Consider the following 144179-nt stretch of genomic DNA (forward strand, 5'->3'; position numbering starts at 1 on the left):
AGGGCAATAGAATTTGGTGGTAACTTGGCTGGCGCACATCACAAAACGCTGGTCATCCCTCTTCTGACAGCCGATGCATAAAGGCGGTGTGACACATTGTTCAGGCCATGAGTCACTTGTGTATATAAGGCACCATAACAGGCCTTTCATTTCCCGTCAGTTCATACCTTTGCTCGAGCTTTTATCTCCTTATGGTTGGTTTATTGCGCAGAGAAGATCCCTTCAGGGAAGCCAGCTTCAACAAGTCTGTCCAACTGATCACGAAAGCTATCTCGCATATAATGTACGCGAACTTACAAGTGGCGATTCTAGCCGAATATTTTAATTCCCCTTTTCACATTTGATTGCCCAGCATTCAAAAGCAAGATATGAGTTTTCGCATAGGCAAAGGAGACAAGCGAATGTTTGCATGAGAAATCTTAAACGTAATTCTATGAGCTGAAACAGGTTATTATTCTATATTATAAAAGATAAAAACTTTAGCGCTTTTTTAAGTTGCCTAAAGCGGACAAAAACAATATTTATTGTTGTCTCAGTCAGGAGATCTATTTTATTTTTTCAATATTAATATTTTTTTCCATTCAGCGGCTTTGAGGATCTTGTCATTATTAAAATGTTCGAAGCAATCGTGTAAAAGCGACTGATGAATGATAAAGGATTGCTTCAATATGTAGATATTACGCTGGAGTCAATGCTGGTAACTTTATCCTAGTTCGTTGCGCGTGTTATGATTTTCAAGCAGTCTGAACTATTATAGAAGCACGTACACTCACGTATATGGACTAGGGTGTTTATCAAAGGAGGCTAGTGTTGAACTCTATGCTTTGCATTCATTAGTTTTGCACCGTAAGTGTGCTTTCGCAGTCGTACAACACGCCAACTTGTATTATTGTAATATCTAATGTCAAAGCACCTTCCCTATTGCTTTTTATTGCGGAGTAAATTATTCATTCCGTTATATATTCTGTCGTCCGTGTTTCTATCACTTGTTGAGTCGATAACGCTATAAGAAGACAGCAAGAACCACGTATTCTCAGTCTTGAGAAAGGCAGGGCTCCTGCCGAAACGTCGACTGCAAATAAAACTGAAATCAGTATGAAGTTTTTTTCACTTGTGATATATATATGTGTGTGGGGGGGGGGGGGTGTTTGTGTGTGATTGTCTTTTCATGCACACAACAAGATCTAACTATGCATGAAATCACTCGGAAGTGTAGCTACTTTCAGTGTTATCCTCTTTTCCCTTTTCACCCTTTTTTCGCATAGTATTTCCACTATTTATTATATGTGATTTCACTCTGCTCGGCAATGCAGATTTCCCCCCTAAACAGCGTGAAAGGCAGTGCATAGACTAAGCCAGCAAGACGCGAAAAGCAATGCAATGTTCCCCCAATATTCAGTACACATTTATATCTCACTGATCAGTAGCACTGTAATGAGTAGGTCTACTTCTGGGCAGATGAGGTAAACAGAGATATCATAGGCTTTCTTGTGAATTGCTTTTTCTTTTTATTGTTGGAAAACTGTTGTATTTAAACGGGTGATTCCTGCAATAAAATCTCAATTGTTAGTAGCGCTGTGTCCTGTCTTGTTTTCAGTGCTCCTGTCGTCCTGTCTTCCTGCGTTTAGCATCCAGCAAAATCAAGATTAGTGCTTTTACGAAAAATGAATTTCAATTAATTTAAATTAATACCTAACACAACAAAGCATTCGTTTTATCATCCTGAGAAATTTTTCGCAAATAATCAATCTTCTTTAATTTTCCTGCTGATTTTACATCCAAATCTCATCAAGGGCCAATTTGATTTCATGACTTTCCGCTTACAGGTTCCAGCTGCGCTTCATGGCTAGCAAGCCTAGAACTTCGACCCAGGCAATAAAAGGGACAATCCTGACTGCACTGGTGATAGCTATCATTTATGTAGGCCTGTACAAATTCAAGTATCCACCACCGCCTTGGCAAGACGTCCTACCTACCGGTAAAGGCTCTAAACACGGTTTGCCACGCATCCTGATGTGGACTGCATTCTTTAAATACTGGTATGGGAAGCTCGATGACTCAAGAACCGGAGAAGACATCACCCACAACTGCGGCGTCACATGCCTCGTCACCAACGACCGGCGTCTGCTTTCTTCCAGCGACGTAGTCGTGTTTCATGCGAACAACATGAACACTGAGGATTTCCCTTTGTACCGCTCCAGGTCACAAAGATGGATCTTCTTTACACTAGAAGCTCCGACATACACTAGGTTTGAGAATTACAGTTACATAAAGGATATGTTTAACTGGACTATGACATACAGATCAGACTCGGACGTACACGTCCCTTATGGCAGATTTGTTCCTCGCAGCACACCTGCGATTTCAAGGGAAAACCTGATGGCGTTCTGGAAGTCAAAAAGAAAGGCTGCTGTCTGGATGGTCAGCCACTGCACGACCGAAAGCAGACGGGAAGCTTTTTTCGTCCAACTACAGAAGCACATTGAAGTCGACGTTTATGGGGATTGTGGCCCCTACAATTGCTCTAAATCCAACGACAGTGAATGTTATGAGGAATTTGAGCGTAGTTATTTTTACATGCTTTCGTTCGAGAATTCTCTTTGTGTCGATTATGTAACAGAGAAACTTTTCAAAGCCCTTAAGTATGGTATTATACCTATAGTATTTGGGGGTGCCAACTATAGCAAAATTGCGCCCCCGAACTCGTTCATCGATGCGCTTGACTTTCCTTCGCCAAAGGCGCTTGCTGGGCATCTCCTTGCTCTCTCTCAAAACTTTTCAGCGTATAGCTCCTATTTCAAGTGGAAAGTACATCAGGACGTTGAACAGTGGGATGGAGGCTTCTGTGAGCTTTGTAAAAAACTATACAGTTCGTCAAAACATCACCGTCACTTCTCTTACGGTGACATCGAAGATTGGTGGAAAAATGGAGGCCGTTGCCGAAGATGGGGCACGGAGGGTATGGTCTGAGGCATGAACTTATCTGCGAAAACACAAGTGCGCAGATGTGTACGTTGCTTATAGAGAAGATCGCCAAACTTTAATGCAGAGGTTTATTCCTACAGCAGGAGTAACAGGCGACTATCCTATTCCGAAAATGAAGGCTACTTCGCAGATGGCCACTTGGCTTCCACTCGTTAGGGGTGCGAATAAATCGTTTTCTAGTCGAGCAAAATGGAAAGTTGAGCTAATCTTCACCGCTGTATATTCAGTCATTAATTGGCTCATTGTTCTCCAGTGTACAGTGCCAGCGCCTGAATGTTTGCTGAGCTGCGGTAACTGCTACAGTGTGGCAAGCTTCCTGGCTACTCGAAGCCCCCGACAGTCCCTGCTGCGAACTGTCTTCCTGTTTTTCACCTGGCGGCCTGACATTCGCACCTTCTTTCTCTGCGTAGCAGCAAAGAAAACCTTTCGCACAAAACGGCGCTGGAGATTTCTGTACTCTCGGTGCAGATTGATTATTCATGAAGGCATACATTGTGCACATAACAGAGCGCGCTAATAAACACCCAGGTCATTATTTTTAACTATACAAAATATTTGTAATGTTCGGGGCCACAATTATAGGCTAAAAGTGAATTGAGCCCTCGAAATTTACATAAGAAGTTGTTTTATATTACTGCTCATATATGTTCAACATGTAAAATATTAAAGCTACTCAACAAAGCATACTGCCTTTTCTCCACAGAGTCTTGACAAATTGCTGTCAGTGAGCACGGCACCATCTCTGAAATCAGTTTTTCTTCATCAGCACGTGCAGGCATTCATCTGTGTATTGTGCAAGAAAAGTGCAAAAAGCATATTCAGTTGACGAATATCAACTCAATGCGACTGCAAGGACTTATTTGTGTTCCATATTTCGAACCCCACTGCAGGACAAAAAAGTACAATCTGGGTATAACTTTGTCGTTGGCAGCCTTCACTTTCTAAATATAGATGTAATTTCTGAAACAAATGATAAAAACTTGAGTGCTTTATTACACCACGAACATACCTCATTCACGTACATAATATCAGCAAGAAAATCCAGAAGATAGATTGCAGAAACACAATTCTGGTGGGGTTCAAAAGTTGCAATCTCTAACCGTTAAGAATCTAACCGTAGTTTTACTACCTCTGTAAGAAAACTTTTTCGGTCCTCAATAAAGCCGATCTGCATTCAACTAAGTGCAAATCGCTGTTTGTACATGGAAACGTCCAAGTGCGATGAAGCCATATCTTGCTTGGCTTCAAACTGCTTTCTAAGCTCTCTTGAGTATTGAAGCACATTCGGGAGTGAGCGTCAACCTCCTCTTCATTGGCGAGCTTTAAAAATAAAACCAAATGGATACAACCAAATGGATACAATAAGATCTGAACCAATAGCGAGATCTGGATGACAGAATGTGTCTGAAAATTCAGCCTGTTTAAACTGCTTTCGCAATCTAGACACCACGTTCCACTTCCACTGCAAGGAAACGTGCTGTCATCTCCTGCAGCCACTATAATAAAAGCAACTTTACGTTTCCTTTTGAGGCTCATCGCAGGCGCTTACAGGGCATTTTATTTCGCCCCACATCTTGCTATGCATTGCACAGCCGATGATGATGATCGCAGACTTCCCCAGTGAATCTGAGAGAAAAGAAAATCGCGTTCCTCGATGGTCATGGCATGAGCTTCCAATGTGTCTCCTCTTATTCGTCTTTTTGAAGCATCTTCTCCCTTATAGATATTTGTGTGCTTTGATAAAATTTCGGTTGAAGTTGGTGCTTTTTCCTGTGTCTCTCTCGCGCTCCTATGCTTTGTGCGCTTCACGCTTTGCCACAATGGGCAAACACTACGCTTTTGCTGTTGGCGGAACACTTAGAGCACCTACCGCACACGGAGGAAACTTTTGAATGGTAGCTTAAAATGCCCGTGCAGCCCCGGATGCTGCAATCCCTATTGAAAACCTGTATGCAGATCGAAAGTGTTTGTGTGTCAGAGTTTTATCCGGCACAGCCACTGTAGGAAGCTCGCTAGAGTAGCGCGAAACCGAAGGTACCCAAAAGAAAGGATGCGAACAAACGGCTATTCAGGCCGCCATTTACGCAGTAGATATTTTAATTATCAGTTATGATATTTTCCAGAGTCAATTTAAACGTGGTGCGCGATATTTTGAAGCAGGAAATTTATATGTAGTGAGTAAGGGGATGTCCGGCTCCTCTGTAAACACAGCGAATTGCATGGCCCCGACGATCAAATAACGCGCCACCGCGCTTTCACTTACTCTATTCAATGTCCTTACATTTCTGACTGTTTTCGCACGGCGAGTATGGTCAGTGCCGTAAAGCACGCATCAATTAAAATATCCTATGGCGACACGGCATAATTTTGATGTCTCAATGGTGCAGTGCCCGGATTTCCTCTGCAAGGTCGGGTGTCAGCATTTTAAACATAGATTTCTGCTAAAACCTGTTTCTGAATGAAACCTAAACTATGTCTCTGCTCAGTAGGAAGCTCTGGGACGATCCCATTTAGAAAACGAAATTATGCTGCGCCACGACCCCACCGCAAAAGCTGCTCACGATGCCGTAGTTTTTGGCATATTTATAGCATGAAAATTTAGGACTTTGTGACGACACCAAAATAGTCCTGACTTCCTGAGGCTGAGTGACGTCAGTAACAACAACAAAAAAGGGTATGATTTTCATGTAGCTAGACTGATCGAGTTGCACGGCCCAAAGCTTTTCGCATAGCTGTAAGTTGACACAGAAGAGGACGTGCAACAGGAGAGTGGGTTGCATTCTGCACATGTGGTAATCGGCTAAACAAAAACGTCTATGACTACAGAATTCGGCCCCTTATTCTCACGAGACATTCCAGGGTTGGAATCCGCTCATTTCCGACGGCTTTGTTTCACCCTTTGCTCGGCAGAGTTTCCTCTGAAGACTCTTGGTTCGATTTGACCGTACTAAGTCTAGTTCAGTGCACTAAAGATATTTTCACATGGTGCAGCTGCTGCGCGACTCATTCAAGACACGAAATTTCGATCACGAACCCGCCAAGACTGATGTGTTTATGTAGGTATAGAAAATGTTCATCGGCGGATTTGTTGGACATATAAAGGGAATAGTCTGCAAAATGGGGAAAGCATGCAGTTGCTAATTCATATCTTGCGGATCAGGTGAAATGAAATATTCCTAGTTGATGCACAACTCATTTCAGCTGAATTATAGCTGCAAAGATTCTCTTCACACACTTCCAGCGCTGAAGATATTTTCACCTTAAAGGTGACGGATGATAATGCTTTGGGACGATCTAAACACAATATAAGCACAAGTGTTTATTTCAAGGCGTTGTCAAAAAGTCTGCCAGCTGTTTATAGCACGTATACGAGAGGCTCAGTAACATGCTTCAGGTAAAATCTGGTTTTGCAGCAAACATTCTTTCCCGCATTCCGCTGTTTTCCTAAATCGCCATATCGTCAAATCACCATTTGCTGTCGAACGGGAATGAACTGCAGCCGGTAATAAACGTATTTATGATGTTAGACGTGGAGCGAGGCAGAAATTCTAAACGGTTATTAGTTTCTTCTAGAAGACTTTTATTACCATCGCGATGGCCTATTACAACTGGTCCGAGTGTTGATTTTCACGTGGGATGGGCCTCTTCACTTGCTTTCGCAACGAAAACAAAATGCTTGCTCCCTAATCTCGATTGACTTTTGGGGAGAAAATTTAGATCAATATTGCATAATCGGCGTGCATTACATTCTTCCCTCGGTAACCGACAAACGTTGTATCCCAGCAACCCGCGGTAACGTTTGCGTGACACAACCGAAATCTAATCACTAGTGTAAGCGATCAAACAGGACTCACAGGGGAAATATATATATGTTCATGCCTACGAAATCGACAACGCATGCTCAAACTCGGCTGCCTTTGCAAGCTGAGAATGCAGCTGCATCCTCACCGCCGTCGGAATGCAGTCGTTCCGCACGCGTGGCGGCGAGCGTATCCTGCACGTGAGCAGCGCTCCCGTCGGCGCCGGAGTTACGTTTGCCCGTCGCCTATATTAACTGTGAACGATGCTTTTCTTTTTTTTTTGCATGGAATAAAAATTTGCTATACGAAAGACCAATGAAACTGAGTGAAATGAGCTAAACACTGGAACCAGAGGCTACATTTATTAAAAAGAGCAAACCTAAATAGTCTACCTACGTCCACCGGGTGCATGTAACTGTCGGTAAAATTGGGTTATTGTAATGCCAAAAAACACCCGTTTGACAAAAAGCGTTAACCCTTTTTCCCTGGGTGTAAACTTCGGTAAAATTAAAGCATTTCGTCCCATCGCCAACGCTTCTTGCTGAATTCGCTCAATCGCTTGCATGTGAACCAGCCTTTCGCATCCTACTGAACTCCGAAACAAGCCTGTCTTATTCTTATCATGCACTAATGATAGATGACCAACGCTTGCATGATTGCATATGATGTGATACCGCATTACACCCAATCCTGCTAATTAGCAAGGTGGTCAACGCCCCTTGAGATGCACCTCAATAGCACGAAAGATTCTAATAACAATGATGTACTGCATTCTAAACGGATAGAAAAGGAAACCAAGACACCAAATCAAGGAGCGCATGAGCATGTGCTCTTTAAATGGCCCGACGTGGAAACATATGGAATCCTCTCTGCATTTGTGCAGCCGGCCGCATATTTATCGCGCGTTCAGTCTCTGAATTAGAAACACGAGATGATCGATTTCATTCTGGTATTTGTTGAAAATGCGCGCTAAACCTGTTCAGCCAACACACTTCTAAATGTCATCAGTTGTGGAGCTGTTCTATCACACAGACGCCAACTTTGGACTGTGGAAGTTAGTTTTCTGGGGTTAGCGTTCAGAACCGACTCAAGCATTGGAGACGACGTAGTGAAGGACTCTGGAAAATTCGTCCACCTGGCATTGTTTAGCGTGCACTGGCTTCACACAGCACACAGGCGCCTGCATCGAGAAGCGGCCGTAGAGGCCAGGATTTGATTCCGCACCCGTAGGCACAGTAATCTAGCGCTCTAACTCTGCGCCACCCCGCAGGGCTGTGGAAATGAATATTTTGGGTAAGACCGCATTCATACAGGTGTCGAGGCCAACGGCTGGTAACGCCCTGGGCAAAATACTGTTCAATACTTACGAAATTAGGGTTCTTTAATTATTAAAAATCAGGCGAGCACCACTCCTCAAATGCTGCACCTGATCCATCTCAGACAAAGACTGTCTAAGCCAAACTCAATTCATTTTCGTTGGGCCACTTCATCCCGAATTCTTTAACAACTTGATTCGTGAGAGCTTTCCGAATAAATATTTTACAGCTCAGTTTACCTCCGTCTGGGTCTCGTTTTGTTATCATGGGCCAATTCAAAAATAATGACTGCCTTAGTAACGGCACAAGCCTCACCTCATATGTGCTGTTTTTTTCTAAAACAGCCTATACGAAACTGCGTATTTGTTACAAAGGTTTCGCGAATTACTGAGGAGAGCATTGTAGAATAAACGGCAAAGTTTCTTCACTGCCACTTTTTAAAACCTGCATAGGCAGTGCAAGGCCGCGCCCGAGGTATAATCACTTGCAGGTGCGCGTCTCTGCATGACGCCGCCACCCGCCTGTCTGCTTCTTGTATTGTAGAAGCGGTCCCCCTTCTACAAGCGTTCCGCGTGTGGGGAGAGCCGACCGGACCGTCGGTGCCGGATTTGCGGAACCGTTTCAGCCCGAAGGTAATTCATGGGGACATGCGCAGTGGAACGTGCTGCCGGGTACTCCCATGTATGGCACCCTTCGTACTGGCCGGTAGCGAGCACCCAAATGACCCTTCAGTCTTTTTTTTTACACTGCGACTTTGAGCAGTGCGAAAGGAAGTCTGGTTTATCCTGTCTGCAGATGCAACAAAAGAGCGCCCGAAGAAGCACTCAGGAGTTCACTCGGGTATTGTGCTCAGAGCAGGCAAGCCAGAAGCTCCCCTTTAATCTGGCTCCAGGCCTTCAGCATGGCAGCTGGTTGATCTTTCCCTTTCAATGCCGTTGCTCGTAGTGGTAAACACGGATGGCGCGGGGCAATGCACTGTGGAAAGGATTAGCCAGCAGCGGCACCGTGGATGGGGCGGTGGTGTGCGGGAGACAAGTGGGAAGAAAGTCTCCTGAGAAGAGAAGGTTCGACGCCCTCACTGGGGAAAGAGTTTCGCTGTGCTTTGTTTGTTGTAATTTGTATTGCTAGTGGGGCCCTGGGTTAGAGGCTAAGGCCAACCCACGGGTTTGTGCCCATCTAGCATATTTTCTTATTGTACAGTTGATGTGTGGAGCTGGCCTCTGAAAATGACCACCCCTATTTATTTGTTTTTGAAGGTGTAAAACGAGACGTGATCCAAGAGTTCAGTCCAGTCTGAGCTGGAGCTCCATGCGTAGGCATGTAACGCGGCTGTTCTGCTTAGCCTCTAACCAGTTGGGTCGAAAGTAAATAGTGCAGAGTGCTGTCTTTTGTAAATTCATTTCAACTACCAGTTTTATAATATGTATATAAATGTCATGGTGTAAATATATGCTCTACCATCATCACCTTCAAGTACGCCTCCTGGTCTTCCCTACGCCGAACTACATAACAGGAAGGGTTTAAAGAACCTTCCGAAGAGGAACGAACGACATAAGTTCTACTGGCAGTACGGGAAAAGTTGCACACTAAAAGAGTCATTGTGGTCAGTGTTTTGGTGTGGCACGAAAAGCGGGCATAGTGGAAATCCAGTGCCACGGTTTCAAGTCTAACGAAGTGGCAATGTCCATATGTGTGTGACAGATGACAAATAGGACCATCATTGGAAGTGTGACGTAGTGGCAGTTTTCATATGGCTGGAACAAAGGACAAAGAGGGCCACGATTGGTAGTGCCTGATAGAGGCACTGCCAGTATGGAAGAAAAGAAGCCAGCAGTCGGCGAAGCCACGGAAAGCATTGGGGATTGTACTTTATGCCTTTTTTTATTTTTACTTCGATAATCACATGAATTAGTAATGTAATCTGTTTAGGAGAAAGATAATTAAACACAAAGTAGAAGAAAAAACGTGCCGATGGTGGGAATCGAACCCACGACCTCCGAATATCGCGTCCGGTGCTCTTCCAACTGAGCTACATAGGCTTTTTTTTTTTCTTTATTGCATGAATTGATACAAATACATCAGTAAAAGATCGTGGTTACTGATGTATTTGTACCAATTCATGCTTTATTTTTTGATTTTATGATTATTATTATTTTATTATTATGATTTATGATTAACAAAGTGTTATCTGAAGGATTGATGTAAGAGCATCTGTGCGGCAGGGATGTCCACTGTCTCCTCTCCTCTTTGCTATATATTTGGAACCTTTCTGTAGAATGGTAACTGCTAACGAATACATCCGTGGTTTTAAGCTGGGAATATGTGAAGTGAAAATATTGGCATACGCTAATGATGTGGCGCTTTTTTGTGAAGATCGCGAAAGCGTTTCGGAAGCAATGAAAGTAGCACAAAGGTATTGCAGGCAGACTGGTAGTGCTGTTAATTTAAAAAAAAGTCTCGGAGTCTGGCACGGGGAATGGGAAGAGGAACCGGAAATTTTCTGTGGAGTAAGATGGGCTACAAAGCCCGGAGTTTATTTGGGAGTCCCATTGGACAAATACGGGGAAAATACGAATTACTGGAATGAAAAACCGGAAGAAATACGGGAAAGGACGAAAGGATGGATGGGACGTAACCTCTCTATTTTCGCCCGTGCGACTGTATGCAATACCTTTTTGGTGGCAAGAATAATGTATTTACTTCAAGTATTCTATTGTGCTCGAAGCAATATACAAAGGTTCCATCGTGTATTTGCGGTCTTCATTTGGTCGTCCAACTGGGAACGAATTAGCAGAGATAATCTCTTTCGGCGAGTTAAAGACGGGGGGTTGTCTCTAATGCATCTATATGTGCGGCAGATGGTTTTAAGGTTTTGTTTCCTACGTGACCAAAAAGATGCATTCCTGAGAACCTTTATGCAAATCATGCTATCCAGTGCAATTCCAGAGTTTATAGTCTCCTCATACTCTGCTCGGGGATACACTGTGTCGCGCTTCCTGCGAGAAGTGGTGTGGTCGTTCAAGTTTTTGCGCGTGAGGTACTCTGTATAGTATTTAGCGACGGTACCACCTAAGCGACTGTACAAGGTTCTTATTTCACAATTGTTCTCAGCCCCATTGTAGAGAACTTTATACTGTGAAGGCCCAGGGAAACATGTGCTCAAACGAGTTAAAAACATGACTGTTGCACCGGGCGTAAAAACATTCTTTTTTAAATTGCATACAGGAACCCTCCCAGTCGAAAGATTGATGGAAGAAAAGGACCTTTTTGTACCTTGGGGCTCAAACTGTCTACTATGTAGGAAACCTGAAACAGTTCAGCACGTGTTCCTGGATTGTTGGGATGCGGTGTTTTACTGGGATGTGTTACAAAGGACACTTAAAAAAGACCTGCCATCGACGCCACGTGGAATTCGGTACTTGAAACTATTAATGATGATTTTCAGTATGACCTCATCATGCTACTGGGCCTTCACAGTATTTGGAGGAGTAGGATGGCTTATAGACACTGTGATGTCGATGCACGATCTGTATGTGATTATTTTGTTGAACAAGAGTATAAACTAAAAGAAATTTTGAAGCAGCAAGACGCTGCGGAGGAGGTCTTGAGTCTGATGGGCGAACTTGTGGTAATGAAAGCCCATTAGACACGGTCGTCAGCCAACTGAGCTACATCGGCCGCTGTCCCCCCTGCTACTTTCTTGGGTATAAATGTTGTCTGTATACGAACCTCGAGAATGCTCACCAGCGCCACCCTCAACCATAGCGGTGGACGTGGAACGTCCTGTGTTACCGCCATCGTCACGTAGAACGTGATCAAGAGTGAAGGTGAAAGCTGTGCTAGAACCATCTTACGCTACCTATGGCTTCAAGACTGCCAGAACCGAGACCCCCGTAAGCTGCAAGCAGATAAATTAGGGGGAAATGAGAGTGCTCGTTATAATACATGAAGGAAAGAAGCCAACAGTCGGCGAGGCCAAGAAAAGCATTGGGGATCGTACTTTATGTCTTTTATTTTTAATTTTTGCTTCGATAATCACATGAATAAGTAATGTAATCTGTTTAGGGGGAAGAAAATTAAACACAAAGTAGAAGAGAAAACAACGTGCCGATGGTGGGAACCGAACCTACGACCTCCGAAAATCGCATCCGGTGCTCTTCCAACTGAGCTACATCGGCCGCTGTCCCCCCTGCTACGTTCTTGGATGTAAACGCTGTCTGTATACGAACCTTGAGAGTGTTCACCAGCGCCACCCTCAACCACAGCGGTGGACTTGGAACGTCCTGTGTTACTCACGTGCATCTCTACACTTTTGTCTCCGACCAGGACTGCTATGTATAAGGGCTGGTTATATTCCGAGCATTTTTCTATCACCTGATTGATGGTATGGATATCATCGATAGTAGAGTAACGTGTTCGAAAACCTGCTTGATCCTGTGCTTGATTGCAGTCTATGGTTGTCCTGATTCTATTAGCGATTACCTTAGTAAATACCTTATACGTAACAGACAGTAGGCTGCTTGGTTTGTAATATTTAAGGTCCTTCGCGTCCCCTTTGTTACGAATGAGGATAATGTTTGCATTCTTTCATGGTTCTGGTACCATTGATGACACCTGGCACTGCGTATTTAGGGTGGCCAGTTTTTCTAGCACGATATCCCCCCCGTCCTTCATCAAATCTATAGTTATCTGATCCTCTCCAGCTTCTTTCCCTCTTTACATAGTTTCTATCGCTTTCTTAACCTCATCCTTCGTCAGCGGTGGAACGTCTGACTGCTTTTCCCTACCGCCACACACACGCCACAATCTCATTGCGGTCCTGACTGCTTCGGCTGCTGTAGAGATCTGTATTGAACACCTCGGCTACTTTGACTATCTTGTCCATATTCGTGATGACGTTGCCCGCCTTGTCCCTTATTGCATAAATCTGGTTTTTGCCTATGCCCAATTTCTTCTATACCGCTTTAAAGCATCCCTCGTTCTTTACAGCATGATCAATTTTCTCTATGTTATACTTGCTTATATCGGTCACTTTGCACTTATTGATTAGCTTTGATATTTCTGCCAATTCCATCTGGTGTGTTGGATTGGAAGCTTTCATACTCTGGCGTTTCTTAAAGGAAATAACAAGAAACGATTGGGATGGAGCGCATTTGGCAAGCACTCGCAGATTATGACTAGCAGCTTACCGGTATCGGTCAAGAGGAAAGTATACAACAGTTGCATCTTACCTGTACTCACCTACGGGGATGAAACGTGCAGCCTAACCAAGAGGGTTCTACTTAAGTTGAGGACAACGCAGAGGGCTATAACTCAAGTTACTGACATTCTAGTGGAAATCAAGACGAAGAAATCGGCATGGGAAGGGCATGTAGTGCTTAGACAGGGCAACTAATGGTCGCTTAGGGCAACGAATTAGATTTGAATAGAAGGAAAGGCCAGCAGGGGGAGAAAGAAAGTTAGGTGGATGGATGAGATTAAGAAGTTCGCAGGGCTAAAGTGGATACATATAAGCACAGGACCGGGCTAATTGGAGAAATATGGGAGAAGCCTTTTTGCCCTGCAGTGGGTATATTCCGGCTGATGATGATGAGTATGCTGCAGACCCGTCGTAGTCATTCGCTTCCATTAACACCTCTGCGCGAGGACCGCTTCAATACAGAACTGCTTTTTCCAATCCATCAGATTAGAACAAGCTACCCAATAACTGCATTTAGTCTTAGAACATGATTGAAACATGCGGGATTATTGAAGCATGCGGGCTTGGCCAGGCTCTGGCTTGTGCCGAGCTTGTGCAGTGCTCAAAACTCCCGATCCGCGTAGAACACTGATGCGAACACATTGTACCGGTAGCATTCTTTCCTTTTTCTTGTTTCTTGTATATAGTTTTGAATAATGTAATTAGTGCATATAGTCCTGCTCTCCCTTTTCTCCTTGTTTTTCTCCTACTAACCTCTTCAGTCCCTTTTGTTTACCATTGACCGCAGCTCAGGTGCTTACACAGGAAAACAGCAGCTTCTGCGGCCGATAAACGGTTTTTTTTTATCCTATTTATTAACCGCTTCAGAATCTGCAGCGGCTCCCTTGGAGGCTTTCAGTGCCGTGAGCGAATTGCGGGCGCAGGACTGCCAGTCGCCAATTGAGCTCCTGTTCTAAGCAAAGCTTTCCTGGAAGATCTTCACTGAAAGTGTACTCTGCTTTCCTCTTGTAAAAAGTGACCTTCTGCACCGGTCCTCCTTGAGTTGTCGCGACTGCTACTGAACAAACAGATTCTCCAATTGTTCAGCACTACAGCAACAAAGCAGGCCTGTCACCCTCTCTAAACTGTCGTACCCTCTTTCTGCCTGACTATTCTTTGCTCTTGTGGGACCCCTGTCGCCCGCTAAGTGTGAAGAGGGGTACAGAAAGAGAAAGAAATGGAGAGACTTCTTAACTAGAGAGGCTTCGCTGTCTGTATGTTTTGTGCCCGTTTGCTTGAACATTCCTGCAGTCAAGTTGGCGCATGAATGTTGCTGGAGGCTAAGCTCAGGAAGACAGGAAAACAGAAACATTGAAAACAAGGCTCTGTGCGGGGCCATGCTTTCGTCACTAACTGCTTCCCGCTGGCCTGCGCCCCTCGTGTGTCCATAAAAGAAAAAAGCATTTGCAGCCGAGACAGGCCACAAAACTGTCATTTATTGATTTAAAGCCCAGCTTGTTTCTCGCCTGACGTGCTTGAAACATCACATGCCCATGTAAAGCCGAAACGTCTGCGCTTGACCTGAAACTACACAACTGGTGTACAAACTTCCTCCTTGCAGCTACCAAGAACTTGAGCACACGACCAGCTGCAGAAAGTAGTAGTAGTAAGTGGTTTTATTGAATAAATTAAAATAATAATAACGGAAGGAAAATATGTTTGCCTGCCCCGGTATCTGCTATCGGAATGAACTGAAGCGCCTGTACTGGGCCGGCGAAATTAAACGGATAGCAAGGAGACAGGTAGGAGAAATCAAAGCGGTGAGCGACAGGGAGATAGGACAGTTTAGTTTAAAAGGTAAAGGAGTATAATACAATAATGTATGTTCCACAGAGTATGAGTTGGTGTGAGGCCCGCCCGCGATTGACTTAGCACACTGGAGCACTCTTCACTGCGGCCGAATTTCCACAATGTGCAATTATGTAAATAAAATAAAATAAACACGCCAGCCACGCGCGTGCTGTGTCTCTGTCACTAAGAAAAGGTGAAACACACGCGCACGGCACATTGCACTTGACGGCAGGAGAGGGACGTCTGACCGTTATCGTCCGAGAAAGCACCCGCGAAGCGTTCGATCACGACGCGCACTACCTGGCGAGGTGGAACAGACGAGCCTCCATTCCCGTCTGCTCGAAAACCCCGCACAGGCTCACAGGGGTTTGCTCGCGATTGCGTGTACTGCCTGGCGGCTACAGAAGCGATGTAACGCTGTCCGCGATTACGCCCTGCAATCTGTAGGCCGCCAGCATCTCGCGGCGTGGCTCAGCTAGCGCGGCACAGTGGAGGAGCAGGTGCTCGAAAGTTTTCACCGTACCGCAGCCATCACACGCGTCGCTTATCGCGAGTCCGTGGCGCAATCGTCGTTCCCCGGGCCACAAGCATCCCACACGCGCAAGAAGGATCATTTCGCGCTGCGACCTTGTCAACGAACGGCCGCTGACGCCGTGTATGCGCTCACCTCGTGCGATGCGCGGATCGGGGTGCTGCATTCGGAGGTAGTCGTTGATGACCGCGCACATGTCCTCCAGGGCGAAGGGCTCGTCGCTGGTGTGTTTCGGTCGCGAGTACGTCGGCTCGTTCGTTGCCCTCGATGCCGCAGTGACCGGGTGTCCATTGTGCGCGGATGGCGCAACCGTGCTCCGCCAGGCGCTCGAGGCACGCGCGGATCTGGCACAGCAATGGTGTTTTCCGGCGGGTTGTTCGAAGGCGGCTGAGGGCGGCGCGAGAATCACGCAGCAAAGCACACCTGGGCGGCGGCGGAGCAAGCGTAAGTGGAAATCGAGGCCGAGTCGCAGCCCCAATAGCTCCGCCATGGTGGAAGAACCCAGGAAGGGCACATGCTGTTGTCTGTGCAGTTGCAGGGCGGGAATGGTGGCCGCTGCTGTTAGCAAGCAGCTTTCGCTGGCTACGGCGCAATCAGTATAGACGGTAAGGTGGTCGGTGATTTCCTCGTAAATTGTTGCTCCAGCCAGCTGCTGCACTGCACAGAGCGGTTTGGTGCGCTTTCCTGCGATGCCGACGAATTCTTGCTGAACCTCCGTAGCAGCACGCCAGGGCGAGCAGAGGCCATAATTGGGCGTGGCTTTTGTGAGCTGCTCGTACTCAAGCAGGGCCGCTCACATACACAAGCGTGGGTGTTGACGCAGCCGCTGTAGCAGCGGGCCGCCGTCCGCTGGGCGCTGGAGCCGGTCAATGTGTCGCAGCACCCGCTGCGCGGCCTGAAGTTTTAGTGGCCTCGCGCCCGCCTCGGCCAAGGTCGCCTCGCATTGCGAGTTCTTCAGTAGGTGAAGCATATGCGAAGGGCTTCGTGGTGCTGGACTTCCAGCTTCTTCCAGCAGGATTTGCGCAGCGTGACGAGCGGCAGCGCGTAGAGAGCTGCCCAACTGCTGCGATGTTGTAGAGCCGCAGCGCGGCTTGCTGTGAGATATCCTGGCCTCGAGCGATGAACCTGTGCACGGCGGTGGACGTTCTGTGCATCTGCAAGCAGGCCTTGGTCGCCGCGGGACGGAAGGAAAAGCGCTGGTCAATGTTCACCCCCCATGTAGCGCACCGAGCGACGCCACGGCATGGCAGTCCCGTCCAGCGTGAGCGGCGAGAGGCGTTTGCGCGAGCTTGGGTTTAGGTTGGTCGTACAACTTTTAATTCCATCGGAAACGGGAAGTCGTGCGACCGCGGATTAGAGGCTGGCAGGTATCCCTTGGCTTGCTGCGGCCTCTTCCGCCAGATGGATGGTGCGGTGCTAGATCGCAGGGTCCGCGCTTCGCAGCAGGGTATCCCAGGCTTCTCTACTTGTAATATTTTGCCCTATCCCTGGAGATTGTGGGTGCTCCCAAATTATGTGGTCGAAGGTCTCTCTCGCCCCACAGTGTTTGCAGAGATCATTGTCCCTAAGGTCTGGTAGCTCGTGAAACGCCCAGACCGGGTTTATGAACGTATTAGTTTGTAGCCGCCTCCACGCAACAGCTTCTCTATTATTTAGTCTAACATCTGGCGGGGGTACCCGTCTACGTCCCAATTTATAATGGTCGATGATTTCCCCGTAAATTTGCAGACGCTGGTCGTATGCCCAGTGTTCGGGGGGCTCGACGGCTACCCGGAAGTAGAGAACGCGGGCTAGCTCGCGAGCCGCCTCGTTACCAGGGACGGCAGCGTGAGCGGGCGTCCAAATTAACTGAATTTTCCTATTTATCATTCTTTGGGTGAGGATTTTGGCCGCCTCCGGCGATATCCTCCCCTTCCCAAAATTTTGAATAGCAGTTTTGCTGTCGCTAATTATGAACTTGGCTTCTGTTCCTATGCAAGCTAGCGCTACCGCAACTTCCTCCGCAGTGTCTATGTTGCGGCCTCTGATGGCTGCCGCGGACACCGGTGCCCCTCGGCTATCGACTACCGAAGCTACCGCCGCACCTGTTCTGCCACTTGCCGCATCAACATAGACCATTTGTGAGGTTCTTTCCTTTAGCTCTTCTGGCCACCTTATTCTGTGGCTTATTCCGAGACCTTTCCTCCTTCTTTCTTTAAATTATCTTATGTTCTTCACACCATTTCCTTTGCTCCCATGATCTTGAAACATCGCTCTAGAGCTTCGGCTCGTTTGGCCCATGTTTCCACATTAAATTCTGGATGCATATTCCTGGGAAAGGAGGGAACTTCCAAGGCATTCCTGATTTCACTATTAATGTTCACGTTTTTTTTTAACTCCCCTGTCTGGGTGGAGGCCTACTTTTGCAAGGATTACCCGGCCCGTCTCGGTCGTACTTAGTCTCTCTAATTGGGAGACTCGCACTGCCTCCGCCAATTCTGCCCACGTGTTATGCACCCCGCGTTCGAGCAGTCGTTTGCTCGAGGTACCCATGGGCAGTCCTAGCGCCTTCTTAACGCATCTTTAAATCAGGCAGTCTAACTTCTCTTTTTCGCCGGCCTTGATGTCCAGGTAGGGCGTGGAGTAACTGATTCTGCTTATTACGTGTGCCTGGATTAGTTTTAGAAAATTTCTCTCCTTAAGGCTTCTTCCTTTAGTGGCGACCCTCCTCAAGAGCCCGAGGGTTTGCATCGTGTAACTTTCTAATTTTTTCAGGACCTCTCCGTTATGGCCGTGGGATCGAATGACCATCCCCAAAATCCTGATCTGATCTACTTTTGGCACCAGTTTGCCCTCCACCTGAATATGAAACTCCCCGGTATTCTTGCAGCCGAGGTACTTTGGGTTATAAACGAATAATTCAGATTTATGCGGGGAGCACGCAAGTCCCCTTTTAGCCGCGCAATCGACAATAATGTCGGTCGCTGCCTGCAGCCGTTCCTCCGCACTCGCATCGCTCCCATGGTTAATCCATAGGTTAATATCGTCCGCATACATGCTAAAATTTAGCCCCTTGATTTTGTTACGTTCACTCGAGAGGCCTCTCATTGCCACATTGAATAGGAAAGGCGATAGCACTGAGCCCTGCGGTGTGCCTTTGCTTCCTAACTCTATCGTAGGAAATTCTAAATTTTGAAGTATCATGCAGGCTTTTCTGCCACATAAGAAGTCTTTTATGTAGTTGTACGTTCTCTGCCCTACTCCGAGCACTTCGAGCCTTTCGAGGATAGCCTCGTGCCTGACATTGTCGAAGACCTTGGTGAGGTCTAGGCTCAGGATCACTTTGGCGTCTCTCGATCGCGAGTCTATGATATCATGCTTTAGTCGGAGCATTACGTCCTGCGATGCACAAGTGTGGTCGACAACCGACCATTTCGTGCGGTCACAGGTTCTTTTTCTCCATGAAGCACGTTAATCTCGTCTTTATTACATAATCCAGCAACTTCCCTACGCGCGAGCTTGGGAGTTAGGCCATTGCGACAGACTTGTCCGTGCTAAGTGACAAGCCAAGGCCGCGCAAGCAGTCGCTCATTGCGGCCAGAGCTCCCTGCACCCTCGCACCCACGTGGTCTTGCCCGGCGGACCCAGGCACCACAAGGCGATGTCATCTGCATACATGGAGATGTACACATGGTGCCGGGCGCCCGTAGGCAGGTAGCCCGACACCCCCGACATCGCCACATTGAACAGAAAGGGTGACAAGACAGAGCCCTGTGATACTCCCAGCTCCACCTGACGAATCGCCGAGAGAGCCCCCGCTACGCGAACGCGCATAGAGCGCGCCCGTAGGAAGCTCCCGACATAGCGCCGTAAGCGCCCACTCACGGCAGCCCCCTCAAGCGACGCAAGAATGGGTGCCCGGCAGACGTTGTCAAACGCGCCCGACACGTCCAGCAACAACAGCAGCAGCGCCACGTGCCTCACCGCCTTTGCATGCATGAGTGCGCTAACAACGTCGGAGATTGAATCGACCGTGCACCGCATTCCGTGGAAACCTGTCTGCCTCTCATCAAACACATCCGTCGCCGCGGCCCGTTCGTTAAGCGCTGCAAAGCCATTTGGTCCATGAGCTTACCGGCCGATGGTAACCCGCGAGCTGCGTTGGTGGGCGTCCAGGCTTGAAGACAGGGCAGACGACCGCTGTGTGAAAGTCCTCAGGAAGGGTCCCGCGTTCCCACGCCAGACTGATCTGCGGCAGGAGAACCAGGCCTTGCTCCGCGTCCAGGTTGCGCATCATCTGGTAGGTTGCTCCGTCCAGCCCCGGCGCCGAGCGACGATGACAGCGTTGCAGCGCGTTCTTGAGCTCCGTCGCAGTGCACGGGGAGTCGCAGGGGCCGTCAAAAGTAGGGGAGGGACACTGGCGTTGTCTCCGTGGCTCTCCGGTGCAGCCAGGCAGGCTGCGTTTGCGGGGATTTGCGGCGCAAAACGGTCCGCAAACCGCTGAGCTAGTTGCTCGTAGCCGAGGCCGCTCGAGATGGCGAGAGTAAGGCGGCTGCGGGCTCGTCTGCGGTGTGGTGATGCGCCGCAGAGTGGGTAAAAGCCGACGCGAGCTGCAATCTTCCTCCATCCTCCTGCAGAGCCGTGCCCACTTCCGGCGGTATAGCTTGTTGGAGTGCCACCTTGCATGCCGTGTCCAGCTGGTTGTGCCGTGTCCAGTCAGCTTGTCTGTCCATCCGCCGCACGCGCCGCTCAACTTGATTTCATTTGGTGCGCAGGTCGAACAGGTTGTCCGCAGGTCGAACAGGTGCGCAGGTTGTCCAGCTCGAACCTCTGCGCGCCTTGTAGCCGCTAACGTGCTGCGGACGAGCCTGGAGAAAAAGTCCGCGCCGGACGCAGCTGCGGCATGAACTTCGCTGCGGAAGAGGCTGTAGGCGCGCTTCGCGCGCGCCTTTTTAGCTGCGGGCTGGATGAGGATCTTCGTGACCTAGGTTGTGTGTTGGTTGGTTGGTTGTCGGAGCAGGAACAAGGACGAGGCGCTGGAAACCAGACTTCGAAGTGACATGGGAAACCTTTTATGTTCAATTTCCTCTGTTCTTTTACGTTCGATCTCCTCCCAGCATTCCACAGTATCCTGGCCTTCATAACCGTTGTTTTCGATCGCGCTGACAATCTTCTGCTTTTTTCCCGATTTCCCATAATCAATAATCAGTTCCTCACATATTAAAGGTACCTCGGGAATCCGCAGCTTTTTTCAGCCCTTGACTGCCCGTATTTCTGACCACAAGTCTCTCAGGAGTACGTTGATGCAAGCAAGGTTCAAAATGTGAACAGGCTACTACAACCAACTTCCCTACCAGGAAGAACACCTTACTTTAAGCATGGCAAAACTCAAGGAGACAAGGTGATACACTCACCAAGCCGAAGCAAGGACACCCCGCAGAACATCCCACAGCTGCCATCCAGTTGTCGTGACCCAGGTTGCGTGTCGTAGGCACGGTTGGTTGTCGGAGCAGAAACAAGAACGAGGCGCTCGAAACCGGGCTTTGAAGTGAGATGGGAAAACTTTTGTGTAGAAACGTACATGGTAGCGTTTTCGTTTGAGGCTAATTAGAACAGCAGTCTCTATTCTACCGATCCACGACACGCACTTGTCGTCCGTTTCATAGGGCTGATCCCCTAGGTAACCCAGTTGGAAAGGCAGGGCAGTTTGTGAGGGAGTGTCTCTGTCACCTCACTCTCCCGCCTTCTCATGCACATGCACAAGCACTGTTCGCACTCTTAGACATGTCCCTCTGTCTTGTTCTGGCACAACGGGTGAGAAGGTGGCCGTCTAGACAGCGTAGATGGCGTCAGCCGCTTGTTTCCGGGCGTGATTGCATGTGGGCTCACTAATCGGTTCAGCCGTCGCTGGGCTGCATTCAGCTAGAACACTTAGCCAAACGCTATCCCCGTGGCTCACCACGGGAAGAAAGAAAATAATGCGCGCCCGCTGTCCGTAGCGAGGCTCGACACTTCAAGAGACCGGAATTTGGTCGTTTTTCATCCTATGTTCCGGTCGTCCACGTGTCGGCGGTCCTTGGTAATTGCCGCGGTGTGACAGACAACACCCTTCGGCCGGCCGGTGCCAGGTGCAGTAGCGTCTCATCGGCGCCGATGTTGGGGAGCTCTGGCTTGGGAGGGGGTGAGTGGCGCCTGCTTCCGGTCTTCATCTTTTGTCGCCGCTCGTCCGTTCACAACAAGATGGAGTAGTGGTCCGAGCCCCAGAGTGATGGTGCACGATGCCAGGTCGGCTCAATGCCGCGGGATGCGTAGGCGACATCTATGCAGGAACCAGGTGTACCGCGTCGTGGGAAGGTGGGCTATGGCGTGCAGGCCATCTCCTCCAGCTATGTTTGGGGCACTGCCCCACGCGCAGTGTTGGGCGCTAAAATCACCGACGAATATTTGGTGTGGGGCGCAAATCGAGTACGCTGCACTAAACCACTGTGCGTTCAGCGGCAAACCTTGGCGCACATAAACACAAGCCACCGACGTGTCCACACCACCGACGCGAACTGTTATCACCACGCACTCCTGCGCGTCACTCGTCGCTGCCGCTGAACCGACGAGGACGTGTTAGATGTCACGCCGCCCATACACCGCACAACGCGATCTCCCGGGCTTGTGCTGTGGATCACAGCACGACACTGTAGCACAGGACACTATAGAGAAACATACTTACGTAAAGAGCGGAAACTTTCATAAGGCCCTGCGGCCGAGCAGCGCCAGCGCCCCGAGCTGCTGGTCAGACTGCTAATTTCGTCCTCAGAGATTTTCGGCACGTTATTTGCTCTGTTTCGGTTTTGGTTTCAATAGAAATGCTTTCAATTGTGACTTACCTTTAGCTGTTAAAATATTCAACTACATCGTCTATGGTTGCGTGCAAGTGCTTTAACGACACCATGCATACGGAAGTATTAAAGTGGCGGATCGCAGCCTCTTCAGTGGAAATACCGGCAAGGTTCTCGCAGAACATAAGCGTGGCTGACTACGTTCATGCAGGTTAGAATAATGCGATCAGCGCTGCACTTATTGTAATTTTTTGCCGCTATTGAGCTGCTTTTGTCAGTGGCACACAAGGAGGCAGTTTATTTTCTTGTTTACATATTGAATGGCACAAAAAGAATACTGGATCACACACTTTATAAAATGCATCATATCACAAAGAGCAACAAGATTGAAGGTATGGTGAAGCACATGGAACAGTGTCACGAATAAAACATTTCGCATACCGGCTCTGTGTTTTTCCTCTAAAGCATCACCTGTGAGAACGACAGAAAAGGAGTTGTGATCAGGTAGACACAAGTAAGAAGGAAAAAATGCAGGCACAGCCCGCGCTGAATTTCTATAAATCAGCCTTGGTCAGTAAGCTGCAAATAAAGTTAAACACACCACACTGAATACATAGTAGTAACCCAATGCCATGCCTGTACTCATGATCGCGGACAAAATTGCCCTCTGCTCGTATGACAAAGGTATTACAGGAAGTCCACTGCTAGCGACTCATAGCAGTATATGTCGTACAAATGCAGGTAACGAACAGGCAGCAGCGACCTTTAGACCCCAACTAGAATGTTTTAGCCATGACAGAAATTCGGCTTGTAAAAGTGGTGCTTACGAAGCGGCAAAAGCTCATGCATTGTGCAAATACACCATTCACAAAACGATACTAAATGCGCAACAAACAGTTCTTCTACTGTCGATACATCTGTGTGTTCAGATACGTCTTAGCCGCCGAAAAAACCTGTGTCTTAAAGCTGTTTTAAAAATCACGCAATCGAAGGAATGCACATGTTCTTCAGAAAAACACGACCTAAAAACATACAGGTGCTACACACTAAAAGTACGGCAGTGCTCCTATTCTATGTTACACGTGCAAAATACGTTCACGTTGCGCAACAAACAACTTGCTAAAATCGTTCTTAGTTCAAGAAACAACAAAATTATTTCTGCAGACAAAAGGAAACAAGTTACCGGCCAAACGAGGTGATGCGTTGAAAAGCACGCTAAGGTGGGCGTACCCGGCGGCACATGACCGGCGCCGCACCAACATTTATATGGAAAGAGCGAAGAAAGCATATGCTTTGATGCAAGGCGGTGTACGTATGATAAGCTGTCTACCTTAGAGGCGGAGTGGAAGCGAACACCACTACACCGCCTCGCGGATGGTCAGACCCTTACTTGCTCGGTCGCGAAACGGCTCGAGTGTCCGCTCTGTACGTATGTTTCTCTATGAGGACACCTCTTCGCAGGTTGTCGGGGAATGGTATCCGACGTAACCAGGTAGCCGCATTGGGGCCCTCCTTCTTGTTCACGAACGTACGTCTCCTTAGAGCTAAAACCTCGGGTGTTTCAGTTGAGACAGAGGAGGATATTGTCACCAACACATGTAGCGAACAGAAGAACAAACGAGCTGCCCTTTTTTTAAATCAAGCGAAGCTCAAGACAGACGAGGACGATGCTCAGCCACGCGCCAAGACATTCGGCCACTTGGTGGCGCTGCCCGGTATGGCATTGCCCCCGTCCAAGAGGCATCGACACGATGCCGCAAACGCAGGGGAACAATAGAAAAGCCGGGCAAGTTATACGGGAATCTGTGGCTCTGGTTTGGACCCTAAAATGGTTTAATGATTATACTAAGGCTTCATTCTGGCGACGTGAACTACTTCAGACTTCGGATGCCGAGAGGAGCGGACAGTGTCTTGCGGTAGCACCTCGTAGTTCACCGCGCTGAGGCGACCGAGCACCTCGTAGGGTCCAAAGTAACGGCGCAGAAGCTTTTCAGAGCGCCCTCGCAACCGTATTGAGCTCCAAACCCAGACTTGATCGCCGGGTGTGTAAGTCACCTCTCGGTGTAACAGGTTGTAGCGCTGAGCGTCGTGTACTTGTTGGTGCCGAATTAGCTGTCAGGCAAGTTGGCGTGCGGCTTCTGCATCAAGAATAAATTGGTCAGCACCCACGACAGTGGAGGGAGCTGAATCCGGAAGAAGCATGGCATCCAGCATAGTCAAAAGTTCGCGTCCATGGACCAAATGAAATGGAGTGAAGCGTGTGGTTTCCTGGACCACAGTGTTGTACGCAAACGTTATGTACGGCAGAATTCGGTCCCAGTTCCAATGATCGTCGTCTGCATACATAGAAATCGTGTCGGCAATTGTCTTGTTAAGCAGCTCAGTTAGTCCATTAGTTTGAAGATGATAGGCAGTTGTTTTGCGGTGGGTGGTTGCACTGAGTCGAAGGACCTCGCTCGTGAGTGCCGACATGAACGAGGTTCTCCTGTCAGTTTCAGTTAAGACGACTGTTGGGGCACCGTGACGGAGTACAATGTTGTGAATGAAAAAATGCGCAACTTTCTCTGCGGTACCACGGGGAATGGACTTGGTCTCTCAGTAGCGGCTGAGTTAGTCAGTGGCAACCGCTATATACCTGTTACCCATGGTGGACTTCGGGATGGGCCCAGTAAGTCCATGCCGACCTGCTGAAATGGGAATTTCGGGGGATCGATAGGCTGCAGGAGGAAAGCTGGTTTAATGGGCGGTGTCTTCTGCCGCTGACACTCACGGCAGGTACGGACGTAGCGGTGCATAATAGTAGCTAGCCTGGGCCAATAGTACGTTCGGCGTATCCGTGCCAATGTGCGAGAAAAATCGAGATGGCCGGAAGAAAGGTCGTCGTGGCACGCCCGAAGAACTTCGTCATGAAGCGTGATGGGTACTACTAGCAGATAAGCAGTTTCTGTTGGACCGTAGTTCTTGTAGAGCACACCATCGCGCAAGCAAAATGACGACCGTCCGCGCCTGAAGAGCTGAGGAGGAGATGACACGGTTCCTTCGAGGTATTCGATGAGGAGCAAAAGTTTAGAATCGGCCCGCTGCTTTCGGGCTAAGGTGGACGACGTGAAAACACCGAGCAAAGCGGTATCGTTGTCGCAGCCGTCCGTGTGGCAGGGAGTAGGGGCGCGGGACAGACAGTCAGCATCACTATGTTTCTTGCCGGACTTGTGCACAATAGTAACGTCAAATTCTTGCAACCGAAGGCTCCATCGAGCAAGCCGACCCGATGGATCTTTCAGGTTTGCCAGCCAACACAGTGAGTGATGGCCGCTCACGAAACGAAACGGACGACTGTACAAGTACGGACGAAATTTCATAATTGCCCACACAACAGCGAGGCACTCCTTTTCCGTAGTTGAATAATTAACTTCCGAACAGGACAAAGTGCGACTGGCGTAAGCAATGACGCGTTCTGCATCGTCCTGCTAATGAACAAGGACTGTACTGAAGCCAACGTTACTGGCATCCGTGTGCAGTTCCGTGTCGGCCTCTTCGTCGAAGTGGTCAAGTATAGGTGTACATTGCAGACGGGACTTGAGTTCCCTGAAGGCTTTTTCCTGGTCGTGGCCCCAAGCGAAGAGTTCGGCGTCTTTTGTCAGGCGGGTCAGAGGCTCAGCAATCTTGGAGAAATTCTGAACAAAGCGACGATAGTACGCGCAGAGGCCGAGAAATCGACGTATGCTTCGTTTATCTTCTGGGTTGGGGAATGAAGCGATAGCGGCCGTCTTTTCTGGGTCTAGGCTAACACCTCGAGCGCTGACAATGTGGCCAAGAAATTTCAGCTCACTAAAACCGATGTGGTATTTTTCGAGTTTTAGAGAGAGACCAGCAGATCGGATGGCCTCGAAAACAGCGCGCAAACGTTTCAGGTGCTCGTCGAACGTGTCCGAGAAAGTCACAACATCGTCGAGGTATACGAGGCATGACTTCCACTTCAGGCCAGAGAGTACGGTGTCCTTCATTCGTTGAAATGTGGCAGGGGCCGAGCACAGGCCAAACGGGAGCACTTTAAACTCATACAAACCGTCCGATGTAATAAAAGCGGTCTTCTCACGGTCTCGCTCGTCGACCTCTATTTGCCAATATCCACTGTGGAGGTCAAGTGACGAAATGTAAGTGGCATGGCGAAGCCGATCGAGGGAGTCGTCTATGCGCGGCAGGGGGTTCACATCCTTTTTCGTGACGTTGCTGAGGCGTCTATACTCCACGCAGAACCTCAAGGTTCCATCCTTCTTCGCGACAAGGACAACAGGCGAAGCCCACGGGCTCGTCGACGGTTGGATAACGTCGTCCTGGAGCATTTCTGTTACTTGGCGGTGGATGGCGTCATGTTCTTTGAAGATACCCGGTAAGGACGCTGGCATGGACGTGGGTCGTCGGCAACTATATTTCGGCGCTTCGTTAGCGGCGTCTGTCGGACCTTGGAGGCTGATGCAAAAAAAATCGCGGAACGAATTGAAAAGATTTTCTATGCAGCGTTTCTGACTGGCTCTGACCTGCTCGCCTGCCGTCTTCCGTTTGTCCGGGTGATGCAGCAGCACCTTGCGGCGATAGGCCTTCTTGATATCGTGGTCAGATGCAGCATGCCGCTTGGTCTGCAGGCCTAGCACCCGGTAGTGGTCCTGGGACTTCCATTCCTTGGGGTCGAGACTGAGCAGGTAGCGGGTCTCTGCAGGCTCCTCCGCAACACTGCCCCCTTCACCCTCATCCGATGACTCGGAGCTAACCGAAGCTGCCGATGAGACGTGCCGGGTACGTGAGCTCTGGTAGACTGCTTCAAACCACCTGCCCACGGGCTCCACATCCATCTGACTGAGCTCGGTGAGTTTTCCGAAGGCAACAGCGCCTGAGGAGAGGTCGGCAGGTGCCGGTGGGAGCACCACAAGCTGTACCATGGCGCTCGATCACCACCAGACGATAGCGGGCAAGGCGAGCCACACGACGTCGTCGTTGTTCAGCGAAGCAGCCGATGAGGAGCTTTATAGAAGCCTCGAAGCAGAACGTTGGGTGGCAATGTAATATAAGGACAAAACATGCTACGGTAGACTACATAGTTTGTGACCCACGCCAGGCGCGCTCCATGCTTTCCAAACTTGCAAACTGGCAGTCCATTGTCGAGGTCCGCATTGTCGAGGTCTGACGTGTTGGATAAAGCGTACCGGCCTGTACATTCTCCAAGTTCTTCAAATTAAGCGACCGTCGTGTTCGCCGTCAAATGTTGGGGTTCACACGTGAAGTTTGTCACTAACACTTCGGCTTGCCCACGGACAAGTTCGACAAGGCCCCGAGCTACACAAACTTGTCGAGTGAAAAGCAGTGACATGTTAGCTTCGGCAATGCCACGCGTGCCTGTGCTGTGATCACATTCGACTGTGACGAACTTGCTCGCCCTCGGAGGGATTTTTATGTGGTCGTCAGAGACGCGCAACATCGTTTTCCGAAAGTCCGTGTTGCTATCAACGGCTCGCTTGGTTGAAAACAATAACGTGAGCTGCTACCGAAGGTCTATAACAGCACCATAATCTTGCAGAAAATCCATGCCTAATCAGATCTTTACAGCAGACTTTTAATACGGCAGAGGTGCCAGTGAAAGTAAAACCGCATTTCTCTATGCGGCAAGTGCACATGCCAATCGGCGGCATGACATGGCCACCGGCAGTGCGCATCATTGGCCCAGACCAAGGCGTCAGAACCTTACGGAGTGTCTTTGCTAGCTGGCTGCTCATGACGGAAAAATCGGCGCCGGTAACCACAAGTGCGGTCACATCCCAACTGTCGACGGTTGCAAAAATTTCTCCGGAAACAATGCGTTCGCAGCACGTCGGTATGTTCGTCGGATCGGGTCGCCGCCGCTCGAGCCATCGCGTCAAATCGTCGGGTGGAGGCTGTTTATTCTGAGACGTAGCGGCGGCCTCACCCCCGGAGGTCGCCGTGTTTAGTTTTCTCCGTGAGGGGACGTGCCTCTGAATTGCCCAGAGGAGGAGTATCGACTGGGTGACGCAGAATGCCTCGGGGGTGATGATCGCGACTGCCGTTGTGGTGACGTCGGGTGCATCTCGTTAGCAGCCAGGTATTTCTCAATTTCCTGTGGTCTTCCGCCATGTCGGGGTCGAGGTGCGTTCGGTGGAAATCCTTTTAAGCCCATTCTCCGGTATGGGCAGTTGCGTAGAATGTGGCCAGGCTCACCACAGTGATAACAGAGCGGCCGTCTGTTGGGTGTGCGCCACAAGTGCGCCTTGCTGATGACGGGACGCTGGTCTTGCTGCGGCTCGGCGGGGCGCAGTACTTGTTGCTGCTCAACGGGGCGCATGTAGCGAGGCGGTGGTCCAGCAACGGGGCGGAATGAATGTGGCTCAGGGGCAGGTCGATGTAGGACATCACTATACGTCATAATACATGGCTCTGGTTGTGGTGCTGGTGGTGGCTGTACCGCTCGCCGGATTTCATCACGAATGACGTCCCCGGTAGAATAATTCACTGCAGGTGGTGCATTCAAGTGGAGGTTCCGCAGTTCTTCGCGGACAATGCTCCTCACAAGCTCCCGCAATGCCTCGTCCCTAGCTGCTGGCACGAACGCGCAGTAGGGTGTGGCCGCTACGCTTGCCTGACGGCCGTATTGGGTACAGCGTCCCTGCGGTGAACGTTCCATGCTCGTAGCTTCTCTCGCGAAATCTGCGACAGTTCTTGGAGAGTCACGAATGAGGCCAGCGAACAACTGTTCCTTCACCCCGCGCATGAGGTGCCGAACTTTCCTTGCCTCGGGCATAGTAGGGTCGGCCCGATTGAAAAGTCGCGTCATGCCCTCGACAAACATGGCCACGTTCTCATTTGACTGCTGAGACCTCGAACGGATTTCTATATCTGCGTATTCTTTGCGCGTATTCGAGCTGAACGTTGTCAGCAACTTACGGCGAAAGACGGCCCAGTTGACAAAGGACGCCTCGTGCTTCTCAAACCATGTCTTGGTTGAGTCTTGCAGCGCGAAGTACACATTCATTAGCTTCCGCTTGTCGTCCCATTGGTTGAAAGCGGCCATACGGTCAAAAGTGACCAACCAGTCTTCGACATCCTCAACCGGTCACCGTGGAATGATGGCGGTGATCGATGTGCGAGAAGGAGGTACGGTGGGGCATTGCTGGAATGCTGACTTGTGTGGCTGCACGTCGTAGATGTCATGGCTCGCAGCGGTGTGGTCAGTGGTTCGAACTCAGGTTGTAGGCCTCGGAGGCGACGGCTCGCTTTATGGACGGGAGTGGCGTCTGAGCGTCGATGGTCAGCGTCACTGTCGTCTTCGGGGGCAACGTACATGAGATCTTATCCTGCACAATCCACGAAATGTCACCAACACACGTAGCAAACAGAACAACCGAGATGCCCTTTTTTTTAATCACGCGAAGCTCGAGACAGACGAGGACGACGCTCAGTTACGCGCCAAGACATTCGGCCACTTGGTGGCGCTAGAAGATGGGCAGCGGTGTGGCAATATATATATATATATATATATATATATATATATATATATATATATATATATATATATATATATATATATATATATATATATATATATATATGCTCCTTGGTTGTGACTCGTGAGCGAAGCTGGAGTAACGCGCCGCAAGAGAACGTACGTTCTACTGCAGGATGGTAGGTATGCCGGAGGGGACCCGGCGACTAGCCGTGTTGTTGGGTAGCATGTCGAGAGGCGCCTGCTGCACCTAAACAGAGCTGCCTGCCGGGAGAACCCTACGGGAACAACGCGGAGAGAACACGTATTGCAGACAGCAGCTTCTGGATCTACTGGTCCCGCGAATCCGGAAGGGGGGGAGGTGTTGCCGCTGCGGGCTCGGGTTGTGCGGCGCGGTCTGTGGTCTGGGAAGCCCCCCGTTGCTGCCGCCGCTGCCCCTGCTGCTAGCGTGGCCACTGCTGCTATTTGCGCTGGTGTTGGTGGCCCTGCTGCTGGCGCTGGCGCTACTGCTGCTGCTCGGGCGGCTGTTGTTGTCGTCCGCGAATGGTCATCGGGTGGTCAGCTGTACGCGCGAAGCTGCTGGTGACCACCCCGACGGATTCGCCTCCTCCCGGACGACCGCTCGAATGGCCCGCCGGGAGACGTGGCAGCGTGCAGGCCACCGCAGTTGGAGCACCGCGGCATCCCGCTGTTGCATCCCGAGCTCGCGTGCGGTCCACAACAACGGCCGCAGCGCTCCGCAGCCTGGCAGGTTTCCGTCATATGAGCCAGCCTCGAGCGCCGGGCGCACTGCAGTGAACAAGGGCGGCAGGGCCGGACCGGGAGCACGCGGCCTATGGTGGTGATGTGTGGTGGCGGTGTTGGGGCCACGAACCGAAGGCGCAGGATGCTGCCAGACAGTGGCCGCGGTCACCCCCACCGCCGAGTTCACCTCTGCGAGAAGCTGCTCGGCCATGCGACAGGTGTCAACGCCAAAAACCAGCCCGCTGCACTCATTGCGCGGGTCTGGTTCCTTGGCCTGCACGACCAGGCCTCGGATCACTGTTGTGGCAAGGAAGACTTTGAACTTGTCTCGTTGCCCACGTCCACAGCCACTACGTTGCGGTGCGTGTTCATGCACACCGCTAGCATGCCGGGACGCGGGCTCAGCTCCTCTGCCAGCTCCCATCCTTGGTCTTTCGTAACCCGATGCCCCGTCCGGCAGGGCGGATTAAAACCGTTTTGTGCGGCGGCACGGTAGGTGCCACGACAGCGGCCGCTGCCATGCGTAGGGCCGCCTGTCGTCGCCATGGAGGAAGAAAAAAAACTAGGAGGGAGCGTCGCGGAGGAAAAGTGAAGCCTAGTCATAAAACACATATAGGAAAGCATCATGGAAAATTAGCCGTCACGTGATACGGCAAGCGGTAAGGGTGGTAGCTGGTTTCGGTTTCGCACGCTTCGCTCTGAAGGAATGCCTTCACGTGGCCTTCACTACGCGACGCCTCCGCTAGAAACCTGAGGCGCGTGCTGCGAGCAGATGATGGATGGAACTTTGAACTTTAGGCGGCTGCCGCCACACAGTGCACCTGTGTATTTCGCCTGTATGGCTCGATCCCCTCAGCTGTGACATACAAAATGATTGAGGGGCTCGTAGCACAAAGACGAACCACGAAAACAAGAAGGACGAGAGGACGAATCGCTGTTCGTCCTTTGTGATCTTGTGCTCCGTCTTTGTACGCTGAGTCCCGCAAGCATGGAATTAAACAAGCCGAAAACCAAGTACTGCCATATGAAATGTTTCGTGCCGGGATGCTAGAACTACACGGATATACCTCTCAGGGCTGGCGCTCCAACGGTGAGTATCCTGTTATGCGCACTCCTCGAGAAACAAAACGTTTGTTTGTCAGGGTATGTGCATGTATTGTTGGAGACAAAATTCGTTTGCTTCATTTAGGAAATGCACACCTGAAGCCAATTCTCCAGGCATGCAACGTTATGTCGGATCCGACGTCTCCCTAACGAAAACGAGGATGAAAATACCACCAGCAGTTCTCGCCAGTGTGCTTATAAACACGGAGTACAATGCAAAATTTGTAAACAAAGTAACTTATGTGTTACGACGACACGCACAACTTTCGGTAGGCTTTCCGCTGGGCCTTTCAAGGTCATTAAAAATACCAGGTACCCTGCAGTTTTTGAGTCTGGCAGCTATGTTGCCAGAAACGTTAAGCGGTGACGTAGCGGTAAAACATCCGCCTCGTATGCAAGAGGACTGGGGTTCAAATCCCGGTGCCGTGCCATTCTCCACTGGGAAAACCCGCGTGTCGATGGAATTGCATAAACAGGTTTGGGGTGCGACCTCATGCCGGTGAACACCTCCGACAAAGCACTCCCTCACCAGAACAGGAGTTGGCCACCCTGGCGCAGTAATTGGCCGCAACCTCTCATGATCAGGTCTGTAAAACCCCTGCCCCGGTCACCAGCAGCTGCGGAAGAACTGACCTGTGACGCAACAGGGGATGCTAAGAATTTCTGGCTCCACTGGGCAGGCCGCCATTGGAAACTGACCCTAGCAACGTTTACCGTTACAACCCTAGCTAGTGAAGCTAGTTTAGCAGTACTGTTAGAGGAACTAGAGGGGATAAAATGGAATGTCATAGGGCTTAGTGAGGTTAGGAGGCCGACTTAGGCATATACTGTATTGAAGGATGGGCATGTACTGTGTTATCGAGGAAACTTACTAGGAGTAGGTTTTCTTGTCAATAAGTGCATAGCGGGTAATATATATGAATTCTATAGTATTAATGAGAGGGTTGTACAGGCCTATGCACCCACATGTAGTTATGATGACCAGGCAGTTGAAAGCTTCTACGAAGAGGTAGAAACGGCAATGCGAAAAGTAAAGACGCAATATACTGTACTAACGGGCGACTTCAATGTCAAGGTAGGGAAAAAGCAGGCAGTAGGTGACTATGACATTGGCTCTAGGAATAGCAGGGGGGAGTTACTAGTTCAGTTTGCAGAGCGCAATAACTTACGAATCATGAATACCTTCTTGAGGAAACGGAACAACCGGAAATTGACATGGAAAAGTCCTAACGGGGAGACTAAAAATGAAATTAACTTCATAAAGTGTTTAACCTCCACCATTATTCAAGATGTAGAGGTAATCGGGACAGTGCGATGCAGTGACCACAAGATGGTAAGGTCCCGACTTAATCTAAATCTGAAGAAGGAACGCAAAAGATTAGTAAGAAAGAAACCTATCAACGAATTAGCGGTGAGGGGAAGGGCAGAAGAGTTCGGGATCTCGCTACAGAATAGATATTCAGCTCTAACCGACGATGGTGACATTACTCTAGACGCAATGAACAATGATTTTAGAGATATCATTACTGAGTGCGCTGTAGAAGTAGGCGGTAGGATAGTTAGAGAGGATACCAGTAAGCTGTCTTAGGAGACAAAATATTATATTAAGATAGGCCAGAGTATGAAAGCTTCCAATCCAACAGATTAGAAGGAATTGGCCGAGATATCAACGCTAATCAATAAGCGCAAGGTGGCCGATATAAGGAAGTATAACATGGAGAAAATTGAGCATGCTGTAAAGAACGGGGGAATGCTTTGAAGCGGTAGAGAAGAAATTGGGCATAGGCAAAAAACCAGATCTATGCGATAAGGGAAAAGGCGGGCATCGTCATCACGAATAGGGACAAGATAGTCAAAGTATCCGAAGAGTTCTATACAGATCTCTACAGTACCGAAAGTAGTCAGGACCGTAATGAGATTGGAGGCAGGGAACGAGTCAGACAATCCACCAGTAACAAAGGACGAGGTCAAGAAAGCATCAAAAACAATGAAGATGGGGAAATCAGCTGGAGAGGATCACTTAACTACAGATTTGGTAAAGGACGGGGGGGGGATATCGTGCTAGAAAAACTGGCCACCTTGTATGCGCTGCGCCTGGTGTCATCGACGGTACCGGAACCCTGGGAGAATGCAAAAGGTATCCTCATTCATAGGAAAGGGGAATCTAAGGACCTTAAATATTACATACCAATCAGCTTACTGTCTGTTAAGTACAAGGTATTTACTAATGTAATCGCTATTAGAATGAGGACAACCTAAGTCTGCAATCAAGCAAAGGATCAAGCAGGTTTTCGGAAACGGTACTCTACTATCGATCATATCCATACTATCAGCCAGGTGATATAAAAATGCTCGGAATATAACCAGCCCTTATACATAGCATTCATTGATTACGAAAAAGCATTTTACTCAGTTGAAACCTCGGCGGTGGTACAGGCATTGCGAAATCAGGGGGTAGGCGAGCCGTACGTGAAAGTGCTGGAAGATATATATAATGGATGCACAGCAACCAAAGTTCTGCATAAAGAAAGTGACAAAATTCCCATAAAGAAAGGTGTTAGGCAAGGAGACACAATCTCCCCAGTACTATTCACAGCTTGCTTAGAGGAAGTATTCAGACTTGGAATGGGAGCAGTTAGGGATAAGGGTAGATGGAGAATATCTCAATAATTTGCGATTTGCTGATGACACTGGCTTGCTAAGTAACTCGGGGAATTAACTGCAAATAATGATCGATGACCTTGACAGGAAAAGTAGAATGTTAGGTTTGGAAATTAATATGCAGAAGACTAAGGTAATGCTCAACAGCCTCGGGAAGGAACAGCAGTTTACGTTAGGTAGCGAAGCACTGGAAGCAATAGGTGAATATGTCTACTTAGGACAGGTAGTAACCGCAGCTCCAGACCATGAAAAGGAAATAACAAGAAGAATAGGATTGGGATGGAGCACAATTGGTAAGCACTCGCAAATTATGACTAGCAGCTTACCGGTATCGCTCAAGAGGAAAGTATACAAAAGTTGTATCTTTCGTGTACTCACCTATGGGGCTGAAGCGTGGAGGCTAACCAAGAGGCTTCTACTTAAGTTGAGGACTACTCAGAGGGCTATGGAACAAAAAATGGTTGGGGTGACATCAAGAGATAGGAAGCGTGCTGAGTGAGAGAAGTAACTCAAGTTACAGACATTCTAGTAGAAATTAAGAAGAAGAAATGGGTATGGGCAGGACATGTACTACAAAGAGAGGATAACCGATTGTCGCTTAGGGTAACAAACTGGATTCCAAGGGAAGGAAAGCGCAGCAGGGGGCGGCAGAAAGTTAGGTGGGCGGATCAGGTTAATAAGTTCTGCGGGGGTCAAGTGGATGCAGCTAGCACGGAACCGGGTTATGTGGAGAAATGTGGGAGAGGCCTTTGCCCTGCAGTGGGCATAGTCAAGCTGATGATGATGATGATGAACTATGTTGGCTAAATTACCAAGGATCATTGCTCGCAAGAGAGAGAAGGGAACGCCTAGTTTTTTTCTTCCTCCATGGTCGTCGCCTCTGGGCCCTGGCTGTCTGCTGGGTCCAGGGTACGATACGTGGTGTCAGCAGGCCGCTGGTCAGCAGAGGGAGGCACCTGCGAATCGCGCCAAGCGAAACCGGGCACACGCGCAGCGTCGTCTGTTCGAGCAGACGACAAAGGCGCCCCCGGAAGCTGCTTCCCCCGCTGATTTCCGCCGTGGCAACGACGCTCCCGTGCGTCACGGAAGATTGGTCACATGCCACCCGTGACGTCAGGTCTCCTTGTTCAGAGGCCTGTGGTGCCGTCGCCCATGCCTCTTCTCCTGGGTGGGGTGAGGGGGGGGGGGGGAGCAAGTAGTTCGGCGGCCAAGGCGCTAGGAGCTCCGGCCGCCAGGTTGTCGCTCGCTGGTGGGAGGGAATGGGAAGGGTTCTGAGGCGAGGGCTCCATGTGCGGCTGCTTTCGTCGTCTATGAGCGACCTTCGTGTCTTGCGAAGAACAAAGGTGTCGATGGCGGCCCCTTCTTCCTCTTCTTGTTCGCTTTCGTCCGCCATGTTTTTTGCCAGGGCTGCCGCTGCGGCAGCTTGTGGAGCCTCTCCCCGTTCGGGACCGCCGCACGAGGTCTTAGCGGTGTTGGGGCTCGTCGCTGGCTCGATATTGATGAGCTCAGCTTGCGCGGCAATCTCTGCAAAGATATCAGGCATGCCAAGGGATCGGAGCGTACCCTTGGCCGCCTCTGTGGACCCTGTTGCCATTTGCCGCCGCTGTGCAGCCCTCTGGAGCTGCTCTAGGAGATCGAAGCGTTCCTCGGACACCGGGCGACAGGCGCTCAGGGCTCTCCTTGCTTGGGTTGTCTGCGCCCTCAATCTTCGGGCCCAGCCACGTCTTGCCTGGGCAGGCTCCATAGCCGGGCCGATGAGAACGGTGCCCCCCGCGTTGGTGGGGGGAACCGGGCAGTGACGAACAAGTCGGGTGCCTGGCTCACGTGCTCGAGAGGAGCGGGAACGAGCGACTGTCCCCCTCCGTGGTCAAAGGCGAACTCCTGCAGAAAGAGGTCGCGTGCATTTCTTTAACTTCACAAATGCTATATTCAGAAAACAAAATGGAGATCTCTGTCTCCTCAAAGTAAAGTTCGGACCCTTGGGCTAGTGCGGGCAGGGGAATTTTTCTTTCTTCTTGGAAGCTTATTCTCACATTCTGATATTCCCGGGCGAAGGCATGGGAAACGGGCTGATCCTCGGGTCTTGGTTTATTCTTTTTCGGCTTTAAAACCCAGCTACGCCAGTCACAGGCACCAGATCAAAGGACATCATTGTGTCGCCATTCATTTTGTCAGTTCTATGTAACCGGCATGGCTGCCTGACTTGGCTTTTCCGATGACATATTGAGGTATGACACCAAGAGCCAGGACAAATGCGCGAAGAGAACGAAGGGTACATCATTCGAGTGCTTTGAAGAAGGGAGAGGAGCGCTACACAGAGAAATGAGACGGTAAATGGGGCTGAACCGTGCTTTCGGGGGTAGCGAACGTGCAGTGTGTATATGTAGGCCCTCTAAAGAAACATTCTAAGCTATACAAGCCTGCCGTCCTTGCTCAATGCGTAGCACAGGCGGCGAACTAAATTTAAGACCAAGGAGAAAACTCTCTCTCGTATGTGCAATGGATAAATCAACATGTACATGTATTAGGCTCCAGGAACACGCGACAAAAACACACACGCACACACAGACACGCACACACACATGCGATGCCGAAAGCTAAATATCTAAAGTCCGTGAGACTGCGGAGACGTTTTCGGCGAGGGAAAATACAGCAATCAGGTGCAGCAGGACTAAAGATAGACGAAACCACTTCTATCCGGCAAAAAAGGCGCCAAAGCTACACCCGAGGATATTTAAGAGGGCCTGACTACCTTGTCCGCTTATTCCTTGCATATAATAGTCTGCCGTTCTGTGCCGTTGTTTCTACGCCATCTGGGAGCTCGAGCCACAAGATTCGGCACTCTCAAGAATATTGCTGCATTGCCTGTAATAAGCTGCATTGGCTGTATAAACCATGAGCATATTTATATTCAAATTACGTCCACCTTTGCTGACTGATTTTCTTTGCTAACCGACGAGGTTTGCCTTGTTTTTTTTTTGTTTCTTAAAGCACTGCTTCTTTTATGTGTCATGTCTGTTGTGAAATGTTTTTAGCTACATTCATACTATAACATCTGTAGTGGACTGTTCAGGTTTTATATGTAACAGATATACATTGTAATGGCACGGTGATTCTGAATGCAAAGATTTTATTTCCGAATGTTGCGTACCAGAGTGTAATAAAATATTTTATGTTCGCACTGTATTGCCCTTTTAAAAACGAAATGCCTTTTTTTTTGTGCCCCTGTTACGCTAGCTTAGCGTAAGCTAGCATAGCAGGGGCACAGTGGTTAACTGCGGCGGCATGAAAAGAGACCTATTGCAGTGCTTCGAGTGTCTTCTGTAAAGGGTACAGTAGAATGAAATATAACTTTCGGAGCTTGAAATGTTGGGAAATCAGAATTATGCGTATTTTATTGATAATAAATAATCTCTATACGTACTCACTCTAAACATGTTTGTTTTATAAGCATGAAAAAGTTTAAAATTCTGCGTCAAGAACTGTAATGTTTACAAATTTGGTTGTGCGGCTAGGTTTCGCTCCGTTTGAAAACGGCGGCCACGCTTGAAAATGTTTCCCCGCTACAACAAGGCCGGGATAATACTCATCATAGTTATAGAAGAAACCATAATTTTTTAAAAAGAAATCAAAGATGGTCGAGTGCAAATTCTGGATGAGTTTGCTTGAAATGAACCCATAGACTCCACAACCTGCATCGCGCGCTGAGCCTTGTGCAGGGATCTCATTAAAGGAGCCGTAATTTTTAGTGCAATGAAAACATCCAGTAAGGTTTTAAAGGATTTTGAAAGCTGATTTAGTGGAGAATATGTGGACAAAGTTTAACAAATACAAGGTGTTTTCATTTTGGTCCCAATTTTCAATGGCGCGGCATTTGTTGAAATAAAGCCGATCATAATGCTTAACTGAAACGTTAGATAGGGGCGCTAGCAGTTCGATAGATAAGTTTTCATGGAACATAATGCGCATTACTACAGTTTTGTCGCCACCGTTTCTTTTATTTAGATGCGCAAAATAGCAAAAAGAGACGTTTTCTTGAGCTGAAGTTTCGGTAAAGAATTTCGCTATAAGAAGCAAACATAAAAATAACTGAGCGGAAATAAAAACATTTTTATATGTAGTCAAACGCTTTGGATTTACATTACTTTAACATTTTATGTTATTCATACAAAATTATCCAAAACAGCAGAGCATTTACTAGCGGCACTAGACAATTCTTGGTCATTAATTATATCCGGTGCTTAGAAAACAAAAATGGACAAAAATCAGTTGCAGATCTCTTTTTATTTAAACATAGAAACATCATATAAAAACTTTCGACCAGCCACGCTTTCATCTATCTTACGTGAAATCACCCAACCATCTCTTCTGCGTAACTGCCTACTGTAGGCGCCGTTTCATATGCGAGGCGACATCAGGTTACACATAAAACGGCCCCAGGAAGCTGCATGATTAAATCTATGCCAGATCGACGCAAACCATTTTAATGAGCATATGTTAGAGTATTTAAAACCGGGAATCATTTTAGATATCTATCCGCGTTACGACATTATAGAGTTTTAAAGTCCGAAAAACAGGGAAATTTTGGTTCCTTCCCATAGCAAGCAATACATAATATTCAGACGCGCTGGGAAGCTCCGTGTTATAATAGCACAAAACTGAAACTTCGGCACAATCTTCGGTTAACTACACTTTATAATAATCCCAGAATCATTTTGCGTACGTGCTTTTGTTCACACTTTACGTATTTTGTTGTACCCGTTCCTATTAAGTTAGGCACCCTGTCGCCGCCACTTGCTGGTAGATGGCATAAGTAGTACATGTCCCATAAAGCTGGGCATAGGCTCATTCCGCCTTGCAGCTGAACTTTAAAAAATGTCGTTTTTCCACTAGTGAGCGCACCAAATTAGGACACATTGTCTCCAAGGAAGGATTTCTCAAGGCCTGGCTAAGCGTTGTGCTGTCAGCGCCCTTCTTAAGACGGGGTCCTTCAACAGCTTCGTAGACTTGTGCTCCTTTGTCATCCGCTCATTGGAAACTCTGCCTCTATTGCTGCCCTTTTGATGGATCTTCAGTCGGGCAGATCCGACTGTTCGCTCTGGTCAGCGGCCTGCGACGACGTCTTGAATGCGTTGTGCTCCATCGTCACGAAACCGCCCGCCCTGCGACATGACCAGTTGACTCCATTTTCTATTTCTTCGGTCCTCTCAAAGATGCATAAAATATAAAAGGAGAGCGAGAGTGGGCGCACCAGCAGACGATTTATCGGCATTAAAGCCAATTTAAACGAAATGAAAACGAGCAACAGCTAAAAGTATTTTTGAAAAACAAAATAACCAGGTCTCAATCCCCAAAAGTTCCAAACTGGTTTGAAAAGGGCCTCCAGGAGGTAGCATCCTAAGCTGTAAAAGGCAAAAGTAGAAAGGAGAAGAAAAAAAGCAAAGAACAGCAGCAAAAGAAACAAACATACAACACATGTAACAGCATGTGGTGCTATAGAGACAAATTAAACTATACAAAAGCGTCGGACAAAAGTGGCACTGCAGGAGGAAAGTAAGCAGGATAGTCCAGAGCAAATACAAGTGGAGGAAAATGGAGTTTGGTAATCCCCTATGACTTGGTAACCGCACATAAATGATGAACACTAGAGAAAAACAAAAATGAGAAGCAGAAGGATAAAATAACGAAAATCAGAGAAGAAAATGTGGGTAAATTAAACGCGATGTCCGCAAAAAACGCTAGTACTGTTGGTCTCGGCGGTGTACTCGTCACACAGAAATTGCGCTTTGCTGAATATATCGTCACCCATGCAAACCGCACGCTTGCAAAGACTCTGCCCAGTAACACATCACTGAAACAGAGTGGCTGTAGTTTGGTTTCTAAACAAATTTCACACTCACCTCTACAGCCGCCTTTTGAAGTCGTGACAGACCACCACGTGCTCTTGCTGGGTTTCGTTCTTGAAAGATCTATCCGGCCGCCTTACAAGGTGAGGTTTTCTTCAACAGGAATATATGGCATCCGTATTGTATAGCTCCAAGATAACCCCGGAAGGAAACGGCAGCCATGAAATTGGGAGACGCCTACTTCTGGGAAAGAGAGCCGTGGCTAGCCTTGACCGCCTAGTAAAGAGCAGAGACATTAGTCTGCCAACCAAGATCCGTATGACTCATGCTATGGTCTTTCCAGTTGTGATGTATGGATGCGAGAGTTGGACTGTGAAAAAGGCTGACCGCCGAAGAATTGACGCGTTTGAATTGTGGTGCTGCTGAGACTCTTGAGAGTTCCTTGGACGGCCAGAAGACCAAATCAGTCGATATTGTCACCATAAACCCTGACTGCTCATTGGAGGGTCAAATTCTAAAGTTAAAGCTTAGCTACTTTGGTGATCTGATGAGAAGAGAGGAGTCGCTGGAGAAAGATTTGATGTTGGGAAAGGTTGAGGGTCACCGGAGAAGGGATAGGCAGCGAACGCGATGGTTAGATGGCATCCTCGAGGCGCTGCAGATGAAGTTATGTGATGTTAGGAAGATAGTGAGAGACCGGAAAGTGTGGCGTGATATGGTCCATAGGGTCAGGAAGAGTCGGACACGACTGAACGCCTGAACTGAACTGAACTGAATTGATTGTATACCGCTCCGCTCGCAAGCATCAAGATGCCGAGCCCTACTTCGGTGCCCCTTTCCAGTTGAAGTTACCAGCCCATCCATCTTGGACGTCTCCCCATTTTCGCCTCATATCAGTGACATGCCTTCTGCGCAAAACATAGACGCCTGGGTAGCGTTTCGTTTTGCGTTCCTCTCCAATCTAGCCCTTGCTTCTAACATTGCGTGCACTTTGCAATCAAGCATTTGCAAAAGTTAGCACTGCATTCAAAGATGAGAGATTCACACTTCAGAGGTTCTGTGCGAATCGTTTCCGCATGAATCTTAACACAGAATACTGCTTTCTCTATTCATGTGAAGCGTCGTCGAATTTCAAGCGACCTTGATTCTTTCTTGGAAACCAAAGTGCACTCCTAGCATTAGAAAATTAAAATCTTAACTTCACAGAATTTTCAGTGCACTTCAAGGTACACGCTGGGAATGACATCCCCGTCCGAGTTGTTCTTTGTGCTATTGCATTCTGTTGCACGGCACTGAAACGGTTTCTCAATTCGGTCCGCATAGCAGTACAAATTCTAGCAGATGCTGTGCGCAAGCCAGGACGCTGCCTTTCCCGCAGTGGGCAGCTTTTTGGCCTCTTGTGCACTCCCTTACATTCTTGATGCTATGTTTTTCAGGCAAAACTTTGTTTTTGTACAGCTGCACCGTTTGTTAGAAGCACTCGACTGAGTGTGGGCCGTATTACAAAAAGACAGGGCAATTAGGAAGTTATTAAATATTGTCACGACTCACGCCACAGGGAGCCGTGAAGGTACACGTAGACGAGGACCCGAGAATAAGGTCGGCTTCTAGTTCCGAAAACAGAGTCCAGCACCAGCGCGCCTCTCGAGCCAACAACCGCTTCGTCGTCGTCGGCACCAAGCACAGCAGTCGCGCGGCGCTTGGCACGCGACATTATTTCCCTCGTGAAAGAAAAACATCGTCCCGATGACTGGGTGAGAGGAGAAAAAAATTAGGTGTGAAGTGAACTGTACAATAATTCAAGGTCTCACTTGCAGGAAGTGTCAACGGTGCGAAACGCGACGTTGACACAGCGTTCAGTCACGCGAAAATTATGGCTTCAAGCGCACCACATTCACAATTACAGGCCGCTGATGCCGAACACTGACGGTCACAGTTTCATGTGAAACAGCTTCGTAATTAACGCTGTTTAATCGGCGCAGGACTTTATAGGGTCTTAAATACCGGTGGAGCAGTTTCCCGCACAAGCGTTTGTGGCGCACGGGGGTTCACACCCACACTTGGTCCCCTGGTTTGTAGTGGAATTCCCTGTGCCGAAGCTTATAGTGTCTTGCGTCAGTGGCATACTGCTCCTTGATGTGCAAGCGGGCCAGCTGACGGGCTTGCTCGGCCTGTTCCGCGAAATGGGTGGCATCGGGTTCGACCGCTTCACCTCCGCATGAGAGTATCGCGTCCAACATCGTGCGGGCCTCCCTGCCATATTCGAGACAGAACGGCGTAAACTTCGTGGTTTCCTGCGGCGTCGTATTGTAGGCGAAGGTGACATACGGCAGGATCTCGTCCCACATTTTATGTTCAAAGTCGATGTACATTGAGATCATGTCCGCCAAAGTTTTGTTGAGTCGTTCCATTAGGCTATTTGTCTGAGGGTGATACGCTGCTGTTGTGCGGTGCTCGGTGTGGCTGAGAGTTAAGGTGTCCCGCAGTAGCCGAGCTGTGAACGCCTTTCCTCGACCAGTAATGATGGTCGACGGTGCACCGTGTCTGACCACAATGTCATGAGCTACTTCGCCGGCAGTACCTCGGGCAAGGGCCTTCGTTTCAGCGTAGCGCGTTAAGTAGTCTGTAGCGACTACGATCCACTTGTTACCGTTCGAGGACAAAGGCAATGAGCCTAAAGGTCCATGCCCATTTGCTCGAAAGGTATGAGGGGTGGCTCGATAGATTGCAACATGCCGGATGGCTTGAGAGCGGGTTTTTTCGCCGCTTGCATTGTCGACAAGTCTGTACGTAACGTTTAACGCTCGGAGAAAGATGTGGCCAGTAATAGTTCTGCCGGACTCGGTTTAGAGTGCGTGTAAAACCAAGATTACCGGAAGTTGGTTCGTCATGGCAGGCCAGGAGGATTTCGTGCCTTAGATGAGCCGGTATGACTAACAGGTATATTTTTGCACTTGAAGTAGAATTCTTATAAAGCACCCCATTGCGGATGCAGTACGACGACAGCCCTCGAGCAAGATACCGGAGTATTATAGGGTGCCCACCTTCAAGATGGTCAATGATCAGTCGCAGCTTGTCGTCGGCACGCTGTTTGGAAACGAGGTCGGACCTAGTGTCTGCTCCAAGGAAGCTATCGTAGTCGGTGGCATCTGACGAAGGAGGGTCAACGGGTTTGCGGGACAGTCCATCAGCATCGGTGTGCTTTCGGCCGGACCTATAAATAACGTCTAAATCGAACTCCTGAAGGCGCAATGCCCAACGCGCTAAGCGGCCACAAGGATCCTTCAAGTTTTCAAGCCAACACAATGAGTGATGGTCAGTGATGACACGAAACGGTCGGCCATAAAGGTACGGGCGGAACTTGTCAGTGGCCCATACTACCGCCAAACATTCTTTTTCAGTGGTGAAATAGTTGCACTCAGCACGGGAAAGTACATGGCTGGCGTAGGCAATTACTTTCTCGACCCCGTTTAGGTGCTGAACTAGACCGGCACCAATGCCGACGTTGACCACATCCGTTGATCACTCTGTGTCGGCATCATCGTTGAAATGTGCCAGGATTGGGGCTGACTGGATCCGGCGTCGTAACTCGTCGAAAGCCATCTGCTGCTCGGCGCCCTAGCAAAATGATGCGATCTCGAGTTAGGACTGTCAGAGGGCTGGCCATCTGTGCAAATTTTTTGTTAAAGTGGCGATAATACGAGCACAGCCCCAAAAACCGTCGGACTGTTTTTTGTGGGCGGGGACGAGAAAGGCAGCAACAGCAGCAAGTTCCTCAGGGTCAGCTCGGATGCCATCAACATTCATGATGTGCCCAAGAAACTCCAATTCGGTGAACCCGAAGTGGCACTTTCGAGAACAGTTCTCAGGCGGCTCATGTGTTGCGCGAACGTCGGGGAAAAAATCGTCAAGTCGTCGAGATAAACAAGGCATGTCTGCCACTTAAGACCTGTGAGCATAGTGTCCATCATCCGCTGGAAGGTAGCAGGAGCACAGCAGAGCCCGAATGGGAGGACGCTGAATTCTTAGACCCCATCTGGTGTCACGATGGGGTCTAAGAATTCGGCTTGGCGAAGTCGGTCGAGAGAGTCGTCAATCCGTGGCAGCGGATAGACATCCTTCTTTGTCATACTGTTAAGCTTCCTGTAGTCAACACAGAAACGAAATGTTCCGTCTTTCTTCTTAATGAGGATTACAGGCGACGACCATGAGCTGCTTGAAGGTTGAATGACGCCATCGGCAAGCATCTCCTTGACTTGTTGTTGGACAGCATCTCTTCCCCGAGGAGACACGCGATAGGGCTGCTGATGGATAGGTCGAGTGCCTTCTTGCGTGATAATCCGGTGTTTAATGACCGACGTTTGCTGCACTTTGAAGGAAGACGTGAAGCATGCACGAATCTCCAGCAATAGATCCTGTAGTTGCCTCTTTTCAGTGGAGGAAAGGCTAAAATTGATGTCGACAGCGTATACGGCATCATCCGGTTCGGTGCTAGGCGTAGTTTCCTCGGAAGCAAAACATTCAGCGACTTCCTACATATGGTCGACGTAAGCAATGACAGTGCCACGGAACAGATGTCGATGTTCATCGGAGAAATTGGTGACAAGCACCCCCGTCTCTCTGTCACGAAAGAAACAGACCTCTTGCCACATAAACTCCCAAGGCGAGTGAGGGAGACAATAAGCTCCACAACCCGGAGGCCGTGATGTGGTTCGTCACAGGTAACTCTGGCGAGGATGCTGGCGTCTGGTGGCACTGTGAGGCTATCATCGGCGACTCGCAGCGTGGAGTGGGACCCACGGTACTTATGCTTTTCGGTGGCACATTTGGCGGAAAACGCCGCCAAGCGGTTCAGGAGATCTATAGTGGCACCGTTCTCACGAAGGAAGTCGATGCCAAGAATAACATCGCGAGAGAAAAAGTCGCGACAAATGTGCAGCCTCGCACCATAACACGGGCCGGACACATACCGAGTGGTGCAACCACATGTCCGCCTGCCGTACGTATCTCTGGTCCGTTGCATGGCGTCATCACTTTTCTCAGTGCCCTTGTACGCCGCCCGCTAAGGCTAGAATAATCGGCTCCCGTATCAACTAAAGCGCTGACCTCTTTCGTGTCGACGATAACAGGGATGTCCAGGGAGACCTGGCCAAGACCAGAGCCTGTCGACGTCGGCTCGGAGTGAAGCGAGCGGTGTGGTGGCGGAAGCTGTACGGCAGTTGGGTGGTCGGCGTCGGGGCGATTCAATGTCGACAGCAGGTCGTAGTGAAGCGAGCGGTGCGGCGGCGGAAGCTGAGCGACAGTTATGTGGTCTGCGTCAGGGCGATTTAAGCGACACGGCGGTGATAACTGGTCGGCGGTGCGGACGACGTCGGGGTGATCTGGTCTGTGGGGCGAAAACTGGACAGGAATTCGGCGTTCGACGCCGGGCCGAATAGAGCGGTGCGGCAGTGGAAGCTCTGCGGCGAATCGATGTACCAACGGTCGCCGGAGCTAGTTTTCCCTACGAGGGCTCAAGCAACCATGGTGCGCAGCGGTATGACGCGGCCCAGGGTGCGAAGTGCGACGAGGCGAAGGCGAGGTTGACTCGCGGCGCGGAGAACGCGGCAGACTACGCTGGCGGGTAACGTACTCGGCGATGTCCTGAGGCCGCTGGTCAGGCCGTGAACGAGGGCTGTCGGGAGAAAATCCTCTAAGGCCCATCTGGTGATAAGGGCATCGCCAATTAAGGTGACCTGCCTCACCACAGTGGTAGCAGGGAGGGCGGTTATCTGGAGCACGCCAGAGATCAGTCTTCCGGGGTGCCTGGCGATCTGCCCAGAGGGTCAGCGGTTCCGCAGCGTGCACATCGACCTGAGATGGCGTGTAAGGCAAAGGGGTAGGAAGCAAAGCTGGGCGGCGTGTGAGATCAGCATAAGTCATCGGCTGGTTGAGGCCCGGGGGTGGCGGTGGAACGGCTGCAGTCATCTGTGGCGTGAGTGTGTTCTGGGCCTCCTCACAGATGACGCTGGCCAGAGAAGCCGTACCAGGAGGAAATGTCCCATGAAGTTGCTGGAGCTCCTCGTGAACGAATGCGAATGAGGTCGCGAAGGGAGCTCAGATCTGTCCCGGGTTTGTAGTCGGTGCGGTCAGTCGGCGGTAGTACGGAGATGGAATTCAGTGGCCGAGCGTACTGGCTGCATCGCTGCTGTAGCAGTTTCTCCATAATCACAGCTTCAGCCAGAAACGACGCGACGGTGGTGGGCGGGTTCCGCACGAGGCCAGAAAAAAGGTGGTCTCTGACTCCGTGCATCAGGTGCCGCACCTTCTTCTCCTCACTCATGGACGGGTCGGCGCAATGGCAGAGACGCATGAAGTCTTCAACGTACATTGTGATCCCTTCATTCGGACGCTGAACTCGAGAGGTCAGGCTCATATATATGCTTCAACCAGTGCAAGTTTTTCCGTAATCAAGAACGTTAAACCTGGACGTTGATTCAGTGCACAATGCACGCACAAAACTGCTGCTAACCATAACTAGTTGGGAGTGGAACTTGATTCGCTACAAATGCATATAATTTCTAGTTTTATTGGTTAGGGGATACAAGTTTTGGGTTCGGCTAGACCTGGAGCTTCACAGGTATCCATGTTCACCTTATAAATTCTCAATTTCGGAACGGTATGTACCATTTAACATCGGTCAAATAAATTCGTTGAATGGGACGTTTAACAAGATAATTATTGACTTTTTATGGCAGATCACATTTTTACTTGGATCTGATTCCAATCTGTCGAAATTTTGGACACTTGTACAATTTACTTCATAGTCCTAAATGCGATAACTCTGCCCTCTGTGTTTCATTCGGCCGCTTGGATATGCCATCTGTTATGAGTTGTGGGGTTTTAATAGGGGGATAAATTCGTTTTCTCCGCTTAGTCGCGCCTGACAGTCAAAGCCGCCGACCCCACCCAGTGAGCGTGTGCGCTACTTACCTCACGCCTATCACTGCGGACCGTACTCATGTGAACAAAGGGACAACACATGCTGACAACGAAAAGGCATTTATTGCTGCAGCAACAAACACCAGCTAGCAATAAAACACGTTAATGAATTTAGGCTGTCCGAATCACTAGCATGGCTACAAGGCAGTGGATAAGCTCCGAAGCCGGACAAGGCGAGCAGGTGGCTCCTGTGGAGTCGGCGAAGGTGCGTTCGCTCGCGTCCAGTTCTCCAGGCTAAAGAGACTTGGCTTTGCATGCGTGCGCCATAGAGTAACATACATATAAAGAGGGGACACTCGACGCCATTTGCGGCTCAGCTGAAGGTTCCACGACTCCGCCAGACGGCATTACACCTACAAAGAACGTTTTAAATGCAGGACTGTATGTATTAAAAATATATAAAAACAGGTCGATGTAACGGAATATAGAATATTTGGTTACTAAAAGTAAGGCAAAATTATGTGCAAATAGTATTAATTCTCACGGCTAGGTGGCATGCATCGCAACGTTTCGATTCAAAGGGTTCTGCTTTATTCATAGCCGCATACGCCCGTGCGAACACTTTTTGCGTCCCTGCCGCGCCTATAAAAGGGGCGCGAGAGTGGATTGATCACGAGCAACATCATTCTGTATAGCTTCATGTACTGCCTCCGTTATTTTAAACGATGCCGGTAACTACTTCGCGCAAGTGATCTCAAACTACGGTACGGATGCGAAAAACCGAAGCCGAAAGTAACACTGCGGCCTCCGAGATATAGTATTTTGAAGCGGCCCGCTCTGAGGCTGTCACGCTTTGCCGACTCCGTCTTGCGCCGAAAGCTGAAAGCCAAAAGTGCGCCGCAGGGGCCCTATGGAAGTGTCCTCTCTTTATGCATATGTTACTCTATGCGTGCGCGGTAACCCGATCAGGGGTGGCACTTCTGCTGCCACGACGCTGGCGCCATCTCTCGATAGGTAATGTTAACTGCCAATTTTGGCGCAATTCCGTAATAGCTGGAGTACTACCGGGGGAAAGCCGACCTTAAAAGGATCAATGTGAGATCGTTCCCCACAGAGTATCTTTCATGTTTGCGTCAGTTTGAGTCCTCAATATTGCGTTTGTGTCTCCAAAAACCGAGGTTCCAAAGTCCGGTGGACGAAAGTTCGTATTTTCATGCATGCAGCATCCATTTTCATTTTTGTTTTCCGACATGCATGCATGCAAACGTCAAAAAAACGCCCATTTGAATAATCGCCAATATTATCACCAATTTAAACTATGCAACTCAAGGCCACTGATAGCTGAATGTAAGACTGCGCCACACGTGATGACAGGCCGACGCCATTTTTACGCGCAGTACAGCTAATGCGTTTAAAAACCAATCCGTATACCCTGCAATTGAGAAAACGTGTCGAAAAATGATGGAGGCCATGCGCAGTGCTTAGCATGCTGTTTCGTCGTAGTTGTACAGAGCAATGGCCTGTTAAGATGGACTGAGTCTGAATTACCTTATTTTGGCAATTCTAACTGCCACTTTTTCCGAGGAAGAGCGCGTAGACAAGGCTGCCAGTGATTTCGCGCTTTCAATCCTTGAGCAGGTGTTGTCGGAGTCCAGAACTGGTGCGGCGCGGTCTCTAGCTTCTTGTGCTCCTAGGTAAGGACCATACACGACAGGTGGCGGTACAAATCGCCAGCAGTCCTTCCGAAAACAACCCCATAACTCTACGAGTATAATGTCACCAGGAAATGGAATCGGCGGCTGCTCGGCGGATCTCGGCAAGTTTCACAGGCATCGTGGGCCCGCCTTGTCAGTTGTCAGTGCGCGCTTGTCCTGTGTACGTGGTTCCTGCTTTCTTGTGTATCTGTGTATATCGTAGCGCGAAAATTCTTGAAACGCCTTGCTTTGTTTGGTGACAGCTATTTTACAGCCGCAACGGAAGTCGCAATGCGTTTAAATAAAGCTGCCACACCTTGATGTACTTCTGCCGTGGTACCATGGCACTAGTTGGCATGGTACCACAAGGCAGGAATATCGTTTTGGCACAGTGCGTAAGGTAGTTAGAGGCTACGAAGATAAACTTGTTACCCGCAGAGGTACGAGCACGAATAAAGAATACAGATTCAATCCGCACGCTAAATGCAAAATCATAAGACCACATGCCGGCGGCTGTAGACAAAAGAACAAATAAAGATGTGAATGTTACTCCCCCATAAAAAGACATAGTTTTGAAGCTTAGAAAATAAACAAAGAAAGGTAAACAAAATACGACAAATTAAAATAACTAAGGCATTTAGCACGCGTGATAAAGCTTTAGGCGCATAACATGTACGATTTCTGGACTCACCCTGCGCCGCTAGGATGTGGTCGGGCCAACGGGGATGACTTCATTGTTAAGGTGTCCGATGCGCCGAAAGACTTTGCACAGGCCACTCAGTCCGCAATGGCGTGTCGGTGTCCAAACCCAAACTCTATCTCCTGGTTTGAACTCTGCGTCGCTTCTTCGCAAGTGGCGTCATCGAGTGTCGGTACGTTGCTGGTCTTTTATGCGCAGCTGGGCGAGTCGTTTGACTTCATCTGCCCGCTGCATATAGGCGGCTATGTCGAATTAGTCCTCGGTCACGTGTGGCAGCATCGCGTCGATTGTTTTCGTTGGCTCCCTACCCTACACAAGCTTGAACGGGGCAGCTCTGGTTGTCTCCTGGATGGCCGTGTTATACGGAGAGATCACATACGGTAGGATAATGATTCAGGTCTTTTCTTCAGTGTCAACGTGAATTTGACTGGGAATAGTCCGCTGTGTTGCGTGCGTGACTTTGTTGACTCTAGGTCAAGATTACTTGAGTGAGCTTCGCCGTTAATGACGTTCCCCCGTCTATGATGAGTACTTCTGGGGCGCCATGTCGCAGAATGCTTCGATGAAGAAGTGGCCGCCTTCTGCCGCGTTAATACATGGCATGGCTTTCGCTTTGGCACAGCTGGTAAGGTAGTCAGATGCAACGAGGATGCACTTGTTAACAGCAGAGGAAGTTGGAAAGCGCCAAGAAGTTCCATCCCAATTTGCTGCAATGGCCTCTTTCGGGGTGGTATGGGGTTCAGTAGTCCGGCAGGTCTGATCAAGGGCGTCCTGTGTCCCTGACACTCATGACATGTTCTCACGTAATGAGCAACATCGGCAGGCAACCGTGGCCAGTGATACTTCAGGATTCACTGCAAAGTGCGCGCTAACACAAGATGCCCTGCTGTCAACTCATCGTGCAATGCTTGCAGAATTTTTGACCGGAGGCTTTTAGGCACAACAAGAAGCTGCGCGCTCCTGTTGGCCTCGAAGTTCTGCACGAGGACGTCCTTGCTTAATGCGAACGACGACATATGACGGCTGAGCCCAAGAGGAGGAAAAACGGTCTTGGCTTCCGCGTAATCGGCTTGGTCTCTGACCGCTGCAGCTGCGCAAAACTACTGGCGCTTTCCGGTCTGAAAAAGGCATTGTCGTCACCGTCTCTGGAAGGAGCGTCGATGGTGGTGGTGGTGGTGGTGGTGGTGGTGGTAGTAGTAGTAGTAGTAGTAGTAGTATTAGTAGTAGTAGTAGTAGTAGTAGTAGTAGTAGTAGTAGTAGTAGTAGTAGTAGTAGTAGTAGTAGTATAGTAGTAGTAGTAGTAGTAGTATGAGGTGATTTATTGTTAGATATCAATAGGAAGGAAAAGCTGTTTGTCTGCCCTGGTATCTGCTATCTGATATGTGAAACAACTGAACTTGGGCGGAACTGTAGATTAGAACATAGAAATGAGCGATAGGGAGGAAGAACAGGGTAGGTAAAAACAACAATAAAGATATGTACACTATGCTTCAACAAATCGACGAGCAGTCTGCGTCGGAAAGCTTGTGACCTGCCTTATAGACTAAAGTCATGTCAAATTCATAAATACGTTGGCTCCATCGGACGAGGCGGCCTGAGAGGTCTTCCAAATTTCCAGTCAGCAGAGCGCATGCTGATCGCTTACTACCTTGAATGATATTACTGCCTTGAATGGTATACCATATACGTACGAACAGAATTGGGACAAAGCCCAAATAATCGGGAGGCACTATTTCTCGGTTGGTCCAGTCGGCTTTTGAAAGGAATCTGCTAGCATAAGCGACAACTTCTTCCACACCGGCACTGTTCTGAACAAGGACGGCACCTAAGCCCATGCTGCTTCCACAAGTATGAATTTCCTGTTCTTCCGTCCTGTTCTTATGTGTTCCTCCTGTCCCTTGTGTGTTAAAGCGCTAGAAAAGATGAATTTCAGTTTTGAAGTTTTCATCAAAGTGCATGATTACAGGAGACTTTAGCCGGCGCTTATGTTTCTCGAAGGCGTCCGCTTGAGGTGCTTTTATTCAAACGGGATGTCTCCATTTCCAAGCTGCTTCAAAGGTTGATTCGCTAAACGTTCTTGACAAATCATTGATAATATACCCTCAGTCCAAGAAATCGGTGCACTGCATTTTATCGCCGGGCTCTAAAACGTGCATCCCATTTGTCTCCTGCGGGTCTGCACAGATTCCCTTCTTCTTTACGATTTGACCAAGAAACAACTGCTCCTCATAGGCTAAGTAACAGTCCTCTGCTTTCAACGTTAGCCCGGACACCTTGATTGCGTCGAGCACTGTCCGCAGCCTTTTCAGGTGGTCTTCAAAGATTTAAGAGAAGAGAACGACGTTGTCTAAGTAGACCGGACATATCCGCAACTTAAAGCGAGCCAGAATAGTATGCAGCATACCGTGTCTCTGGTATGTGGCTGATGCAGAGCGAAAGAACAAAGGGCATTTCCTTGAATTTTGACAGGCCGTCTGGTGTGAACTCTGTCTTCTCGCGGTCTCTGTCGTCGACATTAATTTTGCCAGTACAATCGCTTCAAGTCCATTGAAGAAAAATACTTAGTGTTGCAGAGACGATCTAGAGTGTCATCGATGCGAGAGAGTGGGTAGACATCATTTTTCATTACGTTGTTCAAGCCGCAGTAATCGACAGAGAAGCGACGTTTGCCATCTTTCTTCACCAAAACGACTGGAGCTCCTCAAGCGTTCTTCGATAACTGGATCAAGTCATCACGAAGCATTTACTGAACTTGGTCACGTATAGCCTGGCGTTCTCGCGGCGATACATGGTAGGGGCTTCGATGAAGCGCCCTGGCATCTCCGACGACCTCCGGCGCTGCATGGTTATGCACAAAAGCAATGAGCATACAAGAGAATTAAACCAAGATGTTAACACAGATGATGCGCTCGCTACCAACTGCCTGTTTTTGTGGCATGTTCGTCTGTGATTATGCGGTGCTTTGCCAATGGAGTGCTGGCGAACCTTCAAAGATTAAGGAAAGCACTCGCTGTAGCTTTTAAGAACACTGAGAGTCCGGTTTTGTCTCTCTCGGTGTAGCCTTGCGTTTTTATCGATTGTGGGTAGCTTGGCACATTTAGGAGAATAATCGTCAGGTTAGCTGAGGAGGGTGAAGACATCTTGGTTGTCTGCTAGCTCATCGTGGAAAGCGATCATCGTGCCTTTGTTCAGTGCCGGTACTCCGTTTAGTTTCGTGAGCAGCATTTACGCTTGTCTATGACGGAGCCCGGGTTCGATCCTGACCGCGTTTCTATAGAGGCGAAACGAAAAGGCACCCGTGTGCTGTGCGATGTCAGCGCACATTACTCGGTCGAAATTACTCTGCCCAGTCGAAAAAAACTACAGAACTGTGTCAAAAATACGGCAAAATATCCTGTAGTTCTGTCGTAACCATCAGATTTTTCTATAGTTCTGTAGTTCTTTTCTGTAGTTCTGTAGTTTTTCTGTAGCATATTTCTGTTGTCTGTAGTTCTGTAGCATTTTTCTGTTGTAACTACAGAAATTTCTGATGTTACTACAGAATGTTCTGTTGTCACAACAGGTTTCCCGTCAAAAACCGCACAGAAATTCTGTAGTAACATCAGAAAATTTTCTGTAGATTTTTCCGACTGGGTGTAGCCCTCCACTAGGGCTCCTCCTTCTCTTTATCGACTTTTACTTCCCCCTTCCTCCCTTTCCTTACGATGCGGTTTAGGTGTCCATGAAAACAAGTGTGACAAATACTGCGCCTTTCCCTTCCTGAGAACCAATCATAAACCTTAACGAAAACGGGCAACACCTCTTGCAATTCCCTGTTCATGCTCCAAAAGCAACTAGTGGTGAATACCAATCGCAGAGCAGGAGCACTTCCAGAGCAACGTTTTCTGCTCCATTCGGAGCAATTGTCTTCCAAACGCAGATCCGGAACACGGATCGCGTCTTCCAAACGCAGAACGGGAGAAATTGCCGAGCAAGGGTCGCTCCGCGGAGCAGTCAAAAGTGCTCCGCCGAAATCAGGGGAACCGACCGGAAGTTTGCGTGACGTGTCTTTCCGAGCGACGCTTGCGCATGCGCTAGCTAGCGCATCCATTTCCGGTGGCTCGCCGCGTTGGCTTCTGGTCTCTGCAACGCGCCGCTCCATAGCAGACGATCAGTATTTGCCACCGCCATGGATGGTGATTCGCGTCGCGCTCTTGCGCTCGCTTTGCTTGAGGACAGCGATTCGGAGAGCAGCAGTTCCGACTCATCTGTCGAAGAATCAAGAATCAACTATTTATATGTCCATCGTCCGTGTAAACTCAAAGCCGCGCACGTTACAGCTCGGCTCTAGAAGACTGCAAACATTCGGTACGTGAACCGAAGTTTTCTTCCATATAAAGAAAGTGCTGAAGGAGTCTTACCGTGTGTGTCCGCGCTCGGCTCTTCGAGCAAGGAGGATATAATTGCGTAAACGGCTAGTGTAACCTCCATATCAAAGGGAAAAAAGGCTGCAGGCGCTTGCAAAGCAGACGACGCGAGCGCACGAAAAGTGCGGGCAAGTGCAAGGAATTATGGGTACTTTCTCCGTCTCCGTTTGCTCGCGAGCGCCACCTACTTACTCCGGCCAGAGCAAGAGTATTCGAAACGCAGAGTCTGGGAGCGTGCTCTCCGCCGGATTGAGGCGTTCTGTGATGGAGCGTGCGCGCTGCTCCAGTTCTGGGATTGGAATTCGCCATAGGTGTTTCCTTCGAGCGGAGGTGGCTCAGCTACAGAGCCAGTAGCAGGCCCGTGCATTTTCGTTTCATTATTCCTACAGCCACAACAACAACACGTTCAAAAGGTTTCAACGTCGCCGCTAACCCCGGAGATGACGATACTTGATGGGGCGGTGCGCTCAACACTTTGTCGAGGACGTTTAAGGGAAACGTGATGTGTCGAAGGTACAGAGCAGAAGGTGTGGCATTCTCTGTCGGAAGCTTACTGAGCTTTGATCGAAGGCCGATGATCACCCGATGTTCATTGAGAAAGTCCATACCCGAAATTTCGTCACCCAAACAGAGCTGCAGGACCACGAAGCTTCAGGGACACACTCCCTTACAGTACATTGTCTTGAAAAAGATACACGATTACACCTATCCGATCGTATGAGCGGGCTATTCTTAGTGGTCGTTACTTTCTTGGGCTTGGTAGCGAATGGTCCACTAATGATTGAATAGTCAGCTCCTGTGGCCGCTAAGGCAGCAAGCGTCCGTCGACAGTCATTTCAATGTCGCTTGTTCGCGTCCTTCCGTCTTGGTTCCCGATCTCGACTCCGTCATTTGCTGAGGTCGCGGAAGGGCACACCACTGTGACTTCGCTGGTCGGCTTCATTAGCTTGAGGTCTGGTCGCGTCCTCGTCGTTGCTGTCGTTGTCTGCAGCAGCGATGTAAATGTTACGGCGTTGCTCGTCGTCGGCGGCGGAGGATCTTCGTTGGTTTGCCATATAGCAACCTCACCTCCAAAAGTTGCTGCCTTTAGTTTCCCAAACAGTGGTAGGAAAACTTCCTTGAACGTAACTGCAGCCCGTGATGCAACGCGGGCCATATACTGCGATGGGGAGCAGTACAGAACGATGAATGCCTGTCGCGCCAGTCAACGATCGATTTAAGGCGGTGAAAAAATATCTAGATAAAGCTGCAAACAGTGACTAGCATAACATGGAACTTTTTGAAATCACAGGCGAGCGGCTAGAATCTTCGATATGCATCTCAACGCATCTTGCGAGATAAAGAATATGTTAAAGCATCAACTCGCGACAACCAGCGTGACAAAAAAGATTACATAATCCGTCCGCGCGCTAGATTCACAATGATCATATTGCATGCCGACAGCTGTCGAAAAAGAACAAATTGTAGAATGACGTCGAGGACGGCGTCGAGGTTGGCGTCTAAGTCGGCGATGAAGCGGGGCAATTCAGACCAGCACGATTTGCACGATAGCAATTCCACAACTGCGTCTTCTTCGTCAGTGTCCAGCGTAGGCGTCCATCTTCTTCTTCTTCACAAAGTGAATATTTGAATGGTTCGCGGCAATATACAGCTTCTACATCTGGGGAAAGGGGGTCGAAAATTGAAGCTTGCAGAAAATGAGCGGTGGCGCACAGTGGTATACAGTGTATACGGGAGATTAGAAACGATAGTTTCAAGCTCTGCAGGGCGCACCACGCTAATCTGAATGTGAACTTCACTAATATTTGATATCAGCATATCCTCGATATAATAACTCCTAAAAGCGTAACAGATGTTCCTACACTATTTTGTATATTGATTGTCAGCCTTGCGTCATCATACTGCATATATTATGACTGTGATGATGTTGATCGCGGCGAGTGCGCGGGTTGTTCGAGAAGGCGTCAAGTGCGGCCGCGTGCGGGGCGTGCCAGAGTGCGTGGGTTTATTCGGGGAAAGAGGACGGGACGGACGTACCTGAGCCAGACTGGCGGTCGCCGGGCACCTGGTCCGAGGTCTGGCGCCGCACAGCCCGTCGCTATCCCACGAATTACATCCGGGGGCATCTCAACTGCTCCATTGTGCCTGGCCGCCGCACTGGTGCCACCGCACTGGTGCCGTTGCAGTACTCGGGGTGACCCACCGCAGTACCTGGTACGGACGACGGGTGGGGCCTGCAGCGCAACCGGGTACTCGGACGCCTGGGCGGGAACAGGGCCCGCGTCACACCCCGGCTACCGGTTTCTCCTCAACCGGACTTCAATCATCATCGGACTCGCCTGCACAGGCGTCGCGTCCACTAAACGAAAGTAGGACGTTTTTTGGTGTGCAGTAGAACTTAGCTAGGCTGTAGTCGTGTGAAAGGGATTTTGTGTAGTCAAGAAATACATGCGTGTGTCCGTGAATCAGATATGGTACCTGCCCAGAGCTCCTGGAGAGACCTGGGCCCATAACAAAACATCACAATGACTATGCGGTTGATTTGAATACCTGTGGGTTTAGTGTCAAGTCTCGCAGTTCGGATAAACTCAAGAAAGCGCACGTCCACTTAAGAAGGCTCGCACCAAATGTTGTGCTAATCTGTGATAGTTACTTATTGCAGATGTCAACAACCAGTAATAGTAGGCTACCTCTTACAAAGACTACTTTACGGCAACCTCGTGAACATTTGTCGGCAGTGTTGCCAAGAGGCTAGATCCATGAATGGGTAAATATTCCGTACAATTTATGACTACAATCGTGTGTTTAATGACATGAAAGCCTCCCTTTTTCTTTTTGCCAAATAAGGAACTTGATTTCGATTCGAGACTCCTATCGCATGCAAGAATATTTTTCTTCTGACCTTTTAAATCAATAGCACCTGAAAACTAAATTGGTAATACATAAGGGATGCATCTCAGGTCAGGATAGAAAATCTGCTTGACAATAGGCATCTTGGCGCTGACATGGGCCATTGTATGAAATCTGGCTTAGTCAAGGCACGTAGACTGAGCCAATGTGGATAACATGGTTGGTACATAGGGATAGTCACGATGCGAACGTGGACCCTTATTGACAGATTGGGTAAACACGAGCCCATTCAGGTGCTAGCGACAGGAATGTTTACAGTTATTTTATTTCTTCAGACGACTATGCGGATCATAGGTAAACTATTAGCATATATGATGGGGCTATTGTTGGAAAACGTTTCGGACTGCCCAAATGACAATGAAGGACCTATAATAATGCCAGCTTTTGTCAAAAAACGGCACTGAAGTACCATTGATTTCGTGCTACTTGGGAGTGCACCGACAGTATAACACGATCACTGCCGCGCCTCCATTTATTCGCTGAGCAAGCCTCGACGAGCGGAAAGTGCTGTGATTGAGATTGAGATTGGTGCTTTGACGTAGTCGATTGCTCCTTTGGCATCGTCTTCCGGCAGCCCCTCGCCGTCGCCTAGGGCTTGCTAACTCAGCACCTGGCCGTTCTTTCTCGCCTGGCAGCGACGTCACACCAGCCGCCAGCATTACTACGGAGACAGATGCAGCACCCGGGGAGAAATGGCTGTGTATGCTGCACTCCTCTCATCGAGGAGAACGAATATGTTGTTAGCGACTAATGAATTTGTAAATAGCCGCGATAATGCATCAGTACAAGGCGGATTTTCATATACGGCGCTGATTGACTGCTGGTCACTGCCACCCTGTCACAGCCTTGTGCGTTTGTGGTTTCTTGGAATAAATTGATGCACGTTTTAAGTCATGCTTGTCGCGTTTCACTCATACCTTGGACCATGACTCACGATCGTTATATACAACTACAAGAATATAACATTGTTTTACGCACATAATTATATCACCAATTTAGGAGTACATCCGCTCTCAGTACACTTTTTGTGTCAATGAAATAAGACCGCGAACGCAATTGGTGCCCATTGGACTCACGACTAGACTGTTTCGCCCTCCGGAGCATCTTTGTGTCATTTACCGCCACCACGAGAATGCCTGACATTTAAATTAGCAAATGTCTGGGGGATCGCCCATAACTCGCGGGAGTTACCAAGCTTGACAAGTACACCGAAAGCAGGGCGGAATGAAAGCTTTTTTCCGGGAACCAACGGCATATTTTATCCACAGCTGCTATAAAACCGGTATGTCTCGGAGATCTGCTTGCCATTTTCCAGGGATCTCATCAGCCTTTCTTGAGGCCAGTCATGTGAGTCCATTTCTCTGGGTCTATGTAATTTCAAGCAAATGCACGAGACTAGTATATTTTTTGAAGAACAACCGTTTATATAACTACTGAATGCATTGGTGTAAAACAGGTTTCTCTTAGTCTGGTGAAGCCCGTGTGCCGTACATAAGTCAAATGCAACAAAAAAAAATCTGCTTTCTCCTTTTATTTACTCATTGCACATTTGTTGCCGAATGTGAGGGAGTTCGTACGTTTACTGAAAAAAGAAAAGTTTTGTTTTTTGTTCAGACTAACATTGCTATTCAGATTTTTTCGTATTTGGGCGTAGAGTAAAACCTGAAAGGTATGCTTGCTAAGTTACTGCACGATGCTTTATAGTAATGTTTATTTTCATTCCAGCGAAGTCGTTTACCAAAACTACCAATACATAACCATGGCGGCCGTGAAAATGACCCGCACGATCATCGTGGTCGCTTCCTTTTGCTAGGAATGCAATACTAGATAGCATAACCGCGACACTGTTAGACAACAATAACTAATCATTGATTTGCTGTTAACCGCTTATGGTGGTGTCGTGCTCTTGCTAGAAATCGATCCACTGGACGTTTGGAAAGCGTGCTCTTATTTAAACGTTAGCACTGTTTGTCAATAACTCCCTCTGTATTTCCGCTTTGATAAATGAAAGCCACTTCATACAAAATACACAATCCAAATGGCAAAAGTATACCACGACAAAAACGAGGAAGAGCACATAATACGAAAGAAACTAACATTGCCATCTTAGGCTGGAAGAAATTCCAATTGAGATAGTGATGCTCATAGTTGTTGGAAAGTTCCTATATAAGTACCTAAAAGGTATATACTGAAGTGTGTAAGCCATGTGACCTTACCCATATTTCTCCCGGCTTAACAATGTTCCAACCTTCTGCATATTCCCCGATGGTCCTACATTGGACAGATGGGGGAAGCCACTCGGGACCAAGGGTTTCTTGTCATTTCGGATGGTTCCTCCCATAACTATGGGGCTCAATCTTTACACGTCAATTGGGAAGGATCATGTGGCAACAAGGGTGACAGAGAAGCTACGCCAAGGCTACAATCCTAGTTCTTGCCCTCTCAGCAGCCGTTTATTTTTTTTATTTTTTTGTACTTTTGCCCCGCCTGTCTGACGACCTGGTGGCGTGAATGGGGGAGTATGCACATCCTTGCCCTGTCTGGACGCTTTTTCTTTCCAACGTTTTTCTTTGTCTTCCTGGGTCCGGGTGGAGTGAATGGGAGAGGGGTCGCCTGGCGTACAGGAGGAAGCGTACGCGATAGCTGCGCACTGATTGTTAAAATGCATTCTCTTCGCTCCCCCTCCCCTTTTTGTTTGTGCGCGTGTTTACCGGGGAAGGTTTTAGAGGTGCTGTACGCACGCTGAAAAGCTCACTGCTCCTCCTTATTTCACCGATTTGAGGGGAATTGGCGAACTGCGCTCGCTTACTCCCACTCATCCTTGCGCGTGCGGCTCAGCACGGGAGCATTGAATATTCCCAACTTGTTCATACTACGCGAGGTAAAAAGGACGTGAACTCAGCAGGTGCCTTACCTGGGCAAACGTTTACTCCGCTTGCTCTAGATGGGAAGCTTGGTGGCGAAAAAGGATGCGGCCTGAGCAGTGAATGCGTTAGTTAGAAACGCTTCTTATCCTCTATTCATATTTCCTTGTAGGTGTTTATGCATTTCAATTCCCTTTAATGTTTCTTCTATCAATTTTGCTGAAAAACCGCTGAGGTACCTCACTTGCCCTTCGCTGTGTCACTGTTAGTTATTTTCATTTTTACGTTCTTTCTGTAACAGCCACCGCATGACCTGCCCCTCCTCTCCACTTCCTGAACCTGGGTCCAGACTTAATTCGCTGTAATACACGCAATGTATTCAGAACAAATCTTTTATCTCATCGTCTACTTTGTTTTCGCTAGTCCGATTTCAATTCCATTAGAGTCCATGTATAACTGTGCTTTAAAAGAGCCTTAAACAGAACTTACTGGGGTGATCAAACGTGGCAATTCTTTCCGCAAGATGTTAGCGAGGCGAAGCGCGCAGCGCTTTCGAGAAGAATTACGGAACAAGTCAATCCGCTGATAAAACTGCTTGACTTGACACCAGTCGAAAGTTTCATTTGTGTAAAGTATAAGAGGCACGCCGTACACCAAAAAGCAGAGACCCTTAATTACAACTCACTTTACAGACAGCTAAATTACATGACAATGATGTACACAATTATTATCAAAAAAGAAATGACTATATCAATGTCCTAGCTGCCCACACAAATTTTGCCAAACCTGCGATCGCGGTCATATGTCAAAAACTAGCACGCTTTAAGTTCATGCCTTGATATTTCGAAATAACAAAGATATAATATATATGATGTGTCACACGGTGCACGCTTGATGCTGTATCATTTCGGCAGAACTGTTATTGTATGCTTTATCACAGAAGGAAACACATTTTTTATACAGATTCACAGAATCTATAGGGCTAAAATATCTAATTTGTAGTTTTATAAGGCGAATAAATAATGTTTTGATAGTATGCATGGAGCAGGAGGCAATTATTTCATTTAAATCTATTTTAACCTTTTATTTATGTTTACACTGCATTATGTGCATTGTGTGCCACAAACTAATTTCTGTTCACAAAAACTGATTTCTATTCAATATGAGAAGATGTTCAAAAAAATTAGAAATTCTTTTGATGACCGTTTAGGGGGCACAGACATGCAATCTGCAAACCATTTTCTTCAAAAACACTCATGTGGTGAAGGGCTAACAGAAGGCATAAAAAGCATAGCACAACTGCGACTAAATATTATTTGCAAGCGCTATACAGATATCTGTGGCCTGAAAGCAGAAATACATGATTACGATACGACAAATAGGAAGGATACCCTGTATATTTATTTTAGATATTTACACTGACGGAGCTTTGTTTACTTCGCGTATTGCTTACGCCTTACAGCCAACCCTGCGCCGCGACCTCCCGTGTTTTACGCGCTTAGTGATTTTGTTTTTTCTCTTTTCGTTTACAATGGCAGGTCGTCAAGTCGAGTTTTTGAAACGAAGCGGTAGCAAAGAAATTTTATTGGCAGGAAAGAAGAGCGTGATATTTCGAGTCTCGATGCTGGCCACCGGCGGCACTAAGGAAAGGAGGGAAAAAAAGTGAAGGAAAACCAAAACAGCACGCAGAATAACCACAATCCACAGCTCCTGAGAGCCGTCGCTAGAGGCGAAAGGAAATCGCCAAAGAAAAGAGTACAGAGGGCAAGGATGCGCCGACTCTCTCACTCTCTCACCCCGGTCCTCAAAGTGGGGGAGAGGGAGAGCATAGAGGGAAACAGTTCAAAAAGAAAAAATATTGCCCACAGTTACGTTAGTTCCTAATACGAAATTTGAGCGCAGCTCATCAGCTGTTTCACCTTTTCGATAGATTGAGGCAAAGATTTCGAGCAAGACACGTATGTACAATTACAGACAACTTTTTTTAATTTTTCACACGTATTCCTTCAAGAAACACTCCACTAACAGTTTTTGGCTGCCATGAAAGAAGTTTTGTGGTCGGAGAAATGAAGAGAGGAATTGAGTTATCGGGAGGTTGCGGGAAGCAGGGCGTGGGCCCATAGGAACGTTACGCGGCGAACAGATAGCAGCCAGACGCCGCTGGCGAGTGAAGCGAGTGAGAACGGGATGCAAGCAACCAGAGAGCATCCTCGCCGCCACGCAGAAAGAACCCCTCCTCCTCTTTCTGCACAGCGGCGACAGTGTTCTACGCAGTCACGTTGTCTTGTCTCGCTCAGCGGCGGCAACGGCATCAGTCAGTCGCTGCTAGCGCTGCCTCCGGCGACCCCCCGCCCTTCTTTACCTCGTGTTCTCCGGTTGCTGCGCGCGCTCCTGTCCCCATCGTTCGCGGCTGAGTGTACCCCTCTCTTCCTGCGAGGCTCCAATTGCCGAAGAAGCGCCGGCTCGAACTGTGGGGCTGAAAAGGGGGCGGAACTGGTTACGAGGCCGACAACGCCGACGCGAAACCCAGGAACGGGCGCCAAAGAGCTGCGCTCTAAAAGCGTGTTGAAAGGGCAAGGAGGACCAGATTGGCAATACATAGCCGTGACGTAGGCGTACGTTACCCTTGTCACGTGATCCTCCCCAGTTTGCGTGCAAAAATTCAGCCCCCAGAATTACATGGAGCCTATGTGGCTTCTTCAGCGCCCTGCCAGATTTTGATTTGCCCACATTTTTCTTAAAGGGGTCATGTAGGTTCTCAATGGTCAGTCGCAATCCCAGTTCTACATCTGCATAATTTTTTCCCAACATAATACATTTCCCTATAATGTTTGTCCTTTTAAGCGCCCAGACAGTTTCTTGCAAAATATTAATTTGTCCGATAGGGCCTGTTCATACTGGCTGCATTTTAGGAGTCCATGATGCTAACGTTTGCGTTGTCAATGATAACAATATATGATTAGCCGTACCCAGTCCAACTAGTTAGGAAGGTAGTTGCGCACTTTGTTGTTTCTGCGCAATTTACACGAGCGCGAGAGCCACGGTCATGCACCTTTTGTTATTGAGTAAAGATGCATCTTTGTTTCGGCAACGTCAAGTACAAATAACGGATGATTCCATCCACGATTGTATACAGCCCCGGTGTGTTCAGCCCGCTACGGCAAAGGTCAGGCGAGCCGGTGCATTGAATCAGCAGCCCCATATGCGCTTGCGCTATTTGTGCTGAGAGCAGGCATCTAGATTTCAAAAGCCTTCTTGGCCTCGACAAGACTGACAATGCAGCAGGCGAACGCGTAAGTTTGCAATCTCAAAAAGGCGGGATATCAGACGAACAGCGGGGCTATCTAGGCACTGGGTAACCTGAAATCGAGTGGAACGATGTTTTTCCACCTATAGCCCATCTTACAGTTGCATTCAACAGCCGTTAACGGTGGAATTTGAGTAGCACGTGGACACTCCCGTCTTTCTGCATCGTTACGAGGGATGGGGAAGCGGTGTACAATGGGCGGTCACAAGTGCGCTTCATAAGGTCTTGTTTCTCCAAACCATGGAGTTGGATTGGACCTGCCCTCAAATAACTTACGGACGACCAATTGGGGCAGCCCTTGGGCCTCCCACTTCCTCGCCCCACAGCCGCCGAAATTGGATCTACAGCGAGTTATTGTGAGCATCTTGCCTGTTGCACCTTGCCTGTTGCATCTTGCCTGTACTCACCTATGGGGCTGCAAAGTGGAGGCTAACCAAGAGAGTTCTACTTAAGTTGAGGACAACCCAGAGGGCTATGGAACGAAAAATGGTAGGGGTAACATTAAGTGATAGAAAGCGTGCAGAGTGGGTCAGAGAAATAACTCAAGTTACCGACATTCTAGTAGAAATTAAGAAGAAGAAATGGGCATGGGCAGGACATGTAGTGCGAAGAGAGGATAACCGATGGTCGCTGAGGGTAACAAACTGGATTCCAAGGGAAGGAAAGCGTAGCAAGGGGCGGCAGAAAGTTAGGTGGGGGGATGAGATTAAGAAATTCGCAGGGGTCAAGTGGAGGCAGCTAGCACAGAACCGGGTTAAGTGGAGAAATATGGGAGAGGCCTTCGCCCTGCAGTGGGTATAATCAGGCTGATGTTGGTGATGATGATGATGATTGTGAGCAACCTCGTTTCGTCTTGAGGATGTTTTGCACAAACAGCATATTTGCGCTGGATCTGCCCTAAAATATACGATCATGTGCGATTTTGGTCGGCATGCAGAGATTTTGCACACATTAGCTCACAGACTCATCCCGTGGAAGCATAATTATGGTTGGCCCACATATGCCCCATCGGAGACCAGTGTAAGTATTAAAATAGCGTTTATAGCCAATTAGCACTCAATGGGACATACTGGGAGGAAACATTACGTGCTACTTTGAGCTTGCATGATTTGAACAGACTGAATTTACGTTGCCATTTCGGATTTCATCCTTGTAGGCTTTCTATGCACTCAATTATTTTAGTACGTTAGCTCTAATTCCTCATTCACCGATTTCGCCGATATTTGTGCTGTCTATTAGGTGGTAGTTTGCAAGTGGTACAGTTTCCATGCAGCAAAGCCTGAAGCCAATTTCCGCCATGCAATACCGGTCCTTGGCGACTAACAAATCTAAATTATCATCCAGCAGTTCAAACTAGCATAAACTTAAATAAAACGCTGCGTGCCCATGTGTGGCTTTCGACTCCGCGCCGGGCGCCAACAGATCAGGTTCTCTGGTAGTTTCATTTGCACCGCTAGGCGGTCTTCGTAGAATAAACTAAGAAACTTGGAACGCATTTTCCCGCCAATCTCGACCGTTATGCCATCGTTTTCACTATCTTTGTTTCATACACAGTGGATAAAGGACACGTCACTGGCACACTACCCTCTTCAAGTACGTTAAGCTGTACAAACCTTTCACAGTGATCTCACACAAAAGCAACCAATCACCGATTTATCTACGTATTAGTCTGAAGCCTGCTTGACCTAGAAACTCGAGCCTTCAAGACAAATGACAGAGGGATAACTAAACTTCTAGGCCACATATCTCTCATTTTGTTAAACCAAGCTGTGTATTCTGTTACTTTTATTTACCACTTCTTTTCTGCTCTTACCAATTTACTTTTGCGCACTTTCTTTATTGATTTACACAATAACTAGCCTAATTTCTCTTGCTACAGCTTCTGCAAGCTATCCCAAACCAACTAGTCATTTTCGTGCATCGAACGCCGCTTTTATATTATCACTACCTGAGAAATTTTGCTACCGACATTTCATCATCTGTTTTGCTACTTCCGACTCAAATATCTTCTTCACTACTTTCTATGTGTTACAATAACCAAGATCCCAACGCTCCTGCGATTTTTATGTTTTCATATTATCTCTTTTATAGTATTCAATTTTTTATAATATCTGATCCTTTCGCGTATCTCATTTTCAACACAGTGCCGCTTTCTCCTAAGCCACCCTCGGAACATTTATAACCTGAGTAAGCCCTGATGTCGCTTCACATCTACTGTATCGTCGCATTTTTCAATATGGGTCTGTTTCCTTAAATATTTCTCTAGGTGTTTCTCATCGGCTTTAAAAAAGTATTTCTTCTTTATGATTCCACCACCTCAATATTTTTACTTCTCTACGTGCGGTATTTGCTTCCTGTCCTGTTGTTGAATACCGTGACATTCAAATTTCCAAAACTGAACTGTAATCCGCTGAAACGTGGAGGCTAACCAAGAGAGTTCTACTTAAGTTGAGGACAACCCAGAGGGCTATGGAGCGAAAAATGGTAGGGGTAACATTAAAAGATAGGAAGCGTGCAGAGTGGGTCAAAGAATTAACTCAAGTTACCGACATTCTAGTAGAAATTAAGAAATGGGCGTCGGCAGGACATGTAGGGCGAAGAGAAGATAACCGATGGTCGCTTAGGGTAAAAACCTGGATTCCAAGGGAAAGAAAGCGTAGCAGGGGGCGGCAGAAAGTTAGGTAGGCGGATGAGGTTAAGAAGTTCGCGGGGGTCAACTGGATGCAGCTAGCACAGAACCGGGTTAAGTGGAGAAATATGGGAGAGGCCTTCGCCCTGCAGTGGGTATAATCAGGCTGATGATAATGATGATGATGATGAATCCACTGTTCGCTTCTCCCTTTACACAGACATTTCAAAGTGGATGGCTCGCTTTTACTCTCCTATGTATGTAACCCATCAATCGCGTAAAATAAACCCAAAAGACAAAACGCCCATAAATATATTTAAATGAAACACTCGTCACTTGGTACTGCGAGCTAAGGCAGCTCCCCTTAATATTTATATATTTATTTTAAATACCCTAAAGGACCAGTAGGGGATATATAGGAGGCAATGGGAGCAAACCCAGGCCAAACCACAAATAACAGATGAGGTTCTGAGGGTTATAGGAGGGTAATTAATAGCTTAACAAGCAATCCTTATACAAAACTAGAAAACGTAGGAAGGCGAATAGTGTTCCAAATAAAGGTAACTTTGAGAAGAATAATATATACAGTTTTTAGCAAAACAGACTTGAAAAGCATGTCATGTAACAAAGCCTATTTTGCTAAATATGCGTCCTTAGCGCTTATATATACACATCTGGAACTTAGGAAAGATCGCATTTTGAAATGTAGTTATTCAATAACTAAAGAATGTTCGTGGGATAGGGCTCTAAGGTTACTCTAAACAATGGGTGGCTTTAGCGTAGTTATTCACGAACTGAAAATTTTTCGTGTGATAAGGCTCCAACATTAATATAAATAATTTTCGTTTTAGAGCATGCAGCTCGTGTAGTTCAAAAGGCACGGCCCTAACACCATAATTCTAAAAAACGCGTCTACAAAGCCTGTGGTAGGGGCACGCGACAACCACTGAAACTAAACTGAGAGCTGTCATGTCGTCGCCAAGTCAGTTGCCGCCGCCGCTGCAGATTTCATATTGCAAACTGTGTGCCTACGTCGATTTCTCAATGCGGAAGCACTCCTGAGGCATACAGGACGCTAAGGCAGTGCTTACGTATCCCTATAATTTATCTCAGATCCCCTCCATTTTTATGATTGAACATCGGCCTGTTGGCTTTGTATGGCCTTATCAAAACTGTTCCTGCGCATTGAATGATGAGCAGGGTAACAGTGCGGGTTAGTTGGTGTTCCGTGACGTATACCCGCATAGCATAACAAAGACGCAATGACTTCAAGCAGACATGCACAAGCGCTTGTGTTATTTGTATTCACTGCGTCTTTTTTCTGTGTTACGCTAGTATACGTCACGGTGTATTAGGAAGTTCAATGGCTTTACCCGTATCAGTATGTAGCAATACCTCACAGTTGATCTAGAGCGAAAAGAGACGCTCACGAAAGTTGGGCAAAGGCTGAAGTTAGAATAAAGCTAGAACTGTCCCTATGCATTCTTCCGCAGGAGTAACAAAGAAGGAACCAGTCAAGTCCGAATTACTTACGTGACTCTGGAGCACCTGCCAGCTCCGACGGCCAGCAAAAACGAGACTAGTCTCAGCTCTTTGGAATATGGTGAGATACATTCTTCTCAGATACAGGAAACATTTCTAGATTTATTGTAGCAGCACTTTTCAGGCGACACACCACGCATGATACGCATAATATTGTTCCGACTGACTTGGAATCTTGCGTTCTCCTTAAAGTGGTTGCTGAACAGGAGAGGCTCATTTACGCCGAAAAACATGGGGCTTTGAGAAGGGAAGGTTATAATGCAAAGACATTACATTGAATGTACTCCGAGCAGATATATTATTTGTTTGCATTGCCTTTTGCAGAAAACTCGAAGACTCACTAATTATGATGGATCTGCGCACATGTATGCAGTGTCCCTGTCCTTGATTAGCTAATACCGGAAACACCACAAAATAAGGGGCACCTGGCGCTCCACGAAGGCGTAAATCCTTACAGGTATTAGCGTCCGCTTTTGAGAGCTCCCGTCTGTAACACTATTTTTTTCGATTGAGTCACTGTTTTTATACCCTCCAAACTGAAGTATGATATTGTCATGGCCCAAAGAACCTCAGACATGCGAGTAGGCGCTATTCAGACTCAGAGCGACATGCATGCGTTCCCCGAAAACAGCAGCAACGGAAGTGCCGGGTGCGTCAAGGAAAAATAAAACACAACCTTACGTTTTGTTCTAGCATGAAGCGCAGTACGGAAACTGAAAAGCAATATTAATAAAATAGTTTTATGGATTAAAATTACTTACTATAAAGAGCGTAATACATCTGTGGCGTCCGCCGCGCCATCTTTGCGACGTTGAATAAGTTAAGTTGAAAAATCGCCGCGGCGTAAATCCGTAAAGAAGACTTTAAAGCATGTTAAAAGGCGATTGTTTCTTAGCGCTGTCTCTAAAGGTAACGCAACATAAAGGTACTATACACTCACTGAAGGCAGGAATTGATTACGGTGAAGGTAATTGAATAGTGTAACCGCTCTCATACCTGACATCCTGGCATGCGTTCGCGGCTGGTTTTGCTTCTGTTAAGAACACAAAACATGATATTATGCAACCTAAAGGAGAACGCACATATGGTCGTAATTTATTTGAATGTTGCGAATTTAAAATAAATTAAAAATTGTACCTACAGGAACTGAACACATGTCTTACAATCAGGTACATTGTGTTAATCCATTGCGCAATAGAAGCGACGTGTAGTGCGGTCTTTTAATGCGCTCTTATTCGTTTTGATTCAACGCACTAAAGATGGCGCGACGGATGCAACTGACGTGATCAGAGGATTTTCTCAAGCAGTGTCAATCCAGCAAACTATTTTATTGTGTTTGCATTTTAGTTTATGCACTGCAATGTAGAATATAAAAAACCTATAGCTTTAGTGGCTTTCTTTTTGTTGTGCTTTATTCTTTAGTGAGCCACCCGGCACTTCTGTTGCTACAGTTTTCAGGGAATGGTAATACACGCAGGCGGACACATGAAGCGTGCTCCAAATCTTCGAACAAGGTCCGGCCTGAGCCTTCTCCACGCGCCAACAACCACTTTGTCGTCGTTGCGGCCCAACGCAGATGCCGCGCGGTGCTAAGCATGTGACATCATTCTCCCCCTAAAAAAAAGTCAGCGCCGCCTCGATGCGAAAAGAGTTATGTACAAAAAACGAAACAGAAAAACAAACCACACAATCACTGCACGAAGAGGCATTACACAGCCTGGGCAAGATGGTACATGGAGCGCTGGTAAACACAGCGTCGATTACGCTCAGTCCCGCGAAAAGTAAGACTCGATCCGCACCACGTGCACGAATGACTCCGGGCCGCTGACGCCGATTAGCCACTGTCGTAGTTCCGTCAGGCACAACTTCGTACTTCGCGCTGCTTAGGCGGCGGAGGACTTTGTTCGGGCCAAAATACTACTGCAGGAGTTTTCACACAGGCCCTTACGACGCACAGGTATCCACACCCACATCTAGTCACCCGGTTCATATTGCACGTCCCTGTGGCGAAGATTGTAATGTCGGGCATCGGCAGCTTGTTATCCCTTGATGTGCAAGCGGGCTAGCTGGCGTACTTGTTCTACTTGTTCCACGAAAGGATGTGATGTCGTCCTCACCGCATGGTAGCATGGCCTCTAACATCATGCGCACCTCCCTACCATACACGAGATGGAACGGGGCAAAAAGTGTTGTTTCCGGACTCGCAGTAATGTAAGCGAAGGTGATGTAAGGCAGTATTTTGTCTCACGTCTTGTGCTCAACATCGGCATACATTGAAATCATGTCTGCCATGGATTTAGCGAGCCGTTCTGTTAAGCCATTTGTTTGCGGGTGGTAGGCGGTAGTTCTTTGATGTTCAGTATTGGTCAGTGTGAGGATATCCCGTAATAGCTAAACGCTGAATGTTTTTTCTTGGTCGGTGATGATGGTAGACGGGGCGCCATGTCGATGAACGATGTCGTGTATAAAGAACTCAGCCACTTCGGTCGCAGTACCGTGCGCAAGGGCCTTCGCCTCGACGAAGCGGGTCAAGTAGTCCGCGGCCACTATGATCCACCTGTGGCCGGTCGATGACAAAGGAAAGGGCCGAAGGAGGTTATGCCCACTTTGTCGAATATTATTTGTGAGTACTGAATATACTGATAGACTGAAGCAAGCCGGGAGGTGAAGGCAATCCCACTGGCATTGCCGGCACGTTCGTAGGTAATGCTTGACGTTCGACGCAAGCTATGGCCAGTAATAGTTTTGGCAGACTGAAGAGGCAGTGCGCGTGTAATCAAGATGGCCGGACGTCGGTTTGTGATGGCATTCAAGAAGGACCTCATCTCATAGATTGGATGGTATGACGAGCAGGTAAGTTTTTGCAGTGGACGCCTAATTCTTTTTGTAAAGGATACCAGTCCGGAGACAGAAGGATGAAAGTTCATGAGCTAGGTGCCGGGGCATAACCGGGTGCCCCGCTTCAAGATTATCGATAAGCAGTCGCAACTCGGGGTCGGCACACTGTGTGGTCATGTGATCGGACATGCTAACTGCTCCGAGGAGCTATCATTTTCCGCGGTGCCTTGCGAAGGAGGTTATATGGGTGCACGTGACAGGCTATCAGCGTCTGTGTCCTTCCGACCGGACTTATAAGTGATGGCGAAATCGAATTCTTGCAATCATGATGCCCAACGAGCTAAGCGGCCGCAAGGGTCTTTTAAATTATTTTGCGAACAGAAGGAGTGATGATCGGTGACGACACGAAATGGTCTTCCATACAAGTACGGTCGGAACATAGCAGCGTCCAGCACTACCGCCAGCCATTCTCTTTCTGTGATAGAGGAGTTCGACTCAGCGATTGAAAGGACGCGGCTGACGTAGGCGAATACCCGGTCGACGCCGTTTTGCCTTTGAACGAGGACAGCGCCAAGTGCGACGTTGCTTCCATCTGTGTGTGCACCTATGTGTCGGTGTCGTCGTTGAAATGTGCGAGTATCGAGGGAGCTTCGAGACGGCGCCGTAGTTCGTCGATAGCTGCCTGCTCTTCGCTGCCCCAAGAAAATGCTGCATCATTCCGAGTTAAGAGCGTGAGAGGGCTAGCGAGCTGAGCGAAGTTTTTGATGAATTGATGGTAGTAGGAACAAAACCCTAGAAGCTGCCGTACTGCTTTCTTGTCTCTGGGAGCTGGAAATGCCGCAACAGCCGCAAATTTTACAGGGTCAGCACGGACGCCGCCAGCCCGCACGACGAGCCCGAGAAAGTTCTATTCAGTGAAATCGAAGTGGCACTTTTTAGGTTTGAGGGTCAGGTTGGCGGACTTAACGGCGTCGAGGACAGCTCCGAGTTGGTGCAGATGTTTTTTAAAAGTTGCCAAAAGTATTATCACATTGTCCAAGTAAACTAGACATGCCTGCCACTTTAGACCAGTGAGCACCTTTGGATGGTTGCAGGAGCGACGCACAGCCCAAGGGGAGGACACGACATTCGCAAGGCCCATCCGGTGAAATGAAGGCAGTTTTCTCCGGGTCCCTCTCATCAACTCCAGTCTGCCAATTGCCCCTTCTGAGATCGACTGAAGAAAAGTACTTAGCGTCTTGAAGTCTGTCCAGTGAGTCATCTATGCGCGGTAGGGGATAAACGTATTTCTTCGTCACGTTATTTAGCTTGCCGTAGTCGACGCAGAACCGCAGCGTGCATCTTTTTATTTTTTTTTTTTTTGACGAGGACGACAGGATATGTCCATAGAATGCTCGATTATTGGATGAATTCATCGGCTAGCATCCCTCGGATTTGATTCAGGATAGCGTCTCGCTCGCGGGGAAGCTACGATAGGGCTGCTGATGGATGGGACGAGCGGCATCATGCGTAATTATTCTGTGTTTCACGACACGATGGCTGTTTGCGGCACTTAGAGGACGACGTGAAACAAGCCCCAAACTCAAGAAAGAGGTTCAGCAGCTCCCTCGTTTCAGCGTGCGGAAGATCTGGGTTTATGTCAACGCCCTTGACTGCATCTTCTAATTTAGACGTGGTTGCCTCGCAAGTAAAGCAATCGGCAACTTCCTGAACGGGGTCTATGTACGCTATGGCTGTTCCACGAAACAGATGGCGATGCACATTGCTGAGATTTGTTATGAGCTCTTCTCTCTGATCGCCATGAAAGATACCAAGACCGCCTTGTACAGAAACGCCTAGAGCAAGCAGAAGAGATACATTAGGCTCAACAATGCTCAGTCACCGCTGTGGCTTCCCACCGGTAACTTTCGCGGGGATACTGGCGCGTGGAAGCACTGCGGCGTTATCGTTGGCGATTCTCAGTGTGGGTCGAAGCTCACTGAGCTCGGACTTTTCTGTCGCCATCTCGGTGAAGAACGTTATCAAACGATTCGGCAGATCAATTGTTGCACCGTTCTCGCGAAGAGATTCGATGCCCAGGATAACATCGCGAGAGCATTCGCGCTGAACAAGAAACGTGGAAATGAACGTGCAGCCACACACCGTAACTCTGGCCGTACACTTACCACGGGGTGCGACAACATGGCCTCCGGCCGTACGTATGCGAGGACCATCGCCAGTCGTTCGCTAAGAATAGAGTAATCCGCCCCGGTGTCGATTAACGCGCGTATTTCCTGTGTGTAGACGAGTACAAGAATGTCAATGGAGATGCGGTCGTTTGTACAGCCCGCCGATGTCGAATAGGGGTAAAGTGGTTTACTCGGCGCGGCGGAGGAAGCTGTTAGGTGGTGTGGTGATCAGCTTCGAAGGCATTCAGTCGGTGCGGAGACGGGAAATGTTCGACGATGTAACGGTCAGTTTCAGTGCCATTCAGTATGCGCGGCGGCGAGAGATGTTCGGGTTGCGACGGTCCGCTTCGGGGTGATTTCCCCGGTCGGATGATGAATGCTGATCGGCGATACGATTGGGGCGGTGGTGGAAGCTTTTCGGCGAATCTATGGTCGGCGGCCTCACCTCCAAAGGTCGGCGGAGCTAGTTTTCCCGACGTGTTCGGGAGGATGACTCATGTCGTGCAGTGGCATAAAAAGAGATCCGAAAGACAGTGCGCGACCAGGCGATGGTGACCGCGATTGGCAGCCTGGCGTAGATGGCGGAAAGGCCTGGTGGGTGATGTACTCGGCACTTTCATGTAGCCGCTCACCAGGCCGTGGACGAGGAATGCCGGAGGAAAACCCGCAGAGTCCCAGCTCGCGGTAAGGGCACCACCGATAGAGGTGACCGGCCTCGCCACAGTGGTAGCAGAAAGCTCACCGTCGATCTGGAGTGCGCCAAAGGTCACATTACCGTTACGCCTGGCGCCGCTCCTCCCAGTAGGGGGCCAGTTGAGCAGTATGCACCGTAACCAGCGGAGGAGTGTACTTCGGTGAAGCAGAAAGTGGGGCAGGACTGCGCAGTATGTCCGCGTAGGTCACCGGCTGAACAGGCGCCAGTGGGCTGACCGGAACGACAGGTGCCCTTAGTGAGCTCTGGACTTCTTAGCGGATTACGCTACTCAGCGAATCTACAGAAGGGGAAAAAGATCCTTGAAGCTTCTGGATCTCCTTGCAGCCCGCGGAGCGCTTCGATTGTTCATAGGATCACAGTCAACTTCGTCCGAGGCGGATAGCGTGCACATGGGGCCGTTGGATGGGCGTACTGGCTGGATCGCTGCTACAGCATTTTATTGCGAAAGCAATACTACCCTACGTTTCGAGCCTTCAGCGCAGAGCGGCCGGTAGCCACGCCTTACGCAAGTGACGCTGTGACGTCACATTCCACGTGACACTCAAACGGTCGACAGGAGCTGCCAACTTGGGTCTCTAGTTTCACATGGGAGGGTTATGTGAGAATCAGCCTGCTAGGATCCCGGTATTCACGTTACCCCTACAGGCCGCTAAGGCACATTCATACGGCTTGGTTAAAGCGGGGCTTTATATGTGGGCTGAGGAAGAAACAAAAAAGAGAAGAACGCTCGGTCGCCCGCAGCTTATGCTTGCGCTCAAAATTTGGTTCAGCAGCGTTGAACCCTTGTAATTTTTTTTTTTTCCATAAGGACGGCGTCAGTCAACAATGCCGCGACGGTGGTGGGTTGGTTCATGAGGACGCAAAACAACTGTTCTTTCACACCACGCATCAGGGGCCACAGTTTCTTGTTTTCTGGCATGGAAGAGTCTGGGTGATAGAGAAACGTTACATCCTCGAAATACATTGCGACTCCCTCATTTTGGGAGTTTGGCGTAAGTGCTCCGGAGCTGACTTCGAAAGTCCGGCCAGGCGGACAGTGTGGCCTCGCGATTCACGAACCGCGTCCTGGCCGCGTCCTCAAGGATGAAATAAACGTTCCGGAGTTTCTCTGGGTGGTCCCAGTTGTTAAATCCGGCGACCCGTTCGAACTGAACCAGCCAGTCTTCGGTATCTTCGAATTGGTCACCATGGAATAGCTTTGAGAAGCGAGCGGTCTGCAGGGTGACGTAGGCGGGAGCAGCAGAAGGAGGCCTCACGGCATGAGTTGGCGGGGACGTTGCCATATCTGCCGGCGTGGTATGCAAGGGTGTGCCCTCAAGACGAAAGGCCTCGGGCGACAAACCTCGAATCCTACAGCTTTTACGATGCATGGGGGTGGTCACGGGATGTAGGTGAGTCGCTTTTTATTCCCAGAAGAGAGGCACCTTCACCAGTGCCATGACCAAAAGAGCCTCATGCGTGCGAGTAGCCACTGTGCGGACGCAGAGCGACGTGCAGGAAGACACATGAAGCGTTCTCCAAATTTTCGAACAAGGTCCAGCTAGAGTGCTCTCCACGCGCCAACCACCACTTCGTCGTCTGCAGAGGCCACGCGGTGCTAGGCATGTGACAATATGTTCTACCGTGCTTTGTTTTCTTCGTGTTATCAGTTCATCGCTGTGCGCAATTCTTTGTTTAATTGCTTTCGAGCTGTATAACATCTATTGTATATGCTTGGGCATAGTATGACTAAAGTTGTTCTTAAATAATAAAAATAGCACAGCTTCACGGACAGGCATTGCTGGCATGACAAAGATTACTGAATCCCAAGAACACGCTTAAGCAACAGTTCTCGGAAAGAGGAAAAAACATCGTGTCAAATGACCCGAAGGCGACGCCTCATTTGGTCATATATGTGAAGGGCGTGCGAAAAAAAAAATAATGTAACATTTTAGGATGACAGCAACTAGCCCATTGTCCTTCGATAGCAAGCCTTGAAAACATTTATTGGGTCTAATAAAGAGATGTCACATAGCAGTAAGAACCCTACGCCGAGGTATCCTAAATCCCCTGGCCATCCAGTTTCGAGGTGAACAGCGCTGCAAGTAAGAGGGCGTGGGTGGGGTTGACGATTGCACCGGTCTCTTGAAACCCAAAGCAGAGTGGCAACTTAGGTGGCGGAGACACTTGTACCGACAGCGAAGCAGAGTGAGTAAACGACTTGGTCCTTGGTTCCTTCAGGGTTGACATCGAGGTTGACCTAGCACACAAAGTTGGCTTGGTACAGGGAGAGCTATTAGTTACAGTGCGGGCATATCTCAGTACAGGCCGTAGACTACGAGTTTTCATACAAGCACACAATCTACTACTATTTGCCGTAGCTGATAATTACCTCAATTAAAGCGTGAGAGTAAATTATATTTTCGACCACAAAAATTACCATCATCTCCTTAAGGAGTGTCTTCGTAAATATTGTTCTTCACATTCTCTCAACAAGCGACAAAGAGCTCATATAGAGTATCTCAGAGGTTCGACCATTTTGCTATGCAGTGCCATCACATGAACGCCTCATCACGTCAGAGTCATTTGAGGGCCAGCGAATGCCTACCAATTCAAGTCGAGATCATGCTGGCTATCTTTCGCACGCTTCATGAAAGTGCGGCAAGACGAAAAAAGAAGTAAATGATGGAGCTGGCGAGACTGTAAATGGCCACAGAGAAAGAAGAATTGCATTAAGTTTCAGCAGTGTTTCACAAAGACAGGGACAGCTTATTTACCCATTTATAGCGACTAAAGCATATCGCACAAAGCAGATAATTAATAATGAGCAACACTCTCCACGACCCCGACGCAGTACCGTGACTAGTGAAAATTAGAAAGAAAAAAGGAGAAATCGACTAAAACTAAGTCGCTTTGTACACAGAGGAGTGAAGAACAAGAATCACTATGCCCGTTACCCAAATCCTGTTAAAAATATTAGAATGCAGAAATATATCGTCGACTCACTAACTCTAGCTTTTTGTTGAAAGGGCAGCTGAGCGACGTAAAAGTGCGAATTTAATCTGAAGTGTATATTTCAAAACATTCCACAATTTATGCTCAGTATTCCTCAGCATGCTGCAGTTCGGGCACACGGCGAGCTCTTCCAACCTCACGTAGAAATCGCATCATAAATCGAACGATATTTTTGAACATTTTCTTTTGTAACACTCTGCGAAAAGGCAGTTACTCGAGTTCCTTTGTCATTAGTGCATAAGCTTTCGTCAGCAAACCAATGTAATGCTGTAAACAACAGCTAACACGTATCGACAGTTGTGTTCTGTTTCTAATATTGAGGCCCTAGCATTGAGGCCCCTAGGCACTTAAACTTCGGCGCTGATTTGCAAATGTGAGCATTAGATGAATCGACAAGCTGCGCTATCAAGACAAGGACGCAGGAAAGGCAAGGCATGTTGTCTGTTTTGCATCTCCTTCGTCCTTGTCTCGATAGCTACGCTTTTTATTTCATCTAATTATGAACCTAATAGCCCGACAGTTTTACGTAAGCAGTATAACGACCTTTAAAATCTCTAATTTATTTTAAAGGCAACTTTCTTTATTGTTTTTGTCGTTTCTGGGGTGCGCGGTACCGACCCATTCCTAAGCTGGCACCTTTCCACGCAGTTCATCCACCTCGCGTTGCCATTCTCGTCTTAAAGGGGACCGCGCATCCTCTCCTTGTCGGATGACCACCCTGGGGAAAAGGACATGCCCGCGCATCCTAAGACCACCGTGTTCACTGATGAGAGTGTGCAGCTATAGCACATTATTAACCGCTTTGAAACACCAGTCTGACTGCGCGTGCGGAATTCAGCACGCTTTATATGCATTTCTAAGGTGCGACGCGGTACCACCAACTGAGGGTGTACTCAAAAGTTGGCCCTCAAACGGGAGCCCTAAGGGTTATTTGTGTGCAGTATATGGTAAATCAATGTAAGGTCGCTAAAATGGGCCGACATCGGCACTATGCGGGCTGCCCACCACTGCTGACTTACTTCAACGGCATTGCAAATTGCAATATTACAACAAAGTTTCAGCGAGTCTTCGACTCTGCATTTGGAGAGGTGAAAGGGCATCATTATGAGCTTTCGTTCGTGGCTCCGCTTGTGTGTCTCTTGTGTAAACTCCCTTTCACTAGTAGTTTGATCCCATATTCCTTAATTTTCTGCCTCTCTTCGCTCACACATGCACATCGGCAAGCCGCTAGTAAGTTATACTGTGTGAACTACCGGCCGAAATATATATAAACCACCGTTTTAACCAGCAAGTACGAACCTACTTGGCTGTAGTAAGGGTAGCTGGTCTCATTCGAGATTCGAAGGTTCTGGTAGGTTTGATCCCCAGCTCAAACTACCATCCTACGATACCTTCCCTATTGTGCAGCCCCTGCAACTCTGCCGTGTCACGTGGTCTCGTGGTGTCACGCAACCCGCACGACCACTCAGTAACGAGCCTTGTTTCCTAACACCAGCCAGGGGCACGGTGGATTTTTATGACGAATAGTGCTTCCCACAACGCCACGCGGACTTCCTGAAAACGAATCTATAATTCTCCTAGTCTAGCGTAAGGACGCAGGAAGGCACTGAAGGAAAGGGCAAAAGCGGCTGCATGGGGTAGAAAAGAAATGTCAGTTGTGGCATCAAGCTCACAGGGCGCTCACCAGCTATGTATACGTGACCGTGCAGGTTCAGAGCTAATAAAAAAATAAAAACTAGGCAAACCACGGACATCACTATAAAAACGAAACTAAAACAAAGTAAAAATAAAGCAAACAAAAATAACAACGCACTAATAATATAAAAAATTTCTAAAACGCCAAGAGAGCGCAAAAGTCCTGTATTCTTTCGTTCACCAAGTACCGTGAAAGAACAATGACGTAAAATACCATGAAGCAACATCTGTAGTTTGAACTTCTCTCGCGCTTATTTATCAATTTTTTTCTTAAAATACCTTTTGCTTCTTCGCGGAAAATCCCAATACAGCTTACGTCAACAATTTCTTTCCTGGAAAAAACGTACTTCGATGTAAGAACATTTGCACCTTGCCGACACGTCCATTTTGTTTTATATATAATAGTTGGCAGTTGTTCATTTTACGGCCTAGGACGTTTCTCATGGATTTACCCTCCCAACCATGGAATACTAGGCGCTGTAGCCTGCATAGACATGTTCGACCACAAAAATGCGATTCTAATAGTCACCTGAAATAGAAACAGATCAACGGCAGGTTATCAGATAGACGTTTGACCTCAACTCAAGAAGAGCACCGTGACTTACGCTTCACACGTGTAGATCACCTCAGAAGCTCATTTATTTCCGTTAATCGCTCAATGAATGCGAGGATATTAAGATGGGTTGACCGTCCGAAGAGCAGTGAAGACGAGCTCTTGGGAGTGCATAGCATGCAATGTTCTGGGCGAAGTCTCACGCAGAGGGCAGTACACCAAAACGAAGCCTCTAGACAGCAGTATTCGCCAGAAAAATTGCATGCCTTTCTCCGCGTAGTTTCGTAAGCTCGCAAGAAACTCATTCGCAGTTACGTATAGAGTGCACTAACTTATCGCGGAAAAAAGATATTTCGTTACTCATTGTGGACCAGCGCTCACGGCCAACCTACTCAATAGCAAGGTTTCAGACATGCTGTCCCACTCCGAAGAATTAATGGTCGACTGACCGCAGCCCTGTAGGCGAGCTGATGCTAATGGAAGCAGGACTTTTTTTGTTTCTGTTCAGATTCTTCAGAAGCCTGACTGCGACAAACTGAATACAGTTGACAGTTTTGAGATATGCGGGCTCCTTCGCCGCGATTACACTTTGCAGGCTTGTAGATTCCTAACTGACACCCCGCCGGGGTTGCGCAGTGTTTACGCGATCGACTACTGTGCCCAACGATAAGGAATCAAATCGCTGCCTCGGCGGCTCCATTTGGATGGAGGCGAGGCGCCAGTGCGCTGTGCGATGTCAGTGCACGTTAGAGAACCCCAGGTAGTAGAAGTTTTCCGAGTACTCCACTACGGCGTCTCTCATAGCCTGAGTCCCTTCGGGAGGTTAAATCCCCCGAACGAAACCAAACAAGATCCTTAAGTAGCCGGAGTTCTCAGAGCTACGCCATTTCATTGCATACATTTTCGACAGCCACCTTGACAACACTGTAAGGCGTACTACTTCCAACTGAAAGTCCTTCTCGACAATTTTTTATTAGACGCTCGAAGCTCACCTATATCAAAAACGTCGCTTGATTGGATCTTATCAACAATCTGGGCTTGCTTTTTCTGATACATTGTGGTCGCAATTTATTTAGCAATATCAACGGTAAATCTGTCGCATTAATCAACACCACACATTGGGAAGAAATATTTCCTCGTATTTTCATTGCTTGCGGCGCCTATCCCCTACATTCGTATATATTCCAGTACTGCAATAGCGAACATCTCGTCCCTTTTCTCATCTACAAACTTTAGATAGATCCACTGCGGCTGAACCCCACAGGCAGTGCCATTGAAGCCTTTCTGAATAATTGTTTAGCATATCCCGTCCTTTCAACACGGATGGGAGTTAATGTATCTGACAATGTGCTACCGGCAAAAGGTGATGAAGTTTAGGGCGGATATCAAACGGTCATTCTGCAGCATTCAGGTTGCTCTCCGCCGAACGCCTCTGCCAGTCACCAGGACTAACTTTTGTATGTTCGCCGTCATTTCTTTATTGCTAAAAATATGGAGTGGGATAAGCACGCCATCCGCCTATGAGCTACAAGCTGCGAAAGGGCAGCAAGCAGTTCTGCGCCCTCAAGTACTGGGCCTGTCGAGCAGTTCGTACCACCGGTTCAAGCGAAATCGATTTTTGTGCCCGGCCAAAGATTGCCCACAGCTCAGGGCGAACTTCAAAAAGTATAAACTAATTACCAGTATTTACGACGTGTATGTCTTCTACTTGATTACTTTGAAACTTACGATATAGGAAAACATCATCGCTTCACGTTGGGCCTTCCTACATTTGTACAGACTTTGCATCTTGGTCTAAAATGAGCTCGATTTACATGCCATTGAGGTGTTGGCACAATCATTGACGTAAAGAATAACCATCTGGCTCTGATTTGCATGGATTACTGATCAGGCGTCAAGATCGAGAATCACTGCATGCTACCAAATGGGAGGGGGACTTGCACGCCCTTATCATATTGTAGTGTGCTAATCTCCAGCGTATCCTACCATCTGTGTAAATAAATGTCGTAACAAGTGTGGTGGAGTTTGCGGGCTACAGATCACCACGGAACTTCTCCTACTTCGCCGGAGCAGAAGAATTGCTGGGCTACCCCCCCCCCCTTCGGACGGAGATGGCGCAAGCAGATGGTTCAACGCAGCACACGCCAGCAGCTCATCCGACCACCGCACAGCCTTATCGGGAACCCCGGCACTTCTATGGCAAGCCCGGGGAAGACGTGGATGACTGGCTCACCCACTACAATCGGGTGAGCAAATACAACCGCTGGGATGCGACTACCAAATTGGCGAATGCGGTATTTTTCTTGAAGAAACTGCGCTAACATGGTTTGACAATCATGAAGCATCTCTTACCACCTGGGATTGCTTCATGGAAGAAATGAGAGCGGGATTTGGTGATGCCGATGCTCGACAAAAAAGCGCCGAACAGACTCTGGCTCAACGAGCGCAAGTACCGGGGGAGACCTGCACAACTTACATAGAAGAAGTCCCCAAGCTGCGCAGAATAGTTGATGTTCGGATGACTGAGGAAGACAGAGTGGGTCATCTCCTGAAAGGAATAGCGCAAGACGTGTACAACTTTCTTATCTACAAGGACGATTTGAATACCACCGCTGATGTAAGACGACACTGCCACACGTTTCAATCTTTGAAGCGACGCCGTATCATTCCGAAGTTTGGTCGGCTGCCTAATGTGACAACTGTCGCTAGTGTGGATGTGTCTGAAACGACAAGCCTGGCAGATACAATTCGCCAGATCGTCCGCGAAGAGCTTCGGAGGCATCAATGTATTGGGGGCCACGTCACACCCGTCTACAGGAGCACCTCTTCGTCTGACAGCCCATCTTCTACCTGTCATGATCCCTCTGCTACGTCTCCTTCGGACACCCGATGCTCTGCTGCTCATCGCCCGAACACCCAGCCTCTCAACATCAACGCCTACAACAGCGAGCACTCTCGTCCTCCTCGTCGACCACATTCAGAGCACGAAACGTTTAATACAAGCGACGACGAACCTTATTCATCGAATGAACGTGAGCCGCCAGTGTGTTACGCCTGTGGGATGATCGGCCACATTTCCCGCTTTTGCCGCAACCGTCGTCCGTACCAGCAGTATCGCCGACAGTGGGTGAACTCTCGTACAAGGCTTCCTGCTGAAAATGATGATTCATATAGAAGAACACCTGGCCGGAATGAGTACAGATCAACAGCTAGCCGACAAGAACGCAGAATGGTGCTGAACCGAAACGAATCACCGGCCTCTGACCGTAGCCTGACACCACCATCTCGGCGCCTACGACAATCCCCTTCTCCCCGACGACGTTCTCCACCTCCGGGAAACTAGTGAGTGCGGCCGATGGAGGTGAGGTCGCAAATGATTCTAGCTTAACCATACCTCTGCCCGTTTCGATGTTAAAGAACCGAATTGAAGTGTTTGTGGACGGTGTACGTGCTATGGCGTTGTTGGACACAGGTGCAACTATTTCTATTATAAGTCTCGCTTTTAAAAACTGCCTTGGTCGTAAAATTATGTTTGCTTTACGACAACATCATGTGGTGTTGGTGGCGAACCGCTTAACCCACTTGGAGTCCGTTCCGTGAATCTTGTTTTCGCCGGCCACACATTCCGAACTGAATTCGCAGTACTTACTCGATCAACGCATGACGTAATTCTTGGACTCGATTTTCTGGAGCAATGTGGGCCACTCTCGACTTTCGCAATGGAGACATTTCTGTGAGCACTCGAATTGAATCTGCTTTGCGTGAAAATTCGCGGTCCCATCCTAGCACGCTTTCGGTTTCGGAAGACATAGTCATTCCTGCAATGTCAGCACAGTTTATACGAGTTGTTAGTTCCAGTTGTGCCAGTGATGCGTTCGACGCTGTGGTTGAACCACTCACCCTCAACTGCGCGAAGAAAAGTATTCTGATTCCCCGCTGCATCATCTCAGTCATGAATGGCCATTCTTTGTGGACGACTAACTGCTCTAACGAACCTGTTGTATTACCACGTGGTCTAAAACTTGCCAACTTTGACGAAGACACTTTTAAATCAGTGGCCGTGATCAGCACAGACAATTCCCAGCCTACCGCATGCTCAGAAGAAGATGAGACAAAATTTCTTGCCATGATTAACAAATCCCTGCCAACAAGTGACCGTCACAGTTTAGTGGAAGCTCTGGCGAAACATACTGTGGCTTTCGATTTCTCTCGGGACTCGCCACCACGGATTCCCATGTCCCGTACTCAGCACCGAATCAATACAGGAACTGCTGATCCAATCCGCCAGAAGCCTTATCGTGTATCCCCATCAGAGCGCCAAACAATCGAAGAACAAGTTCGTGACATGCTGCATAAGGGCATCATTCAGGAATCGTCTAGTCCGTGGGCTGCCCCTGTGATTCTAGTCAAAAAGAAAGATGGCACATGGCGATTTTGTGTTGATTATCGACGTTTGAATACTGTTACCAAGAAGGACGTGTATCCCCTGCCACGTATTGACGACGCCATTGATCGCTTACATTCCGCCTCCTATTTTTCCTCAGTTGACCTGCGATCAGGCTATTGGCAGATCCCCATGCACCCGGAAGATAAAGAAAAGACGGCATTCATCACCCCAGACGGGCTGTATGAATTTAATGTGATGCCGTTTGGATTATGTAACGCTCCAGCCACGTTCGAAAGATTCATGGATACAGTTTTGCGCGGGCTGAAGTGGCACATTTGTATGTGTTATTTGGACGATGTAGTGATATTCGGGACAACTTTTCATGAACACAACAGTCGATTAGAGATTGTCTTGGAGTGTATCGAGAAAGCTGGTCTGGTACTCAATTCCAAGACATGTCGTTTTGGAGAACGCCAGACTGTGGTACTTGGACATCTTATAGACAAGGATGGAATCAGGCCTGATCCGAAAAAGATCGAAGCTGTCACTTGTTTTAAACCGCCGAAATCGTTAAAACAGCTCAGGAGTTTTTTGGGGCTTTGCTCCTATTTTCGGCGTTTTGTTCCGAAGTTTACTGATCTAGCATATCCCCTTACTTGTCTTCTGCAAAAAGATGTGCCTTTCAAGTGGACTGCCGATTGTGACTCCGCCTTTCGTCAGTTAAAGTTTATTTTGACATCAGCACCAGTACTACGCCACTTCTGTCCATCAGCTCCAACAGAACTTCACACTGACGCCAGCGCAGTTGGAATTGGTGCTGTGCTCATACAGCGCCACAATGGCAATGAACATGTCGTTGCGTATGCAAGCCGTTCTTTGAGCAAGGCTGAGCGTAATTACACTGTAACTGAACAGGAATGCTTAGCTGTTGTATTCGGTGTGCAACGGTTTAGGTCATATCTTTATGGATGTGCATTTAAAATTGTGACGGACCATCATTCCTTATGTTGGCTTGTAAACCTTCGTGACCCCAGTGGACGCCTTGCGCGGTGGGCTTTGCGCCTTCAAGAATTCAATTTTACTGTGTCTTTTAAGAGTGGTCGTAAGCACGGTGATGCTGACTGCTTGTCACGGTTGCCACTTGAAACTACTGATTGCGACAATGAGGTCTTGGATGAATATATAGCTGCTATCTCTACAAGTTTCCCTGATGTTGGTGAATTCAAGATTGCGCAGCGGCACGACAACGAGTTGGCACCGCTTTTTGAGGTAGCAAGTTCCCGGAACCCTACGACCTCATTCTGCATTCGTGACGGTGTACTATACAGGAAGAACTACTCGTCAGTAGGTGCGCGGCTTCTTCTGGTAGTTCCTACAAGTCTTAGGTGTCAGGTTCTTCGGGTAATGCACGACGATGCCACAGCTGGACACTTGGGTTTCGCAAGAACATTGCACAGGACTAAGGAACGTTTTTATTGGCCGAAGATGCGTCAAACTACTCAACGTTATGTGGCCAGCTGCCTCCAGTGCCAGCGTTTCAAGCACCCAACCTGCTCACCGCCGGGTCATCTTCAGCCTATAACGCCACCACGAACCCCATTCGAACAGGCGGGAATTGTTCTAGGACCGTTTCCCCGTTCCTCCAACGGAAACCGCTGGGTCATAGTGTGCGTAGACTATCTTACGCGGTACTGTGAAACTGCTGCTATACCGTCAGCCACTGCTTCTGATGTCTCGGCGTTTCTCCTACGGTCCATCATTCTTCGACATGGGCCTCCTCGTGTGTTAATAAGCGATCGTGGCCGACAGTTTACGGCAGAAGTTGTAGAAGAACTTCTTCGCCTATGCTCATCCCATTTTCGCCATTCAACTCCTTACCACCCACAAACAAACGGTCTTACCGAACGCACCATTCGGACGCTTAGCAACATGCTCGCAATGTATGTCGACTCCCGCCACAAAAGCTGGGATGAAGTCCTTCCGTTTATAACATATGCATTTAACACTGCTAAGCACGAAACGACAGGCTACAGTCCGTTTTTTCTTCTCTATGCACGACCTCCACGAAGCACTTTGGACACGTTTCTGCCTTTCTCACTCCCTGCTGAAACTTCACTAGCGCAAACTCTCTCTTTGGCTGAAGAAGCTCGCCGACTCGCTAGACTTCGCACTCTAGCCTCCCAGGAACGCTACAAGCAACGCTACGACAAGCGGCATCAAGATGTTAATTATGTCCCTGGTGACTTGGTGTGGCTTTGGACGCCGTTGCGTAAGCGTGACTTGTGCCAGAAACTGTTGCACCACTATACTGGCCCTTTCGTTGTATTGGAACGCCTCAGCGCAATAAACTTTGTAGTCTCTCGCGTGACCACCCAAGGACGTCGTTCTCGGAAGACTCAAGTAGTCCACGTGGCCCGCATGAAGTCCTTCTATCAACGTGACGAACCTTGACTCGCCCGGCGGGCATCGTCTGCGAAGGGGGCAGTGTCACGCACTTCCCGCGGTCCTTATTGAAGGAAGATGAGGTTTGGCGGAATAAGGAGAAGAGGACGAGGAAGCTGGGTCTGTCCGCTGTAGTGTGCTAATCTCCAGCGTATCCTTCCATCTGTGTAAATAAATGTCGTAACAATTTGATGCCTGGGCGTGACAGTGTTTCAATAGCAGCATAGGCTATATGGCCACAGAAAGATACCAAACTGTAAGCGAGTTAAAAAACTGTCCTGCTTTCGATGATGATGACCACAACAAAAATAGCACATACCCACGGCGGAGGATTGGCCAGGGTGCATTGTAGATACTTAATATGTATAGTCGAGGACTAGTGTAATAATATAAATATGGGTGTTTAACTAGTACAACTTTATTACTAGTATTAGGATTAGTATTAGTGTTAGGAAAACTAGGAAACTATGAAATCTAAAAACTAGTACTAGGAAAACATGAAGAGTAAAAGAAAAGGAATCAAGTCTCACATAATATAGAAATTTGCTTGATGAAAATAATTAATAGAATCGTACACTGGTTTCAAGGCATATCCCTTGAAGCTTGCTTCGAAGGAGATGAGAACTGGAATGATTAGGGGAAGGCCTAATCTACAAAAGAGGACTGGCTAAGTAAATTTTACGGATTGATGTGAACCGCCGGCAGAAGAGGAAAAATGGTCTATGGATCCAATTTCTCTACAAGACTCACAGAGGTTAGTAACGGATAGACCCGAACGACATAAATACCGATTTATATTCAGTAATCTACAGCATAAGAGACTCCTAGACACTTCACATGGCCTTGACCTACTCATGCGTCCACGCCAAGGCCATTTCAGGTGTTCGTAATCCGGTGCAGAAAGGAGAGGCTCGTAATTATGTTAATAGAGATGTTGGAACTTTTGAAACCATGCTGAAGTTAAGTAAACGATATTAGGTGTTTACGAAACAAGAGATCCACAAAGGACGTAGTTTGATAAAAAATCTTCCCTTTCATTAGATTCAATGCTACAGCAGCCAGTAACCCAGCGAAACCTCCTCCTGTAATGTGAGGAGGAATAAAAATAAAGGGAACGAAAAGCAGATTATCCCTCGAATTTTCGTGCACTGCTAACGTGCATAGGCTTTCAAGAAGATAACTAACTTAAGAGATATTGCTAACAATCCTTGTCAAGGCCAACTAATGGCCAGAAACTCAGACGAAAAATCGGCGTACAGTACTGGGGCCTGAAATGAATAACTCCTGTCAAGGGCCCGGGAGTATATGCCAATAGCTGCTTTTTCATTCTGCTGGGAGACATCTGTAAAAATGGCAAGGTGGCTCAGAAAAATCTCTAGATAGTCATCTATAAGGCCATTTAATACATTGGCAGACAAAGTCTTAGCCTTCCTGGGGAGAGTGTCATCAAATTATATTAGAATATCAGGCCACCGGTTGCTAACTTGTAATGAAGAATTTATTGAAACGGAAAGTTTCGACAGCAGGGAATCAGTAAACAAAACCTGAAGGAGCTTATACTTGGGACAAAATATTGATGAGATCTAAGTAATTATGTGTTCAGCCACTACAGAGACAGGCTCCAAAGACCAAAAAAAATGTTCGCACAATGAGAAGCTGAAACCACGTATTTAGATTAGGTATCCGACCTTCCAAGTACAGCACAGCATTTGCAACTGATTTGGGCAGACCTAAGCAAAGGCGCAAAGCTCGTCGTTCCAAAACAAACAGGGGTGCAGCTTGTACCTTGTGCACCCAGAAAATAGAATGGAGCCTAATTCAAGTACTGGCCGTACGTAGGTCTTATAAAGCAACAGCAGTGTCCCGACGCATACCATATTTTTTTGTTGCTGATTCTCATTACCCGGCCAAGGGCACGTTTACCTTTAAGCACAAGACTTCTTATTTGGGGCCTCCAGTCTAACTGTGGGTCGTAAATTATACCCACATATTTATTAGACCCAACCTGCGGGATAAGGGTAGAATGATATGAGAAAGAAATGTTAACAGGAGCTGTCTGTGGGAATGCGGGGAATGCTGCTTTTTCTGAAAGCTATAATGGTTGTTTTCACTTTATTGTTGGATCTGCTATGCATAAAGCTGGTGCTCTGGACATATGTTTGCATTGCTAAATATGGTGGAAGTCTTTGTGCTCACAGAAACATGGTATGCAAATGGACAAGATGTGATCCAGATACAAAATTACAACACGTATTTTGTAAACCGCGCTCAGAAGCATTGTGGTGGTGTCTGCATTTTAGTGAGCAAAAATGTGGAGTGTGACCTCATACCCAAATTTTCTTTAGTAACTGAGGACTATGAAATGGTGTGTCTGATATCTGATACTATTGTGCTTATTGCCTGCTATCGACCGCCTGATGGCTGTCTCGACTAAATGTTTGCTTTCTCCGACTGGTTCCTGTACTTCTATGAAAAGAATAAGTATGATGTAGTTTTTGGGGTGAGGTTAACATAAACCTGCTGGTGGATGACCCAGTATCCAAATATTTTATTTCTCTCATTTCTGTTAATGGATGCAGAAATGCAATTGACCCATCTACTACAATCACACGCAGTTTGTAGTGTTTAATTGATCTTTCCATAACAAATATTCAAAGTGACCGGTTCCTTTCGGCAGCTTTCTGCTGTGCGATTAGTGACCACCTACTTTATTTATACCGAGTACCTACAGCGCCCTCAGTGGGGCATTATTGTAGGGGGTCAAATTTATTCGCTGTCAAAGGAAGTGTGAATATGCACTACAATGCCCTTACGTGTTTCAAAACACCTGAGGGCCTTTTTTGTAGCTAAAAAAATTATTTTATTCTATAAGGGGCCGTTCTTGTCATGTCCTCTTAGGTGGTGACTTTATTATGCCGTCTATCGGCTGGATTAATGATTTTCCTGAAACCCTTTCTAGTAGAGCCGAACCAATTTTGGGCCTCATACATTTCATGACGTAGCTCTGTTAGTGAAATGGCCCTCCCCCCGATTTCAGTATGATACAGCTTCAGTCTTAGATATATTTCCTGTAAGCAATCCAGGGCTTAAACATGGGCCCGAAGTACACATTTTTGATAAAGTATCTGATCGCAATAAAATATTTCAAACCGTTAAACTCTGCCCTCCTACTGAAAATAATGAAACAATGCTTCCTTCCGACCTTTTCGCGCGCTGAAGACGTCGATATATTAGGCAACATGAATAGATCACTGTCTGACTTCATTTCTTTTTCTAAATCGGGCACGGGTAGTGTGAACGAACTATGGGCTTTATTTAAGAACCTAACCTTAAAATGCGTCAAGAACTTTATTGCGATGATGTTGTGTACGCGACAGCACATAAGTCTGTGAAGGACGAAGGAAATAGTGCGGAGGAAGGAAAGCTAAACGAATAAGAAATCAACACCGTCGGTGCACCTACATTTCAACGCCGGTAAAATTTCTAACATACGTGTGCAACTAAAAATGACTATGAAAAAAGCAAAACAATATTATCAAGTGTATCTTTGAAGGATATCCAGTTGTCCTCCTTAGCTAAGTTTGAGCGACAGTTTTCTTCCCGAAAATAGCCCTTATTTAACTTCTGTAAGCGGAGAAACCGAGACTGATGAAGCTTCGATTGCAGAGACGTTTAATGAGCTTCTTTTTTTTTCATTTCTTACGGATGACGACGGTCGAAAGTCCAGTTTATGGGGTTTAACGTCCCAAAGCAACTCAGGCTATGAGAGACGCCGTAGTGGAGGACTCTGGAAATTTCTACCACTGGAGTGTCCGGCAATTGACAATTAGTGACCGAAGAAAGCATTTTGGCTCTTTTGGTAAATATAGATATCGAAACATCGCCTGGAATGGATGGCATCCAACAACTTTTCTCGTGAGATATGCCGAGTCGTAGCCGAAATATTTGTGCATTCCATTTATGTCTTTATCGTGTGAAGTAGTTCCGAATGACTGCAAGTGCGCAAATATAACTCCAATATCCAAAACAGAAAACCGGTCGCTTATCACTTCGTACAGACCAATTTCATTGTTGCCTGCATGTGCGAAATCTCTAGAGCATATTATATTCAAGCATATGTCTATCCTTCTGCATGACAACCACTTAATAGATCTCAGGCAGCATGGGTTTTGGAAAGAATTATCTACAACAGCACAGCTTCTTGAAACGTTTCATGACTTCGCGGAAATCCTAGACAGACAAGGTCAAATTGACATGATATTCACTGACTGATTTTGAAATAACCTTCGACCGTGCGTCTCACCCTAAACTTCTACTAAAACTGCAGAAAGTGCTCAAAAATAATTCCCTGCTAGCATGGAGTTCTGCATATTAGTCGTTACGGCAACAGAGTGTGTTCATCAATGGTGTGCGTTCTGGCGAAGCACCTGTTCAGTCGGGAATTCCACAGTCGGACCCCTTTTCTATCTAATATTTATCATTGGTTTATTGAAAAAGTGAACGTAAAAATAAGGTTATTTTTATGTGACTGCATATTATATCAAGAAATCAAAAGCTTAAATGACGAGGATTGTCTGAATTGCTCATTGCCAAATGCAAACGCTTGGTGCGCCACATGGCTAATGACTATTGCATCAAAGAAAACGGTGGCTATTTCAATTACACGAAACGAAACCATTTATTATTTTCATTTAGCATCAGTGGTGACAATCTATCTTGGGTAAGGAGATACAAATACTTGGGTCTTGTATTATCCGACCTCAGAAGGAACGAAAATATATCTTATATTTCAAAAAAGGCAATGCGCAAGCTTGGTTACCTGAGGAGGTCGCTACGACAGTCGCCACGAGAAATCCGTATTTTCATTTAGCGTACAAAGCATATATATGAGAACATATATTAATTAGACCATATATTAATATGCCTCAATAGTATGGGACCCATGCACCCAGATAAATATCACACAAATAGAAAGCATCCAAAGAAAATCGGTTAGGCTAGAATTTCATTTCTATAGCTGCCAAGTATCTCCAACAGTTCTTATAAAGAAATCAAACATGGAGACGCTTGAATTATGACAGTTTGAAGACAAACAAATACATGCATTTACTTTATCCCGGTATGCTGGGACTAGATAAGGATGTGTACATTAATTCAGTTTCTAAGCGCCACAGCACGATCAAATCATCAAAAAAAAAGGTTGAAGCAGCTTTTTTGAAGAACTGACGTATTTAAAAACTCTTTTTTTTTTCCAAGGACAGTGAACGAGTGGAATGCGCTCACCGCCAGCACAGTGGAATGCCCAACCGTAAAGTCACTCTATCGCATGCTCGACAGCATCTCGACTGTGTACTCTTGTCTTTGAAAGGTTACACAAGCCTTCGAGTGCTCCGTGTTCTTACCCGTTACATTTCATAGATTTCGATTTCTGTTCAAGCGTTCGAGCATGCGTGCTGTGTTTTTCATATCCCTACAACTTTGATGCAATTTATGCACCATGTTCTCTATGCCAAGTTTTGTTTTCGTCTGCATTTTAGTGCTTGATTTCTTTCCTCCATTGGCTTTTTTTTCAATAGCTAGAATTGTAAGCTGAACTTGCGCAGATCGAGAAGTGTTTGACTGTGTTAGGCTGGCAACTTGTTGTGCACCTGTCCTGAGCAAACGTACTCCATGCGGTTCTGCATTCACTGCATTCTCTGTTGCATTCATGTAATGCTTTTCCTGCTGTCCATTGTGTTGCCGTAAAACGCCGCCCTTATCCAGCCCGGGTAAACCTAATAAATTGGTTTACAAAAAAGTAAAGCAGAAGTATCTGTCGCACACTCTTTGTAAATACCTTACCCGAGCTGTGTGGGAAGAGAGTAAGGCGGAAATGGCAGAAGAAAGAGAGAAAGGGGTGCCGCAGTGGAAGGCTGCGGAGTAATTTCGACCCCCTTGGTATCAATAACGTGCGCTGACATCGCACAGCACACGGACGCCTCTTCGTTTACCTTCTATCGAGATGCAGCCATCGGTGGTCGGGTTCGATCCCCGGTACTTCGGCAGAGCAGCAGGGCATCTTAACCATTTCGCCACCATGGCAGGGTCGCGGCCAAGCCTAAACGTAGCAGCGTCACTGCGTTAGCGTGGCTTGATAAGCTTTTTTTCTGGCACGAGCGCGACCACCGAGAAGACCGCGATAGCTCTCTTCGAGGTATTGCTGCTTTGCCCACAACCGCCAGTGCAGGTGCTACACAGCTGCTATAGAACTGCGATTGCCACGGCTGCCACGGCTGGAAATTTCATCAACACTAGGCGGCTGCCCTGCGTTCAAGATTACACTTCTAGGTTTCGTTGAAGTGCAATCAAAATAAGGCAGCATTCTCCGCTCTTCGAATTTCTTGTCTCTATGATCGATTGCTGCGAAAGCAACAAATATTTCGAACAACGGAGCGTGTAAGAGTCACACGGTTCGTATATGTCATTTCTGCGACTGTAGCAGCCGCAAGCATGGAACTCTTCTTGGCGCAAGGTGAATATAAAACGACCGCTGTTCATCTCCGAACAAGAACTGTTTTGATCATTTATTCTGTCTAAAATTTCTTACCCCATCAATTCGTCACAATTTACTGGCATTAACGCTGTTATTTTTCGGTTCTCGCGAAATGTGTTGATGGTTGTCATGATCTAAAACTTTACGTGGCCGTCCGGTGCTTTTTCGCTACTATTCTCCCGCGTAAAGGGAAACCAACTCCTATACGTACTCAATCGCAATGCTTTAGATTGTATGTCAACGCAACCAAGTGCGTTTTTCCTCACCCAAAATGCGAAAAATATTTAGTCGTGACGGCTACGAAATTAGTAGGAAAAATATTGGCTACAAATTCAATAAGGCGGCTAGCCTGGATCGAAAAATGTAGCAGATTTATACAGCTTTTTGTGATTTATAATCATACTGTAGTCATCCGGGGTGTGATATTTGAATCAATAATTGAATCTAGCTTTTTTCAATGCTGAAATAACGGCTTCTAATTTTGCTTCTAAATTCCCCATTTCTCAATGACCCGGCCCTGCTGCAAACACATCCGTAAACTGTGTTGCGGCGCAATAACACCGCAGCATTCTCTCTGCGCATACGCCAATTCTTGTGTGGCATAGGAGATCGAAGGAAAGTGTATAAAAGCTTCGTGTCTCAAGAGTTTCTGTATACCTTGTCCTGCACTCTGCAACACCGGAACACCAGAGCTTTAGTTATTTCTACGCGGACGCTGGAGCACCATAGAAGATTCCTGAGCTACACTGAAAGCTGAGGCAGAGCCCTGGTTTTGGTTCGGTTGGCGCCAGTTGGGCGCCAGCGTAGCTGCCATTGCCACTCTGATCGGCGCATTATTCATTACTGCATGAAGCCTGCTGGTAGCATTGTGTAGAGCGGGGTGTCTTCCTCTATCGGACTCGTTTAGTAAAAGGTGCATATATCTATGTTTTCTTAGTTCAGTATGAGATGGTTTTCTCCATTCAGACTCCTGAGAATTAATGGCAGTTCTACCGCTGTCGTTGCTTAAAAGCATACTGCTTTTTTTAGGTTTTCTGAATGTCTGTTTTCTTTATAGGATCCGTAAAAAAACTCGCGTTTATTATTGTCCACCTTGCAGGTGCCCCCCGGTTTGTCATCACTAAGAGGCCCAGCACCCGGACCCGGACCTGTATGCGAAGGTTTCTCATCGTAGCATTGATAATTGCTACTTACACGTGCCTCCACATCCTAACACGCTGCTTTTGCGAAATGTGTCACGATGTCCAACTCACAAGTGCATCACCTGCGCATCGTTTGCCACGAATCATGATGTGGACCCGCTTCATCGGTTCTTCGTACAGAAACCTCGATGACACAAAACCTGTGGAGGACTTCACTTACAACTGCAGCGTCACATGTCTGGTCACCAACAACCGTCGATTACTTACTTCCAGCGAAGTCGTCGTGTTCCATGCAAACGACGTGAACGCTGATGATTTGCCATTGGAGCGTTTAACCTCGCAAAAGTGGATCTTCTTCACATTGCAGTCTCCGCCATACACACTTCCTAATTTCAAAAACATGAAGGGTATTTTCAACTGGACAATGACTTACAGGTCAGACTCCGACGTGCATATCCCCTATGGTAGAACTGTTCCTCGCAGATTCCCTGTTGCATCTAGGAAAAACCTGGCTTCTCTCTGGAAGTCCAAAACAAAAGCTGCTGTATGGATAGTTAACCACTGCACAAGTGAAAGCAGAAGGGAAGATTTCTATGTTGAACTCAGGAAGCACCTGGAAATTGACGTGTACGGTAGCTGTGGTCCTTACGACTGTACGAAATCTGGAGGCAGTGATTGTTATGAGGATTTAGAGCGTAAATACTTTTTCATGCTTTCCTTCGAAGATTCCTTATGCGTTGATTACGCAACAGAAAATCTTTTCAAAGCCCTCAAGTATCACATTGTACCGATAGTATTTGGCGGCGCAAATTACAGCAAAATCGCGCCCCCCAACTCATACGTAAATGCACTTGATTTCCCGTCGCCAAAGAAGCTAGCTCGACATCTCATTGCTATTTCGAAAAACTTTTCAGCATATACTTCATATTTCCAATGGAAAGAATTTCAAGATGTTGAGCAGTGGGATGGAGGCCTTTGTGAGCTTTGCAAAAAGTTGCACAATTCCCCGAACAATCAAAGCGGCTCCTCCTCTTCCTACAGTGACATAGGTGTTTGGTGGGAAAATGGAGGCCGTTGCCATAGGTGGGGCGAATAGTGTGCCACCATATGCCTCATCTCATCTGCAAAGCTGAAGGTTTCCGACGAAGGTGTCGGTAGCCATGCACATGCAATTAAATATCTATGCGGTTCGGTACTATTGACATAACCAGCGAACTGCTTACAGCGACGAAGGAGACTACTGCATAAGCTGAAGCTGTTTGTGTGGAGGAAGGGTGAGGACGATGCCTGAACTAGAAATGTGAACTTCGCTAATACCGGTAGAACGTAATATGTTCTATTTCTTCCCAGTGAACAAAACAGCTGACAGAACATAGTTGTTCACTGATCAAGGACATTTATGCATTTAGGAATGGTTGTAGTTTGATATGTTTATGTTGTATTATTTCTAAACAGAGGAACAGTTTACCCTCTGCAGTCTTCACGAGAATAAAGCTCGGTTACAAATGACCTACGTTTTTTACCTAATGTGTACTGAAGAAATTATAAGTATTCTTTCTGTCTTCACTTCCTAGACGACATTATTTTTCCAAATAACGAAGTGGTTGAACTCACTCTATAAGTTCTTGGTACTAACCATACATCGATTTGGCAACTTCTACGAGTATGTGTGGACAATATTCTTCCTGAATAAGGTGGACCCTCGTATGACCTCGTGCAAACCTCAAAGGGGAAGGCTAAGACTACAACAGTAAAAAATACATAGAGACGCAGAGAGATGGAGAGAGCATAAGCTGGCTCTGATGGTGAATGCCGCTATTTTCTGTGAATGTGGCCTATTGTTACAGCCTGCAGAAAATTGAAAGTAGTTGAGGTTGGAAGCGAACCGAGATAATGAGAGGCAAATAATAGGGGAAGTACCAGTCTGGTGAAGTGTAGTAACCAGGCACAATGAAATCATGAAATCTGCTTCCCAATATACGTTAGTACAATGTACAACAGTTGTAACTTACAAATAGTTGTCTAAAGGACGAAACATTGGCGACTAGAGACAAGACTTCAAATTAACTTCATGACCGCGCAGCTAACTCTGGAGAGAAAAAGAGAGAGGTGTAATTATATTAGACAGAAATATAGTAGGTTGTGTCCCGAAGGGAACACAGTTAAGAACAGTCTAGCAGATATCAAGAAGCCGAAATGAAATCGGTAACGTCTGCAATCAAAATGTAGGTAACGAATGTTTTCTAATAATTGTTACAGCAAATGTAACAAAATACGCGCGCAAGACATATCCGCAAATTTCAGGGTGATGTGATGATGATTGGGCATAGCCGAAGCAGGAATAAATGAAGAGCTATTAGAGTCGTTTGTGATTGACATGACGGGGTTATACTAATGATAAATGTACAGTTTGGCGTGATCTTTCATTCACATCAGCGAAATGATGGCATGACTTGAGGATAGATATATTAGGCAGAGAAGCGCATGGATCAGATGGACACATGTCTAAGATATAATTGTCACAAGCAACGAATTCTTAAGAACAAGAGGACTTGACAGGTCAGTGAACAGTTCATATCTAACGTATCTACAGGCAGTGACGCATGAACATCAAAGTGATGAATCTTTGGAGCAATCTAACTCAACGTTTAAAGGGAAAGCCTTTCTTGACCCATATGTCGAATGGACAGAGACTGCCACCAGAGTCTATCATTCCAGCGTGTCCGCATCACTTGATGCTAAACGAAAGAAACCGTCTCTCCGCCAGGGTTAGAACCATCATCCGAACAGGTTGGATTTATCGGCACTAGCCTAAGACCAACTATCCCCGCATTTTTTGTTGTTGTTTTCATCTAGGGTTTCTGTTACATGCAGCTCAGTGCTAGAAGCTTATAAGGTGGGACACGAAAGAAACGAGACTAGTCCTATAAATTGTTGCACTTACAGAATCGGTTCTCTGTGACATTATCACCTTCAAAGTCGTCACCTCCAGCATTCACGCACTTCTGCATTTGATGCTGCCACTGCTGATGACAGTTCTGGAACGAGAATTTGGAAGGCTCTTCAGGGGATTCTCCGTTTTTATCTGAACCTCTTCAACTCAGGTAAATTGGGTTCCCTTTCAGCAAGATTTATTTTTATGGAATAAACAAAACGTCGCATGGAGTCAAATCAGGTGATTAAGGAGGATTCTCCATGACTGTAATGTTTTTGCTGGTCAGAAACTGCTTGACAGATAGGGCCGTGTGATCAGATGCATTTCCCTGGTGCAACAGTCATCTATCACTTCACACCTGGGACCTTTTTGTTTCCTAATTTTTTCACGAAGCCTTCATCAAAATGCAACAGCAAAATACTATTTGCAGCGAACATTGTGGCCTTCTGAAAGGTCCATCTGCGCCGATCCTTCATTTACCCAGAGCCAGTCGATAATGATGATTTTCAGACAACCGCGACTCTTTTCCGCGCGCCACTGCGCCATAAATTGGTGTAACATTGGGCACGTGGTGCACTTCGGTCTGCATTCACCATCATGTTTTCAAGCATGCAGTACTGTCGAAGCGACGGCAACAGTAGAGAGACAGGGAGATAGCGAGATCCTCTAAGTGATCTTTTTCGCTATGTATATGACATAAGCAGAAATCATTGCTTCGCACTCAAAAGTCGTGGTGGCAGCCTCGATAACGAGGAGAACCCTTCAAAGCATTGTAGAAGTTGGTATGTCTCGTCGGAAAGCCTTAATACGAGGAATCTAGGAGGCCTCAGAAAGAAAGCGGTTAAGTGAGGAAATGAGGGAGTGCTCTAATGAGCGGATACAGCATGGAAAAGCAGCAAGAAAACACCGTTGTCAAGAAGAGATCAGCGTCATGAGGTAGGAGACAGACAGAGTCAATGTCAACAAGCAGGGGTTTGAGATACGGGTAACAGTGGCTGTGTAACGTTTCACGGAAGAATAGGGTGAGGTTCTGGTCAGTCTTCTTTCGTGCACTCCTCGAATGAGTTAGCTGTGCAAGAAATAATTCTGCTGGTGCAAGAAGAACGAGAACAAACGCCGACAACGCGATTCAATCAGAAGGAATTAATGAAAAAAAACATCAGTGTGAGCAACAACCATGTGCTGAAGACGGAGCAGCAAAAAAGTGGCATAGTTACTGGAAGGGGACAAAGAGGAAAGCGATCATATCCAAGCCTAGTAGCTAAGAGGGGATGACACAGCAAAAAAAGCTTTTGTCCTGACTTTGCGACTTCAAAAATTGTGCCACGGAGGACATATAAAACCTGTTTTGACACTCTTGAATACTTGTGTGATGTTGACATGATTTCGACTTTGACTGAAATAGGAAAAGATGAGGCAGGCAAAACAACACTGCTATCTCCCTTCTTTATTCGTTCCCCGGTGCACAGGAGAGCCGACTCTTGTTTTAACCAAAGCAATCATTTTTGAAGGAAGCAGCGACGTCAACAGAAATGGGAATGAGTTTCAAGGGCGAGTTTAACGGGACATTAAAAATTGGGTTCAAGGCGGCAAAAGCTCCTGTTAAGACACATACGTACGTGTAAGAGGAACGTCTATTTTTGTAATGGCACGCCCCCATCTTGACACAAGAAATAACATCGCCCCCTTCCGTCGCAAATGTCATGGATAAAATTTGTGACAAGGGCTTGCAATGGTTGACAGCGGTTAATCTGTAACACTGTAACCCTGTTTAACAAGGCCTGCATACGCCCTAAAGGAATATTGTTGTTGACAATGTCGATGTTTAAGCAGCATTGTTTTCGCATACCTCTTTAGAAAAATGTTCCGAAGCCACTGACTGCTGTCCTGTGTTCTGTTCGACCCGCTGTTCTGCTCTTGATGTAAAAAAAAATTTAGTTCTTGTTAAACTCTGGTTAACCCTAGTTGAATTACGTTAGCAACGACAGAAGCTTATTTTGCCTGCTACATTATTCCCCTATAACGTCCTATCAGTGTAAGGTGCTATATTATTGGGCACACTTAAGCTCATCCTTTAAGGGTATGACGCGAGAGTATAAGCTGCCAGCCCACATATAAGGTCGCGCTTCAGTCAAGCCGTATGGACGTGCCTATGTGTCATAGGTGTAACGAGAATGCAAACGGTTCTGGAAGGCTGATTCTGATATCACCCTCCCATATTAAAAGAGCGACCCGAGTTGGCAGCTCCTGCCCTTGGCATAGGGGTAACGTGAATTCAAATATCATGGCAGGCTGATTCTTATGTCACCCTCTCACATGAAAAAAGAGGCCCGAGTGAGAGCTCTTGCTGAGTACACGCTCGCTGAAAGCCTATCATCATCACTAGTATCACCCTCAGGCTAGTGAAGGAGAATTAAGGTGCGCTATTCACAGTCCCAGGCGTGCCTCGGGGAGGGGCGTTCATTCGGGACGGCCATGTTTCACAATGCTCTCGGCTGGAAACAGCGCACTGGCCGTTGGCCGAGGTTTTTAGTCTTCTGAAGACATCATGGACACCTACAAGATTGTGCTGCCTCGTCTGCCGTTCGGTGATGTAGTGCTCAATACTGTATTTTTGCATGGTGACTTAAATGGCCGTCCGTGCCGATAGGACTTCAGGGATGTCCTTGCCTGTGCACGGCCGGTCTCGAGGGAGAGCGCGTTTCTCTCTTCTCTTACGGCCTCTCCCATGGGGTCTGTTTCCACCTCCCGCCGCGCCTCGGTGGGGTCGCCACCGCCCCACTGCTGCTCCTCCGCTACAGCCGTTCACGAGCAAGGGAAACGCGCGCTCGTTCTTCGCTCCGCCCGCATCGGTTGCAACCGGCAGGTTCTGATATTTCACCCCTTATGGCTTATAGGAAGAAGCCATAATCAGCGCCTGATTTATCGTGTATGAGCAATAAAATAGTCAATAATGCGCGCGCACGCCTTTGTCAGTGTTGTCGCGCACGGTCGAATGAAGTTTCGGGTGCACTTACATCAACACTTTTTGCCCCTAAATTTTTCACAAAACTATATGTACCATTTTATGCAGTGTGCCTTTGAAAGCTGTAAACAGGTATAGCGCGACCTGACGCTAGTCTGCATGGCAAACTGTTCGGTGGATATTCAAAGTATTCTGTCAACCGCTGCCGTTTTCGTTTAGAGCAAAACAGGCACTGACGAAAATTCATAGCACGTCTCAGATTCAGAGTAAGGAACAAAAATTTAAGCATACAGTTAAAATTTCAGTTGTCTAGTGGAGTGAGCTGTTCTAGCTTCGCTTAAAATAAATCAGTAGGTTGAAAGACAGCAGATGTATACGTAGTCTCGCGACTGACGCACACGTAGACAGTCGTAGTCAGTTTAATACCAGCAATCAAAAAAACATTTAATCAAGGAAATATGGGCATAAACAGATATGCATAATTGAAAAGAGCAGCAAGCAATAAAAAAAAATATCCTTCAAAGTTAACACATTGCACTCATTCATCAAAACGGTGCATGCGGCTAGAAAATTAAAGACTCAAAATCTTTTTGGGCGGTTTGTGCACATAAGGAGCTGGCCTTTCGTTCCTGTTTGTCACCTTCTTAGCATAATTGACAAGAAGGAGTCTGAGAAATTTCTCACATATTAAAGAAGCGGACCTTGGCTATTGTCAATGCCTTCCGGGCAACTCAGCAAAGGTCAGTGCTCAAGTGCTGGCTGGATTAAGATTTGAAGGACTTCAAGGACATTTGTGTGTGGTAGGTGCACGACAACTTTTTCAAAAAAAGACACGACCTTGTCCAAGAGGGCTACAAACTCTGGTTTTGGATAATGCAGTCCACTAGAATCTTGTCCTCGCAGAATAGTGTACATGGGGCTGCTTCTTTCGCTGGTTTCAAGAAGGATAGCACAAGCGTCACACCCGAAGTCACTGATTAACTTCACAATGTATCCAGCGGCGTAAGCTAAACCAGAATACGTGACAGTGGGTAATGGGATGACAGGAGATACCATCACTTCTTTCAGTTCCCCGGTTACTGATTGCGGTAGAGCTGAAATGATTTCGTCGGTGTCGACACTAGGTGCCTAGGCGCGCAATACAGCGCGACATACAACTCCTATAGTCACCTCTGAATAAATAGCACAGAGAAAAGCTTTTATATCCATTATTGAGGAGTGTTCCTTGAGTAACAGTGCCGAATGTGTAATAAGCAACGCATTCTACCAAAATAATGGGGCAGCGATTGCTCTCTAGGGCAGGCATTACTGCACAGATAGTTACAAGGAACTATATTAGTTCAAAAACATACTAGAAAAAGAAAGAAAATATTGCTAGGAATTAGTGCTTGAAATAGATTTCCTGTTTTTTTCATGAAATAATCATGATATCATGTAAACATTTCATTGAACCAACGTTTATTTGCAAAATTAAAATAATGTTGATAATACAACATAAAACATTTGCTGGTCTATAAATTATAGCAAAATTGAAAACAAAACTTAAAATCGTTTACTCTGACGTTATACTACTAACACTTTATGTCATGTAAGCATTGTGCAACTTACATTACATTTTTATAAAATTATTTTCACCTTCGGTGTTACCTCGATGGTTTCTCATCTAGCGCATGAAAGACGGTTTTGCCATTGTTGCTGTTATGTTTGCCTTGAAGAAGCTTCGATGTGATCACTGCTCATTCACTTTTTTTATTCATCTTCTTGTACAGGCTTGGGCAAAAATTTAGATTAAAATGAACAAAAGTCGCAATGCCGCAATACATGTCATATGCTTGTCGAGCGTTTGCTGAACCACAGAGTTTTTTAATATAAAGACTCCATTAACATGTGTAGCACGCTGACAGGATGCCGCTGCAGCATCTACCTTCTGTAATCTTTCATTTAGGGGCTGCACTCAACACGAAACTCGCGGGCGATAGCGCGGAACCAGGCAAAAGCCGCCCGCCGCCACTGAAGCAGATGCGGAGCGAACAGTGAGCAGGTCGCGCCCCTTGCGGCGGCGGAGAGCGTGACTCAAGGAGAAAAGTTCCCATTGTTCACGCGGCGATTGAGAAGGCCGTAAGAAAGAGCGCGCGCTCTCTCCCTCGAGACCGGCCGTGGCCTGTGTCATGGACCTTGGGAATATCGTCTGCATTGGACAATATCAAATGCGCCATGTTTGGATGGTGACTTGTGAGATAGCACTTCAAAACAGAAACTTGTGGACTTGGCGGAGCTTCGCGTAAAATGGCTGAAATGCATGGTATTTGACCCGGAAACAAGAAATATTAAGTTGGAACTCGTTTGGCTCCCACGCCACGTGGAACTTCGCCGGATTGTGGAAGTTTTGGAGCTGTATAGCACTGTTCAAACAGTGGAACGAGAAAAGCGGCGCTGTCAAGGGATGAAACACATGGAGACAGCAAACCGGGAAGTGTATATCACGATGAAAGATGGTGTTTCATCTTCCAGCATTCATCATACCCTCAGTGTTTGTGATTCAGGCGTTGGTAATCATTCAGGGCAGGCCTCCACTGTGTCTTCGGTGCAGCAGAGTTGGACAAGTGCGGCGGCCGTGCCGAACGCCATGATGCACCGAGTGCCATCGTTTCGGACACACAGTGGATTTCTGTGTCTTGACCTATGCTGATAGGTTGCGTCAGGACTCCTTGTCTAAAGAAGATGATGGAGTGTCAGGGCACATCATAGACATATCGAATGTTGTAAACGCTTCTGGAGAGCTCAACACCGTGGGTCCGCATGAAACAGTAGCCATTAATAATCCACAGGGCATCAAGCCGCCACCTAATAAACCTCCCGACCCAATGCCTCCGGACTCTGCCCAGTTTGAGCATTGTGAATCTGATCTTGAGCTGTTTAAAAAGCTGCGTCCTGCTGCAGATACACATCGAGATCTGCCACTGGGGGTTGCCGAGAAGCCAGCGGATGTGCGTCCACGCAGCTCTGTCGGTGGTGTGTCGCTGGAGTGCAGTGCGCCGCGTCTGCACTCTAAAAAAAAGGTGTGATCTTAGTCTTTTTGGGGGGTAAACTGCTTGTCGCTGAGCTGACACCTTTTTGGGGGTAAGGTTACGCTGTTTCTTGAAGACTAAGTATTTATACCATTGCATGTAGTGCAACATTACGCTTCTGGTAGCATAAACTTGCCCCTTCACAAGCAGTGTAACTGTATTCTACCTAGGCATAACGTTGCACCTTTCATAAAGGCCTATGTTTTGGTCTGTCGATGGCATAAACATACCCTTCCATCAAAGGTGCAAGTTTGCACCTTGACAACGTAAACTTATCCTGTATGTACAGGTGCAAAGTTACCATTCTAGAGTATACATTTATATTACGACAAAGAGCGCAAAGTTTTGCACCTTTATGGCGCAAGCTGATACCACCAGGAGAAGGATAACGTTGCCCTTCAAGCAGTTTAAAGTAATGCCGTATTACATAGGGTATCTAAGCATTATCTTGTGGTATATATACGCTATCCACACAAGAGTACTATCACCAGTCTGCATCGTAAACGTGGTCACTGGAAGCAGGAATAAAGCTAACCAATACATTTCAAGATTTTCTGCAAGGAAAGATAATGTTGAAACATTGCAATATCTTTGTGTCGTCTGGACTGTGACAGTGAGCAATGTTTCAGGTGAGGTAGGCTGTGTCATGTTGTGTTGAAGCCGTAACTTATGTTGCAGAGTGAACAAAAAGAATTTACAGAACAATAGTTAAAATAACATACAATGGTGTTTATTTCATCTCATTATACACTGAAGTTGCAGCAACGAACTGGATAATCTTCTCCGCACAGTCAGGACAGGAATGTATCACGTATTTGACCTGCACAGATAAGAGAACTTATAATTGGTTACTCACGAAGAAAGTTTCACAAAACATGCTTATGGAGTAATTAATTCACGTACAAAAATACCACTGCACAAAGGGCAAGTAAAAAGGAATACAGATGGAAATAGTGCACCAGTACAGGCTTCCAAGTGCTTATATAATGAGAAATGTGAACTCACACACTATATAGATGAATTAAAATTCTCCAAATCTGAGCTATACCTGTGCCACTAAAACACACACATTGTAATCTCAGAAAAAACTGACAATATGCTCAATAAGACACAATATACATTGAGACGTATTCTTGTAAGGAGCAGGGTCAAGCTACAGGCATCACTGATGTTGGACTACCCAGAGGATCATTTAAAAAACTATGAATGAAAACATATTGATAAAATAGAAGCTAGCCTAATGAAGGCAAGAGATGTGATTTAAAAAACCCCTCCCTCTACTCGTTCATATGTGCAGTTCTCCTTTTTTTATCATTAGCTTTTTATGTTAAACTTTGTTTTATCACCTTCACTTCCACCTTTGTTGTTTGCTGGTTTCCACTCCAACACCCAAACATTATAGTTTGTTTTCACACCTGACCATACCAGTGGTCTTGTTTCTAGTCACTATGGTCTCACCCTCCTAGAAAACACTGTCTCTGGTCCTTCATGACATTATCTTATATTGCCTATCCTGTTAATTTTTTCTTTAGACTACACTGTCTTCAGTCATCTGATCATCCATCACATGTGACAACTGCAAATCTCTTCTTTTTTTTGGGGGGGAGGGGGGAGGTTCTTTTGTTCTTGCATTCGTTGTCATTTCCCACGAATATAAAGAATGAAGCTTGTTCCTGCAGGGGTATGTCTAAGGCCATTCTATTGTTTCTGCCTTTAGTGCAGTTTACATTCCTGGAAAAAGCCATGAATATACCACAGAGGCTATGCCTTATAAATGCGGGATACCACTTCTGAAAGATGGAACGTTTCATGCTAAAAGAGCAATGATAGCAAGGTACATCCAAAGCACCTTCTGCACATGTGCATTACTGCAGTGATGTCACAGATGCAAAATTATGTAAAGCATGGCAATAAAATGCAATGTTAACATAAGTTCATTGCTAGTTTCACAGCACACATCAGCTTATGTCAATGCCAAAAACTTCTCAAGACTGCCATTTCACTTCAACACTACATTATCCTGCTCAAGAGGCAAAAAACAACACACTTCAATAGCCCTATAATTCCTTGAACAAACCACAAAGCTTGAGATTCTATGTATTGCTGCTTCATGTAATGCTCGCAGCACATGCAGCAGGACTAAAATTTCTCATAAACTGCAATTTGCCAGAACTGTCCACTGCTTATCTCTTTAGATGCCTAACTAATAAAATTGTAAATGCTCCCAAGCAGCACGCCGTCAATGGGCCGCCACTGGTCCAATATTGGGATATATTGGTCCCAATATTGGTCAATATTGGCGTCTGATTGGGGCGCACAAAAAGCCAAGATATATGCCAACCAGTTTGATTGGCTCTCCTATCAAAGCCAGTATTGGCATGCTACCTTGTTTACTGGCATTCAATGGCACTCAATGGCTACTCAATATCTTCCACCCAAGCTCACTCACTGGTTGTTGTATCACGGCTATCCCGCCAAGCTCACTGGCCATCAAATATCTTGTTTCCATGCTTATTCACTGGATATTTCCAACTGGCATCCAGCCAGGTTGATCGGCTACCCAATATTTCCAATCGAATCTTGCCCAGTGGTTTTGCATTATTGGCATCCAGCCACAGCATTTGGCAATCCGACAAATTATAGTGCTGAATGTTTCAATAATCAGTACTACGGCTAGTTGCTATTTCGTGCTATGACTAATAGGCAACTACAAAGCCATCCCATGCGTATGCAGTGCTGATATTTTTCATGTAGCTTTTTATTGAAATAAAGCATGCTGAGAATATCCATGCACAGAAAATAACACAGCTGAAAGGTTCATTGCATGGTGATTTATTAGGTGTGCATGGGTTACAGGGCATGGAAATATTTAGGCAGAACTCTTAGACTTCAGTGCTCCTCCTGTTTTTGCGTCCCTTGGCAAGGTGTTCTCGGGTCCCAGGTTGGAGGAAGGCGGTGAGTTCATCGCAGCTTCTTTTGTGGTCGGTTGTAGGGGCAGCATCTTCCAGCAACCTTTAAAGATATGGACTTGAGCAGCGTGCATAACAATGTATTTCCTTTCGCAGATGGCACCTGGAAATAAAAGCAACATTCATAATCTCATTAGGAGAGAAAACTTTTGGAAAGTGGAAGTACAGCTAGACCGTGGAGTAAAAATGCAAAATAAAGCACCACCTGTTGGCCCTCAGGCAACTTTCTTGTCTGGTTTACTCAGGTTGAAATAAGCTGCGTACTCGGTGAGGCCGGCCATATTAACTTGGTTACATTGGTTTCGACATCTGGCAGTGCACGGCTTCCCATGTGGATGTGTTGTTGACGCTGAAAACATAAAACAAATGATTCCGTTATCTATTCGTTAAACGGTAGTCAGTGCTTGCCCCCTTCTACTTGTAGTGCCTTTGTGATCGAACACCTGTAGAAGAAAGACGTCGTCATAACTGCATTCTTCATATCAATAGCTTTTCTTTGAATAGTTTTCTTTAGGGTAGATTGCCGCAAGAACTAAAATAAACTACAAAGAAAAAAGAGATGCAAAAAATGGTAGTCGCACTCCGACCGCGGCTGCTAAAATTAGTGTACACCGCATCATTACTGCAAACAGAACATTTTAAAATTTTTCAAAGCTGCAGCCAAAGCAACATACTACACAGATGCTTTGGGGTTTGTATGATATACTCAAATTGAAAAAATAAAGAAATCCGTAGCTTAGCATCACGTGTGTTATGGAAACAAGTTTGTACGTGTGGTAAAGTATAAGAACTATGGTCGCAACTGTAAATAAGAATCCCCTTTTCAGAATTTTTTTTCATAGAGTTCTTCGCGCGGACAGTAGAAGCTCTTGCACGTAGAAGACAGTGTCATGTTTCAGGCAAGCCCCTTTTTTCTGCGCGATATAACAATCAATAATTGTGGATAAGTACATTTTTGAACAAAAAGTTTTTATTATTATTTCCGCAAAAATTCAAATTTAGCAGTAAGAATAAGTGCGGCGGCAGATCTTCTTTCGGTCGCTTTTAGTTTTCTACAAGTGGTAGTAAAACTGCACCTGTTGGCTATTTTATGACACTTCTACTACTCGGGATTAGCGCAAGAGAAAGATCAAACACGTGAATAAGCTAAAAGTTGTTTAGACTATTAAAAACGCTCATTCATAACGTCAAATGACAATATTAAATATTCGCCCGCAACTAAAAATCATGTTCCAGAAAGCTCAACTGAACCATAAGTTTTGAATATAGTTTGTAAAAGAAATTGATCACTTAGACACACAACACGCGTGATGAAGTTGTATCGTGAAAATCACACAAAACACGCATCATGTTTTACAGGGCCACAATTTTCTTTTGCAATACAAATTGGCCACCTCTGCGCCGTAAATTTTGTCTTTCTGACCAGAGTTTATGCATACAAAATAGTGCGCTGAAAATACAGTTCAGAATTGACTAGTAAATAAATGGCTTTCCGTTCTTGCAAGCATATCGGTTATTGACATGATGATCAAGGCTGACAATATACAGCACCAAATCATGCAAAAAAAAGGTATCTTACCGTAAGGCTAGCGCAGATTCGCAGACCTCAGTTGCAACAATCCAAAATGAATGTTGCGACGCAAAGTACATTCCAGTGATCTGATGCTTTATTACACCTGGTAAGAAAAAGTAGCGATCTTACAATGAGACAAAGCAAGAAATAGTCTCAGAAAGCTCAGTTCAGTTATGAACAAACAACTTAAAATGCTGGTGATACTCACAGATATCCTCTTTCAGGCATGGCCATTAAAACGAATTGGAACTTTCACATGGCTTGGGTTTTCGGTTCTGCTGTCCAAAGCTGCGGGAGCTCGAGCAGCTCGAGCGGGTGGGGATTGTGTGGCCGGCCGGACGCCTCTGAATCAACCGCTTGTGTCGAGTTTCGAGGCACCTTTGGAAGGGAGCAGAAGGGTCGTTGTGTTTTCCCTCGCTCTCTCTCTTTTTTTTTTGCTTGAGATCTGTCCAAAGAGGAGACATAAAGCTCGAAAGGCTGTGAGAGAAATGAAAGAGGTCCCGTAGGACTGCGCGAGCCCAGAAGGCTGCCAGCCAGAAAAGTTGACTCCCCCCCACCCCTCCCCACGTCTCATCTCCCCTTCCCCCGGACGCCAAGAGTGCCGCCGCGACATTAGGCCGGCATAACCCGCGTCCGGTATCGCCCCCCCCCCCCAAGAATATCCCACTGATCCTAGAAGAAGAAGTTGGCGGGAAGGAAGGGAAGAGTGCGGGGGAGTAGACGGGAGGGGGGGGGGGGCATTGTGAGCAACGCATGCCTAGCCGGGAGGAAAGAAAGGGCAGTAAAGGTCGCTGTCCTTCCGCGATGACTGTTTCACGGGGAGAAAAAGCTACAAGATGTGAAGTTGAAAGCAGTTTGGAAAATTGCTTTAGTCAAGGCGCTCGGGCGGAGAGGCGACAAAAGGACGAGAGAATGGAAACCATATGTTCTTTGCGCCAAGCATGTGAGGAGGAATGCGCAGAGTTTTGCCCTCGGCTTCGCTAAAACAACGAGAAGTGCGTTCGGAGCTCTTTGGTCGCCTCGGTTGCTGGCTCGGTAACGTTTCAGTGGCGTGATAATCTCGCTACATTTTTTTTTTGTCAATGCGAAATGCGTTTTACCGACGTGTTTCAGTAATAATCACATACGTAAAACAATCTTCAGTTTTCACGGAATCATTCTCGGTGCGAATAAATGGACATAATGTTTTTACTAAAGATGGTACACAGGTTCATGACGGAGTGCTCTTGAAACGTCATCACGCGCATCTGAGCAATGCAGCAGCCCGTATACTTGCTGTATTTCTATTAAGGAAAAGAAAAGCGAAAACGACCATAACTACGGGTACTTCAAGGTTAAAATTCCCATGTTATTAAGTTTTATTTTTTTCAAATCAGGTCGACGTTTAGAGCAAGAAAAAATCCGCACATAACTAAGCGTGGGCATATAAAGCAGCAAGAGATACAAAATACTCGACGAGCTAAGATCTGAAGAACTAAATTGGCAGTAAAGAAAGAATAGAAAGAAAGCAAGGGTCAACATTGAAACAATATCTACGAACTTGGGACAAGGTGTAGTCCTCAGAAAGAAGCGTGGTAAAATCATCTTTTAGCCCGCGGAAGCTGCGCTTGTGAAAGCGGCAGAATATTTCAGAGGAAACCTAATTCTCAATCATGTGTTAGATTCTTCGACAGTTATGTTCTCTAAAAATGCCCCAAAACTGCTTAAGTAACGCACTCGCATTACTTTTAATATATATGAATTGCCATTAGCTACCTGGTTGACACGATGGGATAAAATTGTTTAGTTCTCTGGAGGGAAACGCCTTCGGTGCGGTGATTATATGGTTGGATAATAAGGCATAGAATGCATGAAGAATAGTTTCTGATCAGTGCTTAGGAGAACGCTGTCAAAAGCTGTAGTCAAATGCATCATTGTGAGCCATGCATTGCAGCTTTCGAACAAAAATAGCTATTATGCAATTTCAATTTTGTTACCACATATGCTGGCGACACATGAGCGCGCATTCATTGCACTGTAGGTAATTGTTTTAAATTTTTATTTTTTTCGTTTGCCTTGCCACATGTAGTGCTGTTGATTTTTTTTATTATCTTCCACATGCACACAACGTTTCGGCAGTGTGCGATTTACGTCGCATTAGAATACGAACCATTCCAGTACAGTTCAGATTTCTTTTCTTGTCAAGTGAATTAGCTAGACATAGCGTAGAATATATGGTGCTCGTATTTTTTCTTTGAGCTGAAATATTTTATGCGCTGCTACACCGATGGCCAAAGTCGTTCAGTCTTTATCTGTCTATTGCTGGAGCCCACAGCAGAGCGCTAAAGTGTACAGGAATAAGATGCAAATTTGTGTTTAGTAGATATTAGAACTCGAAGGCCTTGAAAGCAGCCCAACATATCTGTCTATAAGAACAGCTAGTACTGAGGCGTGGTATAGTCGGTGCTGATGCTGAATGCTGGAAACAGCTAGCGTAATGGCGAATCACGCAGTGAGTGTTTGATTGGCTAGCGAGATTGATCTCTCCCACCTCTGCTATCGCTTGAACATATGTAGGGTTTCTCTCTATTGCGTAAAACAAGGCGGAAATAATGATGCTACGCGTGCGTGTTTCCAATCATGGACAAACGTTTACAGGATGTGGATTCACCAGATATATTCGATCGTTTCTGCGTTTACTATCCAAATGTAGCCACTGGTGTTTGTTTAGGCGACTCACATGTTCTGTTGCGTTCTTTGCATTTGAGTACACCTTGCGTTTCTTGACTGCGCAGGTGGTTTTTCGCAGACACGCATCTATTAAACGCTTGCTTGTCAGATGTGTGCTCGAGCGTGTGCTTGTGCGTATGCCTGTGCACTCGTATGCGTATATATAGGCCCATGGAACGAAATCCCATGCTCGAGAGTTGTTGTCGAGATGTGTTCAGGATCTGTGCACTGATGTGGCTATCACTTTCAATCATCCTGGTTTGACGAGATCAGAAAAACAAATCGTCTCCACCGGGAATCGGACTCCCAGCCTAGCTAGCGCTTTAACCAACTGCGCTAAACCCTGGATCGCGAAACTAGCATCATACGTAATTCTCCTTGTCTACCGTAATGATAGCGACGAGAATGACGCTGCAATTAGTGATAATGACAATGATGACAGTATCAATGGTAATGACGCTGCGTTTAGTTGATAACGACAATGATACGTGATGCACCGTATACAGCAGCATTATTCTCGCTTTCGCAATTTTCTGCAGTGTAGATTCCACGTGCTGTCAGAATTTTTTCAACAATTGGCTAAAGTTTGGAACACTATCTGTGTTAGCTACGTCCACGCGTGATCGACATCCGGCCCTCTAGTCTGCAGGAATTGTCTCGAAGATATTATATGCAGAATTTTACATAACAAATAATCGTGCCTAAAATCGTAAATAAGAGTACTCTACCAAAATTGTCAAATATAATCGCAGGTCATCGGCAGCAATTAGTGAATAAAGGAAATTATATTCAGAAAAATATATTCTACATTTTTCGTGATGGGCGCTTCTGTGCATTTTGTGTGGTGAGCTCAGTCGAACAATTTTAAGACAATCTGTACATTAATCCCAAAAACATTATATATATGGTGGCCCAAATTACGTATGGCGTATAAATATCTTCTACAGTTGGACGTAAACTGATGTCCGAGCCAGCGAAAAATTTAGTTGGGACGAAACTAGTCCAAAAACAGTTATATTTGGATATATGCACATTGAACAATGTCTGTGTCGGTCAGAGCTGCTTCTACTGTTTTTTTTTAGCACCGCCGCAGCCTGAAATGTGCAATGGTCACCAGCCATCAAAGCTCATTAGACAATATTGACTACTAGAAACCACGATATATACAATATTGGAATGCCACCACATCTGATGCGACAATATTGACCAATCTATGTCAAGATATATTTCATGTTCACAAGCCATCCATATTGGCAGAACATTATTGCCCAACCTATGCCATTAGGATGCAATGCTGGCTAGCCATCACAGTCCATCGAACAATATTGAACAATATAATGCAATATGTATACATTGTTGGCAGGCCGCCATGACAGGCGGGTCACTATTGACCAATATATGCCAAGATTTTATTATAGCTGAGAAGACAACCATAATGGCCCGACAATATTAACCAATTTATGCCATTATATGTGGATGCTGGCCAGCCATCAAAGCTCATTACACAATATTGACCACTATAACCCAAGATATATGCAATGTTGGGATGCCACCAAAGTTGGTGGGGCAATATTGACCAATGCATGCCAAGATATATTTAATGTTAACACTACAACCATAATGGCCGGACAATATTAACCAAGCTATGCCATGATATGTCCAATGCTGGTTAGCCATCACAGTCCATCAAACTATATTGACCACTAAAAGCCGATCTGTATACATAGTTGGCATGCCAGCATGACTGTCAGAACAATATTGACCAATGCATGCCAATATATATTCAATGTTGACAAGACAGCCATATTGGCAGAACATTATTGCCCAACCTATACCATGATATGTGCAATGCTGGCCAGCCATCAAGGCTCATTAGACAATATCGACCAGATGAAACGAAGATATTACAGTATCAGGAAGCCGCCAAAGTTGGTTGGACATTATTGACCACTGTATGCCTAGATAAATTCAATATTGAGAAGGCGTTGTTATTTACCGGACAATATTTACCAGGTTATACCATGGTGTGGAAGATATTGGCAAACCATTGTAGCTGGCTGGCTAATAATCACCAGGTTGTCTCATTGTGTATACAATAATGGCAAGCTGTTCAATATGCATGGGCATTATTGACCACGTTTAGCCAGTTGAATGCCAATAGCGGATATGGGTGAAGTTCACTGGGCCAATAATGATTATGTTATAGCACGGCTGCACATTATTGGTAGCTCATTGGCACCATTGGTCCACTTGTGGGCCAGTAATCCCCATTCAATCCCCAATATTGGGCCGATGGCTGGTGCTGCCTGGGCTGACCAATATTATACAGGAATGATTATTAAAAAGTGTTTACAAAACATTTCTCTAAGATTATGTTCTTTACCTTCACAGATTGCAAATCATAAACTATGAAGAGACACCCGTGCAGTCTCTGCTGGTGGGTTGTGCAGCAATGTGGACTTTGGGTACCTGGTACAGTTTCAGTATTAGACTTAATTATCTTTTTTTTTGTTTATAAGAGGCAATATGAAAACTGCTAAATTGAAGGCTATTAATGAGTGAGCCTAGGTCTAAAACTCTCCTAATCATCTATGTGGTCTAACATAATGGGCATCAAAAATATTCCTTTAAAAGCTTTGTAAGTTTGTTTTCCCACATTACCTAAATAAAAATGGTGTTGCTGACATTTCTTATTCAGAGAATATAGACATATTTTGTGTTTTTTGATAATGCAGAAGAAGCTAACATGATTCTGGCAACAATACCAAGTGCAGCAACATTTTTTACATGCAATGTGGGAAAGCAAGGCTACAGTAGTTCTCAAATATGCCTTTCCTTGTTCAATGTTCTGAACTACATTGCTCTTTAAGAAAATTTAGGAACTGGGCTCACCTATATTATTGGGGACCCTCAGTTCTGGTATATAATACTATCCCCTAAAATTAAAATGCAAAATTTAAGTTAATTATGGTTGATTAGCCAATCAAAAATTATCCTCTACCACAGACATGTCCACTGTGCTACACAATCCAGTTCTAATTGTACTGCAAATTTCATTTCATTTATTCTCCCTTTATAGGCCCATAGACATGACATAAGGGGTGGGGGCATATATATATGTGTATATATATATATATATATATATATATATATATATATATATATATATATATATATATATATATATACTATATATGTTAAATGGTAGTGGTGGAACACAAAGAAAATACACTGGGTACAAATGGCACAAAACAATATAAACAACACAAAAGAAACAATAAAGCTGAAAGTGCAAAAATATCGTCCATTACATATCACCTGCAGTACTTCATTTTTAGTTTCATTCTGTTGTGGACATACCTAGCAACATAAGAGCATGTGAGTTGTTGAAAATTATACCCATCAGAGAACATATCCTTACTGCTGAGAACCAAGTGCAAACAATTTAAATATTAGGTTTTGAAGAAAAAAAGAAAAAAGGCATACATTAACAGCTCACTCAATAAAAAGAAGTCACCATGTTCAGATTGATTACATACTGAAAAACTTCCTCCCTTGCTATCTTTCTCAATAGCACTGAATGGTTCCAAAATCAATGTAATGCCAGGGCTATTGCTCCTCAGCATAGAAAAATATGCTCTTTGATAGACATAAAGCAACAATGAACAGACCACAATGCCACAGCTATGCCGAAAAATACATACCACACAAATCTTGCCGTAAGTTGTCGTGCAGCTCTGAAGAAAGCAGGTTGATCTTTAGCAGCAGGATTAACAGCACTTTGCACCGTATTCCTCCTACTGGCAGGTACGCTGCAGCAAAGGTATCATTCACAACATTAGCATGATACTCATAACTAGTAAATACATAAATATAGTACAAAAAATAATGGCACCACACATTCCAAAACAATGACTCAAATATTTTGACAATGAGATTAAAAGCTACAACTCCTGTTCCTAGATATATCTGTAACAATATCTGCCACCTCTTTACATTTGAAATAACTGCTAAAATAAACTAGAATAGCAGATTTATGACAAACTGTAGCACAATGACAATACACATTAACTTCAATGAGGGAATGTCTCAGTACCAGTGAATTGTAGTAATGAGTATAACACAATGTCTGACAACAGAAACTACAGAAGGAAAAGAATATCTTGTTATTGGTCAGGAGGCTGAAAAGTTCAGAATGGAAATAGCTGAGTAGAAACTATAGCAAATCCCCAAATGAAAAATATTAGTGATATAAAAGTTTTCCTTAGCTCGCTAACAAAAATTAACACATTTAATCAAAATAGCTGTTTGGGCCAGTTGGTTAATATTTAGTACCCTAAAAGACCAGCGAAAAGAAAAAAGAAAAAGAAAACGGGTACAAAGGAGCACAAAACGTATTTCAGCGCCCATCCTGTCATTTTTTGTTCCTTTGTCCCCGTAATTATTCTTTTTTTGCGCTGGTCTTTTTATGTACCAATTACAAAAAGAAAGTCAGTCTTAAAGCAGAGAAGGGGTGACACATGGTTTGCTTCAATGCTGAAGACATCTGATCAATAGCTAACCCAGACTTTTCACTTGTTAAGTGATTTGCTCGAGTCCAATATTTATAATCAGTTGTTAATATAAGTGATCACTGATCAGCAAGTTAAATAACACTATTTACTCGCACACGCCCTGAAACACAGTGAAACTCAATTGATTAGTCACTGTCTGGGCGTGCACCATATTGCACGACATGAGCGAAAATGGCAACACGCAAGGAGACACACACATGGCACGCGACATAAATATTCTCCGACGAGAATCTCAAGCAGTATACATTGAGGCAGATGTCAGTGATCAGCAATATGTGCCACAAAAGTGCGCGTGTCAATTTAAACGCCGCTTTCTGAACGGAAACAATGCTTTGGACTTACCAGCACGGATAGCAGTGACCAGTTTCAAATTTTTTGAAGAAACGACAGTCTACGTTCTTGCGCAGACGAGACGAAGGACTTGAACCTGCAGCGAAAACAAAAGCATGAGAAATCTCTTCCAGCACATTGCGTCACTACGACAGTACGTAAACGAATCGGCTCGGTCCCACCTCCAGTCTCGACGCCACCAGCTCAAAACTGCGGAGTTAAATCGGCGCCCTTAAAGCGTGGCTTTAGGATATCAAGCGCGCTGCCTTCGAACGTACAGGTTGCTGGCAAAAGAACCGTAAACTTAACCCATCACCCTGCATGCTCTCCCGCATTTGTGGCAACGTTCCCGTGAAGCAGCAACAACAGACGATCAAAATCGATTGTAGGCAGCGAGCAAAAATAATGCAGCATGCAAACACGTCAATACGTATCACCGGGACTGGATTCGCGCTCGTCGACGCACACTTTCGACCGCAGGATATGCTTGTGAGCGTCGTAGACGACTAGAAATGCACCATTAACGTCCTCCAAAAAGGCCGTGACCATCTGAAAATTTTGGGATGCGCCGCTCTTCCAGTCTGAACTGAGGGAGTGGTATGCTCAGGTTGGGATCCAAGACGTCGTGCTCAGAGGCCGTTTCACAGACAAACAGCAGTAAGAAGCAGCGTCGCGAACGTAATCAATAACGAAACATGCTCAGGCCAAGTTAAATAGTAGGGAAAAACACGTAAGACGAAATGAAAAACGTCACTTACATGCGCGGCTGAAATTTGGCGCCAAGGATCCGTTGGAACACCACCACCGCGACGATCAGCCATCCGCCGTTTCATTCCGAAGTTCACACTTTCACGAAGTCGTTTCAGAGTGAGGCATCGACGAGCGCACTCGATGAAATAATCGCTGAGAGCAACCGAACTTTTCTGAAAACACAGGTGAGTATCAACCACAAAGAGCACGAACGCCGACTCGTGCGGCAATCGTCTTCTCGGACTCGCAGAGTCACAGGGAACGCAGGCAGGCTCAAGCAACTACGAACGCGTGACGCTATGTTGAGAATAAAAGCAACAAAACTAAAAAGCAACTGCTTCGCTCTCGCCTCACCACCATTCCCCCCTCACCTCCCCTTTCTCCCTGTTTTGCAGCGTACACACTTGCCCGTCCGCTCTTGTTCTGAGTTCTGCCTTGCTCCCTCCACGGTCAAGCTCGCGTAGGAGTCAAAAGATGGGACGACCAAGGGGTGTCTGTGTGTGTGGGGGAGGGGGAGGTGAAGGGAGGGAGGCACCGCTTATTGTAAGAGGATAAGATGCTCACAACTTTCGACGATTCCCCACCTCCTCCGGAGAAAAACGGGGGGTCCTTTTGGGGTAACTCTTGAAAGGACATCGGACGGGAAGAAGAAACACAGCCGCACCCAGCTTGAAACCGGTTACCATTATAAAAAAAAAGAAGAAACAAGCGGCAAACTTTTTTCTTTGTTTGAGCTGTAGGGACGAAATGGTGTAAAGTCATGCGAAAGAGACTAACGTCTTTCGTGCGGGTGATTGCGCAGGGTATATTTAAGCCATTGCGGTTTCAGATAGCATAAATCCCGAAGTTACCCTCCTTTTACACTCTTTTTTTTAGAGTGGGGAGTCAACTACCGGCGTCTGTAAGGAGATGCCTACTAATCTTCGAGCTGCGAGTGACGCAGTGCATCCGACGTCATGGGGGCAAGTCTCAGCAACATCAGAGGTATCCTTGGACAGCAGCGCGCCTTTTAAGCGTCCCGCGAAGGAGGAGCTTGGTGTCAACGAAGATCCAAGCACGGTATCAGAGGAGGAGGCAAGATGAGGATTGGATTCAAAAAAACCAGCCGTTACGTCTCAGAAGGTAGCAAATTTGCCGGCGACTCTCCCCGCTTCGGCATATGGAGTTGAATAATGCACACAGAAAAATGGCGGGGACCACACACAGCTTTTGAGATCGCTACCTTTAACGTTAAAGGCTGGCGGAATCGACGGCGCCAGTGCCAGTTAAAGCAACTTTTTGAAAGCAGTCGTGTTAGTGTAACTGCAATTCAGGAACCTAATTGGCTACGAATGAGGATACTGAAACTGCTCTTGAAATGTTTTTATCTCATTCTAATATTATCGTCAGCCATTCGAAAGGATTGTCCGGAGGGTGCATACTGTTTCTGAGCAATACACTAGACATGACTGACTTGTCATATTGCTGTGATGAGGAGGGGCGGCTCATATGTTGGCAAATTGTTTGTGTCTATGCGCCTGTTAAGCAGCAAGAAAGGAAAGTGTTTTTCTTGGCTTTGCCAAATCTGTGCGCAGATCCAGAAATTTTATTGCTAAGAGATTTCAATTGTCTATGTAACAATGCTCATCGATCAGTATATCGCGGATGTTATAACCCCGGTGCTGCTATTCTCACTGACTTAGTTTGTGACCATAACCTAACCTTGTTGACATTGGCCAACTAAAAAGCGATAGTATACATTTCACGCAGTTCCGATCGTCTTCGAATGCCCGGTCTGACAGGATCTTCGTTCCGGCTGGCACATTACCTACTGTGTATGGATACTGGGTGAAACCGATATTTTTAGCGACCGCTTCATGGTATCTGTTCAGATAAAAAAGCATACTAGGCGTCTACTCCAACCGCAGTGGGAGCTATAAAAGCTAAATAATTCCCTTTTTTCGGATGAAATATTTCAGCGGTCTGTAGTTGCGTGCTTCAAAGACATGTGGGCTCTTGCCGATCTATCAGTCTTTCAAAAGTGGGATTTTTTTAAGCAGGAGGTTAAGAGTCTTGCAATTGAAGCATCATCAAGGATTACATTCCTGGAGCGCCTTCACATTCGTGAATTCAAGCGCACCTTGAAGGAACTACATTAGTTGGAAAGAATTTCTCCGGGGTCTTATCTTGATGACATCAAAAATATTAAAGCAAAGTTATAACATTTCAGTGCAAAAATATCAGGGTGCCTTGATTAGGTCGCAAACACGGAGGTTCGCTAAGGAACAAGCATCTCGCCGTGCTTTTAGTGATGAAAGCCAAGCTGCCCTTTTTAATAAGGTTTTAGAAATTCATTGCGGAAGTGATACGTACACTGACACGCCTGGTATTCTGAGTGCCTTCTTTAACTATTATGCGTGGCTCTTAAGCGGAGATAACAACTCGAGCAGTGGGTCTGATTTCAGCCATTTAAAGGATTTCCTCGTCTTGAGGATTAGCAGCTGACTTAAAGCAAAACTTAGAGAGGAATTCCGTAACGAGCTCGCGAAGCTTAGAGAGGAATTTCAGAAAGAAGTGAAAACATTAGCTGAATCTGCAGAACGTGGCCTGCGGAACGAAGTACGCGAGGTGAAAAAGGAGCAGATGGAACTAACTAGCAGCATTGAGTACGCCCAGAAGGACATTGCTGAATTGGAGATAAAGTTGCAGCAGGAAATAGAAAAAGCTCAAAGCTAACGATCGAATATCAAGAGCTTAACTCCCGATGCGCTTCGTTAGAAAGGAAGTCTCGAGAACTTGACTTACGACTTGTTCAATGTGAACAATATTCCCGAAACCACAACCTCGAAATTCAAGGTGTCCCAGAACATGAGGATGAAAATGTCAGTGAGATTCTGTCAAAACTTGGTGATGCAGTCAAAGAGCCGATTACAGACGTAGATGTTGAGGCTTGCCACCGAGTTCCTACTCGAAACTCCGGAAAATCTAACATTGTTGTTCGGTTCAAGTCCAAAGCCAAGCGTGATGGTATGCTGCAGAAATCGAAAAAGATGCGGCTGACTACGGAGGATGTTGGACTGGATGACAAGACTTCAATCTATGTCAATGAACACCTAACGCCCGAAAACAAAAAACTTCTTGGAGCTGCAGTAGCAAAGAAAAAGGAACTTAACTGGAAATACGTGTGGACGAAAAATGGGGCTATTTACGCACGCAAAACTGAAGAATCCAATGTCAATCGTTTGTATTTGCAGGATGATCTGTCAAAAATGTCGTAGTAAGTGCTTATGCTCAACAGACACATCTGATCGCGATCCTTAGACTAATATGGAAGAGACAGCACTTTTTACACCATGTGAGTTCAACCGCTGTCTAAGAAACAAAGAGCGCGGTAAATATTTACATATGCTACACTTAAACATGCAGTGCGCTTTAAATAAAACGGATTAACTGACAACTTTTTTGTCGAGTCTTAAATGCACCTTTGACGTAATCATGATGTCTGAAACATGGTATCGCTTTGACAGTGACATTATTCGAATGCCGGGATACTAGACTTTCATTCTTAACCGAAGCTCGAAACGTGGTGGGGGCTTTGCCCTTCTAATCAAAGAAAGCTACTCGTGCCATATCTTTTCAGAACACTGTCTGAGCGACCAGAACATTGAGATGCTTACGGTTCATTCTGGCCGTCAACCCTTTACTGTTGTTTACCGCCCACCGCAAAGCAGTATAAACGAGTTCATTCGGGTTTTTGAAAAAGAAATCAATTTCTTGTCAGATGATTTCTTATCTTGTATAGGAGGTGATTTTAATATAGACATGGGTGCCAACAGTTCTGCGCAACAAGAACTCACGATATTGCTTCAGGCTGCTGGCTTCCAGAACGTCATAAATAGGCCAACGCGCATAACGGCTACGTCTTCTAGCGTTATCGACCATTTTATCACGAATTATAATGTGCCTTTTACCGCCGGGCGTTTCGCAGTATACATCGGAGACCATCAGCCTATTTTCCTACGCATTGATACAAAATCCCGCTTAACACATAGCTTGAATCCCTGTCGGCAGCTTATTTCACAGAAAAACCTTGAAACATTTAGTAGCCGTATAGAGGAAACAAACTGGGAACCTGTTTTTTTAAGCACTGACTCGAATGTTGCCTATAGAGCTTTCCTGCGGATAGTTTTACCAATCTGTCATGATTGGTTTCCTACTATTGAAGCAAAAGTGGCGAAAAACGCTCGCAAGCCGTGGATGTCCCCACGACTTCTGCGGCTTGTAAAGAAGAAGCACAGAATGTTCGCTAAATTTATTAGCACGAAAGATACAGCACTACTTGCCCGCTTTAAAGCATTTCGGAACTTCTTGAACAAAGAGATCAGGACAGCTAGGACGACTTACCACAATAACCTCTTTGATAAGGAACTATCTAATAATCCTAAAGAAAAATGGAGGCGCCTTAATCAACTTTTAAATAGAATCACTCATCCCAATAGCATAAAAAGCTTACCAGTAGATGGTATTGACCTAAATGGGCGTCCTTTGGCCAATGCTTTCAACGAATTTTTTACTGCAGTCGGGAGTCGATCTCACTGCCCTGACTTCTCTAAATTTCTGGGCGATAGAGTTTTGCAATCTCTCTTTTTTGAGCCGACAGATGAAAATGAGGTGTACTATATTTTAAAAAGCCTCAAAAATACGACAAGCTTGGACTCTTGCGATCTCCAAAGTCGCCTAATAAAATATGTCTTGCCTTTAATAGTTCCATGTTTAACGCACATATATAACACTGCGCTAATTACAGCAAATTTTCCTGCTGATATGAAACTTGCTAGGGTGGCAGTAATCTTCAAAAAGGGAGACAGAAATAGTTTGAGTAATTACAGGCCAATATCTGTCTTACCTTTCTTCTCCAAGGGACCAAAACGCATAATACATTCTCGAACGCATAATTTCCTTCTAAAACACTCTATTATAAATGACTGCCAATATGGGTTTACCAAACATAGGTCCACGGAGCATGCCTTACTTGATCAAAAAGAATATATATTAGGCAACATGGAATCCCAGAAGCTTACTCTTGGAATTTTTGTAGATTTCAGTAAGGCGTTTGATACACTAAATCATAATACCCTCTTTGCTAAACTCGAACATTGTGGTATACGTGGCCATGCCCTCAACCTTCTCAAGTCATATATGTGCTCGCGATCCCAGTATGTTGTCATCAATAATTGTCGTTCCGATGTGCTACAAATTTCGAATAGCGTGCCACAGGGCAGTCTTCTGGGTCCTATACTCTTTAACGTATATATTAATGATATTGTTAATATAAGCAACGAGATAAAATTCATTATTTACGCTGACGACACCAGCTTATTCTGCTCCTCTACTGATATTAATCAACTAACAAACTCTGCAAACAAGGTACTCGCTTCTTTGAAGGAATGGTCATGCTCAAATTCTTTGACGGTAAACAAAGAAAAAACAAAGGCAATAATATTTCATGCTAAGGGCAAGCTAATAGGGAATGCACCACCTATATTTTTCGGCGGCTCAAGAGTCGAATATGTACAATCATTCACATCACTTGGCATAGATTTCACACCCACAATGTCATGGGATACTCAGATAAACAAAGTCTGCACTAAGCTCTCTAAATTCATAGGCATTATCTCTCGTAATAAATATATTCTACCAACGAAAGCGAAGCTTGACCTCTACTATGCATTCTTTTTCTCCTACTTTGGATACTGCTATTTGGTGTGCGGAATACCAATAGGTCCAATTTGCAAAAGCTTTTTGCTCTGCACAAGAAAATGCTACGCGTTATAACAAATTCCTCCTATGACACTCCAACCCGTCCCATACGGATGAAATACAAAATAATTCCAGTACCTAAGCTGCTCGAGTACAGGTTTGCTTGTTTTTATAAAAAGCATACCGCACGAAATGACCCATTTTTGTCCCGCATTGTACAGCTGGTGCTACACAACACGCCCTATGCTACAAGAGACCGTGAAATGTTTGAGGTACACAGATGTAAACAAACTATGGTTTTGCTATGTTGAAATATATACTGCCAATGTGTTTGAACACTTTTCTTCACAGCAACATGAACAAAATGACTTTTTCTTTCCTCCGAGAAATGTTCACTGATTAGGTTGTATTGATAAGGAATGCGTGTATCGACAATTCATTTTTACTTTTTCCTTCTCATTGTATAACATTTTTTTCTGTTTCAAAGCATTGTCTCAGTTTTTAATGCATGAGTTGTTCATTTTATATCGCACAAACTGCCGCTGCTGTTCATCGTCGACCTTACGGGTGGCGAAGCCCGTCAAGCGGTCATTGCGAACTGCTTTTTTTTCATCACCCGCGCTTTTTGTACGACAAAAGCGGAATAAACATTCATTCATTCATGCAAACCATTGAGAGATCCATTACTCTAAATGAGGTTAAGAAATAGAGAATTCTATAAAACGTTTCTGCCTACCTTAGCACCTGCCTTATTGGAAGTTTTCAGTGCAGCTTATAACAAATGCGTTTGCCTCCCACGTTCTAGACTGGTCACGCCATACCAATCCCGAAACCCACAGACGCATGTCGGTTGAAATCTGTAAGGGTATCGTCCGATAGCCTTATGCAACGTGGATTATAAAATATTTCCGAATGTTCTTTCTTCTCGTGTGCAGCTTGCGGCATTAGATTTATTAAGGCCACACCAAGTGTTTGGAATCAAAGGCCATAGCATTCAAAATCATATCCATATGCACGCTCTGTTATAGCAACAGTGTCAGATGAGGTCAGTCAAGTGGCGATAATTCAGACTTATCTGGCAAAAGCTTTTGATAAGGTACAGTTCAGTACAGTTCAGTGGTTCAGGCGTGTCCGACTCTTCGTGACCCTATAGACCACGTCACGCCACATTTTCCGGTCTCTCACTATCTTCCTAACATCACATAACTTCATCTGCAGTGCTCGAGGATGCCATCTAACCATCGCGTTCGCTGCCTACCCCTTCTCCGGTGACCCTCAACCTTCCCAACATCAAATCTTTCTCCAGCGACTCCTCTCTTCTCATCAGATGACCAAAGTATCTGAGCTTTAACTATAGAATTTCACCCTCCAATGTGCAGTCAGGGTTTATGGTGGACAATATCGACTGATTCGATCTTCTGGCAGTCCAAGGAACTCTCAAGAGTCTCCGCCAGCACCACAATTCAAACGCGTCAATTCTTCGGCAGTCAGCCTTCTTCACAGTCCAACACTCGCATCCATACATCACAATTGGAAATACCATAGCACGTGTTATACGAATCTTGGTTGACAGACTAATGTCTCTGCTCTTTACTAGGCGGTCAAGGCAAACTATGGCTCTCTTTCCCAGAAGCAAGCGTCTCCTAATTTCATGGCTGCAGTCTCCTTCCCGGGTAATCTTGGAGCCCAAGAAGAGAAAATCTGTCACAGCTTCCACTTCTTGTCTCTTGATGCTCCAGGACTTGATAGGGCAAGACGCCATGATCTTTGTCTTTTTAATGTTCAGTTTAAGCCCAAACTTCTCACTCTCTTCTTTTACGCGCATCAGAAGTCTCTTGAGTTCCACTTCACTTTCTGCCATTAAAGTGGTATCATCTGCATATCTAAGGTTGTTGATACGTTTTCCAGCAATATTCACTCCAGCTGAAGACTCGTCCAGACCGGCCTTCCTCATGATGCACTCTGCATATAGGTTAAATAGGCAGGGCGACAGTATGCAGCCTTACCTCACTCCTTTCTCAATCGGAAACCAATCAGTAAGACCATGCCCAGTTCTGACTGTGGCCTCTTGCCCTTCATACAGGTTCCTGAGGAGACAGATGAGGTGAATTGGAGCTCCCATCTTTTGGAGAGCTTGCCACAATCTGCTGTGATCTACGCAGTCAAACGCTTTCGCATAATCAATAAAGCAGAAGCAGATGGGTTTCTGGAACTCTCTTGCTTTTTCCGTGATCAAGCGAAGGTTGGCAATTTGGTCTCTAGTTCCCCTGCCCTTGCGAAACCCAGCTTGCACGTCCGGAAGCTCCCGATCCACATACTGCTGCAGCCTACCTTGGAGGATTTTCAACATCACCTTGCTAGCATGCGAAATAAGCGCGATCGTGCGGTGTTTGGAACAATCTTTGGCACTGCCTTTCTTTGGAATGGGGATGTAAACTGATCTCCTCCAATCCTGTGGCCACTGCAGGGTTGTCCAAATCTTCTGACATAATGTATGCAGAATGTTAACAGCGTCGTGGTTGAGGTATTGAAGCACCTCAGCTGAAATACCATCAATTCCGCTAGCTTTGTTCTTAGCAAGGCTGGCTAAGGCCCATTCAACTTCACTCTTCAGGATGCCCGGCTCGAGATCAGTAATCACAACAGTCTTATGTTGGGTTTGCACATTCGAGTCCTTCTTGTACAGTTCTTCTGTGTATCCCTGCCACCTTTTCCTTATCTCTGAGGCTTCAGTGAGGTCCTTGCCTCGTTTGTCCTTTATCACGCCCAGCTTAGCACAGAAGCTTCCTTTGATATCTTTGATTGTCTTATAAAGAGCTCTTGTGTTCCTTAATTGGCTGTTGTCCTCAACTGCTTGGCACTGTATGTTCAGGAAGGCATTCTTATCTCTCCTTGCTGTTTTCTGAAAATCCGCATTGAGAACCTTGTATCTTTCTCTTTCCCCCATAACTTTTGCCCTCCTCCTTTCTTCAGCTATTTGCAAAGCCTCTTCAGATAACCAGTTTGCTTTCTTGCATTTCCTTTGTTTTGGAACTACCTTAGTAGCAACTTCGTGTATTATATCACGAACATCAGTCCACATCTCTTCAGGCTCTCTGTCTTCTAGATCTAATTCTTGAAATCGATTCCTCACTTCCACAGCATATTCTGAAGGAATTTGATCCAGATCATACCCGAAAGGCCTTCTAGTTTTCTGCGTTTTCCTCAATCGAAGCTTAATTTTTATAAGGTACATCATGATTTTTTCTTTGCTATATTGGAGAGTGCAAACATTCGTAATACCGCCTAAATGCAATGAACTATGTTACAAAGCGGCCACTACCAGACTGATTGTTAATCAAAACTTAACGAAACCGATTCCTTTCAAATCATCTGTTCGACAGGGCTGTCCTCTATCGCCTTTCTTATTCGCGTTATATTTTGAGCCACTATGTCGTAGTATCATCAAAAACAAAGCAGCTCATGGCTTCTCACTATCGCAATGTTAAATTAAAGTTTTGGTTTATGCTGATGACATTGCGCTTTTCGGTACTAATAAAAAGAGTGTGACCGACGTTTTGCGCGTAACTGAGGGCTTTTGTAATAGTTCGGGGGCATCTCTTAACCTTGATAAATCAAAGAGGTTCTGGTTCTGGGATGCAAAGCCTAAATTTTTTTTGCTGGCATCAGGTGGGATTCCGAAAATTTCCACTATTTGGGGGCTCCTTTGAATCAATATCGCAATAGTGGCCCTCACTGGGATTCTCAGATCTCATCAGTTAGGCGACCAACCCAGGCTTGGATGGGTAGGCAGCTGTCTCTATTTTCACGAGCACACGTTTGCAATGTCTTCCTGTATTCTAAGCTTGTCTATGTGTTGCAGGTGTTGCATTGTGCAAGAAACAAAGTACAGTCCATGCATAGTATCTTTGCTGCTTTTGTGTGGCGCCCTCAATGGGAGCATGTGCGTCGAGATAATTTGCTTCTCCCTCTGTAGGCTGGTGGAGCTTCAGCACTTGTTTGTTCATCACCTTGTTTCAAGGTTTGTTTTTTTTTAAACAGCAAGCCATCCCTTCCTCCTAGCAGTGTTTAATAAACGTATAAGTGCCCGTTTGCCTAATTTGTTTGCGCTCACTGGTCATAGGAGTGACGGTCCTTTGCGAGGTTTTCTTAATGAGGTTGCCGAAACATTCCATTTCCTTACTGTAAGGTTTTCCTTGGAATACCGGTACAGCCTATCCAGAAGACATAAGACAAAAGTTCATATTAAGACATAATTTCCTGTACCAATGTATTGGCAGCCTTACCTCTCCTTTCTGGACAATAGGGTATTAAAGCTGGTTCAACGAATGTATATACAATCAGCCGCAAAGACTTTTTTTTAAACTGCACACATCAACCGTACAAGTCAAAACGTGGCTTCGTGCAAAAGAGACTTTTGTTCCATGGTCAGTAGACTGTCGTCTGTGTCAGGATCCAGAAACTATAGATCATTGCTTTGTGTATTGCCGTGATGCAGTTTTTTTTGGCATTATTCAACGGACTCTCAAAAAGGACATTGATATTACACCCTATACTATAAGATTTTTACCTACAATGGAAGCTTCTGAGGCGCCATGTAACCTTTTTGTGCTCATGGAAATTTTTAGCCGGTGGAAGAGCCGCGTGACAGACCGCCAAGAGGAGCCACCACGTTCATCGAAGTCTCTGTTCAGGGAACAATGTGCTATAGTGCGGGGAGTATATGCTGAGCAGGACCGACCTCCTGCATGGTTACCATGTATATGCCTCCCAAAATTCTGACCTGTGGTCATAGTGAGAGCTCGATACTGGTGTAACTATTGACAGGTTGCGGAATGCAACCTGGTTAAATTGGTCGAAGTACTTCCATGCAATAAAGAAAATAAAAAGTCTAAGGCGTGGCTCAGTTAGTTAAACCGCTCGGCTGGGGATCTGAGGGATGGAGGTTCATTTCCCGGTGGAGACAATCCTTTTTATGGGGAGACCGTAGCTTCGCCTCTTCACGTGCACAGCGCAGTTTCGGCCGCCCTGGGTCTCTCTTTGGCTGTCGGAGTGTTGCTTTCGCAACAAAACAAGGCAAAACATCTGGCGGGAGCGAGCGGCAGCGGCTGGATGGATGGATGGAAGGATGGAATATAGGACCGTCCCCTTTGAAACGGGGTGGCAGCAGTAGCTATCATGCTCATTTGCCTCCATATATCTTAATTATTGATTTAGAATGGTTAACTAAACCATCATTCTATTTATTAAATTTTGCTCCTACATTACTAACATTATGTCACTTCTCTGCTTTTAAGCCACCAATCTTCCAGCCGTTTTTTGCTAGTTTCCACCGCCGGTTTATTCACCCGGCCACTGTTATCTCTAAACCCCAGAGCTTCAGGAACAGTGATTGCGCCTGCATCAACTTCCGGATGGATACCATTGCATTCGAGTTTAATATGGTCAATTGTTTCACTGGAGTTTCCACATACAGCACATGCGTCATCTCCATTGTTAAACTTCTTTTTGTAGCTGCGTGTTCTAAGGCACCCTGATCTAGCTTCAAAAAGTAGGGCACTGCCTCTTGAGTTATCAAAGAAATCTTCCTTCCTGATCTGCATTTTCCACTTTCGGTATAATTCCACACTCTGTTTTTTTTTTCCATCGAATTTATCCAATTTTTACCTTCTGTGTTTTTCACCTGTTGCTTAATGCTCTTTATTTCTCCGTCCTTGTTACTAGCATACTTACTAGTTAGTTTCCTAGTTCTTTTCCTCCGTTGTGAGTCAACGCTTTTTAGGTACAGGTATTTAAATACCTTAGCTACCCATCTGTTACTGTCGAATTTCCTCAGGCGTTCCTCATATAATATTTTACTCTGAGCTTTCCGTACTTCGAAAGATGCCCAGCCCATATCTCCCTGTACCGCCTCATTTGTAGTTTTGCCGTGGGCACCTAGTGGGCGCGGCACCGACTGCGCGCCATCTGGCGGAGCTTGGCTGAAACGGTTGCTAAACGGCTGTTCAAGGCCAACCGGCCACCGGGTACGCGAAGAGGCCAAACCGGGCGTAATGTTGCTTTCACAACAAAAACGCCCTACTAGCTCCTAAAGCCTGCAAAAGCTGCTGGAGTCCTTACGAAAACCGAGACAGGATAGAGACTAGAGTACTGAGTTTACAACGAAGAGGTAACTTTAGGTGTGCTTACTCTTTGTATACTCCTCTATACTTATTACAAAGGTGACTCTAGTAGCTTCTTGCGGTTTGTGATTTTACGAAGGTTAATTGCAGATAGATTATCCTGTACTACAACATTAAACTTTGCACATTACTCATTAGCGCTATTATTTCTTCCTCCAATATAGAAAGCCACATTGGCGTCGACATCAACACTATGTTGAAAACGAGAATGTCTTTCAAACGATTTTCAAAATATACAAGTTTGTCAGAAAAGCCGGGACCAAATATAGCATCTGTCGTCTCACAAACGCAACAAATATCTTCGCCAGCGCTCTGAAATTTTTTTAACTTGGTGAGCAGGCATTACTAGCTGCATTAATAGCCTCATCTCTGTCGTCACACAGACTCCATGAAAAGAAAACTACAGAAGCGATGAGTCAAAAGGTATGCTAATATGTGTTTTTCCTCAAGCTGGCAACTAAGGAACACACATGAAATATAAATCAAAAATGGTAGAATACATGTGGCTTCCTAAAAATATTATTCTAAAGCACGTCTGAAGAACGCCCATAGGCAACAGCAGCGAGCGATGAATCAAAAGTGATATGCGCAATTTTTCAAACATTCATCGCACCACTGCCATTTTTCAACAGCTTCTTTGATTTATCAATATACGCTCAAAATGATCGTTTGGCATTTTGGCATTGCTGTGCAAAATGTGCAATGTGCATTCCATGGGTCGTAACTGAAAATATATATTTGTTCTATCTGCTTACATGAAGGACGAAATGTTCAAAACATTTGTCTGTAAACATTCCGCAAATAACCTGCTATTGAGTGGGTTTTGCTGGCAGTATACGGTAATATCGGGATGCATGGTGACGCTTAAATAGTACACTCATATTGATGTTCAAGCCCAGCAGTCTGTGGATCAAATAGCGCCAGAACTTGCGTTTTGCTTCGGCCCACAACATCTTGCAACAGGTGTGGTCCAGCATCGCACACTGCTCGCGCCTTACGCGGCTCAATCCCGTGTGACATTGAAGAAGATAGCATCACCACTAGTGCACTTGAACATGCGCGAGTAAGTAACTGGAGCTAACTGCGAGCGTAACGCTGCAGATCGATTTTGAGAAGGACATCGATGGCATGGTAGTTGACACAACAAAACAAAGGGAAGAATGGGCGATGCAACTCCCGGTCGGTTAGCTCCTGCAGGCTCCCAATGCAGCGTAGATCGTAGCGACGTCCCATGTCGAGCTGTTCGTGTATAGGTGCCGCCCGAAAGCTCCTCAGGGCCGTCCCTTCGAAAAAACGTGGTCATTTGTATGGCGTCCAGAACGTACGAATGAAAAAAAAAAGCGGAATGTTCTGAGGGCGGTGCAGCATCAGGCATTGAAAAACTGCTACACGATGAGAAAATATCTTTAAACTCTTGTTTCTTATGGCATCATATCTGATCTAATGACATCAATTTGTTGCTGGTTCTTCTGTAATAGATGTAGTAGAACCTTAGCACAAAGTTTAACCTCTAAACGTTCTTAACAAAGCCATTTTGGGAGACATCGGGTAAGTACTGTGAAGAAGCGGGGGCAGTGCCAGTGCACAGGGACCCCAATTTCCCGCATTACCAGCAACCTGTAGTTTAATCATTGTGATGATTTGAAGGTGGCGAACATCACTGGCAGGCTTCTTCAGAGTATTTGAATGTTGTCGCTATTGCAGAGGCCACAGCGACTTAATTCGGATAAAAGAACCTCCCAGTCTCGGGATATGTTCGTAGGACTGTTCGAACATCTTCCATGTCATGGGCGTGTTGAAGGTGTTCAAAGACGCACAATTCATGACCAGGAGCGTATCCTCTACCAGTGACATCGGCGCAATGGGATGTGTAGTAGATGGCATTGCGAACTTCCCGAGCACCTCGAATACAGCTGCTACTTCCTTTTCATATAACGTAGAATGGATCATCTTCCACACGGCTAAATGCATGCAACTTGAGAAGACATCGAAACAGCAAGATGTTTTTAACCAATCAGTTTCGCCTGTGATCCCAAGGTCGGCCATAAATGTGTGTTTGGATAGTGGTACGCAAGCGGTGTGAAATACCACCCAACGTATGTGCCAATGTAGAGCGGAGTAAAGGTACTCGCTTCCTTGCTCGTTGTGTATCCCTCCAAAAACAGTAACAAGTTTCGCCGTGACTCAAGAGCTGCGACTGCTTAAAAGGTGGCGATTAACCACGATGTGCACATCCACGCCTGAAAGGTTGACATACTGGGCATCTATGACGCCGTAGTGGGCTTATATGGGCCGCTGCAGCACAGCGTACGTAAGAAGGACCTGGTGTATCATCTCCTTGTAGAACTCATCAGTGCCACCAATGATCTCGACACAGAGATGCCGATACTTGCGACATCCACCGACGCACGGATGGGTCGAGGTGTAGGCAAATGATATTCTGCTACGGCCAGCCTTGGTGGCTACCTACTGTCAGCGACCACAGTACTAGCACGCTCTAGTCTAGAGAAAACACAATCATCGTGTCGAAGTCCCCTCTTGAGGCAGTGTCGACTGGAATACGTCAGCCGAGCTTCGATCGCTGCAGGAAAGAACTTAGCGAGCAATCGGAACCCGTGTAGCTCAGGCAACTGGAAGGAAAATTATATGCAACTAAAGCGAATAGGGTATGGTAGGCGAAGGTATTGTTTATCTGCAAATACCTATAATATAGAATATGTATAGAAGGAAAGCGTAACAGGGGGCTAAAGAAAGTTAGGTGGGCGGATGAGGTTAAGAAGTTCGCAGGGGTGAAGTGGATGCAATTAGCACAGAACCGGGTTGATTGGAGAAATATGGGAGAGACCTTCGCACTACCAGGCTGATGATGATACTTATGACATATAATCTCTAAAGTCAGACAACTTGTATATCACACTTACGTACACCCAGAACTCAAACAATGATCTTCGGCACCTTCATCATGCAACTCGCGCGTATAAACTGTAACCCGCTTAAAAATGAAACGCGCTGTTAAGCGTGTTGCAGTGTTCAAATAAAACTATCCACAGTGCAATAAAGAAATTGATTTCCTCAAATGTCTTAAATAGTGCAGTGTCATGTGACTTCATCTCTGCCATCGAGATTCCTTTTTCTGGCATCCTGACATCAGAGCGTTATCTAATATACAACTGGCACTCACTATATTTCTTCGCCCAAATCACTCACTGCGTAGCTGTGACTTTGACCGCGCGTCAGCGATAAACAGATATTCTACACGAAATCGTAAAAGACTCCAGTTCCGAGAAACTCCGTGCGAAAAAGTCGGTGTGTTTCTAGAAGATGATGGCCGGTGACAGAGCTGTGCAGTGAATGGTCAGCGGTTTCTCTGACGTCACAGGACCTAATGGGTTGGCCGATTTGGCAAGGTCATTCAAACCCGCGCTTCAGCTATGACATTTTAGGGTGAGCTCAGAATTCCTGTTTTCAGGACCCTAGCATCTCGAACTAGACAAGCTGCCCATAGCCCACGCGGGAACGCTCGTACTGCTCGTTTAAGCGTGCCTTTATATCTTTCATTTCACTTGATAGTTTTTATATATTTTATATTGACACGGTGCAGTCTTTGTCTTCCCTCTGCGTTGATCGCGAGCGTGTGCCTCCTCGAGGCGAAAAAACCAAAGTTCTCCTGTTGAAGTGGGCCTGCTCGTTTTCTGATGCTATGTGCACTGTGACTTCTGTGACTCCTGTGTCCCGCGGTGACTTCTGACCTGGCTTCACACCGTGACATCTGGTGGCAGGCGCTGGGTAACGCAACCCGTGCTCCAAACATCTAGAACAAGTCGAGACTCCAGCCCTCAGGGGTCTCCTACCATCGAGATTACGCCTGCCTATCAGAGTAGCCGACGGCGTCGAGGTCTTGATCCCGAATTTACGCCTCTGCAATTTTCTCGTACTGCAAGGCCGACAACACTACCACCCATAATGATGCAGGACGATACCACTGCGCCCTCCTTCTTATTGCAGCTGCCGCGGAAGGTAGCCACCTTCCAAGCCTTTCCCGGCGACAACCAATAAGACTGGCTAGATATATTTGTGCGAGTAGCCCAGTAATATCGTTGGGGCGACGACCAAAAACTGCAGCATGTATTTTTTTTCGCTGAACGGTGCAGCTCGCAATTGATTTCAAAATCATGAGACTACTATCACCACGTGGAGTTCCTTCAAGGACGAGTTCCTGCAGCTTTCAAAACTTTTCTTTGCAAAGAACGCGTCGAGCTGCTTCTACAAACGGGAGTTCAACTCCCTAAAGAGAGCGTCCTTGTTTACTTCGAGGGCATGACAAGGCTATTCCGTCGCGCTGATCCAAACATGTCCGAAGAAAAAACTTCGCTATCTCATGAGGGGAATTAAGGAACAGATCTTCACTGGATTAGTGTGATGTCCGCCAAAACCATCGGGGGATTTGTGCCTGAGGCTACTATCATTGAGAAGGCGCTAGAGATACGATCTAAGAACTACGAGCGGCCGTCCATGCGTATTGCTGCCGCCATCACCGACACTGGTAGCACTGACGTGCTCCGCGTGACCATACGGCTGCAAAACCTATTTTCGATGGCAGCACCCCCACAAGTATCCTGCCTTTCTCAGATGGTTCGGGAAGAGGTCAACCAGGCACTCAATCCACCCGAGCCACTCCCGACATTACCATCACAGGCCATCACCTATGCCGCAGTCACTCGTCGTACCTATCCACCTCCCAGTCAGCACCAAGAAGCCCTTGCATACACTCGTCCAGCACCTCCCGCTCGACCTCCTCGGATGCGTCCACGCAAGAGAGACGTCTGGCGCACTCGCGACCATCGCCCGCTGTGCTATCACTGTGGCAAGGCTGGTATCCTGTACCGCGATTGCTATTACCGACGAAATGGTCTGCCGGGGTTTAGCGCCGACGCGCGAGAGCCGCAGCGTGGTCAACGGCCGTCTGCCATTGACGCGTACTTGACTGAAGCATCCGGAATGCGCTATGACTATTCCCGGTCGCCTTCCCCCCGCCATTACTCCTCGCAGACACGTCCAAATGCCGGCCTGACGTGGATCCGCTCCCCTAGCCCCCTTCAGGAAAACTAGAAGCGGCAAGCTTTTGGAGGAAGGTTGCTCATTGACGAAGTTCTCAAGCTCCTGCACCACTGCAACCGGATGGTTACATCATTCCACGACGACACGACGCGCCCCATATTGATCCACTGCCTCGGCGCTCTAGTTTCCCAACGAAACGAAATCAGCTAGTACCGCACCGCAGTCGTCACCAGACCCCGCGACGTTCCACCGACACCACAGCGGCAACCGCCGACTTGAACATTGCATTGGACGGAACCAACGTGACAGCGCTCGTAGATACCGGCGCCGAATGTTCTGTAATGAATGGGCCATTCGCCGCCACTCTAAATAAGGTGACTACACTTTTGGCAGGCCCGCAAATTTGTACTACCGGAGGCCACTTGATCGCCCCGACCAGTAACTGCACTTCTAGGGTAACAATGCAAGAAGAAACGTACTTAGGAACATTCGTCGTACTTTCCCGGTGTTCTCTGACGTCTCATTGGCATGGATTTCATGGAGCCGTTATCAACCTGCCGACTAAGTCAGTGACCTTACCGATCAAGAACGCAACACAGTGTTTGCAAAGACACTGCGAAACTTTGAAGGTGTCGTGGAGAGCAAACAGACCTTGCTTTTCGAACGCAGTCTTGCTGTAGCCAGAGGATTCGTTCGCATCGAAGACGGCAAAGCAGAGGTCCTACTCAGGAACTTTGGCGGTGAGCACCAGCATTTAGGCATGGGAACTGTAGTGGCCCACATTAGCGGTATCACTCACGTTCGAAACGCCTCTCAGTGACCGAGCTGGAGAGGCCCACCACCAATTTAAACTTCAATATTAATCCTGCGCTTTCTCAATTGCAGCATCGTCAAGCGAACGAGCTCCCACAGCGCTATCGGGCGACCTTCTCCAATTCTTCACGTGTTTGCAGAACCGATCTCCTCAAGCACCGCATTATTACGGATGATACCGTGCCACCTCTCAGGCAGTCACCTTACCGAGTGTCTTCGACTGAACGCACCGCTATCACCCACCAAGTGAAGGAGATGCTTCGCGATGGGCTGCACCAGTCGTTCTTGTAAAAAAAGGACGGTACGCTGAGGTTTTGTGCGGATTACCGCCGGATAAACAAAGTTGCGAAGAAATACGTCTATTCCCTGCCGCGTATCGACGATGCGCTGGATCGTCTCTGCTCCGCAAAATATTTCTCTTCAATGGACCTGAAATCGGGTAGTGGCAAATAGAGGTAGATCAGAGGGACCGAGAAAAAACGGCGTTTATTACTGCGCATAGGATGTACGAGTTAACGGCTCTGCCCTTTGGTCTCTGATCTGCGCCGGCTACTTTCCAACGGCTTATGAACACCGTACTTCCCGATCTCTAGTGGCAGACATGTCTCGGTTACCTTGACGACATTGTGGTCATCGCTCCAACGTTCGAAGAGCACCGAAGGAAACTGTTTTGCAAGCCATAACATACTCGGGCCCTACTTTAAAGAACGAGAAGTGTCATTTCGCTCACACCGAGCTCACGTTCTTAGGGCACGTCGTAAGCCACGCGTGTCCTGCCTGATTCCAAGAAAACGGCAGCTATTGCCAACTTCCCTCCGCCGCAATACCAGAAAGCTGTTCGACGATTTCTTGGCTTATGTGCTTACTACCGGCGCTACGTCTAAGATTTTGCTCGACTCGCCGAGCCCCTAACACGTCTGACGAAGACAGCCACGCGTTTCACTTAGGCCACACCACAGGTACAAGCATTCCAAGAGCTTCAAAGCCGCCTACAAGCAACTCCCATATTGGCTCACTTCCACGAAAACGCCGACACGGCGCTTCACACCGATGCAAGCAACGTAGGCATGGGTGCAGTTCTAGTTCAAATCCAGGGCGGCCAAGAACGTGTGATCGCTTACGCCAGTCATTGTCTGTCTAAAGCGGAATCGAACTATTCTTTAACGGAGAAACAATGTATAGCCACTGTGTGGGTGACCTCGAAATTTCGGCCATACCTTTGTGGGAAACAGTTCACAGTAGTTACTATGTTGATTGCGAACTAAGCGACCCTTCAGCGCATCTTGCAAGTTGGAGTCTCCGACTACATGAATTCGACGTAAGTCACGTACAAGTCCGACCGCCAGCATTCGGACACCGACTGCCTCTCGCGTGCCTCGGTAGTTCCCCCACAGATGAAATTCCTGATGAGTCCATACTGTTAAATGCCATCAGTGCAGAGTGCCTCGCTGAAAAACACTCTGCAGATCCCGAACTTCGTCACATCATGGACTGTCTAAACGGTGATCGTACAACCGCTCCGAGAACTTTCAGGCGTGTTCTGTCATCGTTATACGCGTGTCACGAAATCGGCGCAAATTTTTATCAAGCCGGCGCGGCGCGAGGCCCGTGCGGCGCCGCATGAAATTTTCCACAAAGTTCGAGAAAAGCCTCCTTCCCCACGCGAGAAGGCGCGTAGCTTTGTACGCGTCGCCGTCACCCTCTTTCCATCACCCGGCGATGACGGTGATTCGTCATTTGGAATATGCCAGAGCTCTCCAGAATTTTCTACGGGTCCTAGCCAATGACGACGCGCTGCTCGACGGGAGAAGGGAGCGCTCTAACCAGCGAAGCTAAGTGTGTGGGCGCGCTAGCCTTAGCGCGCCTTAACAGACAGACGCGGCGCGCCATTATTATTGAGGCCGCGCCGCTTGTGTAGTCAGTCAGTCAGTCAGTGGCTGCGGCGTGTTCGCAAGTGCGACAACTGGACTCCCGGGAATCACCCGCTGCTGGCAAGCCCACGGACCTGCGAGGAAGCGGCGCTCGTCTTGCATGGCGGCCACATCCTGACTCTCGAGGCGCCGGACTGCCACAGTGCCCGGTGAACAATTTGGTGTTTGTTTATGTAACTCTCTCGTGTTTGAGCTGTGTTGTAAAGCCTCTGTGTTATTGAATACCTCTGCAGATGCATGCTTAGCGATTGTATTCTGTGAACCTCTCGTTTTGTTTTATTTGTTGCTTCTGACTCCAACCCTTACTCTGGCTTGAACCGGCGACAGCAAATGGGGCACACGAACGGCCAAATTGCTCCACGACGTCGGCGGTGAGGTAGCGACAACAATCGCTATAACTCGTGGGGGTCCGTGGCGGAGGACTACACTTGGGATGCGGTGGCCGCGGGTACAGCTGCCGTCTCGCAATACCTAGTCAGGTAGTCAACAAACCAACAATCCAACAGTTTCCGTTATGTGACAGTGATAGGAGTCCGAGAAGATCAACGCCCACTTGCTCAAATGGTACACAGGGTGAAGTCACAGGGTGAAAATGTCCCTCTGCAACGCTTGTGGGACATTGATAGCGCTGACACTGAGTGCAGCTGGCGACGTACCTCTCAATTGTCGGTCGCATTTTCGGCCAATAGAACCCATCCTGGGCGCGGTGGAGATTGCGCGCAGTTCTAAGATGACCAGAGGTAGGGTCGTCGTGCATGGCAGCAAAACAGAGGTATGTAGGCTCTTCATGGCAACTTGGAGGAAGCAGGGGCCCCTAGAAGAAAAGTTTTTCTTTCATAGCAGGCCATCACGGACACACAAATTGCGCCCACCTGATGGGTCTGGAGCTTCTGCGAAGAGAGACAGTGAAGATAGATCTTTGTGTTGCCTTTTTTGAACGTCGTTATGTCTACATGAGCCGGTGACACCGACGCGACGCAACTCTCTAATTTATCGGCATGGCTCAAATCTGTAACGAGGTCTTGCACTCGCTGGAAAGTATAATTTCTTACTCTGTACCAATATTTTGCAATGTCTGCATACACCCTCAAGCAAAATTATTGACGACGATTTTGATTTTTTATAATCAGCCGGAATATACCCACTACAGGGCGAATGGCGCTCCCATACCACTCCAATTAACCGGGCTGTGCTAACTGCACACACTTGACCCCTGCGAACTTTTTACCTTAATCCACTCACTTGACCTTCTTGCGCCCCTTCTACTATTACCTTCTCTTAGAATAAACCTTGTTACTCTAAGTGATCATCCGATGAGCGATCTACGCACTACATGACCTGCCCCAGCCCATTTCTTCTTGTTGATTTAAACTTGCATATCATTAACTCAAGTTATTTCTATGACCCACTCTGCGCGCTGCCTCTCTTAACGTTACACCTACCATGTTTCGTTATATAGCCCTCTACGTTGTCCTCACAACCCTTTTCTTAGCCTGCATGTCCATCCCATAGGTGAGGACAAGTACGATGCAACTATTGTATAATTTTATCTTGAGCGCTACCTGTAAGCTGATAGTCACAATCTGCGGATACTTTCCAAATGCGCTCCATCCGAATCTTATTAGTTATTTTCCTTTAATGATATATATCTGCGACTACTACCTGTCCTAAGTAGATATATTCGCCTACCACTTCCAGTACTTCGCTACCTATTGTGAACTGCTGTTATTTCCCCAGGCTTTTGAACATTACCTTAGTATTCTGTATATTGATTTTGAAGCCTACCTTTCTGCTATTAATGCCTAGGCCATCAATCATTATTTGCAGTTCATACCCTAAGTTACTCAACAGGGCGATGTCATTAACAAATCGCAGATTACTGAGGTATTCTCCATCGACCGTTATCCCTAACTGCTCTCATTCCAAGTATCTAAATACTTCCTCTAAGCAAGCTATTAATAGTACTGGGGAGGTCGGGTCTTCTAGCTAACACCTTTCTTTAAGGAAATTTTGTCACTTTCTTTATGCAAAACTGTGGTTGCAGTGCAGCCGCTATCGCTATCTTCCAGTACTTTCACGTAATACCTACACCCTGATTTCGCAATGCATGTATGACTTCCGAGGTTTCTACTTAGTCAAGTGCATTTTCGTAATCAATGAATGCTACGTTTAGGGATTGGTTGCATCCCTAGCATTTTTCTATTACCTTGTGGATGGTATAGATATGATCGACAGTAGAAAACGTTTCGAATATAGTCTAAGATTGCCCTGATTCTGTTAGCGATTACCTTAGTAAACACCTTGTATCTAACGGATAGTAAGCTGATTGCTCTGCAATTGTTCAAGTCCGTGAGTGTCCCCTTTATTATGAAACAAAATAATTTTAGCTTTCTTCCATGACTTCGGTACCATCGCTGACACAAGGCATTGTGTATGCAGGGTGGCCAGATTTTCAAGCAAATAATCCCCCCCCCCCTGTTCTTATACAAATCGGCAGTTACCTGATCCTCCCCAGCTTCTTTCCCCCTTTTTCATGGTTTCTAAAGTTTTCTTAACCTTGTTCTTAGTCACTCCCGGAAAGTCTGACTGCTTTTCACTATTGCCTATCTCATTATTGTCTTGACGATGTTTTGTGATGTACTGTGACGACGATGTTTAGGCAGCACTGAGCGCGCATTCCTTATTATAAACAAAGATTCCGCAGTCACTGTCTGCTGTTCTGTGTTCCGTTCATCTCTCTATTCTGCTCTCGATGGAAAATACAACCCATTTCGAGATCCTTCAGGAGTGCTACGGCCTTAAGCATTGCTTACGTTGGTTTTCAACGTAGCTGATCAGGTATTTTTTGCCGAAGTGTTCTAGCGGAAAGATCGCAGAGCCTCGTTTCCTGCTGCCCATAGTTAAACAAAAACCCAAGTAAATGATGTAGCCAGCAGCCTTTTGTAATATACTCGTGCAGTCTTCCATACATTCGTAGCTGTTGGTAACGGATGTTGCAAACTGCAGCGTTCTGTCTTCCCGCAACGATTAGCAATGCCTGCTGGACGACGTGAGGAACTCAAGTTTGACATGCGCTGCTTCAGGACGGAGCTTTAGACCCTTCTCAATTCTTCACTATAATTTCAACTTCAGGAGCGCGCAGCAGCTGGCGGTGCTGTGGGCGCCTTTGGTATAAAACCACTTGAAATTTTTAAAGTAGCGACAACCTTTGCAGAACGCCGCCTCCCGCTCTCCCGCGCCCATCGCCCCTTCCCATTGATCAATGGTTTCGCGCGCAAAATTCATTTAAACCCCGCGCTCTTCGCGGCAGCAGACGCCATATGGCAAAAACTGACAATGAGGACGTGTTAGAAATTCTAACCAAAATCGGTGAACTCATCAAAGAGCCAATCAATGTTTGTGATTTGAAGCCTGTCATCGAGTACCAAACCGTAAACATGACACACCACACATTGTAGTTAAGTTCAAGTCTCGTGCGAAACATGGCACTACTCTTCAAAAAGCAAGAAAGGCTAGAATCAACAACGAAGACATTGGAATCAACAGCAAAGCTGCCATTTACGTTAATGAGCACATTTGCCCCTATCTGGAACGACTCCTTGGAATAACAATAAAATGTAAGAAAGAACAGCACTGAAAGTCAGTTTGGACACAAAATGGGAAAATATTCGCTCGAGAAAGTGACACCTCAAAAAGCATTCATATAGCCCATGAGCAAGATCTTCTCAAGATAGTCTCTACACAGCCCCTCGACTCTTCTTCCTCGCACGAGGAAGAGAAACCACCGTCTCCCGATACCTAAGCACATCTGCGCGCACTAAGCACACATAGCGCTCGGCTCCTTTCCTAATGGATTACAAAGAACTTGTTCTTCCACACTGTATAAAACCGCCTTGGTCCTCTGATAACTCTGTATTACAGTTTAATGCACGCTCCGCAATAAATAAAGAAGATAACATTAGCCATCTGCTGACCCAGTTCTCTTTCAAATATAACATTATAATGGTTACAGAAACTTGGTATTATGATGGTAGTAATATGGTTCGCATTGATGGTTACAAAAACTTCACCATTAATCGCAAAAGCCGACGTGGTGGTGGAGTAGCCATCTACATTGAAGACGATTTGAATTACGAAACTGTACCTGATTATTGCCGTGTCACCAACGATTATGAAATTGTAACTCTTCGACATAATCTTGAGATTTTGGCTGTTTTTTATCGTCCCCCCAATGGCAGGTACGGAGTGTTTATAGAATTTTTTGACCAATTCCTAGAATACCTGCGCACGAACAACTTTCACTTGATTTGTGGTGGAGATTTCAATTCGAATATGCAGGATGGCAATGCCAGTGTCCATGATTTTGAAACAAGACTTTGTGCAAATGGTTTCACAAATGTTATAACAACGCCCACCCGTCTTACAGTGTCCTCATCTTCCACCCTTGATTTACTTATCACAAACACTGAAACAGCCGTGTCCCTTGCCGGTACGATCACTGCAGATATCAGTGACCATTGCCCTGTTTTTATGTTTTATCGTTCCCCTACGAGCTCAAACAAAAGTCGCCCTGATTTCATTACAATGCAATATATTTCAAACGAAGCTCTGTTATCTTTTGAGCAAGACATTGGCACGGGTCCTTTGTATTTCTGAAAAGAAATGCACACGACGCCTACTCGAGTTTCCATGAAATTTTCGTAAAAATATATGCTGCGCACTTTCCCTTCACAACTTTCCGTCCATCAAAAAAGATAAAAAAGCCGTGGGTTACCACAGTTCACCTACGCATGATAAGAAAGAAAAATAAGCTTTTTCATGCATTTCTAAATGCGCGTACGCAGATGGCGCTCGAAAATTTCAAGGCTTCTCGAAATAAATTGAATTCTGAGCTTCGGCGTGCAAAGACATATTTTCGCTGATATTACCAATTATCAACCAGAAGCCACTTGGAAAGCCATAAATAAGGTCCTTGGCCTTCGGAATAAGAACACCTAACCTGAGAAGATATTAGTTAATAATCGTGAACTTTCTGGTCAAGCTCTAGCTGATCAAGTATTTATCGACAGCGTAACGACGGATCATAGCCTCCCATTTTCACCCCCTGACATTAATAGCCCTATAAACAGTTTTGTTTGTCTCCCTGTCACAGAGGCAGAAGTCTCAAGAACATTCATGCAACTTAAGAATAGCCAAGCTCTTGACGTAAATAATTTGCAAATCAAACCTGTAAAGTATGTATTACCGTCCATTGCTCCTGTTCTCACGCACATTTTCAATTTGATCATTGAGGATGGCGAGTTTCCTTACGAAATGAAAAAGTCTAGAGTAACTGTCATACACAAAGGCGGCGACAAAAATGACACTAAAAATTACAGACCAATATCTGTTATACCAATATTCTCAAAAGGGTTCGAAAAAATTTTATCCCTAAGGTTGACAGAATTTTTTGACCAGATGAAGCTTTTTTCTGATGCCCAGTTTGGTTTTAGAAAGGGGCGCTCGACAGAGCATGCTCTGCTGATTCTCAAAGAGAAGATCTTAGAGAATATTGAGAATAAGTTGCTTACTCTTGGTCTATTTATTGACTTTTCCAAGGCATTCGATTCACTCAGTCATGATATCCTTTTAGATAAATTATTTTTGCATGGAATTCGAGGAACACCTTTAAACCTTATCAGATCTTACCTTCGAGACAGAAGTCAGTGCGTACACTTAGGTAACAGACAGTCCTCTTTTTTACCCATTGCAACTGGAGTTCCACAGGGTAGTATTTTAGGGCCGTTCCTTTTTAATGTATGTATTAATGACATTGTGACGACTAGGTCAGAGAAAAAATTTATTATTTATGCTGATGATAGTAGCATTCTTTTATCTGGCCCAGAATAAAACAGTCTTGCAACACAATGTAACGACTTGCTCGAAAGATTGGTTTTCTGGTCAAAGAATAACCGATTGAAAATTAATCCGGCAAAAACAAAAGTAATTATTTTTCGGCCGAGAAATAAAGTAGTAAACTTGGCTACCACTCTTCACTGTGATGGTGACGAAATTTCAGTTGTAAAAGAACATAAGATTCTAGGAGTGACGTTTTCCGATTCATTAACATGGGACTCGCACATCACCAATATCTGCGCAAAACTCGGTAAAACAACCGGTGCCTTATCTCGCTGCCGCTCATTACTTCCAGTGCACACTAAACTTCAAATATATCAGGCGCTGTTCTTCTCATACATTAACTATTGCAATTTGGTGTGGTTGACAACAACTAAAGGCAACACTAAGAAGGTTTACATGTTGCAAAAGAAGATTGTGCGCATTATAGCTAACATTGACTACTTCTCTTGAACTGAACAGTATTTTCCTCAATACAATATAGTCCCGATACAAAAGATTTATGAATTTCGTATGCTGTGCTCATTTTATTTATCATCACCCGCTTTCAGGCAGTTCATTACGTCTATCGCATCCTTACAAAATTATCAAAGCAATGCCTCTACACGCAGCACTGATGTTTGGCTGATTCCACGCTTCCGCACCAATTACAAACGACAGTCTGAAACATAATCCTCCACAAATTCTCAATAAGTATAATGAATTTAGCAGCCCCAACCTCAACCGACTACGGCAGTATTTTTTATCCCATTAGATCTCAGTGGGTAATATTTCCTGCTATCCTGATTTTCAGAAGCCGTTAATATGAAAATGTACTTGTTTTCTGTATGTTTCCCTTTAGAAGCACTATTTGTATTGCATCTTTAGATGTTTTTCTTTTTCTCTCTCGTATCTATTCTTTGAATGACGTCATTGCTGTTTTGTTGCAAACATGTATCTATTTTGTCCTATCATAGTTGATATTTTCACATGTACAAATCTGTACCATGAATTTTGTGTATTTTATTTTTCATTGTACTGTCCTATGCATGGTAGGCCACCATGACCTGCCTTGTACATTCGGGCACCTGGGCCTTGTCAAGCTGACATGACAGCTTTTAGCCCAGGTGACCCTTCAGAAGCTTTCTGAAAAATAAAATTGAATTGAATTGAAATATTGCCCGCTCCAACCGCGCGCCGTAGGCTCGGCAAGCGACGTTGCGGACACTGCGCTTTTACTTCCTGTGAAGAACAGCGGCTTTTGTTTTGCTCGGAACGTGTGTCGCTCGCTTATCTTCAAGCCGTCTATCTGTGCGGCATGACGGGCTGCTGCGCCTTCGGATGCAAGAACCGTCACGACGGTGGAAAGCGGTTCTTCGCGATTCCATCATCGAAAAACGACGCGGGACGGAGGAAAGTTTGGCTGCATAGGATTGGCCGGGCGAATTATAAAGCAACGCCATCAACCAGACTTTGCTAGGTAAGTGACGTCCTTCCAATAGTTGCTGAGTTTTCCTTTATTTCAAGCCACGCTGTGCAGTGTTTTTTTGTTTGCGATCGCGCGTACGGCCGCAGTAAGCTCGATATAAGGGCGCTTGCGTTGAGCGAATCATGATTTCACGCACGCTAACATTTAAGTGACGCAAGGCACAAGTTTAACTGTAGAATGACGTTCCTTAAGTTTGAGCGCGTTAGGCCTGCAAAGCATTAAATATTGTATACCTACGAAACGCAGATCAAACTGCGCTCTAACATGGTGAAGCGCGCGCGTTACATTCTGCAGCAGCAGTCGCGTGCGTGTATATATATATATATATATATATATATATATATATATATATATATATATATATATATATATATATATATATATATATATATATAAACTTGAAGTGGGTGACACACGGTGAAAAAACAACACTTTAATCCGACGTTTCGGCCGGGGTCCGACCTTTGTCAAGGAATGTAGGTTGCTACATTCCTTGACAAAGGTCGGACCCCGGCCGAAACGTCGGAATAAAGTGTTGTTTTTTCACCGTGTGTCACCTACTTCAAGTTTATGACCTACCGGACCCATTCAAGCTTCAACCCCCTCCCTATATATATATATATATATATATATATATATATATTGTCACGGTGTTGGCGACTGGGGCTAGGTTAACAGAGCCGATACAGGTAGAATTACGCGGTCCAAGGTTTAGGTACGTCCTGCGAGTCCGGAGCCGATTCACTTCAACGTCGTTTTTCACTCCGAGCGCACCCTGGCATTCCTCCCTCCTTAAACGTAACGCACACAAGCGTACAAAAGCAACCTCCCCCCCCCCTCAAAAAAACAAGTTTGTAGATGTAGTTTGTCAGTCACCGTGGCGAAGTATGGCTTCAATCGCAAGACATGAACTGTCTCTGGACGAGGTAGCCGACGGCCTGTGTGCTCTGATCTATCCGGGAGCACCTCGTAATTGACGTTACTGATGCGTCGCACGATTTTATACGGTCCGAAGTAGTGGCAAATTAGCTTGTCTGAAAGGCCGCGGCGTCGAACAGGAGTCCACACCCACACCTGGTTCCCGGTGTTGTAAGAAGCTTGTCTGTGGCGGAGGTTGTACCGGCGTGAATCCCTATCCTGTTGCTGGGTGATATGGACGCGTGCTAGTTGGCGTGCTTGCTCAGCATCTTGGGCAACCTGCTCGGCGTCAGAACAAAGTTCGGTATCTGTTTGGTAAGGGAGCATTGCGTCCAGCATCGTCTGAACCTCCCTGCCGTAAACGAGGCGAAATGGCGTGAAACGTGTAGTCTCTTGGACTGCCGTATTGTATGCGAACGTCACATATGGTACGATCGCATCCCAAGTCTTGTGCTGGGCGTCGACGTACATCGCCAGCATATCCGCGATGGTCTTATTAAGCCTTTCCGTCAGCCCATTCGTCTGCGGATGGTAAGCAGTAGCTTTTCGATGCGCCGTACCGCTGAGATGAAAGACTTCGGACATCATTTTTGAAGTAAAGGCAGTCCCTCTATCAGTAATAATACAGGTAGGAGCACCGTGCCGTAGTATGATCTGGTGTACAAAGAAATGGGCAACTTCAGACACTGTACCACTAGGTAACGCTTTGGTCTCGGCATAGCGAGTCAGATAGTCTGTGGCGATGATTATCTAACGGTTGCCACCAGAGGACCGAGGGAAAGGACCGAGAAGGTCCATGCCGACTTGATCGAATGGTGCTCGTGGTGGTATTATGGGCATGAGGAGGCCCGCAGGCTTTGATTGCGGAACCTTCCGACGCTGACATTGCCGACAGCTCTTGACATAGCGCTTAACAACAGTGACAAGGTTGGGCCAGTAGAATGTCTGTCGTATCCTAGCAAGTGACCGAGAATAGCCCAAGTGACCAGATGTTGGTTCATCGTGGCACGCGGAAAGGATTTCCCCTCTCAGAGCTGTGGGTACCACGAGGAGGTAGGTTCTTCACTTGAATCTAGAGTTCTGCTTATAAAGCACACCACCTCTCAGGCAGAAAGTTGAGAGGCTCCGAGAAAAGCACTTGGGTATGGTGGCTGGCTGACCTTCTAAATAATCAATCAGTGCTCGTAAATCTGGATCGGCACGCTGCTGATGTGACATATCTGAAGCATCAACAGCTCCGAGGAAACTGCCAGCGTCATCCGTGTCTGGTGAAGCGAGCTCGACAGGCGCGCGGGATAGCGTGTCAGAATCTTCATGCTTATGTCCGGACTTATAAACAACAGTGAGATCGAACTCCTGTAGGCGAGGCTCCATCGCGCCAGGCGGCCGCATGGGTCACGCAGGTTGGCCAGCCAACAAAAAGAATTGTGGTCAGTGACCACTTTAAATGGGCGACCATAAAGGTAGCGGCGAAATTTCGCAGCAGCCCAAATAATGGCGAGGCATTCCTTTTCAGTAGTTGAATA

The 144179-nt window shown here is 46.5% G+C and overlaps 1 protein-coding gene across 2 annotated transcripts; it reads left to right on the forward strand.

Annotated features, from left to right (window-relative positions):
• The first annotated feature begins 31608 nt into the window (after positions 1 to 31608).
• LOC146193446 (alpha-(1,3)-fucosyltransferase C-like) lies at positions 31609 to 94928 on the forward strand. 2 transcript variants are annotated; one of them, XM_084602755.1, is made up of 3 exons: positions 31609 to 31816; positions 67262 to 67371; positions 92734 to 94928. In XM_084602755.1, exon 3 carries the CDS (start codon positions 92787 to 92789, stop codon positions 93870 to 93872), a length of 1086 nt encoding a protein of 361 aa, XP_084458881.1. In that variant the 5' UTR covers positions 31609 to 31816; positions 67262 to 67371; positions 92734 to 92786; the 3' UTR covers positions 93873 to 94928. The 2 variants fall into 2 exon arrangements, with proteins under 2 accessions (XP_084458881.1, XP_084458880.1); XM_084602754.1 differs by lacking the exon at positions 67262 to 67371.
• The last annotated feature ends 49251 nt before the right edge of the window (positions 94929 to 144179 follow it).

This window comes from Amblyomma maculatum, chromosome 4, assembly GCF_055883805.1.
Source record: "Amblyomma maculatum isolate TAMU_Amacu chromosome 4, ASM5588380v1, whole genome shotgun sequence".
NCBI lineage: Eukaryota > Metazoa > Arthropoda > Arachnida > Ixodida > Ixodidae > Amblyomma > Amblyomma maculatum.

What these genes read in the sequence shown, in the direction of transcription:
- LOC146193446 (XM_084602754.1), top strand. Translation starts at nt 31,756, where the DNA reads ATGTTTCGTGCCGGGATGCTAGAACTACACGGATATACCTCTCAGGGC. An exon ending in TCAGGGCTGGCGCTCCAACG is followed by an intron (nt 31,817 to 92,733) that starts GTGAGTATCCTG and finishes TCCACCTTGCAG; the next exon opens with GTGCCCCCCGGTTTGTCATC.